Here is a 144179-nt window from a genome sequence, read left to right on the forward strand (position 1 = left end):
AGAACAATAACAATATTCTTTATCATAATATATAAGAAGAGAATTGCTAATTGATTTTTTAACTTTGTACATTTCAGTGTTACTTTGCGATTTTAGTTAAAACCTGAAGTCTTTATCTATACAAATAATAAAATTGGAGTGTATGTTTGTAATATTAAGAGTCATTTCACAAAAATCGGTAACATTTCGCGAAATTGTAACATTTTGATGTTGTTAATCTCAGTATTGGATACAATAATATAATTTCTATTTTTGAAATGTCATAGAGCAACCTTTGTTATTAGAGACCAGTGTTTTTCGCCTTTGAAAATGGTAAAAAATGAAAAAAATTGTAGTAGGATGAAACCCATTGGAAAAGGAAAAGAATACAACGAATACGAAAGGAAAAATAAATTACGGGCGATCTGAGTTCGAAAATTGGTAGGGTGTCTGTCTGTCTGTTTGTTCCGACTAATCTCTGAAACGACTAGGGCGATTTTGATGGGACTTTCACTAGTAGATAGCTGATATTATAAGGAGTAACTTAAGCTAGTTTCGTTCTAGAAATTTATTTATTTTATAATTGAGATAACATTTTAGAGAAGAAGAAGTAGCGGGCACAGCATACATAAAACTAGCTACGTCTCGCACTTTCATCCGCGAAATATCTTATCCATTGGGAATGTCATGATAAAAAGAAGCCAATGTGTTATTCTGAATCTCCAGCTATGTACCTACCAAGTTTTAATAAAGTCAGTTCAGTAGTTTTGTGTGAAAGAGTAATAATCAGCCATCCATCCTAACAAATTATGCATTCATAATATTAGTAAGATTTGGTACGTATGTGTCAACCGATCAATAAATGAGACGTGGCGTAAGTTACGATGTGATAATATTGGAATTATAATGCAGTTGATGTTACTGTAATCACATTAATGGATGCAAAATACGCCTACTTAGAAATGTATAAAAGAAAACGCTATCGACCAACAAGTTAATTATTTTTACATATAAAAAATTTAATTGAAAACCTTCGGGTCTTAACCAAATTCATATTGATGTTTTGTTGTTATGTAAAAAAATGAGCTTCCTATTCACAAATAAATTTTAACAAAAGAATGTGTTGCAGTAGTTTGTATAACGTCTGTATAACTACCAACGTTATGTCTCAATTTGTACACCTACACTGACACAATACCATCTCCTCTGCCCCTAGGTTGCCTGGAAGAGATCGCTTTTTAGCGATAAGGCCGCCCTTTGTGCCTGATGATACTCTGTTTAAGTTCATAATATGTATTATTTCTGTTTTGGTGTACAATAAAGTGTATTGTTATGTTATGTTATGTTACCAAAGAACAGTAAAATCAGAAATTCGGATCACATCACAATATTAAAAATTAAACACTTTTTAAAACGGAGCTTAAAACATTTAAAAAGAATGAAAATAAAACAGTTTATTATGTGAGACACCCAACTTATTTTTTTTATTAATCGTTATCGGTTAAAGTAATAAGCGACCGAAGAACCATTCCAAGTAAAACTTTCTCTTTTTAATTATATTTCTCTTAACCCACGCATGTTTTACACAACCAATGTAGAAATTCAGTGATTGAAATCGATTTTATCTCAATACCGTTGCAGCGACGTGTTCACTTAATTAATAATAATACTAAGAATTTGACGATTATTTTCATATAAAATTATTGCCTCGTAAATACAATGTTGATTTTCTCCAAGGCTTAACAAGTTCTGCTGTAAAATAACTAGACTTTTATAAAATACAAACACTAAATATAAGTTAAATATTTATTGCTATTTTACTGCATCGCGTGAACTTAGCAATGGCCTTGTGTCTATTGTATTTGGCAAACTTTTGCAGTCGATATGCCCATCCTTGGGTAGTAACCCTGACATTTTATTTAAAAAGCTTTTAACATTTTTTTTACATAAATTGAAATTTTAATTGTTCTTTTTTGTCACTCAAAAGAAAGAGAAGAAGAAGGGTAAAAAACGATTGAATTTTGATTGTGGAATTTTTTAGACTTTCGTTAATTTTTTTTATGGTGTATTTTGTTTTGAATTTGTAGTTACTTATTTGCATAATATTATTCGTAAAAATACTGTTTTTTAGTCATCGAATAATATAATTTTTACGTAAATGACGCATGATTTATATAATTGTCCTTGAAAATGTGGCACAAGTACAATATTCTGAACGCGTGCCAAATAGTTTTTCACGAGCAACGCAAGCGATGTTTCGAAGACGCCGAGATGACGCGGCTTCGCGGCGCCTGTGTCCTCCCATATTATACATTTCTAGACATTCGAGTAAACAATGTCACCCTTATACACACTTAGTAGTTTAATCCTTAAGATATAGACGGAATATCAAGGAAAATTTTAGAACTATAATGATTTTGTGGCTGCAAAACTTTTATTTGATGCCATACAACAGAATTGGACAATTTTTTAATTATTTCAAGTAATATTTGTGTTTGCAAGTAAACGAAAAAAAAACCGACTTTAATTATATCGACAAGTAATACAACGTAGGCAGTCGAAAAATTAGTCAAGCAAATACGCATTATATAAGATTACTCCAAAAGTTGTAATCAGATCATGATATGATAAACATCAGCTTTCGATTAACTTGAAAATCATCAAAATCGGTAACACCCAGTAAAAAGTTATACGGATTTTCGAGAGTTTCCCTCGATTTCTCTGGGATCCCATCATCAGATCCTGTTTCCTTATCATGGTGCCACACCAGAAATATTCCCTTTCCAGCAAAGAAATAATTATCAAAATCGGTTCATAAACGACGAAGTTATTCCCGAATATACATTAATATATATATATATATATATATATATATATATATATATATATATATATATATATATATATATATATATATATTTTCGGTCGAATTGAGTAACCTCTATATTATTCATGAATGTATTACATGTAGCTATTAATTTTAGTCCGTAGTTAACGTATATTTCATACCTATATTAAAATACCTTTATTTCTCTCAAGGGTCTCGAACTTCCTCTCTTATCATAGGCTTACGTCACTTTAATAAACTTTGTTCAAAATCACAAGAGTTTACAACTTGACTTTAGGATTACACGTACAAAGATGTATAAGGAAATAATACATTAGTACAGACGATACTTCTCACTAACTTGCTTTCCCAGAACTTCACCAAAAATTTTGTACTTGATATAATTACTTTCAGGTGTTGCATAATTGTAGCTTTTCCTTTGATGTCAAGTTATAATATATTTATGTGTGACTCGGAATGATTTTCTGAAATGTCTATACACCTTTCTCGTATTTGTTAGAAAGTAAGCAGAAGTCGTGGTAACTAGGACTGAGGCTAGAAATACTTACAACCAAATAAATAACAGATAGTTAAAAAATGAAGGAAGATTTTCATAATTATTTCTTTTGTACCTACCCTTATCGGTAAATGAACTGCGTTTCAATCTCACTCAACTACTCAGAAAATCCTAATAATTTGAGTCCAGTTTTAGCAATTTGTGATGAAAGCCGCCATAAAAATAGCAAAAATTGATTATTTTTTGAAAGCCCTTTGTCTTATATTTATGTATTTATGCTTTGCGCACAGTTTCTCAAAGTATGTTTAGTTGGAATGATGATTATTATTGACGTATATAATCATGTCGACGTGTTATTTATAATAAGAGAAAATTTACTTAATGTAATGGCTAAAACGGTACAAATCGATACCAAGTTAACCTACAGTCTTGTAATGAGCTCCCTTTGGAGCTCTAGGTGATTGTGATCTAAGCTGTTCTCATCGTACGTGATTCTCATTTGAAATAAGAATCTTCGAGAAGAGCTCTAAGTGCTCTATTTAGATACTATTACTGTGTTCTTGAATTTGTAGTCTTATTTTAAATAAGACAATAGGTACTCAAATAGACATAGCAAAAAATTATAGGAAAAAGGTTTTTTATTTCTTATGTCTGTAGCAAATGTATTATTTATTTTTCTGGCCTCGATAGTTAAATCAAAGTTGACATTTGAGCACGGAGGGCAAGTCATTGTTTTATAAGAATTTTACAGGCATTATAGTTGGCTATTATAAATATAAAAACTCTCGAATTTTACAAGATAAAGCACAACAATTTACGAGATAATAACGCTTTATTAAACGGCTCTTATGATAAATATCGCGCGCTTCTAAGGAAGGAAAGTACTTTAGAATAATAAGGCATAAATACATACGTTTATGATACGCACACGGTCGTCTAAGATAGGAAACTTAATACTTACCTGTGTTTTAGGTAATAGCCGGCTGATTTATAAACATACGCGTATTTCTTTTTTTTTTTTACTAAATGTATATAAGTAATGCATAAGTGTAATTGCATATGTTTGATAATGTTTCTTACATTTAAATATTAGATATCATATTTACAATAGGGACGGGAATCGCAAGTCATAATAGGTTAAGGAGGTGAGGAGCAGGAGCTTTGCAAACTTCGTCAAGGGGGTAGTCAATAATAATAAATAATACTCATGAAGTATAATTATAAAGCTATAAAATTCTAAAACTAAGGTTTTATGTAAATTTACGAACGATTTCTTATTCAATAGCAAAGCAATATATAAAGGAAATTTATTTGCGGTAAATTGCAAAATATGTTCTGAGTAGAAAGCGATTGTTTGCGCGGATATTTTCTTGAAAAAAAAAAACGAATAAGTGGTGAAATAAATGTTTCACCATTCCTCTGTTAAAACCTAAGCTTTCAGTTGCTTTTCTATATTATTGCGTTTTTATTTTATTTATTACGTAGGTAAGTATTTTTTTTTAAATATATAGACTAGCGCTTGACTGCGATCTCACCTGAAGGCAAGTGAAGATGCAGCCTAAGGTGGTGCGCGCTTGCCTAGAAGATGCTTATTCACTCTTGATTTAAAGATACCTAGGAGTATTATATTTACTTAGTTGTTTTGGTTTTATTTATACAGATCCTTGGAATCATCAGGATGAAAGTTTTTATTTGTGGTTTCAGCCTATGTTGTCAACCCGTTGGTAAATATAGGCTACCCTAGTTCTCACCAAGTTTCCTGGTTGTCCCCAATCCTAATCCAGCCTCTACGAGTGTCCTTAGAGTATGGTCGATCCAGTGGGATGGAGGCCAACCCACATTACGTTTGCCGAGAAGCGGTCTCCACTCCAGAACACGCTCCAGCGGCCATCGGACAGTTATTTATAATTATTAGCGTTGATATTTCTTCTGAAAAATATTGAAAAAGACTAGATTTTGAAGGTTTCTCTTAAGTATACTAAAAATATTTTTTCATTTTGTTCAAATAATATTTGAAGAAATCCTATAAAACCCTATTCTTTAAAAATTATTAACGGTTTTTCATTAATAAAGGGTAAAAGTCTTTCTATTTGGTTGTTGGTTAAAAGAATACTTATCTACTCGACGCCACTCGAACAAATAACAACAATCCAAAACAAAAAGGTATTCTATTTTGTGAAAGAAACTCTCATAAATAAACGATATTGCAGAGCAAACAAACGAACAAAACTTTGTACCCTTTGACCCTCAATTATAGTTCTTGTCCAAAACATTTATTATTAAAAATTAACGCTATAAAAATCCTAAGAATACTGTGAGTTTTATTTTGTGCCGTTCAAGTTTACAGAAAATTTATTACATAACATAAACAATTATATAAATTACATAATATAAATATTTATATATATTACATAGCATAAATAATTATATGAGTATAAACAAAAAAAAAGAAATACATAAGACCAAGATATAAGAATATATATATTACACTCATTTTATAGCAATTTAGAATCTGCAGAATCTACATTCCGAATCGGTGGTAGCTTTACTTTTGCAAAAATAATAATCACTTTAAAGTTTTAATTTGTAAAATGACGATTCGAAAGTGCTCATGATGCCTATTTGAATAAAGTTGTTTTTGATTTGATAGGACCAGGAAAAACTGACTCATGACAATGATTCCATCAATTTTCAGATATGTTCGGTAACAGAGACGTTAGATGAACATTAATATTGTATAGCTCGCTTTAGACAGTATTGGTATAACATTAATTATTATGATGAATTGTTTTACGTGACGTCACAAGTCAATATTCTGACGCTTTGGAAGAAGACTTGGGGCCCAAATCTGAAGATAATTATAGAACCTACTTTTATTGGTTCTCGTGGATTCAAATTAGAGCATACGATACATAAAACGTATTAAACTAACTTTGAATAAACTCTTTATAAATAGTTGTAGAAATCTAACGCTGGTAACCAAAATCAAAAATACAAAATTTGGTAGCTGTACCCATAACTTGATTCAGAATTTTCATCTCTTTAATCAAGTCTACAATATATAGTATCACGCTCTCTTACAAATGAAATATTTAAAGATGTTATACATGATAGATTGCGTGTTGCATGAAGGCAAAATTTACACAGACTGATAACCAACAATTAGAAAAAGAATACATTTTTTAATAGCAATTATAAATTTTGACAAAATAAAAAAAAATTGCATAAAATTTACTGATGAATAAATAATGTCTAATAATAATAAGATGACGGTAGGAACGAGGGATAATTTTCTGTTGAATTGCAATTCGGATGATATATTTCATACATATTTGCACCAGTATATAGGTATATTTACGTATGATATTTAGTATATATCGTATGATTACTGATATTATATTATTTTGTTTTTAATTTATTTTTATTCACTTCTTAACCGCTTCTACTTTTTCGTGTCCTATGGTTAAAGGTTGTCTACAAGAAATTGCTCTTTTAGCGATAAGACCGCGTTTGTACATTTATTATTGCACAATTACTAGTTCGTTTATACTGTGGTGCGCCATAAAGATTATTAATATTATTAATAAAGATTATATAGTAAGGTAATGTTTATTAGCTGTAAATTATGTGTATTATGTCATTTTATAAAATTTAAATAATGCAAATTTTTTGCTAGTAATGTTCTATAATAAACCCGAATAGACATGTCAGGAAACGACATAAAAAATAATGTTAAGAAATAGTTAGGGAGTCTAAAATTCAATATGTTTTTTTATTAGGTCATTTATTTACTTAGTTCAAATAAATATAGAGAACTACTACTATATATTAACTTTATTTAGAATAGTTACGTTGATTTCTCATTACTTTTTTAGTTCACTCTTAATGTAATAAATTATTAAGTCATCACCATCATTTTAGCCACTGCTGGACATAGGCCTCCACGATTTCGCGCCAAAAATGGGGTGAACTCGTGTGTTTTGCCCATTGTCACCACGCCGGGCAGGCGGGTTGGTAACCGCAGGGCTGGCTTTGTCGCACCGAAGACGCTGCTGCCCGTCCTCGGCCTGTGTATTTCAAAGCCAGCGGTTGGATGGTTATCCCGCTATCGGTCGGCTTTATAAGTTTCAAGGTGGTAGTGGAACTGTTAGTGATACTGTAGGGATATTCCCTTAGTCGCCTCTTACGAAACCCACGGGAAGAGAAGGGGTGGTAGTATTCTTTAATGCCGTAGCCACACAGCATATAACTACTTCACAAAAATAAATCACCGTTAAAGATGGATAATAAATAAACTAAGGAAACCCTCAGCTACACGAAACTCTTTTGCGGGGATACAGTTATACACAATACAATACACATACTTTAACTGAAAATGAAAATGTTTCTAAGGTTTCTTTCACATCACTACGTTCTCTACATCTAGACATTATTACCTTAAAAGGTTATATTAAAAATTAACTCGATATATGATACATTTTAAGACTTATTTTATTTATTTACTTATTCATTCATTTAGAATAACTTACAAAATATACTTTAATACAGACACTTACATTCATGTTTTACATTATGATCTGAGTGTTTTTTTACTTACAAGTTGCTACGGCTTGTTTTATTAAAACATTTTAGTGTCGGTCAGAAAAAATAATGTCATCAGCTACATTAAATGATACATAAATAAAACTTTTACTCGTTAATTATTTTGTATTAGCTTAATCAGTACAATAATTAAATCTAAAGAAAGTACAATAATACCTCTATATTGACTATTTACAGTAATTACTTTCTTTTTTCGATTGACCTTCGGCATGGGCCTTCTTTAAACTAAATAGAAAATGTATAAAAACTAATGATATCTAAATTATTTAAATTCAAGTTATTTTATATTGCTCAAAGAAGAGTTTAAATTATCTAGAAGTTCTGTAGCCTGTGCTAGATTAAAAATGATGTGTTACGTGTTACTCTACAGGTTTCGATTTTAAGCAGCTGTATATAATTAGATAACACTATTCAAGAGATTAGCTGTAATGGCAGATACATCCAATATTCACGAAACTATAGGGTTGTACCAGTAAGTAATATACATTGTAAAAGTGTTTATTTTGTTGTAAATAAAAAGCAAAAAAGAAGAGTTTTATTTTTTAAATCTTCCAACATAATTAACTTCTGGACAGTGGAAATTCAAAAAAAAAAAACTACTATGGCTAGGAAATATTTCTGTTTATATGGATATTAGATCTTGTTTATAGGTAAGAATAATCTATCAAGTTTATGTAAATTAAATTTATTTTTCAAAAAAAAATTTCGTAACTTACTAGCTGACCACACAAACGTTGTTTTGCCATATATGACTGTTATAAACCCCTTTAGTCCTCCCCCCTTTTAATTTAGGGGTAGATATGAAAAATAGATTTTGGCCGATTCTCAGACCTACCCGATATGCACAAAATTTCATAAAAATCGGTCCAGTCGTTTCGGAGGGGTATGGTAACTAGCATTATGACACGAGAATTTTATATATAAGACTACCTGAACCTGCAAACGTTGTTTTGCCATATATATTATTAGCCCCCTTAATCCCCTCCCCTTATAACTTCGCAAAATTTCATAAAAATCGGTCCAGTGGTTTCGGAGGAGTATGGTAACTAACATTGTGACACGAGAATTTTATATAAAAGATATGCGAGAAACCACAAAAAAGATATCCAATTGATTGAACATATACGAGTAATAACTTTCAGTACAATGCAAATTATTTGTTATCAATTTGTATCGCAGTTTAAAGCTATTTATACTATTTCCTTTTCAAGTAAAGCCAAAACGTTTCGATAATCGCATTTTATTTTTTGTATTTTCTAATTTACAAGTTCCATATACGAATTCCTCAATAAGATAATATATAAAAAAATGTTAGAGAGATTGATTGATATAATTATAGAACTCTAGTGAAAACCCTTGCTCAGCGAGCAGATTAATGCAATGAGACACGAGCATTTGAGCATTAACGTTATGGGATTCCACCTCGATTGTAATACCTCTAATTTGTTATTCCGACGAGCTTCATTGTAAGATCTTCTTTTTATTATCTTTTAAGCATTATTTTACGGAACATTTTCTATGGCGATGTCAAATCCTCTTTGTTGTTAATCTAGATGTATTGTATATAGCGTGAAACAGAGGTCTTTAGATTTATTTTAATCTTTTTAACCGACTTTCAAAAAATGAGGAGGTTCTCAATTCGACTATATTTTTTTTAATGTATGTTACTTTAGAACTTTTGACTGGGTCGAGCGATTTCGACAAATTTTCTTTTAATCGAAAGGTGGTATGTGTCATTTGGTCCCATTTAAATTTATTTGAGATTTAACAACTACTTTTCGAGTTATATCTAATAATGCGTTTTTACTTGACACTTTTTTCGTCGACCTACGTTGTATTATACCGCATAACTTTCTACTGGATGTACCGATTTTGATAATTTTTAATTTAATCGAAAGCTGGTGTTTATTATGTGGTCACATATACATTTTATCGAGATCTGATAACTACTTTTTGGGTAATCTTTGATAACGCGTAGTTACTTGACTATTTATTCGTCCATCTACGTTGTATTAGTTGTCGATGTAACTGAAGTCATTTTTTTTTTTCGTTTGCGAGCAAACACAATTATTATTTTAATTTTGTCCTTTATTAGGTCATTTTAGTAAGCTAAAGTGTCTTTAGTAGCTCACTTTTGTCGTCCGAAAAACCGATTCGTTTGTAAAAAAGAAGAAAAACTAGGAAAACAGTCAAGATGCTTTCACGTGAAAAAAAAATTATTTTACGTGAAAACATATATATATATATATATATATATATATATATATATATATATATAAAAACAACACATAACTACGCGTACAAGATGCGTAAATATGATAGACATACGTCATGGTGATCATAAAGTTTAATGTTTGCTAGCAATAATAAAAATATGTAAATTTCAGGGATTGTAACCAATTTTGGACAACTTACTCAAAGAAGAATTATCTAATATTATAATCAATTCATACTAAAGTAATATTTATTTTCCGTTTTATTCGTAATATCTTTTTTTTTAAATATTGTTTTTGAATGTTTCTTGTATATCTTGATAGGACTAGTTCACAAATTTCTTTTTCTCTTGATAAACTGAGATTTCCGTATTTACTAACACAAACGCAGCGCGTTTCAGAGTCGAATTATAAAATGTTTTTCCAAAGCTTATTCTTTTACCATTTTTATTATACAAATGAAATTTCTTTTTTCTTCTTTGTTTTGATAAAACCGTATAAATAAGATGCTTCTGTGTTGATACAGTTAAATACATACGTGCATTTCATACGTCTGTATTTTAAATGGATATTTTGAATAATGTTTTCTTATCTTTTTAATGGAAATATTTTTGTTCTGAATTTATGTCCAAACATTTTATGTAAAATATATATCTCTTAAAAACAGAATGCTAATTTAACATTTTTTAAATTAATATTGTAATTAATCAAGTTTGTATAATGTGTAAATCGCAACTGCATACCGTAGAGTCATATCATAGTCGGTGGTGACAGTAAGCGTGCATATTTGCTTGCAGTAAGCTTGCACGTTTTGGAAGAAATTGGCAGCAATACACGAGTGGCGAATTAGGAATATTTTTTATACGTTTAACATATACGTACGGTCATCATGCTGTTCCAAAGTTAGGCAACTCAATGCCTGTGTTTTAGGTAACAACCAGTTGATATAGGTATTTTTTATGTAGTAAACACACAGTATAATACTTAGGGTTCAATTGAGCCCACAATTCAGCAGAAAGCAGTGCCATTACAAACTGTACCAAAGCTAGTCAAACTAAGCGAATATAATAACAATTATAATGTGAAATTCTCTATAATAGCTGAAAGCCGAATTTGGGAGAACCAGCTTTAAATCATTCATATTACGTTACAATTTTTTGTTAAATAAGAAAAAGCTACGAATGCAATTAATACGTAAAGCGAAAACTTTGTACCCTCTTTTTTTGGTAAAATGTGCGGACGGAGGAGCATGAAACTTCGCACATTTATAGTTTATATACAGAAGGATGCAACTTTTTTATTATGCATAAAATACATTAAATTAATAAAAAAATACACAAATTACATTTACAAAATACATGAATTACACACACTACCATGTATTTGACATACTCACACGAATATAAAATAATCTTTTCTTTATTGTTATCAAGTCTGTGATCAAATTGAGAATAGATTATAGAATAATATTGTTTGTCTTTACTGAATTGTTTTATTTAAATTTCGTATAATTTGTTTGAAAAAATTGGTAAATTACAGTGGAGCCTTGGCGAATAATGTGATTGTAGAAGTATAGTCTTTGACAACAGAAACTTAATTATGTTCAAACTTATAATATAAATTAATTATGGTCGAATTTCGACTACTGGGCGACCACTATACCCCATACAACTGTTTATTTTCTTTTTGACAGCTCACGCCTATAAAATACAGTTTTTTTTTTCGGAATAATATGCTATAGAATTTCACAGTAATGTCATACTTTATTGACGGGTAGTGATTAGTAGTGAAGTGTCTTGTGCATAACAAACAACCACAGACTATCAAACAGTTCTTGAAATACAATAAATCGAGCATATCATAAAAAAAATTTACGTCATGTAGTTATTGCTTCTATAAATTTAATGAAAATAGGAAATAAAAATAGTATCTATGGCTCCAAGATTGATTATTTGTGAGGAATTAAGTCGAACTATTTGAATTTAATTTCAAACTAAAAGTAAAGAACAATAGCTCTGTTCATTCATTTATTTATTTTTTGACGGCTGCCTTAAAATGTAACTATGCACGCGTTAGTGAAATTAAACTTTAATATGTGTGGTTAATAAAGTCTAAATCTAGTTTATATCAAGAGTTATGAGCGAATATATTTGGAAAATCACATACCTACCTGCTTATTTATTTATGAACCTAGGAACGTAATTGGCTATACAAATGAAACATAAAATAATTAAATGAACTAACAAAACAACTAATAATCGAATAAATAATTAATATTTTTAAAATAAAAATAGTTCATTAAATTGATTGAAATTTCTTCTTAAATTAAATCGATTAATTATTATTTCAAATCAAATTGGTAACGTGTGAGGGAGTTGCTAATATCAAATTTTCTTGAACAGTCAAAAAGAAAATAAACGGATGGACGGAGTATAGTAAAATAAATATACCGTAGCAATAGTTTTATTTTGCTGTCGTTATTAAGTGTCACTCATATGATAGTATTATGTTTAGAGAGCATCCTTTTATTGTTACTCGGTGTTGTATGTAAAGTGTTACACGTTTGTTTGTGTTAATTTACTGTATTTTATTGATCGTAATGAATAGTTCTTTAAACCAATCAATGGCCCACAAATATTCATGATAAATAAGAAATGAGATTATAGATAGGTATTTATATCACTCGAAAAAATAACTAGATAATTTTTGACGATTGGCGTAGTGGTCACAGTACTGGCTGTTGCGCTTGCGGTTGCGGGTTCGATCCCCGGACATGACAAACGTTTGTATTGGCCATATTAATGTTTGTCGTAGTCTGGACGTGTGTTTTCGTGTATTGTGTGTTTCCGGACCCCCGACACAGAAGAAAATTTCCACTTGGGGCCGAATGTGAAGAGTTTATTTATTTTTTTCACTCTATAACTTCAAATTTACTAAAATATTTTATACCGAACCCTATAGTTGTTAATGTCACTAACAAAATTCGGGTTTATAAAGGTTAAATGATAGCGGTGGGTTCTTCCAGTCGTAGTAGGACCTACGCGTTGCTATGGTTACCTGACGCCGCAGTATATTCTGCCCGCCCTCCGCAGTAAGCTCCCGCATTTCGAGTAGTACGGACTTATTTTACTATGATATTCGAAAATACTCGATGTTCTTATCAATTTATTAATTAAATATAATTGATAAAATAATAACTTTAACTTTAAAACGATTTCAATTCTTTAATTTAATTTTAAGTTTAATATTAAGGATATTAAAAGTTATAATGTCTCAAACGGGACGCGTAAATTTAAACGGGCGACTTTGGATGCAGTTGTTGTGTTATTCTGTGGTCTACGGTGTGCTGTGCTAGTGAGCCATGAGGCCTATCTCCGTACAATTAGTGTGTGAGTTTTCACAGCCATGACGTCACAGGAGCGTAGCAACATTTTCTCCGATGACGATGAGGACCTGGTAAGATTCCGCGCTATGATTATATAAGCAGGTGTACCAAGTTTTGGGCCCGGTCCAAGAGCCCGATGTTACATAAACTACATCTGCAGTACTCGGTGGAGTTAATATTTCAATACTTTAAGCTGATGTTGCAATTTTAGATTTGCAATTGTAATTTATATTTATGAGGCAAATTAGGGTTGCTTTTTGTTTGCAAATTTTTAAAGTTTTTAAAACATTTAAAAAATGCCTGTCGTAAAGTATCTTAAGGAAGGATTTTTAAATAATAAAAAATAAATCAATCCTTTATATATTATTAATTGTAAACTATGTATTTCTTTAACATTGCTTTTTTATATACATACATGCATTGATCTAAAAAGATCAGTTCCCGCGTAATTTTTTAAAATATATTAATTTATACAAATTTGTAAATCTAAGCTGGTATCAAACTTCCAACCAATATAAAATCCTGTCCTGTAGCTGTTCGTCGTAACTGAGTAAATCAATAGGACACTTACACCAGAATAAATAATTACGCTTAAAGAATAAAGTGTAATACATATTATATTATACTAGCAGTGCCCGCGACTTCAACCGCGTGAAATTTAACAAAAAAGTTATGGTTCAGTTCGCAGAGTTATAAAATAAATAAATTTCTAAAATAAAAGTAGCCTAAGTTACTCCTTACTATATCAGCTTTATGCCATTGAAAGTCCCGTCAAAATCGGTCCAGCCGTTTCAGAGATTAGCCGGAACAAACAGACAGACAGACAATTTTTTTTTAAATATTCTATTTTGGTATATGTATCGTGTATACATCCATATGCATTTAGTAAAAAGCGGTTATTTTAATATTACAAACAGACACTCATTACAATTTTATTTATTTGTATAGACGCTAAATACTCTCCGATGCCAAAAGTACGTTTCTACGAGTTTCTTCTAAGTATTTTATTTTATAAATTGTATCAACGCGATATTACATTCTGCAATTCGTGTATAAACCTCTTTGTTATAACATATTATTACAACACCTAATTTCGTAATGCACAAAAATAGGTGAAATATGAGACGAAATATTCATATGTCGTTCGATTTTACAAAAAAAGGAACGATGCTTTATGTTTGGTGTGGTGTCTGTAGCTTTAAATACGGTACCTACGATGGTCGCACGGGAATTATTTCTTATTCAAGTCATCTGACTATTTACATAACTATTGATTGAGTATTAATGTTAGAATTTGTATTCATTGAAATATTGTAACGTTTAAGTCATCGATAAAAGTGTTTTAATGTTAAAGTTATTGTTTTATATCCAAAATAGTTTTAATATGAAATGAATTATCACGACGTACAGCACGAACATGATTATATTGAAGATAGTGACGTCATATTGTTGAACAAGCCTACTCTAAAGAACCTTCTTCGTTATAATTATATAATTAAGTAAAAATATTTTTAGATCAAATTATTACAAAAATATTTTTATAAGGCATAATCTGTAAGTTAGTACACACTTATCTTTCGTTGTGTACCTGCAGTCAATTTTACACGAGTATAATTAATAAAAAAAAAGGTTAAAAAGTCTTACCAAATGTTATAGATAGCAACCCCGTATTCTATAAATTGTATATCATTGGTCGTCTGTTTCCGATAAGGGAGATTAGTTCAGGAAAATATATTTCCCAATAAAATCCACCTTCAATAAGGGTAAGGTAAAAAAACAGAACTGAATTTTCGAAGTTTTTGAAAGAAAAGAGAAGTCATAACCTTTTTTATAAGACAGAATTTTTGAAATATTAAATGAAAAGAACACTTATCCAAGACATCACATACAAAATGCAAAGTTGAAGTTTTGAAATTTGTTTTGATAAAAATATATATGAATGTAATGTGACAATACTTCCAGCAAACATAAAACCTAGTTTACGAAACGCTTTTCAACACAGTAGTTAAGGATGCTATAGATATATTATAAAAGAAAGATATAAAAATTTTATGATCCTCCTTAAGCCACATAAAACAGAACTTAAGGAAAATAACACTGGACAAAAATCCTTCAGGAATCGTGTAAAAATAAAAATAATATTTAAGCCCTTTGTGCTCCCTTACGCACACGTAGATACGTCATAATAAAATTTAGATCTAAGCGCGTACGTAATAAAGATTATAATCTCTAAAGCGTATTTTTTCGCGATCGTGGTACCCACGCTGTCGGTTCCAGCCCCTGCAATATTAACGCGTTAACTAAGGTATGGGTGCGGGAGTCAAGTGATGAAGTTTGTGATACTTGCGTAGTCTATATGAATACACGGGGATCCTAAAACTTTTTTATAGCGAAGTTAAATATGCCAGATACGGGCGTAGTTTTCGTAACAGCTAATATGTTCTGAATATTTCATATTTGTTTCCGAAATTTACCACGTATTTGGAGGGTTTTATTACGCATATAAAAATCTTTTTAATATCATCGCAAGTATGAGTAACTTTGTTAACGTGATGGGATTGTTTTAGAACTTTTTAGTATATTTATAGCTATTTGAAAAATATATCCTAAGCGTAGACCACAATTTTATATGTCTTACAGTAAAATATAGCTTTAAAATCAAAGAAGCTTGCACCTAATAAACTTTATAATTTTACACTTATTAATTGTACATTATTTTAAAGGCATGAAATTTTATTCTACTGTCGTGTAGATAAGGGGGGCAATTTATTCTGACTACCTCGTAACTTAAATACTGTCACATAAATTGAAGTAATCGTCACGTTTTCGTTTCGAAGCGTCACGCATTCTGTAGAATATGTGACGAACAATCTAATATGGCTGACGATAAAAGTAACTCTTAATTTTATTACTTAATTTTCTAGTACAAGGTATGTGTACGCATGTACCTGTTTAATTTGGCTTGGTTGGTAGGTTCTACAGCTTGAAAATATCGAAATTCCAACTTTGCTTGTAATGTTAAATATTAACGGAATTATGGAAAATCAAAACATTATTTTGTATATTCTTATATGTTATACATTTCATGTTACGTTCATATAAACTAACTGTAGGCTAATTTTCCTAATCTGTGGCAAAAAATACTTGAAAAACGAACATTGTATTATATCATAGTTAGTCAGTCAGTTCAGCCTATTGCAGTCCACTACTGGACATAGGCCTCCCCAAGTTCGCCCCAGACATCCCGGTTTTCCGCAATCCTCATCCAGCCTACACCGGCAATCTTACGTAGATCGTCGGTCCAACGGGCCGGAGGACGTCCGACACTGCGTTTTCCAAGACGCGGTCTCCACTCCAGGACCCTATATAGGATATTATAGTCGTTACGAAAAATTCAGACGACAAACACACGAGTATTATTGTACAAATATGAGTTGAATTGCATTTTATAATGTCATTAGTTTGCAAACTTTGTATCCTAAAGTATCTTTATTAGTTTTGAACAGTAATGCAGTTCTTTTTGTTTCAAATTGTTATTAATATACACAGTTTTCAAAAAGGAGTTTTCAACCGTTTTCTAAAGTAGCACCTTAATAGCTGGCAAAACTGTGTACTTGTTAATAAATAGCCTACCTAGAAGACACACTCACGAATTACTTTCTCTGACTTTTTAAAAAAGAGTATATAACTTACCCACGTACTCATGGCCCGATTTTTATCACGCGTTTCTATATGTCTTCACAATGTCTTTGTTATTGTTCCCGTTTTCTGCGAATCCCATAACGTATCGAATAAGCCGTACGACATTAACTACGTGTCCTACGAAGCCCAGACATGACGTAATCCACACATGGGTTTTTGTTGAATAATATACATATATATGCGTTATTTATTTATTGAAAAAACGAAAAAAAAGGTCAAAAAGTTGAAAGATTTGTTTTTAATAGGAAAATTTGTCGTTTATTGTGTAGTGATTGAACCACTAGACATTTTAGTATACATAGTAATATATTTTTTTCCGTTTTGGATAAATATTAAAGAAAACCCTTCGAAAAGGAAAAAAAGATATAACATAAAATTGATAAAGGTTTTCTTACAATAGATCGCTTTGTGTCTTATACGTAACTTTTTCCTTCAAAATATGATTTTCGAGCAACACAGAATATAATATGGTTAAGACAGGTGACATGGGTAATGTTGTATGTATGTGTTAGTATGTTTAAAAAAATAAACTTAAACATATTGCTATTATGTAAACCGCTACGATATATAAGTTTAATATTTAAAATTAATTTATTACGTTTCAGCCTGTAAAATACACCCACTACTGGGCATAGGCCTCTTTTTCCATATAGGAGAAGGATCTATTATGAGTAACGATCGCTATCAGTTGTACATGATAACAACCGGGACCGGCGGCTTTACGTGCTCTCCGAGGAATTGTGGGGAGACCCACAAGGACTGCACAAACTCCCAGACCATGGCAAACAGCTGTATGGCCAATACAAATGTTTTCCATGTGCGGGGTACAATCCACGGCTGTAACCGTTGCGCCAACGCGGCGTCGGCGTATTTTGAGCACTAGAAATATAAACAACACACTGATATTTGAATACTTATTACTGTTTGTTTTTAAATTACATTTATTATCACTTTAGCATAGGTAATTAATATCCTGGTGTTTAGTAGATTGTATTTAGTATGTAATATATTTGATGATCCAAATTTCTTCCTTGACGATAATGTTTCAACCGTTTACAATTTATTTGTGAAATTAATTAAATCGTCCTCTTTGGAAATTGTAAGCCTTTGCAGTCGAAACTGTCAATCGATTATAAGTTTGAAGCTTTATCTCGGTAATACCGCACAGACGAAGGAAATATCTAATCTCCATTTTATACAGATACTTTTATAATGTTCATTATGTAATATACCAGTACTTATACAGCCTCTCTATATTGTTCTTCCTAAAGTTGCTGTCGTATGAATTTTTACAATTAATTTGTATTCAATGATTTGCAACCCTTTTTATTCAAGTAATTAGTTACAAAAATCCCTTAAACATGACTATCTATTTTGTACGTAATAAAAACTGTACTTATAAATTGAATGCCAAATTTAATTGTGGTTACACATTCGACCAAAAATGATAATCATTAAATAATTAACTAATGGAAAATCGACATTTCGTTTTATATCTAATATATAAAATTCTCGTGTCGCGGTGTTTGTAGTTAAACTCCTCTGAAACGGCTTGACCGATTCTCATGAAATTTTGTGTGCATATCGGGTAGGTCTGAGAATCGAACAATATCTATTTTTCATACCCCTAATTTATAAGGGGGGGGGGGAGGGTTAAGAGGGTTAATAAAATATTATGGAATTTTGTGTGCATTTTGGGTAGGTCTGAGAATCAGCCAACATCTATTTTTCATTCCCCTAAGTTGTAAGGGGCGGGGGACTGAGAAGTTTAATAAAATATATGACAAAACAACGTTTGCGGGGTCAGCTAATATTTCATATAAATCAAACTGAAGTTTAATCTCGAATCGAATATCGTAATGTTGTTGTCGTCCGACAGTGAGAAAAATAAATAAACATAAATTTATTTAATTCGCTTCAGCCTGGGGTATCCCACTGCTGGGCATAGGCATCGTTCTCCATGTAGGAGAAGGATCAGAGCTTAATCCACCGCGCTGCTCTAATGCGAGTTGTCGGATATATTCCCTGCTATGAGTAATGATCACTATCAGTTGTGTATGATAACAACGAGAAGCGATGGCTTAACGTGCTTTCCGAGGCACGGTGGGGAGACCCACAAGGACTGAAACAACCAGACCGGAAATAAATATTTGTATAAACACAAATATCCACTCCAAATGGGAATCGTCCGACAGTGAGAAAAATAAATAAACATAAATTTATTAAATTCGCTTCAGCCTGGGATATCCCACTGCTGGGCATAGGAATCGTTCTCCATGTAGGAGAAAGATCAGAGCTTAATCCACCACGCTGCTCTAATGCGAGTTGTCGGATATGTTCCCTGCTATGAGTAATGATCACTATCAGTTGTGTATGATAACAACGAGAAGCGATGGCTTAACGTGCTTTCCGAGGCACGGTGGGGAGACCCACAAGGACTGAAACAACCAGACCGGAAATAAATATTTGTATAAACACAAATATCCACTCCAAATGTGAATCGTCCGACAGTGAGAAAAATAAATAAACATAAATTTATTAAATTCGCTTCAGCCTGGGATATCCCACTGCTGGGCATAGGCATCGTTCTCCATGTAGGAGAAAGATCAGAGCTTAATCCACCACGCTGCTCTAATGCGAGTTGTCGGATATGTTCCCTGCTATGAGTAATGATCACTATCAGTTGTGTATGATAATAACCAGAACCGATGGCTTAACGTGCTCTCCGAGGCACGGTGGGGAGACCCACAAGGACTGAAACAACCAGACCGGAAATAAATATTTGTATAAACACAAATATCCACTCCAAATGGGAATCGCACCCACGACAAAAAGCTATTATATACATATTTATGTAACATATATACAGAAATTTTAGGGTTTATTACAACCGAACTAAAGTGACTAGTACTAAATGCGTTTTACAACATTTATGACATTACTAAAATATCAAAAATATTGAAGTATTACATACCTATACCTAATAAAATGGTAGGAAAGTCAAAATTGTACATTGAATATTTTTTTTAAATAATACTTGGGGTGTGATTTACAATCGATAGCAAAGCCAAAAATATAGTTTTTAGAATATAGTTGTTTTTCTGTTTGTCTGCATGTATGTCCGGGATAAATTCAAAAAGTACCGCATGGATTTACTTCAAATTTGGCACGAATATTATTAAGAAATCGGGTCAATATATAAGCTACATATTATCACGCTATCACCTACGGGGAACGAGCAGTGAACCCTTATTTCTTCAACGCATTCTGTAACAACGTGTAATCTAGCGACGCATATTTGAAGGTTCTTGTTATTATGTTATAATAACCATGCTATAAGCTAGCTTCACACTATAAATAAAGACATTCTGTAGTATATCATCATCATATATCAGCATTGCACCCATGCGAAGCCGGGACGGGTCGCTTGTTAACAAATAATTGAAACAATTTATAAAATAGACAATTTAAGAGAACAATTTCGCAAGAATAAACAAAATATTTTTAGAGTTTTCTGTATGGGAATATGATTAATTTGGCGATGTCGGAAATAAGCGAGACAAGCGTTTTCCGATAGACGAGTTGGAACAATAGTTCGGTTCACACATTCACGCACACATGCACATTCGTTGAACATGAAAGTTTAAAGTGCTGAAACAAGAGCAACGTCGCTTTTATATGGATGGATATTCGATGTTTATTTTTACGTAATGTAGACGCGCGTGACATAACATATGTGATATTTTACCGTTTTTTATTTTTAATCTATACAAATAAATAAAATTGGAGTGTCTGTTTGTAATATTAAAATAACCGCTTTTTACTAAATTCATATGGATGTCTACACGATACATATTACATATACTTAAATAACATTTGTTACAATTTTTGTCTGTCTGTCTGTCTGTTTGTTCCGGCTAATTTCTGAAACGGCTGAATCGATTTTGACGGGATTTCTACTGGCAGATAGCTGATGTAAAAAGGAGTAACTTAGGCTACTTTTATTTTAGAAATTTATTTATTTTGTAACTCTACGAACCGAACAATATTTTTTTTTAATTCCACGCGGACAAAGTCGCGGGCACAGCTAGTATCACAATAAAATATTTCATATATTCTCGATATGTGTACGGTTCCGCGAAATTTGTAATTTAATAAGTTTGATTTATTACCAAAGAGGTACATATACTATGCTTGAGAGCATGGTCGTAATTAAATATTTCCAAATGTTTTTTTTTGTTTTATATGATTCATAGATTATTTACAACTGAACAATATTTTTTTTTGTTAAATTCCATGCGGACGAAGTCGCGGGCACAGCTAGTATGTCAATATAATTTAACTAAACAAAATAAAATTAAAATATATATTGTAGGTTAAATAGTTTAATCTAAACACAAAAATTACTTTCTAAGAAGAAAAAAATTCCTAAGGAAAAGTCTATTTTACACGTTATCAAAGCTGACATTTTTATTACCGTTATGTACAAATGGATTTTACTTTTGTTTATTTCCCTGCCTATCAAGTACTTAAATGATTAAGTTGAAAAGTCTAAGTCTGTCATGACGCGAAAAAATGTTTGTTTCCTTTTATTTTCACAATGAAAATGGTTCCATATTTTTATTTAAATAGCTCGAAATTCCTCATTGTGTTCTTTAATTTGTGATAGCATGTGTTTCTTGTTCTATGTAATCATACAATAAAGCTGATAGGATGAGCGCGCGTCGCTCAGATAATCGTAGCATAACCGTTACACACATGTATCAAAGCATCCTCAGCAAAATCATTATTTACAAGTTCATGAACATATAAGCGTCAAGATTAGTTGGTCGGTCTATATAGTCTAAGATTCGAACTAGACGTATCTTCATCCATATGCTTAATGGATGAAAATTAAAAAAAAAAAATATTTTCTTTAGTATGGATAAGTGAAAAGGCGAAAAAGTTTTTTTTTTTATTTATTTAAATAAAAAAAGGATGAAAATAAAAAAAATATTTTCTTTAGTATGGTAAGAGAAATCGCGAGAAAGTTGGCTGGAAAAATCCTAGCCGCGCTGTATTACATTCAGCCCTCGCCATTCAAACCAGACTTGTAGCCGGCAGCCCGATGTCATCGTATTCGCAATAAAACAGCGTTCATTTTGATATAAGGTTTATTCATTGAACATATAACTACTGGCTTTGAAATACACAGGCCGAAGACGGGCAGCAGCGTCTTCGGTGCGACAAAGCCAGTACTGCGGTCACCAACCCGCCTGCCCAGCGTGGTGACTATGGGCAAAACACATGAGTTCACGTTATTTTTGGCGTAAACTTGTGGAGGCCTATGTCCAGCAGTGGACTGTATCGGCTGTAATGATGAATATAACTAGGACAATATGTATATTAATATATACTTGTTTACACCTGATATCCGGTAGTTATGCCAGGAAAAGGACAACCCAACCTTTGAATTTTCTACGGGATTCACGCTGTAGGTAGGTATTAAATTTCGATGGCTCCTAAGTATACTGAGTCAACTCTACTTTTAATAACTTTATTTTTTTGTTACATAGGTAGATAGGAAATGAAGTAAATGTTATTAATATCTTAAAAAATTAAATTATCAAAAGTTGTTAGTTGACTCAGTATACTTAGGAGCCATCGATTTATTCTTTAAGCTCGTAGGTAGGTGCGTAGGTAATAAAATTTCAGTGTTGAATTAAACACAGAATTTTTCAGGTAAACCTCTCGCGATTATTTTTGTAATATACTGAAATAAATATAAAATAATTTTCATCCGAATGGGTCAAATTCTTGTTTCTGAGCTGCACGTGTATTAAACACTTTATCTCCATTATACGCTTCAAATTGGCTAGGGACTGCAGTAGTTCTAGCAAACAGTACTATATCACCAATGTAGCTCGTTTAACTTGGCTCTAAGAATAGTTCCCGTTTTGTGGACTACTTCACTTAGTTTACGGAGTTTAGCGGTTTATTGGCTCATAAAAACTTATTTCGTTTGGAAAGTTCGCATAGGATTAGCGTAGTTACGGAAATTATTATCGATTCAGTTTGTTTTGTTTGTTTCTTATTATATATATTTCTCTTACCATTAAACCAGGACAACCGTTCTGGTGCAGTGTTGCGAGTTTAAGAGCCTATTTCAACATAGTCGCCGCTTAGGTTTTTGCTTAAGGAAATATTTGTATTTTTTACAAACATTTCTTTCTAGTCTGGGTGTTTGTCCGTTCCCCTTTTTTTTTATGTCACTAGGTCGGCAAACAAGCGTACGGCTCACCTGATGGTAAGCGATTACCGTAGCTTATAGGCGCCTGCAACAACAGAAGCATCGCAAGCGCGTTACCGACCCAATCCCCAATCCCCCCCCCGAGCTCTGGTCACCTTACTCACCAACAGGAACACAATACTGCTTGAAAACAGTATTATTTTGCTGTGATCTTCTGTAAGGTCGAGGTACTACCCCAGTCGGGCTGCTCCATATTTTGAGCAGGAAATTCCTGCTGTGCCCTACCTCAGTTTTTTAGAGTTTGTAGAGCACGTAAAGCTGTCTATCCACTAACATGACTTTTAAAAAGATGCTTTATAGAGCATGTAACTTCTGGATGGTGTAAGTATAAAATAAGCAATAGAATAGTTTCAGTAAGTCGATTAGGTATAATCGATTATAAAAAATTAGTGGTAGTTTAGAATATACAATATTTAGTTTTTAAATTTTCTAAAGATAAAATTGAACTTCACCTTTGACGTAGACGGGGTGTGTAAAATATGACCCTCCCCGACCTGAGGAAATACCTCGACCTTGCAAAAGATCACAGCTAAATAATACTGCTTTGAAGCAGTATTACTACGCCCTTAGTTCCTTTGATAAGTAAGGAGACCAGAGCTTGGGGAGGGTCGGAAACGATGTGGTACTTTTGGAGTGGTGGGTTAACTGTACGCTTGTTCGCCGACATTGTTATATAAAAACACTATATTTTATTTACGACTACATTCATGTACATATAATAGGTTGTGGGAAGGGATCACTATTTAATAACATGACCGCTCGTTGCACGCTTTGTAATTACCGAGTGCAATAAAGCTATTTATTATCGTTACTACTATATATTATAAAGTTAACGTGATGAGCGTGTAAGTATTAAAAATGTATGTTAAATATTAATAATATTAATATTTAAAAAAATATAGACAACATAGATTTTAATAATAGATCAATGCAGTATTGACATTGCAATTATCTAATCAACTAATTGCAATAATCCTACTGGGATTCATAAGCAAATGATACAATTTAAGTATACAATCACTATAGACTATATATAACTAAACTACCAACAATATCTCTATCCTTAATTTTTTTTCATTAACTGTTTTTTTTTAACTTTTATAAACTTTTCGAATGTCGACGGGATTAATGTGTTTCGAAAAAAAAAATCTAGTTGGTCTTCTATTGGACTTTAATGGACAGGACACTTCAAATAACTCATAGGTATAACAATTTTGTAATAAAGTAGTGTATTGGTAGTAAGTGGAATTAAAGTACAAAATTGTTAAAATACTGCATTTAAAATTTGTATTTTAAGCAAAGTATTTTTTTTTTTGTGATACAAATGTGTAAAAGTGTTTGTGCGTGCTTATTTGAACTCTCTCCTACTTGAATTTACTAACTTCAGAATCTTCTCAAAGTCAATGACATTTATTTTTACTGCAACGAACTTTTTCACTTCGTAGTTCTTTCTGTTAAACAGTTCTTGAAAAAAAAAAACATCAAGGAATGAATACCTTCTGTTACAAGCGGATCTTTATATAAGTTAAGTCAAATCAGTTATATCAGTTTTTACGAAAATCAATATCTAATACTAATTTGTTTTCTAAAGTTCTTATCCAAGTGCTAAAATGCATAGAACGAAAGGAAACGTATTTTTTTTTAAATTTTCGATTGCAAAATTACTATTTGACGCTAAATTCAATCAAAATCGTTTCGGAAACTATATAAAAATATTAAAAAAAAACCTTACTGCATATTAACATCTGTACACGGAGTTTAGTGATATAATTTGTTACAGAAGTGTTCTACACTTGAGCAACTTAGATATAAGCTCATGTACGGAAGCTGCTGAGCTAAATACACTGTGTAATGTTGCAATTTAATAATAATTCTTCTTCTGTACGATACGAGCATGAGCATAAAGATAATAATACCTTTCTAAGAGTTGTTTGTTTTACTTTGTTAGAGGAAAACCGCGCGTATGTATTATAAGCCGCGCCGCTTGGGTGGGCAAAGTTTCCCTGCCTCACCCTCGAAGAATTAATTTATATTAGTGTAAAACTGACGTTCGCTATTTTGCTGACGATACAACAATGGTATCTATTTCCAGTAAATATACGGTAAGTTTTTATTTGAAAAGTTAAAAAAAAAAAACATTTTGCACATAATCCTTCTTTGTTATTTATTTTTTATCGTTTATATAGTTATTAGAAGAAGAAGAAGAAGAAGAAATATACTTTATTGTGCATATTACAAGCTAACATAAGATACATCTGTAAAAATAAAACTTGCAAAACAATATTATGCACAAAGGCGGTCTTATCGCTAGGTAAGCGATTACTAAAATGTTGACATATTTTCATAGCTGAAACTACTTATATAAATATAAAATCAATGAATTCAGCTACAAAGTACTACGTTATTTCATCAGTGAAACTATGTGCTAATTTTTTATCTTTAGGTGCTGTCTGACAATTGCTAGATTAAAAAAAAAAAACAAAAAAAAATGAGCTCAAGCTAAAATACGTAATAAAATGTAGTTCGCTGAGACTGTAATACGGTTAGCAGTTTCCTCTTCTTTTTATTATATGAATTGCGTTTGACATCCTTTAAAAGCCGTCACGCCTATTGACATTTTGTAAGATTTACGTTTGAACTTTGTATTAGGAAGTGTCCTCGAAAAATTACAAAAGTGCTATTTATTAAAATAACTGAATAGCCGATGATCTTTTCGTAAATTAAAAATTGTACTTATTTCTTATTTTATTCGTATATTTACGTTGAACTTTTTGATTATTGAACCTTTATCAAAACTCGGGACATAATGTTACACTTGTTGTCTTCTTCGTTTTTTTTTTTTTTAAATTACATACACATTTTCACCAATAAAATACTTACAGTATGAGATTTAGACGTCGTAAATGTTATAATAGTTCTGAAGTAAAATATCACCTAATTTCCTTGTAAGAATCTTAATGATTTAGTCAACTATACCTACTATAGCCATTTTATTCCGATTTTCCTTCTTTTATAAAAGAACGGCTTAAATTCTTTAGTGATTCTCACAACTATTGTCTTCGTTCCGATGGTCTTCCACGAATTTAGCTTGATGTTACTAGTAATGCAAGTTGAAACATAAAATACGTTGTAAATAAATTACTTAATTAAGTAAAGAAATATTTGGTAGCAAAAACATTCAAATCTGTAACAGTTAGGTAGAAGAAAGCGAAAATAATTAACCTTCTAAATCGTAGTTACTAAGTATTTAGGCAAAAATGTCTTCACAATTTTTTATTTGAAAAAAAATTCGTATAGGGGGTTAATAAACGTTTTGCTTACAAACGAAAAAAAAATCTTTTCAATAACATCGAGTAAATACGCGTTATCAAAGACTAATCATAAAATAGTCATCCTATCTCAATACAATTTAAATTACATACTTCATAAGCGTTAGCTTTCGACTAAAACAAGAATTATCAAAATCGGTACACCTAGTAAAAAGTTATGAGGTAACGTAGGTCGATGAGAATATAGTCAAGTAATACGCATTATTAATGTACGAAAAGTTCTTGTCGAATCTCAATCAAATATAAATGAGACCATACAATATATACTTACCTTTCGATTAAAAAATATCGAAATAGATCCACCCTATAGTTAAGAAGTAACTTACATAAAAAAATAAAGTCGAATCGAGAACCTCCTCCTTTTTTTTAAGTTAGTTAAAAATAGTTTAGTAAAGAAGTCCCGACGCTAATTACTCAAATCGTTATTTTTTGCACTTTTAAGGTTTAGTACTTTAACTTTGGTATTGGTATTAGAATTTTGAAACTACGCAACGGATTTTGATGCAGTTTTCGTTAATAAATAAAGTGATTCCAGAGGAAGGTTTATATACATAAAATAAAAATAAAAAATAAAAATAAAAAAGCCTTTTATTTCTTGCGAATTTTAGACGCAAATACAATACATTTAAACATATATATATATATATATATATACTAGCTGTGCCCGCGGCTTCGCCCGCGTTGAAATTAGTGTATCACAAAGTTTTCCCGGCAAACTTCCAGTGAAACTCTCATCAAAATCGGCTTAGCCGTTCCATAAACCTTCCTCTTGCCAATGGTGGAGCCCTTTCTCGAATGGTGAAACCGCGTGAAAATCCGTTAGTAGATTTTGAGCGAATCGATCACATACACTTTTGGGGACTTTGTTTTATAATACACTAACTGTTACCCGCGACTACGTCCGCGTGGTTATGAAGATATGCATTACTATTAAAATGTTTAACGCAAATTATTTTTTTATTTCAGTCACTTATCGAAACGCTTATCAAACTGAGTAACTTTTTAAAAGGCACAATTTAGTATAATTTAATAGTTATTTTTATAAAACCTCTATACACCACATTTTTAGTTTTATTTTCAGGCTGTTTAAGTTTCATACAAACTATCAACCCCAATTAAACCTCCTTAGCGGTGGAATATCGTAAAATCCGTTCTTAGCGGACGTCTGCTGACTATACCTCCCTGCCAAATTTTATCTTTGTCCAACCTGGATGGATAGACCATCCAGCGGTTTTTCAGTTCTCGTGATGAGTGAGTTAGTGACCTTTCTCTTTTATATATATATATAGATTACGATGCATTTTTTGGACACCTCCTCACCATCTATAGAGCATATATTGTACATTTCAAGTCTCTTACTTCAAAAACATAAGACTTTCATACAAACTTTCGACCCCCGTTTTTTGGATCGATCCCCCCTTAGGGGTCGATTTTCGTAAAATTAATTCGTAGCTGTTTACACTCTATAAGAAACCTACCTGCCAAATTTCAAGTTTGTAGGTGTTATAGTTCCCGAGATTTCGTGATGAGTGAGTTAATCTACCATCCCCCGTTTTAACCCCAAAAGGGAGTTACTTTCTAAAGATACATTATTTGGTCACCTTTTTACCATCTATAGAGCATAAATTTTAAATTTCAAGTATCTTACTTCAAAAACATAGGACTTTCATACAAACTTCCAACCCCCGTTTTACCCCTTTAGGGGTCGAGTTTCGTAAAATTAGTTCTTAAAAGATGTCTACACTCTATAAGGAAATTATCTATCAAATTTCAAGTTTGTAGCTGTTATAGTTCCGGAGATTTCGTGATGAGCGAGTCAATCTATCATCCCCCGTTTTAACCCCATAAGGGAGTTGATTTCTAAAGATACATTATTTAGACTCTTTCTCATCATCTATAGAGCACACGTTTTAAATTTCAAGTCTCTTACTTCAAAAACATGGGACTTTCATACAAACTTCCAACCCCCGTTTTATCCCCTTAGGGATCGAATTTCATAAAATCCGTTCTTAGCGGATGTCTACGACCTATAATGAGCCTATTTGCCAAATTTCAAGTTTTTAGGTGTCATAGTTTCGGAGGTTTCGCGATAAGTGAGTCAACCTACTATCCCCCGTTTTAGCCCCAAAAAGGAGTTGATTTCTAAAGATACATTATTTGGACACCTTTTCATCATCTATAGAGCTTACATTTTAAATTTCAAGTCTCTTACTGCAAAAACATAGGACTTTCATACAAACTTCCAACCCCCGTTTTACCCCCTTAGGGGTCGAGTTTTGTAAAACCCGTTCTTAACGAATGTCTACGCCTTCTAAGGAGCCTATCTGCCAAATTTCAAGTTTGTAGGTGTTATAGTTTCGGAGATTTCGTGATGAGTGAGTAAACCTACCATCCCCCGTTTTAACCCCAAAAGCGAGTTGATTTCTAAAGATTCATTATTTGGACACCTTCTCATCATCTATAAGGTATACATTTTAAATTTCAAGTCTCTTACTTCAAAAACATGGGACTTTCACACAAACTTCCAACCCCCGTTTTACCCCCTTAAGGGTCGAATTTCATAAAATTCGTTCTTAGCGGATGTCTACGCTCTATAAGGAGCCTTTCTGCCGAATTTCAAGTTTGTAGGTGTTATAGTTTCGGAAATTTCGTGACCAGTGAGCCAACCTACTATCCCCCGTTTTAACCCCGAAAACGGGTTGATTTCTAAAGATACATTATTTGGACACCTTTTCACCATCTATAGAACTTACATTTGAAATTTCAAGTCTCTTACTTCAAAAAACATAGGACTTTCACACAAACTTCCAACCCCCGTTTTACCCCCTTAGGGGTCGTTTCTCTTAAAATCCGTTCTTAGCGGATGTCTACGTCTTATAAGGAGCCTACCTGCCAAATTTCAAGTTTTTAAGTGTTATAGTTTCGGAGATTTCGTGATCAGTGAGTCAACCTACCATCCCCGTTTTAACCCCAAAAAGGGGTGTATTTCTAAAGATACATTATTTGGACGCCTTCTCATCATCTATAGAGCATACATTTTAAATTTCAAGTCTTTTACTTCTAAAACATAGGACTTTCATACAAACTTCCAACCCCCCGTTTTACCCCCTTAGGGGTCGAGTTTCGTAAAATCCGTTCTTAGCGGATGTCTACGCCCTATAAGGAGCCTTTCTGCCAAATTTCAAGTTTGTAGGTGTTATAGTTTCGGAGATTTCGTGATCAGTGAGTCAACGTACCATCCTCCGTTTCAACCCCAAAAAGGGGTTGATTTCTAAAGATACATTATTTGGACACTTTTTTACCATCTATAGAGCATACATTTTAAATTTCAGGTCTCTTACTTCAAAAACATAGGACTTTCATACAAACTTCCAACCCCTATTCCACCCCCTTAGGGGTCGAGTTTCGTAAAATCCGTTCTTAGCGGATGTTTACGTCCTATAAGGAGCCTACCTGCCAAATTTCAAGTTTGTAGGTGTTATAGTTTCGGAGATTTCGTGATCAGTGAGTCAACGTACCATCCCCCGTTTCAACCCCAAAAAGGGGTTGATTTCTAAAGATACATTATTTGGACACTTTTTTACCATCTATAGAGCATACATTTTAAATATCAGGTCTCTTACTTCAAAAACATAGGACTTTCATACAAACTTCCAACCCCCATTTCACCCTCTTAGGGGTCGAGTTTCGTAAAATCCGTTCTTAGCGGATGTTTACGTCCTATAAGGAGCCTACCTGCCAAATTTCAAGTTTGTAGGTGTTATAGTTTCGGAGATTTCGTGATCAGTGAGTCAACGTACCATCCCCCGTTTCAACCCCAAAAAGGGGTTGATTTCTAAAGATACATTATTTGGACACTTTTTTACCATCTATAGAGCATACATTTTAAATATCAGGTCTCTTACTTCAAAAACATAGGACTTTCATACAAACTTCCAACCCCCATTTCACCCCCTTAGGGGTCGAGTTTCGTAAAATCCGTTCTTAGCGGATGTTTACGTCCTATAAGGAGCCTACCTGCCAAATTTCAAGTTTGTAGGTGTTATAGTTTCGGAGATTTCGTGATGAGTGAGTGACCTTTCGCTTTTATATATATTATTATAGATTATAGATATATATTTTTTTTTTGATTTCACAAAGCCTAGAAACCTTTATTTTTCTTTTATTTTTTTTATGCAAGTAAAAATAAGAATTATAACACAATATTAATTGAAATTAAATCAAACAGTAATATACCCAAGTACAAATATCAAATAAAAAAATAATTAAATCTAATTAAATCAAGTGAAATTATTCAATTAAATATAATATATATATATAATAAATGCATAATACAGTAAAGGTACACTGATAGTTTTAGAGGTTTCTAATGTGATGATGTAAAAAACACATTTGTCTAACGCTTACATTGCAAATATTTATTTTATATTTTATATTTAGTATCAGCATTGCACCCGTTCAAAGCTGGAACGGGTCGCTAGTTGAAAATAAAATATGACCATACGAATAAAGATAATAATAAAAATACGTATACAAGTATTTGTATTATTATCTTTTTCGAACTTTGATTCTTTCAAAGATTACCTTAAACAAGTTAAGATTAAAATTAAGACGTAAATTTCGCTTCAAAAATACTTCTCATCTCAGAATCTTCAAAAATATCAAGAAGAATATCAATCTATTATGTCTTGCCTTCAACGAAGCTTCTAAATGTTTATGAGAATAACGCCAACGCGGCAAAAACCCTTGCAATTGTTTCATTAACAGAGCTATAGCGGTAAAACCTACTTGAGCTCCTTATTTATAGAAGGCCTGTCCAAAACCATTTTCTACTTTTCGCGTGGATATTCTCAGGTACTAAAAGAAAGAAAAACTCGGTAACATTTTTTTCCTCTAACATACCTATTCTATCTTATCTTATATACTACAGTCGCTTACACGGCATACGAGCGTATGTCGTATCGTTTTTTTTCATTAATATATCGATTTTCTTAAATATTCTCTTATAAAAATGAATTAATTGTTCTGATGATAATAACGAATACGATAGAAAAATTATCAAATTCGGAGTAAGACCAGAGAATGTTGCGAACTATTAAACGCATTATAATACATTACATAACATAAATTTTCTGTATACTTTCCATTTTTTGCGCAATTTTCTTAAATTTTTATTCCATAAGAACCTTCTACTAAATTTTTCTAATAAATCATTAAAACAACTTTATAAAAAAAATCTGGTGGAATTGTTCCAGTTGTTGTCGAGTTTAGCGCCTAGGAACACAGTTAGTGATTCTTTTTTTATTTATATGCATAAATTTTTATCAATGGTACACCTTCATTCCACTTTATTTTCTTCTTTCGTTCTTTGCTCAAATCTATCTGGAAGAGATCGCTCTTTACTGAGAAGCCTTTTGTACATTTTTTTAACCTAATTCGAAAAAGAAGAACCCTCTCAATTCGACTATATTTTTTAAAAGTGCGTTACTTCAATTTTATAATTTTGATTTTCGAACATTTACCAAAAAATATTTAACATCAAGATTCATTCATCAAATTATATTGACATTAAAGAAATTTAATCGAGAAAAAGTTTCTGTTTAATCTGACTCGTAACAGACGCTAAGAGACTAACATAAATAGAAAAGTTTGTTGCAGCAACTAATTTTGTAAATTTAACTAACTTTAGTCGCAAAAGTTACGGCAACTAAAAAATAGTCTTAGATTAAGCTTAGCTAGCTTAGGTTTCTAGCTTAGGTTAACAATATAAAAAAAATAGTTATAGGTTTGAATACTAAAGTGTTTCTAAAACCTTGGTATGGGTCAAATTTTATGAATATATTTAAACCAGTTATATTTTTATTGACTAAATTCTTTGAATTTATCGAGAAATTCTGTATATATGTTTGGCTTGTATGACATACACAGGTTACAAGGCCCGCTCGTCCGCTACAGCCTGTAATATCCCACGGCTGGTTAATCCACCAAGCTGCTTCAATGCGGGTTGGTGGATAATACAAAAGTGGATAAGTAAAATCAGTATAATTCTAATATGGCGGACGCTCAAACAGCTGAATATTTAATTTTTAAGCAATCCTATAAGAGACATATCTTCTGAAATGATAAACACACAAATATGACACAAAAAATCTTGGAGGTGATTTTTTTTTTCCTTAAAAAACTAATAAGTTTTATTTTTAATTTACCGAATGGGCATAAATGATCGTCTTAAATTTCGAGAACAGGGATCTCATATGTTTACAACTTTACAGTACCTACAGTACGTCCGTATAAAAATTATAACTTTTGCGCATTATTATTATATTCTATATAATATGATTAATACATTGAGTATACATTTTTTAAATATATTTTCAACAGTTTTCATCATATTAATATGAAAGATCTTAAAAAATTATGATGAATGACATATGTAAATGATGGTTTAGAACTGTAATTATATGTTTTACGTTTAAAAACCAAGTAACATAGAAGAAAGTTACTGTAGCTTCGTTTCATACAACAACAGTTCACCTTATATCCGTTCATTAGGAAGCTATTTATTTGTAACCATGACCCGAATAGTTGCGGTCGATTTTGTTTGTGAGGTATATAATAGTTAATACGAAGGATAACTATAACGAATATTTTTTTTTAAATCAATTTAGTACTAATTTTGTATTATCTATTTGTTCATAATTTCTTATTAAATATTATAAACTTAGTCTAGTGGATACTGGTATAAGTCAGATAATTATCTTAAACTATCAGCACCTGGTGAAACTGGTCCTTAGAATTGTTTATTAGTCTAAAGTATCGAAAGGATACTTTCGATAATTTAGATAGTTTCGGGATAGTTAAGGGGTTTTCAAAACAATGTTGAGTTTTAAATTTGGTTTTGATATTAAAAAAAATCTTCGTTTTTGTTTGTTTGTGATAAAATCTTTAAGAATCGTTTTCGACCGCTGACATAGTTTACAGTTGTTAAATCTTAAGAGAAAGATACATAAAGTACTAATCGAAAAACATTAAAAAGTTGTTAATAAAGATCATATCTGTTAAGAATGACTTTCGGAACTCTTATACATTTTCTGTTTGAGAACTGGTTCACGTGCAATGTAATAGGCAAGTTAAGTTATCCTTAAAGATTAAGCAGGAGTCTCGGAAATTTGTAGGTTATTATTATGAGTGACCTCTTTGCTACATATGTCAAATCGGCATCTCAGTTGAAGGCTTTCGTAAAAAAATAAAAAAGATAGCTATGATTAATGAAATAATATCAATATTCATTTATTTTATTTTAAATAGAGAGGTTTTTATCGTTATGAAGAATGATTTTTGCGAAATAGAACAAAAATGATTAGAACGCAAAGTAAACAAAATTTTTGTAATTATAATGTCTACTCGTCTAGCTTACATTGATTTTTTTATTTCAACGAACAAATTGTACAGGGTTTATATATGTGTTTTTTAATTATGCTATTTGCCTTTAAATCAGTCAAAATTAGTAAAATGTAGTATTAACTATTTTTTAATATCATTAATTCTATTGCTGTGAAAATACAGCCCGTATGATAGTAATAATTTCAACATGCAAAAATATTTTCTAATTAGCTACGGGTTTTCCAGAAATAAATAATAACCAGTAATTATTTAATTTAGTTAGTGCTATATTAGGGATAACTGCTTCATAATTTTGACAGTTAAAATACAGATTTTAGTCGGCTTTCCCTATAATCATTAAAAGTCTTAAAATTTAGATCTCAGGCTCGAGACAAAATACAATCGAAGTCTTGGGAAGTCTTAGAATTTAAATGACATAACTGTAATATTACTTTTAAAAAGTTTTTGTTTTAAAATCTTATTAGTATTAGAAATGAGTAGTTACTTACTTACTCTTTAAACCGTTACGAATCTGGGTCGATATTGTAAAATAATTTCTTATCATAACATCATATATTTTCAAACCATGTAACTTTATGCTTCATATGAAACTACTATGTACTTGTTAAAGTCTCAACTTTTTAAGCAAACTTGTGCAACACCATCTTTTTTTTCTTTTTTCGTGTTAAAATGTAACGCCCTCAAAGGTTTATTGTGGGGCATAAAGTTTTGATAACGACAGATTTTTAACTCGATTAATAACAGAAAAAGTTAAAGATGAATTGTAAATAACTACCGTTAACGCCTTTATGTGTTATGAGGATATAAATATACTAAGGACGAATATTGAAAATAAAAATAGACATTAAATTTAAAAAAAAGTAATAATAAAGACGTTCATTCACCAAGCACAAAAAAAAAGATTTCTTAAAGTCTGATTTAAGAAGAGTTGTTAGAAAAAAATGCTGGTGAAAAGTTCGTAGACTCAGCTTATAGCTGCTTTCCAGTCCGCACCTTTACAAATGCTGCCAGCACAGGACGTTAGATTTACATCTAAAAACTAAATATAGTAATACAAATAGACAAATTACATTATTATAATTTAAAATTACAAATAGCTGTGAAAACCCACAACTGTAGGCGTATGCGTAACTTTCATTAACCATTTATAAAAACTTAGTCATTAATTTACAATAGTGAAATACATTACTAATTTACATACGAAAATAGAACGGTTACAATGCTCGCCTGCGGTGGACAACTAATTAAAGTTCGCTCCTCGGGTTACTTGGCTTCGGATTTTGGCTTGGCTTTAATTCGATATGCTGATAACATATACAAGCTGAGAGAGTTATTTAATTACTTGACGACTATTTCAGGTAATTCCTTTGATCTGTGACTTTATGTATCTTAAGTTCTGTGAACATTGTCAGTTGTTTTAATGTAAGGAATACTTGTAATATTGTTAAGAAGCTTTTATATTAGGAAATAAGCAATGAGACGACGCTCTTAAGTTATTTATCAACGATCGAAGTTCTAAAAGTTTGTTTTTACTTCGAAGTACGTATATTAAATGACAAATATTTAACTTAAAAACACGTTATTATTTAAAGAAAAAGACATATTAAGACGTATATTACGAACCTGCAAGAAGTTTTTATATATACGAGTTATACCTATAATATCTGAATAATATGCTGCATGCTTGAAATTTAAGGTTTTAAAAACTGTGGTTTAATATTGTGATGTGACTGTGATGCTGAATAATTATTATTTTTATTATAACGGTAGAAATAATTTAATAACTCCGGGGTATTGCGACCAAGATGCTCTTATATAATTAAAGCGCGCTCGAGTGACAGCGCTGGCAATGAGAACTTTAACCCCAGTACAGTTCTAATCTCAAATATGAACTACAATGAAGATTCTTAATTATAGTTACGTCTTAGTTAACATTTATAATTTATGTTATAAGTTTTGCTAATTTTAAATCATTGAAGTAAAACTTCATTACGCAAACTTGGCTTGGGGAGTAAGCTAGTGAATGCATGACGAGAGCATTACGAAGTGTGATTAGGCGCGGCGAACGGAGTAAGAGAGAGAGGTGCGAGCACACATTTTCTTTCTCTCTTTCCCAGACAGCCAGTTACGTTTCTTATATCTAACACACAGTGCAGGCCTGCTGTGCAGGACTATTGCTAAAGAAGTTTTATTTCGGTCGTGTGGTCTAAGGCACACTCGTTTTTTTTTTTTTGTTTTTTTATGGCTTGTGAATTTTATGTAGAAAAAGACCTCAGGCCTGTAAAAATGACAAATAGCAACAAAAAAGATTACAGTAGGTAGTTACAAATCAACAAATATACATAATTTTAACAATAGTTACAAAGCTGTAACACGCGTAGGTTAAAAAAGTGAATTTTTAAATGGTGGATTAGTTTCATAAAAGGAACGTTTTCGACTGTTTTTTTTTTTATCTGTATAAAATTGTTTCGATTTATTTAACAATTTTAATAATTATTATTTCTTAGGGTCTATCACTTACATGAAAATTAAAACGAGAGAAATAAATACATATACCTACTGTCGTTAAGCGAATCTTTTGGATTAAAATGGTCTATATAATATTCAGTTTTAACTGAGTTAGCACAGCAATAAATTTTCTGTTCAAAATATAGAACAGCCCGACTGGTGGAGTACCTCGACCTTACAGAAGATCACAGGTAAATAATATTCCAGCAGTCTTATGTTCCTGTTGGTGAGTAAGGTGGTCAGAGCTCTTGGGGGTAAGGGTTCGGCAACGCGCTTCGATGCTTCTGGTGTTGCAGACGTTTATAAGCTACGGTAATCGCTTACTATCAGGTCAGTCGTACGCTTGTTTGCCGACCTATTTATATAACAAAAAAAAAAATTGAAAAATAAAAGCTGCTAGTTGTAGGTATAACATCTTAATACATTTTACTAGATGACTAAGATGGTGTGCCCACAGGGATAGGGCAAGTGTTAATAAATCACAAGTCCGATCGGTTCACCACTTAAAGGTTATGTTACTTTTGTTCGTACTTTGTTAGCGACTCCGAAAAAAAGGATGAGGTTCTCCATTCGATTGTATTTTTTTGTGTGGTACCTTTTTACTGAGTATACCGATGTGACGATTCTTTTTTATATGCAAGTTAAGCTTGTCGCGTGGCTTCATTTAAAATTGAGTAAAACCGGACCAGTAGTTTTCTAGTCATACATAAATATAATTATTTTATATTTAAATAGTAAAATTATACATATTAAAAGCACATATTACATACTTTTAGCTAATTCAAAGCAAAAAGAGATATAAATAATACGTTATCAAAGTGTTTTATTAATCATTTTATCAATTGAATTGATTTAAAAAGCACTTTGTACAAAAAAAATATAATCAATAAAAGTAAAAGATAAACGAAGCGAATAAATCAAACTGCTTCATTAAATATTTACAATTCAATAAATGTTAGTTTTGTCAATAAAGTAAACTGTTTCAAATGTAATTAGATTATTTGTTTAATGTTATCCCCGACATAGTTTACGTAAATAAATCAATACTGTTAATGTTTAATATTTGACAGTGATGTGTAATGGAACTTTATCACGATTTTTTTTATTTGATAATAAATTTTGCTTGAGTTTGTATTTTAGTGAACTTTCCTCACAGCGCTATTCTCGTACAGTTTTATTATGTCAGTCTGGTTGATATTAATGAACACAGCGTGCTCTTCATAGTGCAAAGTATCATTTCACTCAATAAATAGTCCATCAATTTTTTTTCTTTCTTTTGAAATCTGCTCAGTAGCAGAACATTAGCGCTTTAATATTTAATTCGTTAGCCTTATTATATTAATTTCTAATTCGTCCATTGATATTTATTACAGTTTTACGACCAAATTAAAATTCGAATTTTAACAATTTAGTATTTTAACAAGTTTGTATCTTTGCAAATAACTTTGATATACATACTATATAACATACTAGCTGACTCGGCAAACGTTGTTTTGCCGCTAAACGCTATTTAAAAATAGGAGTTGGTGGTAGAAGAGTGAAAATTTAGGGTTGTATGTAGTTTTCAACGCCAAATCATAATAAAATAAAAAATAAATAATTTATCTAAAAATTAAAAATAAAATAGGGGTGGACTACCCTTAACATTTAGGGGAATGAAAAATAGATGTTGTTTGATTCTCAGACCTACCCAATATGCACGCAAAATTTAATGAGAATGGGTCAAGCCGTTTCGGAGGAGTTTAACTACAAACACCGCAACACGAGAATTTTATATATTAGATTTGATAGATTGACATATTTTTTTAGCTTTTATATTAAAAGCGTCATTTTATTTTGTGCTGTATAAAAGTCTGTCGTCTTCGTCTCTGCGGTAGATGACACTTGGTGTATCTAAAAATGTATTCACGTTTCATTTGTTCTCATCGGCTTTACAATTTTTTTTATCACGTTCGAAGAACAAAAAGTTTTGATTAATTAACTATTTTGGAAAAAAACCTAAAATATGAAATGGATTATTAAGGTCCCATTAGTTCATTAGTTCTAGTCGTTCAATCGGAATCCTAATTCAGTCGGAACCCAACTAGGATTAAAATAAATCCAAAATACCGATTAAATTAAAATAAATCAGCAACTAGTTAAACATGTTGCATACGTGTTCGATTTTTTGACGTGTTTTCTAAATAAAACTCCGACTCCGAATCATTTTATGGAGTTTCATATTCGATTGAAACTTACTCTAGAAAATATACGAAAATTTATTTCTGCGTAATTTATATACAAGATGGTAAGCATAAAGATGCTTCAAACCAAAACAACTTACAAAAGTTCAGCACTTCACAAGTAAAAACCATTTCATGGAAAGATTTCGTTGAATATTTTAAAAAAATATATAAAAGGAGGAAAAATATGAGTAATATTCAAACGAAATATCGTATATATGTAATAATATAAATAAATTTCTTGTTTTAGAGAAACGCAAAGATAGTCTTTATTTTGGGATTTCTACTAAAAGGAACAGAAAAAGTATAATTATTATTATAAAACAACATTTTCCGCATTTATTACAAATAAAAAAAAAAATAGAAAAAATTGATAAATTATGTTAAGATTTGACTTCGCTGTCAAGACAGCAGCAGATGGAAAATCAAATATCTTATGCATTACTTCAATCACCTGATGGTAAAAATATGGCTAAATTAAAGTATATTTTATTATGAATTAACGCTTAGTATATTCACATTCTGTTAATTATTATAGTCATACTATTATACACTTATGTTAAAGGTTTTATTCCTAAATCTGTGGTTGGTGGCTAGAAGATGTTGTATGAACAAAATGTAAACTATTGTTATGTAGTATTTAAGTACCTATAACATCAACGTCTTGATACATACATAGCCTACAGAAAAGCTTATCTCGAGCAAAAGAATAATATTTTTTTTAATGTTAGTGGTAACCGTAGCCTATGGACAACTGTAACCATCCGACCAACTTCCCAAGACTTCTGGCCACTTTACTCGCCACGGAAACAAAATAACACGTGTTCTTCTGTAAGGTTGTACTTTCCCAGTGAGGATCCTCCATTTTGAACAAAATATTTTCTTCTGCCTTATCTCAATCCATTTATTATTATAACCTCATGAAAACGAGATATCATACAATTTTACGGATCCGAAGGAAAAGTCATTTAAAAATAAGTGCCGCCAACTGACTAGGGGCGAATTGAAGAAAATCGATACTTTGTGCTTTTATAAGGACGGAATTCTGAGTTATCTTAATTAACTTCAAGCTAATTCTATTCCAGTAATTATCCAGCTTTCGAGTTTAATATTAACTAGAAATAAATGTAAATAAAATTATAAAAAGCGAAATATGTATCAAAGTATAATAATCAGATGAAGCAGGATAATAAAAGCAAATGAACTGAATTATAAATGAAAGTAAAATGTAAATATTTCTTAATTATAAGACATTATTTATTCTTCTAATATTTTAATTTTTATCATATGGTTATTAATTATTATATTATATTTACGACGCGCTATTATCCAAATTAAAATAAAATAAAATAGAATCTAAGTTAATCCTGGACTGTCGCTTACCAGTCCGTATCTCTGGAACTATAATAATATTTTTATGTACTCTACTAACTGCAATATAGCATTACGTGTTTAAAAATAAACAAGAAAAAATACAAATGTACAAGAGAGCCTTTATAAAAGAAACGAATTTCGATTAAAAATATATTTTGTTAAAAGTCTTTGGTTGTGACAATTATTTGACGAATACCTTCGACACTAGCAAAGACATATTTGTCCCTCAAATTTTTTTTAAATATAAAAAAATCTATGATAATAGTTATGTGACTGTACATAGTAGAGAGGTATGTATTTATCTTTGTATAAGCAAAGATAATAGTTACGCAACATACAAGTTAACAACATTTACGCTCGCATAGCCATCGAACTTACTTGACTTTCAATCACCTAATATAGTCGAAGAAATATTCTCAGTAGGAAAATAACATATCAACTCGCACTCGGCAAGTAGCTTCATCCACAACTCCACTGTATATATTTAGTCACATTAAACAAAATAACTTAAAATCGTTTCCAATAACTTACATTCATACATATATATATAATAATGGTCAGTTGCGTGACTAAACTATAAATAGAGATATTCGTTTTGTTGATATATCGCTGCAGAATGGTGTTGGATTTAGACAAATATTTTATGACCGTGAACTATGGCTTTTACAAACATGTTTTCCTACGTAGATCTAATCTATATTTTGCCACAGAAAAACATTCGTTTTACCCACCCTATTCAAATTAAACTGGTCCCCAGATAGTAATCTACTATTGTTGCGACAGCTTTGTTATCAACGTGTACATAAATATACAAATATAAAACAGGGACTAATTAAACATACCCAACTAATCATTCATTGTGAATATACATTAACATATATGAAATATATTTTATATCCGCCAACCCGCAGTAGAAAAGCGTGGTGGATAAAGCTCCAAACTTCTACATGGGGAAAAGGCCTATGCCCAGCGCTGGGATGTTACAGATAACATAACAAACATACAAAATGCTTTAACGAGTTCTTTGTGCGAGTTGCAGACATTAAAAAGTCTCAAAAGCAAAGTTTAAGCTTGAAACAAAGTTTTCTTTACAGTGTCTGCAATTGTATTCTTTGACTTTTGACACTTTATAGAGTTACGCTTATTTGGATTTTGTCGTAAATTTGACCTAAATATTATTAATAACAAAATACTGACACAGGCTCAGTATGGCGATTGCCAAGGTCTTTACTTTATTTGACAAGTACTTACTAGTTCAAAGACCTAGTACTAGTGATGACGATGTCTTATATTTAGCAAAACAACTGCGAAATGTCTCAGCCTGGACCTCGTCGGGTAAACATATATAATTATTATGTATATATCCATCTCAGATTCATACTGAAAACATAGTAAGTAGGTACCTACTTAGGATCTGATTGTATCGATAGCTTATAGAAATTTAAAATGCTGAGTTTGTGAAATATTTCTTTTTCCATACAAATCATCTTATTTTTGACGGAGAAATTTCTTATTCGAAACATTTGTTACTCGACATTTTAGCGTAGCGTTCGTTGCAGAAGCAGTAAATCATAAAAAGTATTTAAATATGAAAACGTACGTGAAGTTACTATAATGAGGTCTGTGTGTTTCATTGCCCAATTAGTTATTAAAGTATTCTTCCTGCTTCAGCCTGTAATATCCTACTACTGGGAATAGGCCTCTTTCCCCATGTAGGAGAAGGATCAGAGCTTAATCTACCACGCTGCTCCAATGCGGGTTGGCGGATATATTCCCTACTATGAGTAACGATCGCTATCAGGTGTACATGATAACAACCGGGACTGACGGCTTAACGTGCTCTCCGAGGCACGGTGGGGAGATCCACAAGGACTGCACAAACACCCAGACCACGGCAAATACCTGTATGACCAATACAAATGTTTGTCATTTGCGGATATCGAACCCGCAACCGCCAGCGCAACAGGTAAAATCCATGGCTGTGACCGTTGCACCAACGTGGCGTCATTAAAGTATTCATTGATTGTAAATAATATTTATTTTACAATAATTTTAACGTATTTTTTATTCAAAATATGAATCCAAATAATGAAACAAATAAAGGAAATTTGAAAGTTAACGACAAATGAAGTGGATAAATCAAATAAATTCATTAAATATTTACAATTCAATGAATGTTACTTTTGTCAACAACGTAAATTATTTAATTTGATTGTATGTTTAAAGTTATTTTCGTCTGTATCTAATAAAGTTTTAATAATGTTGATGTTTGACTTTTGCTAACATGTCATACAGCGGTATTTTATCAACGCGATCGTAATTGTCTTTTTATGTTATGTTTGTATGTAACAGTAATTGATTATTACTTGAGATTGAGTATGGTAACCAGTTTTTAAATATCAATGTTTTAAAACAAATATTAAGAGTTTAAATTGAACAAGATGTCACTGAAAGCCCGTTAATTTCATATAATTATACTTACACATCTACATATATATATATATATATATATATATATATATATATATATATAGAGTCGGTTGTACAAATGTATGTAATCCGCCATTACGTTGCGCCATTTTGGAGTAAGTACAATAGTGATTATTTATAAATCCATTTACATCAGAACTAAATTTATTCCAAATATCAGCACAATCAGACAATGAAAAGTAGGTTAAATTTAACCTGCAAGATTTCACCCAAAAAACTTTATAAACTTAAATAAAAACTTGTAAAAACGAATAATAAGAAAGTAATTAATGAAAAAAGAGAAAAAAAAATTGTAACCTTACATAGGTTACAATTTTTTTAATGTTCCACAAGTATTTTTTGCAATTTACAAATAATAATTAGTATTAAATTTCTGAATATTTCTGAATATTAGAAAGTTATATTGGAATCTAAATTACAATGTTAAATTAACATGGGTTATTAACGTTCACACAAAAGTGACTTTTATTCGTATAATAAGAATCAATCAGCCCTATTGTTGATGGCACTTGATACATCTAGAAATTTATTAAAGCCGACGTTTCATTTGTTATTCGGCTAAAAATTTCGCTTCGCTACAAGTGTTAATTTTCATTATAATAATTGATAATAAAAAAATTATAATAATATAAAAATTATACTCCACAACTGTTACGGTTGTAGAATTTCATTCTAATATTATAATTAGTATAAACATCAATTTTATTTTATTTTTTCTATTTGTTCCTTACGAAAATATTGTTATTAACTTCCATTTTTTTTCATTAAAAAAGTTACAATAATCAATATTAATCCAGTGTTTACGGTTGCCACTGGGATCGACGATGTTGTGCTCTTCAAGGTACGGCGGGGAGACCTATGACAGGAAACACATAGTCCAGAAACAAATACAATTACAACAAACAAAAACAAATACAATTTACAAATACCGATTCCAAGTGAGAATCGAAACCGTTACAGATGGTACTTATTGAAACAACAACAGAACAGTGGGTGATATACAACAATATTTTATAATTATAGTCACTACACAAAGCAGGGAAAAGAAAATAAGCTACAATAACCCGAAGTGGTATCTTGTTTCCGAATTACGTCATCCCATTAGGAGAGCATAGAGGAAAATAGAAGCTCTTCGCTTTTATAAAGACCAATTTTGGAATCCTGAGTTATCTTAAATAACTTTGAGATAATTGAATCAGAAATTACATTAATAAAATAAATGTTTCGAAAGCTTCCCTGACGAAATTGTGTGAAAATTACTGGAACTAAATTGTTTAGGAAATTAATTTAGTAAATTTCTACAATATATTTATTTATCAAAAATTTGTATTCATCACGTTAATACAAAATTAACTTACAGCATTGTGATAGCACCAATTCAATAAAAAATGTTGTAACATAGTAAGTACAATAAGACAAGATAAGTCACTGGCAAGACTAATCATCACAACTGTATCTTAAATAAGGATAAAAGGATTTACTAGATGTGCTGGATACAAATTTTTACAAAAAAGTACAGTATGTAGTAGTACGTTACACTACCGCATGTGGTCATCATTCCACTCGGCATTTTCAACAAGCATTTTTTTCTTTGTTAAGACTAACGATTGAGCAATTACTCTTTCATAAACCAATTCACATACGAACAATGCTTCTTCAGCAATTTATTACAGATATAAATAATTAACATTTATCAAGAGCACAAGTATAATGGTTTGTATTAAAAAAATAAATAATAAATTAAAGAATTAAGAAATAAATTAAGAAATTACTGAATCATCTTTACCTTTATTTTTAACCGACTTCAAAAAAAGGAGGAGGTTACTCAATTCGACCGTATATATATATTTTTTTTTTATGTATGTTCGGAGATAACTTCCTGATTAGTTCGGAGATCCTTCACTGTTTTGGCGTGAATGTGCTAAATAGCTATCAGCCCCAATTACTTTTATATTTAATAAATCTCTAAAAGAAGGCGTATTTCCCAGTGTTTGGAAAAAAGCACATATAGTTCCTATTCACAAAAAAGGCTCTAAGGTAGAAATCAAGAATTACAGAGGTATATCTATACTAAATACAATAGGTAAAATATTCGAGAAATGTGTATATGATGCTATATATCCCGTCATCGTTAAAAGCATACCTAATAACCAACATGGATTTCTCAAAAGACGTTCGACGATCACCAATCTTACATGTTTTTTGGAATTTGTACTATCTAATATGGAGAAGGGCGGTCAAGTGGATGTTATCTACACCGATTTTGAGAAGGCTTCCGACCGTGTGGATCACGAGATACTTCTATACAAACTACAGAGGTTGGGAATACATGGGGATTTGCTAAGGTGGATAAAATCCTATCTTACTAATCGTTCACAGGCAGTCGTAGTAGGTGGTTTCAAATCTAACTTCACTAAAATACCTACAGGTGTCCCTCAGGGATCGCACTTGGGACCTCTATTGTATAACTCCTACCTATTTGACATATCGACCTGCTTAAAGCATTCCAAAAATCTGATGTATGCCGATGATAAAAAAGTATACATAAAAATAAAAAGCCTGAAAGATTGCTATCGTTTGCAATCGGATTTGAATTCACTTTATGCGTACTACGCACATAATAAGATAAATGTCAACATTGAAAAATGCCAGTGCATGACGTTCACGCGTAAATTGAATCCTATAAATTTCTTCTATCATTTTGATGGTAAAATAATTGATCGTACTAACCACATAAGGGACCTTGGTGTGTATTTTGATAGTAAAATGACATACTCGCTTCACAACTCAATAATCACGCAAAAAGCTTTAAAAAATCTAGGATTCGTTCTGCGCGCATGTAGGCCTTTTGATGAAATGAATGCGATTATAACTGTTTATATCTCGTATGTACGAAGTGTTCTCGAGTATGCGTGTCCTATCCACATCCCCACAATATAAAATTTATATTGATCGTCTTGAAAGGATCCAAAAAAAATTTATCAAACACATTCTGTACCGAAGTCGACAACCGTCCCTATCTTATTCTGAGAATTGTCACCTAAATAATCTTCTAACACTGGAGGAACGTCGCAAAATGCTTAGTCTTTCTTTATTGTATGACATTGTCCACGGCCGCGTGGATTGTCCCGAGCTTGTAGGAGCAATATCATATTGTGCACCCAAGCGTCGTACCCGACATACACCACTCCTATATGTGACCAAATGTAGTACCAATTACTCAGCCAATTCTGTTCTGTCTAGACTGCCACGTCTGTTTAATGAGATGTGTATGAATATGGATATTTTCGTAAAGTCGAAATCTCAATTAAAAAAAAGTTTAATAAAAAAAATTAAAGAGTAAATTAGGAATCTCATATGCAATCATTATAAACGTAATAAATGTAATAGCTACATTCAAGTTATAAGTCTGCATGTAGATGTTGTTGTGTTTGTTATATACTACAAAGTTTTGTTATCTATACAGATGAATGGAATTGCAATGTCTTTTGTTAAGTATATATAAAAATTATGTTACATTGGCTATTTGTATACGTTTGGACTCACTGTACTTATTCTACGTCTTGTTGTTAGTCTTTGATGCTTAGTGTGATGGGTCATGTATCTTTTATGTTACTATCATTTACGTGGCTATCCTATTAACTTAATTTTGTTTTATTTTTTAAGTCGTTTTAATATCGGCTCTTAATACTGCCCTTTTGTAACAGTACTAAGATGTATAGATAGGAAAACCTATTACTGGCCTTATTATTGTTAGTATTGTGTTAAATGTCATATATATACGAATTGTAACGCTGTTGGTTTTCGAATAAATAAATAAATAAATAAATAAATAAACTTCTTCGTTTATGAACCGATTTGGATAATTCTTTTTTTGTTGGAAAGGAGATATTCATAGTTTGGTACCATGATAAGGAAACCAGGATTTGATGATGGGATCCCAGAGAAATCGAGGGAAACTTTCAAAAATCGTAAGGGTGACTAGTAAATTTAATCATGTTTTCATTAAGTACTATAAAACACTACTATTTAATAAAGGTCTGGAGTCGATCTGATGATGGAGAAGAAAGATAGTCGAGGGAACTCTTCAACAATTTATAGCAATTACCTGCTTTTTGAACTTAATTCGTTTTTATTGATGAGAACTTTGCACGTGTATGAGTTATAAGTGCCATTACAGTCTGATGATGGAGACAAAAGTTAGTCGAGGGAACTCTTTAACGATTTATAGCAATTACCTGCTGTTTGAACTTAATTCGTTTCTATTGATGAGAACTTTGCATATATATGAGTTATAAGTGCCATTTCAGTCTGATGATGGAGACGAAAGATAGTCGAGGGTACTCTTCAACGACTTATAGCAATTACCTGCTGTTTGAACTTAATTCGTTTCTATTGATGAGAACTTTGCATCTATATGAGTTACAAGTGCCATTATAGTCTGATGATGGAGACGAAAGATAGTCGAGGGTACTCTTCAACGACCTATAGCAATTACCTGTTGTTTGAACTTAATTCGTTTCTATTGTTGAGAACTTTGCACCTATATGAGTTACAAGTGCCATTAAAGTCTGATGATGGAGACGAAAGATAGTCGAGGGAACTTTTCAACAACTTATAGCAATTACCTGCTGTTTGAACTTAATTCGTTTCTATTGATGAGAACTTTGCACCTATATGAGTTACAAGTGCCATTAAAGTCTGATGATGAAGACGAAAGATAGTCGAGAGAATTCTTTAACGATTTATAGCAATTACCTGCTGTTTGAACTTAATTCGTTTCTATTGATGAGAACTTTGCATATATATGAGTTATAAGTGCCATTTCAGTCTGATGATGGAGACGAAAGATAGTCGAGGGTACTCTTCAACGACTTATAGCAATTACCTGCTGCGTGATCATCTGTGTCGCAGGACCAGGTTTGATGATGGAGCCCATAAACACTCGAGGGAATTTCTCAACAATTTACAGCAGTTACCTTTTGCTGTTTGACGACATCTTTGATATAATGGTGCATGTGCCGTGTCGGCGGCGTCTAAACACCGACGATCGCGGGTTCTATTCCCGCTCGGAGTGGATATTTATGTTTACACAAATATTTATTTTCGGTCTAGTTGTTAATCCTTGTGGTTCTCCCAACCTAGCCTCGGAGAACACGCTAGGCTGTCAGTCCCGGTTGTTATTACGTACACCTGATAGCAAACTTTACTCATAGTCATCATTGTGTAGATTTATTATTTATTATTTATTTATTTATAGTATGTCGACGCGTTAGCGCAGCGGTCACAGCACCGGCTGTTGCGCTGGCGTTAGTGGATTCAATCCCCGCGCACGACAGACATATGTATTGGCCATATAGATGTTTGTCATGATCTGAGTGTTTGTGCTTGTGTATTGTGTATGTTTCCGAACCCCCGACATAAGAGAAAAAGCATCCTTGTTAAGTCTACCCATCACTAAAAATTGTAAAATAAAATAATTTTTAACAAAAAAAAAACCGACTTCAAAAAGGAAACTAAAAAGTGAAAAATAAATTTACTTAATACAAAGTAATTCGTATTTTGATTTAGTTAATCAGAAATGATTAAATAAATATTTTATAATTTTGAAGTTGGTGCCAAGTAAATACTACAACAACCTGGCTACAATAACAAATACAAACAACACACACACACAACAAACAAGTACAAAAAATATTATTAGATATGTTAAAACAATAACAGAATAATAACAGTATTCAACCTAATAGTCAATGAAACAAATTATGAAAGAAAACTGAATACAACTTACGAGTAGATACTAGAGTAGTTATTGTTTTACTTGGCACCGACTTCAAAATTATAAAATATTTATTTAATCATTTAATCACTGATTAACTAAATCAAAATACGAATTACTTTGTACTAAGTAAATTTATTTTTCACTTTTTAGTTTCCTTTTTGAAGTCGGTTTTTTTTTTGTTAAAAATTATTTTATTAAAACTTATATATGTCACTGCATTTTTTAAAGCAGTGTGGTTCGATTGTCATTATAAATAAACCCTCAAAATTTTCCAACCTAAAATCTGTTGCAGGTTACTGTTGGAAATTTATCTTTTGTTCCAATGCACGAAAATGGTAACAAAGGAGAATTTAAATTGGGCCATCACGAATTTCGGTTAACTAGAATCGCTAAGCACTTTTTAGGAAAACTGAAATAGTACTTGGCTTTTCAACAGACACTAATTGAGGTTTGCGATATTAATATGTAATGTAAGCTAACTCCTGATTACATTTAATTTTTAATTGAACTTACAATTATCTATAATATTTAATCGTATATTCAAATTTTCGAACTAAAGGTTCATAAATCTTTTTTATGAATTTTCTCTTTTAGAGAGAAACATTGCATACTAAGCGGGTCCTAAACGAGTCCTCCCGACGAGTTGGTCTCGGTATTAACTTAGACAAAACGAAATTAATGTTTTACAACCAAGTCATACCAAGACCGGTATCGGTAGATGGTATTCTTCTCGAAGTTGTTCAGGGTTATGTATACCTTGGCCATACCATCCAACTAGGCCGCAACGACTTCGAGAAAGAGGCCGATAGGAGGATTCTGTTGGGCTGGGCGGCATTTGGCAGGTTTCGTCGAGTCTTCCCTTCGAAGATTCCGCAATGCTTGAAGACAAAATTCTTTGAGTAATGTGTCATCTGCGCTTGTGTAAAAATACGGAGCCAAGACGTGGACACTGACGAAGGGACTGGTCCACAAGTTTAAAGTCACTCAATGTGCAATGGAACTTCTTGCTATGCTTGGGGTTTCTCTCAAAGATAGAATTAGAAATAAGACTATCCGCGAGAGAACGAAAGTAACCGACATAGCCCACAGAATTAGTAAGTTGGAGTGGCAGTGGGTCACCTGTGTTGTAGGAATCGATGGCCGTTGGAACAGACGTGTCCCGGAGTGGAGATCGCATCTTGGCAAATGCAATGTGGGACGCCCTCGGGCCCGCTGGACCGACGATCTTCGTAAGATTGCCGGTGTAGGCTGAAAGAGAAACATTTAACCAATGTTTTTACTACTTTGATATTAAAATAACCTTCAAGTTTATGTACATTTGAATACTGTCTTTGTTGTTTGACAATTTATCGGTATTATTCTTGGTTTTATAAGCGAAATATAAAGCTTCTGTGACGTAAGGTAAACCACAAATTGCGGTCCCAATTCCCAACCTCACGTTCAATTTAATACAAAAATAACTTTTCACGTGAACATTTGCAATTCAAACACTTTCGGTGTATCTTTCCTGTGACAAACGAAGTAAAATTGACACGATTACATAACATTTACCATCAAAGTGTATTTGGTTCCCTTGTCTAAACAGGTAACGGTTTATACAAATATCACCTTTATTTGATATGATAATAATATATCAAATGGAATATTAGATTATTGGTATTATATTAATTGTATTGTCAGCTGTCAAATCGATATGACGTGTTAACGTGTGCTAATTTAAATTGCGATATAGAATTATAAAAAAAATGTCGAATAGCTGCCAAGCTTGTGGCGTTCAAGTTACTGATGGGCTTCTTATGAGGTGTACCAAAAAACTTTGTGGGAAAGTGTACGATTTAAAGTGCTTAGGAATATCGCAAGGAGAGTTCATTTCTTTCTCTGAAAAATACACCCAAAAGTGGGTATGTCCAGAGTGCATTTGTTCGAAACCTAAGCCCGCTACACGCTTTGATCCTGATACACTGATAGGACTGCCGAATTTAGAAGTTTTAAATCAGAAGTGTTTATGAGATTGGACGCGCTGGCAAAGACCATCAAACATCTTCAAGAAATATGTTTTTTAACTAAATCGTAATTAGAAAAACTTGGCATAAATATGAGGGTATTTCAAGATAAATTTATCAGAAAAAATTTGTTGCTTAATAATACTCAAATACTTGATAATCGTACTGACAGCGAATCGGAACATGTAAATACGGGTAATCATAAAAATCTTTCAACCAATTTTGCCGAAGCGAATTGTACAAAAAGCGTTAACTCGAATAAACAAAATATGACTACCCGCGTTACCAAAATGTGTGAGGCCACGAAAACAGTGGAAGCAAATGTGGCAGTCACCGACTTAAAATCTATCACCCAACCTCAACAGGCAGTCTCGAGCTTAGAGCTTATTAATAATGATAATAATAATAATAAAAACGAGGAGGAAAAAAAATAAAGACATTAAGTGGACTACGATCCGCAAGAAAACGAAAAGTTCTATAACTAAAAATGTTAAGAAAGGAAAAAATACAGAACTAGTAGAAATAAAAGGGATAGAAAAAAAGAGGCACCTTCACGTTTGGAGATTAACCACAGATACTACAATCGAAAAATTAACATCCCATATAAAAATAATCTGTGGATCAGAAGTTAATTTTAAAATTGAAAAAATTAAACACAAGACAGAGGGAGACTATGCGTCGTTTATTATAACGGTATCGGAATCCATTTATGAAAAGCTGTGTCAATCAGATGTGTGGCCAATAAACACGGAATTTAGCGAATGGATTTGGTTTCGGAAATCAAGTAACGGAACAGAATAATTGTGTTTAACGAAAACGTTAAACGAAAAAAAAACCGACTTCAATTACATCGACGAGTAATACAACGTAGATCGACGAAAAAATAGTCAAGTAACTCCGCGTTATCAAAGATTACTCAAAAAGTAGTTATCAGATCTCGATAAAATTTATATGTGACCACATGATAAACACCAGCTTTCGATTAAATTAAAAATTATCAAAATCGGTATACCCAGTAAAAAGTTGTTGCGGATTTTCGAAAGTTTCCCTCGATTTCTCTAGGATCCCATCATCAGATCCTGGTTTCCCTATCATGGTACCAAACTAGGGATATCCCCTTTCTAACAAAAAAAGAATTATCAAAATCGGTATACCCAGTAAAAAGTTATTGCGGATTTTCAAGAATTTCCATCAATTTCTCTGGGATCCCATCATCAGATCCTGGTTTCCTTGTCATGGTACTAAACTTGGGATATTTCCTTTCCAACAAAAAAATAATTATCAAAATCGGTACATCCAGTAGAAAGTTATTTGATAATACAACGTAGGTCGACGAAAAAAGCGTCAAGTAAAAACGCATTATTAGATATAGCTCGAAAAGTAGTTGTTAGATCTCAAATAAATTTAAATGGGACCAATTGGCACACACCACCTTTCGATTAAAAGAAAATTTGTCGAAATCGCTCCACCCAGTAATACAGTACATACATACAGTCGAATTGAGAACCTCCTTCTTTTTTGGAAGTCGGTTAAAAATAGTGAAACCTTTATCGAAATTTATTACCAGAATGCGAGGGGTCTTCGTACAAAGCTAAATAATTTTTGTAATAATATTGAGTCTTTAAATGCCGATTTAATTGCTATTTCGGAAACAGGATGTAATGATTCAATAATGGACGCTGAAATAGTGCCGCCTGGCTATTAGATACTTAGATGTGATCGAGCAGACGGGCGTAAGCTTGGCGGCGCGTTTCTTGTGGCTGCACACGGGTTACAGATGCGACGGGTGACGACACCGAGTGACGTCAACATAGATACCTGTTCATTTGAAATGTTTGTGCGACTGTGTAACGTAAGGATAGATGTTTGTTTTTGTGTTGCGTCGTTTACTTACCACCAAAAAATAGTGATGATGACTATATGATATTCTTTAGCATAGTAGAAAAATTATGTGTCAAATATAAACAAATTGTTTTGTTAAGTGATTTCAATTTAATTTCTTGCACAGTTAATGTAAACAATTATTTCGAATATTTTATGTCTTTTTGCGAATTCACTCAAATGAATAAGGTACCAAATTGCAATCAAAGACAATTAGACTTAGTGTTGTGTTCATCGGGGCTATGTGAAGGTTTACGGGTAAGTGAAGCTGACAGCGCTCTAGTGCCTGTAGATTTGTATCATCCGCCACTCGCGGTGAACTTGAAGCTCAGCGTACGCAAAACGCCATGGGTGCCTGGGCCTGCTACATACTGTCGCGAGGTAAGCAGTAGCCAAATCGAATCACAATGGAATTTTAGTAAAACAGATTTTAATTTATTTTATTCCTCTTTGGCTTCCGCCGACTATGGTCCAATCTACGAAAAGAGTAAGCCGAAGGAAGCTTTGGAGTGTTTTTATAAAATACGTCTTAAATTACTTCATCTAAGGTTTATCTATCCTAAATGGTATACATTCGATTTAATTAGGGATATACAATTATATTGTGCTGTGTGGCTACGGGTGCTGTGTGGCTACGGCACTAAAGAATTTAGCCACCCCCTCTCTTCCCGTGGGTGTCGTAAGAGGCGACTAAGGGATAACAAGGTTCCACAACCACCTTGGAGCTTAAGAAGCCGACCGATGGCGGGATAACCATCCAACTGCTGGCTTTGAAATACACAGGCTGAAGACAGGCAGCAGCGTCTTCGGTGCGACAAAGCCAGTACTGCGGTCACCAACCCGCCTGCCCAGCGTGGTGACTATATGCAAAACACATGAGTTCGCGTTATTTTTGGCGTAAACTTGTGGAGGCCTATGTCCAGCAGTGGACTGTATAGGCTGTAATGATGTAATGATGATACAATTAAAAGCTAAACTACATAAGAAATACAAAATCACGAAATCCCGAGATGACTACGAAGCGTTTTCTTTATGTAGATCGCGAATTAAAAAAGATATTCATAGCGATTTTCTTAACTATCAGAATCGATTACAAAACGATATGGTAAGGGATCCTAAGTCTTTTTAGGATTATATTAAAAAGAAAAAGGGTACTACGATATCCAAAAAAATTTTGAAAGATGGAGTAACCCTTTAAAATTCAGAGAGTACGATAGAATTTGCTAAATATTTCTATTCGGTGTACAATAGTAAGGCTGCACGACTGGACGTCGATGAGGCGCAGGCTGGGGATGATGCGAGCGGCGTGCGCGTGCACATCGCTCCTCTGCGCCTCGGTGACGTGAGCGCAGCTCTCGAACGACTTAAATCTAAGCGATCAGCAGGCCCTGATGGTATTCCGGCATTCGTGATGAAAGATTGTCGCCCAGTGCTCGCGGAACCACTGTTATAAGTTTTTAATTTGTGTCTGGAACATTCATATTTCCCAGAACGTTGGAAGGCTACACGTGTCGATCCAATAACTAAAAAAGATGAAAGAACGACTATTGAGTCCTTTAGACCTGTGGCAATACTGTCTACATCGGCGAAGGTGTTCGAAACAGTCATTCAGCAAAGTATAAAGGAACAAGTAGCTTCGTATCTGTGCGATGCTCAGCATGGCTTCACTGAGGTAGGGCACAGCAGGAATTTCCTGCTCAAAATATGGAGCAGCCCGACTGGGGTAGTACCTCGACCTTACAGAAGATCACAGCAAAATAATACTGTTTTCAAGCAGTATTGTGTTCCTGTTGGTGTGAGTAAGGTGACCAGAGCTCCTGGGGGGATTGGGGATTGGCTCCTGGGGGGATTGGGGATTGGGTCGGCAACGCGCTTGCGATACTTCTGGTGTTGCAGGTGTCTATAAGCTACGGTAATCGCTTACCATCAAGTGAGCCGTACGCTTGTTTGCCGACCTAGTGACATAAAAAAAATGGCTTTCGACCTGCACGAAACACAACCAGTAACCTTTTAAATGTCCTGACGTACTTGGTTCCTCACGTTGATGCAGGGTTACAGGTAGATGCGGCCTACTTTGAGTTTCGTAAAGCTTTTGACCTAGTTGATAACGACATTTTGCTATTAAAGATGGCTAAAATTGGCTGTAAACCTAAGCTGCTTCAATTGTTCGCAAGTTACATGAAAGACAGAAAACAATATGTTGAGTACATGGGTTACCGTTCTGAGCCTTATTTCGTTAGGTCGGGAGTGAGCCAAGGCAGTAATTTAGGGCCGTTAAAATTTATAATAATGATTGAACGATCTACCCGAAATCGTAAGCGAAGCCAAATGTTTACTTTTCGCAGACGACCTAATGCTGCTTCTAGCAATTAAGGGGAAAGATGACTGCCAGCACCTTCAGCTGGATATCAATCGCAACCTGGAGTGGAGTATAAGAAACAAGTTACAATTTAATGTCGATAAATGTTCCATAGTAACATTTAGCAGAGCGCAGAAACCACTCAATTTCGACTACGAGGTGGATAGCACTTTATTAAAAAGAGAGAAATCGGTCCACGATCTTGGTGTTCAGTTTGATGCCAAAATAATATTCCGCGAGCATATCGTAAATATATGCAAAAGAGCGTTCAAACGATTAGGGTTTGTTATTCGCACAGTTAAGGGATTCACTAACATCAAAGCAATCTCTTTACTGTATGATGCCCTAATAAGAAGTCAGCTTGAGTATAATGCGGTAGTATGGTCTCCACATGAAGTCAAACACAGTCTCATGCTGGAACGTATTCAAAATAAATTCACCAGGTTTCTTTACCATTTATGGCTTTATGGCGTGTATCCCTTGTATCCCTTGATGTATCCAACATTGTTTGTATTGGGCATGGTTGGATACAACAAGTTGGAGACTAGGTGAGAGCTGGCTCTGGCAACTTATATTTTAAAATTATTCCGCGGTGTTGTCAATAATCCAGGGATACTGCAGTGGATAGGTTTGAGCGTACCCGATAGGTATCTACAACGAAGGCAGCGACCGAGCTTATTTGCAGTACCCCACGGCAGAACCGAGTTAGTGCGCAACGCCCCTCTTGCTCGTTCAGTCAGAATGCTGAATTTGGTGGCTGACACACTCTTGACTTAATATGTTGTGTACGAAAAAATCATTACTACGTAAAATTTTCTAAATTGCAAGAATTTTATAAAAAAAAAGGTACACAACGGTACGGTGTACATATTGTTAAAATTTTTGTATTTATTAAAACTAGCGATCGCCCAGTGGTCGAAATTCGACCGTAATTATTTTAAATGATAAGTTTGAAAATTATTAAGGTTCTGTTCTCAAAGACTATACTTCTATAATTAAAAACAAAATAGTATATATGCGTGTGTGTGTCAAGTACATGGTAGTGTATGTAATGTTTTTTTTTATCGATTTAAAGTATTTTTTATGCATAATTAAAAAAAAAAATTATAAGCATTCTGTACTCCTGTATGCGTAATTTTCGTAAAAAGAGGTACAAAGTTTTTGCTTTACATATTGATATATAGAAGATTAAAATAATATTTCATCTCAAAGTTAGCTAATATGACTTTTAAAAACGCAAGAAAATCATATTGTTTTATAAATATTTAGTGTTATAGTAACAAAAATTCGTAAAACTTCTTAGTCTTCAGAAAAGCAACAAAACTCTTTTCGAAATAAGATATTAAATAGAGATGTGAAGATCGTAAAAATTTTCGCCGTTAAAAATATATATTTTCTGATGGGTACGGATATGGATATACGGTATGGCTCATTAAAATTATAATCTGCGTATACCGACCTGGATACTGAGACCGCGACTCTTTGACTAACAACGAGTACAATTTCCGTAAAATTTTTAATGAATAATATCACATTAAAAAGTTTTTGAATGTTTTATTATTCTATAAAGTATTATTTTGCTTAACTATTTTTATGAAAATGTTTTGGAAATATCATTAATAGGAAGGTAATACAATTACATCATAATTTTACAATTCCATGATTTATAATTCTATCTGCTGAGTATAAAAAATAAATATACCTTTACCTTTTTATTAGTTCACACTAAGGAACAAGATATACGTACTTATATGTATGTGTAATTTATACAACCTTATAAAATTTTCAATAATTAACACTAAAATTAAAATACATTTTCACGACATGTGTCGTTAATTATTTTTCTTGTCGACCTAAATAGGAATCGACTGTAATTTTTTATATTTACTTACATATAGATTTAAGTATCTGGCACAACACTAACATTAAATCGATAAATCTCATATGAATCACCAATTACAAAGTCCTTTGAACTTCGATGCGAACAGGTCAACGCTTGTACGAGACATTTTATTAAAACTCTTTTCTGTCATACAATATTTCAATATCGTGAATATTAAATTTTTCTCATGCTTTTTTACGTACAAAGTTTTATTTGAGAAGTATGTAGGTAATAAATTTATTAATACGAATCTCATAAAATTATGAAGTAAAATATATATGGGGCTATAAATAATTTGCTGTTCCTCATTTTTAATTATATAATGTCTTGTATATAAAATTCTCGTGTCAGAATAGTTACCATACTCCGCCGAAACGGCTGGACCATTTTAATGAAGTTTTGTGTGCATAACGGGCAGATCTGAGAATCGGCCAATTTCTATTTTTTATACCCCAAATGATAAGGATAACTCACCCCTAAATATTTTTTAATTATTTTGTCAAAATTTTATACTTTATCAATTTAGGTTTAATTGTGTACAATATTATTATAATTTAAGACATATTGATAAGATTTTCTCACCATATAAAAATACACTAAATTTTCCAGTAATTATTTTTATAGGTATAAAACTAGCTGTACCCTGCGCGCGTTGCTACGCTTTTTTTCTATTTTTTTTTTATGTTTTTTTTTTGTCGTGCCAACTCAGAAACCTTTATGGGCTCATGCACGACACTTTTCAGAAGATCATAGCATGATCAAATGCATAGTTTACGATACTTTAAATGACACACAGACAAACATTCATTCATATATATATATATATATATATATATATATATATATATATATATATATACTAGTATATATTGATTAAAATAACACTAAATACACACATTTAATGCGCAAATAATTAAAAATGTTTCTTTATTTTCGCTTCCAATTTTGGAATAACAATGTAACCGGAAAATTCTTTTAGTTTTCTGTTTTTATGCAAGCATTATTTTTATCTGGCTTCAAGAAAGGAGCAAGATAACCTTTAAAATTTTGTTCTAAATAAATACTTAAATTTACATCGATAAGTAATACGACGTGGGTAGTCGACAAAATAGTCATTAAATACGTATTAATAAGAATAACTCAAAAAATACTTCATTTTCTCGTATCCAATACAAAATAGTTCTTCTAATTTGTGCATTAAAGTGCGATCAGTATCTAATATTTATTATATGAAATTAAAATTAAAAGAGACGTGATGATTTGTTACACTATACAAATTTATCTGTAGCAGTATCTACCTTAAACTATTTGATGTCATGTGTGACCGTGCCACCTTATGCAAAATATTTATAAGAAGTAGCTAAGAAAAAAAAATCTTTAAGCTTTGTTTGTACTGTATTTGTGGTATAAGATAATTGATAAAAAAACTAAATAAGGAGGACATAATAAGCATCGCTGTCATTTGAGCGTAGCGTCAAAATATTCTAGTGATTAAGTCAGCGTTGATCACAAATTAAGTGACCCGCTTTTTAGTAGCCCTACTAGTTATTTCTATAAAAATTGAGTAGAGCTCGTTATACCTACTCACTAACTCTTTTTGAATTTGCCGTAGCCGGATAAAAAAAAGTTTGGAGTAGACTAATTCGTTTTGTTTTGTTTCAGTCATCAACAGGCACGTATTTTGCTCCCAGATGTAGTACCCAATGAAAATGTTCCCATTATATTTTCCCCGCTTAATTATGGACAATGCAAACGACAGCTGAACCTACAAAATTTTGTCATTTATATTCAAGAGGGAATAAGCTTTATATGAGTAATAACAAAAGGAACCTCTTTGTTTTATATTCTTAATAACTTTTTTATGCGCTCACATTTAAACTGTCATCTAATTGTTGTCTGTAAATAGTTTTTGTAAAACTAATGAGTCTTTTAAAAAAAAAATTGAAGCTTGTTTTTGGAAAGGAGATGCGATAAAATAATATCTATTAAAAAAAAAACAAATACAATTTTATTAAAAAATATGTACATAATATTACAATAATATATAAACAATATTAAACAACTAGATGTACTTAGTACTTGCGCACATGTTTGCTAGAAGAAATTCCTTTCATTATGTCCTATCAGATGAAATATGCAGACAAGCTTGATATGAGCTGTCCGTACACAGGTTTCTGTAAATTCTAATCCCAATAACTGGAAGTTATTAGGTTATTTGAGAGCTATAATGTCTGTAATTTCTGAACTAGCAAGTCTAAGAATTTGGTATATTTATTGGACAATCTTAAAATACGAGTAGTGTACCACACATTAATGATTTACAATCAAGTACACATTTTGATTAATATGCAATCTCTTAAGAGAACCGTGTCGAATTTCGAGCAAGAAAGGACCTAGTGAATTGGCTCGTATATGAATTAAAATCATGCCCAGATTATTTCATATTTATTCATTCGGCTGTGGATTCCCGCCTGAGTCTAATCTATTATACATATATTTATTTATATCTGTATTATTTTTATTCAGATTTTCCGAGAAAAAAAATTTGCGGTTGTTATATAATACAAGTATTAAGTTGCGTATTGTACGAACTGTCTGTCTATCGTCTGACAGACGTGTGTGTATTATAATATTAAAGGTTAAATTTTTAGAACGATTAGATACAAAAACAAATAATGTATTCCAAGGCGGCCTGTGTGTAAATCAATAGTGTGTGCAATCAACAATTGTAGTCTTCGTAAAGAGACAATTTTTATTTAAATTTTAATTAAACAGTAAGACCTCAATTGGGAACGGTACTTTAAAGAATAGAACATTAGTATATTCTTTAAAGTATAAAATAATATATTTTAGTTTAAGATACGAAATAAACTATATCTTCCTCCATCTGCTTAATGGATAAAAATTAAATGATTATCTTCCTTAGTATGTTCATGATAAATCGTGAAAGAGTTGACTGCAAAATTCCTGGCCAGGCTATATTTTATATTCGACTACCGCCAATAAAACCAGACTTTTAGCAGGCAACCCTATGTATAATGGTATTTGCAATGAAACAGTGCTCATAATGATGTAAAATTTATTTATTTAACACGTAGGTAAAAGTAATTAAAATAATATATATTAATATACTTACAATTATTTACTCATTCTCTTATTCACTTATTTCATTATTTTTTGTAAAAAATGTATTTTACCTCACTAGCCTCGTTCATAAGTGTGTATTCCTGGAGGTCTCCAGGTCACATTATTAAGATTGTGTAAACAGGACCACGCCTATAAAATTCGTTTTTCGCGACTCACGTCAACATATACAACGGAGAGTACAAACATACCTTACTAGACCCGGGTAAAGTTGTTTAGGCCTCTATTGGTTGATAAAATATTTATTGAAACCCTTAATAAAAATACATTCTATTTCGTGTTTTCCATTTAACTCACATGGGATTTTGCGATCGTATTTTGGTTTAGGGTCTGAAATGGAATGTAAGACCCTTCATAACTTTGCTATAATATTATTACGTTATTCTATCCTTGAAACGAAGGAGTACAAAACTTTAAGACATATAACTGATACAATAACATAAAAATATATTTATTATATAGTTAGATATTAATTACATTTGAATTTCATAAACGAAAAGCTAAATCGTACTTGAAGTAAAAAAATCAAAAAAATAGATACATAAGAAAGTATGAAATCAAATCAAATCATCAATCAGAGAAACAAGAACATAAGATCATATATCCACACACACATACACACGCACATACACACACATGCATACACACACACACACACACATATACACGCACGCAGACATACGACACGTTAACGCACTGACTCATTTGCACGTGTTCAGTTACCACATTTTTCCCGCGACATAATATATACTTATGTAAAAATAATTCAATAAAAATATTTTTTCTTTTTAAAATGGATGTGTTAATTTTCTAATTTCTTATTCAGCATCCTCGGCAGCAAAGCATTGGTGGTGTGCTGAGGCGAGAAGGTAACTGGAAGTGCTTCCTCCTCACGCTGATGATCGTCGGTTGCTTGGCGTCTGTAACCTGGTGTAGTACGGCCGAAATTGACAGGGAACTCATTGATCTCAACACGTAAGTTAACAAGAATTGTTCCTTTCCAACAATTGTACCTTTGTTCGTAATATAATTAAGTGTATGATTCATTTAAGTCAAGAACTTCGATAAGGCTGCATTATACCACCATCTTGGTTGTTAAAAATTCAACGTTATTGTTCAATTGTATCACGAACTTTGTATAATTTAATGCTAATTCTAACTTAGCTCTAAACGTGCACTATGCTGCTATAACAATATCATAACAGCACTGAGTGTATATGTTCGTACGGAGTTATCGTCAACGAGTTTATAGGTTAATAGCTGTAGGATATAAGTTTCAGTATACTTTTGTAGTTTAGTGCAGTTGCTGGTTTTAGTATAGACAGTCAGTTCAGTATAAGACATACGCTTACGTTTCATCCTCATCATTCCTGTAATATCCCTTTGCTGGGCATAGGTCTTTTTCCCCATGTAGGGAAAAGAGCTTAATCCACCATACTGCTTCAATACGGGTTGGCGGATATGTTCTCTAATATGAGTAACTATCACTATCAGGTGTACATGATAACAACCGGGACCGACGGCTTAACGTGCTCTCCGAGGCACGGTGGGTAGACCCACAAGGACTGCACAAACACCCAGACCATGGCAAACATCTGTATGGCCGATACAAATGTTTGTCATTTGCAGGTATCGGACCCGAAACCGCCAGCGCAACAGCCACAAACCAGTGCTGTGACCGTTGCACCAACGCGTCGTCTATATAAGACATAATATTTCTCAATGAGCAGATAATTAAGAATAATAAAAAGGATTTTTTTGTGCAGCTTTAACGACCTCAGTTTATCTAAAAATAAAATTTTATTATTTTTTCTTATACTTTTTCATTTTGATTTATTTTATATTTTTGGAAAATATGCTTAGATTATAAACAGGCATAAACTTAATATACCTACTTACATTTTTTAAGAATCTACCGTATATAACTTAGATGATTAAATAAAGATACGGAAAACATTTATATTATTTCATAAGATATTGTAATACTTTACAACTTTATTCTATCTATAATGATAAATTGTAGAGTTGAAAAACCATTTTCAATCTTTAATTGTTTAATACAAAAGTGATACTTCAAATGTAATGTAAAACGAACATAATTTTTTAACATAATTTAATTTTATAATTACTTGAATTACACGCAGTTTCTACCTAATAACATAGGCTTTCGACTTGACACAATTAATTTAAAAATATGCTAATCACGTTTCGAGGCTTAAGTATTTTACTTCCGTGTAATTTATCTAATTTTAAATGTGCCGAAACATTTTATAGTCTTTTGTATTGCGAATGATGATATTATTTTTTATGACCGTTATTTTCTACATTAGTCGGTGTTATTGCTTAATAATTGGGGAATAACATCTAAATTACTTTTTTAAAATTGAACCATTTTATAATAATAATAATAATAAAGCAATGAAATAAGGTACGTAGTAATAATACTTACGTAATAAAATTAAGTATAAAGTTTTAGTAATAGAATTAATTCTAAGGGAAATTTAAACATGAAATGTAATCAAGCCATTCAAAGTAATCGACGATAACATGTCGAGTTAGAAAACTAGACTCGCTTAAGTGCGTCATTAAACTGCACTAAGCTAGCGCTACATGCAACGAGTTGTAGGAACAACCCGGTAGTAAGCTAAAGTACTACTTTAGAATACTTTGAAATTGCTCTTTCATTTTATTGAACCCCAAAAGCAAGTGCTGTTTTATCTTTGATAAAATAATCTTTACACATATGCTTTGCTATTTTGTTTTTGTACTATACTACTGTTTAATATTTCTGCATTTGCATACTTGCAGTGTCGGAAATTGATAATGGAAAAAATGAGATATTAACTTCCATACAAGTATCATAGTGACTAAGTAGGTATTGTCCATTATAACAAAAAAAAAAACTCGAAATACTTACTCTTGGCCTAAGTACTTTTTATGCAACTATTAGCAGTTATTTGGTCACACATTTCATCTAACTTTTAACCTATCAACAGTGTTTTGTCCATCAGGTACCCGATAAAGAGGATAGTCCGGGAGTCACCCTGTGATGTTGGCTATGCATATATTCCAATCGCCTTTGTTTTGCTGCTGTACTTGGTATACCTGGTCGAATGCTATCACAGCACGGCTAGGATTCAGCTAGCGAGAAGAGTGGACGTGGCAGCAGTAAGCGCGAGGGTACATGCTATGAGGAACGCTAACCCAAGAGTCTGGTGAGAACGAGAACTTTCTTTTTAAATAGTCAAAACTATATTGCCTTTCAGTGTCTCCCTGCCTGGTAAAGGTATCTTTTATTTAGTAGAAATAAGGAAAGAAAATATACTCGGAAGAAACAAGCTTATTATTAAAGCTAAATGTTGCTTACAGCATGATTTTTAAAGACTTGAATAAAGCCTGCAAATTATTTTCGTCACTAATAATCATGAGAGGAATTGTTGAAATTAAATACTTGCAAATAATTCTGTGTAAAACCAAAATTAAACTCGCCAACTTTTAGATGATAACTTTAAATGAAATAAAATGTAACAAAAAAAATATCCATAATAAAAATCGTGGAAAGTAATGATAATATCTACTGTTTTATAGAAATAAAATAATAAATTAGCCTAGGTGGTCTCTCGTGCCTGTAATTACAGAATCCCACAGCAATAGGCACAATGACTCATAGCATTGTAGGTTTTATGTGAGATATGTCTTGATAGATTAGTTTTTGCTGCCTTTTTTATAATCCTGAAACAAATGAGAATATGTATCCCTGTAGAAATATTTAAAAACAATTAGATAATATTAAAAATTCTATTGAATATTATCACCAAAAATCGTCTTATTTTTCAGTATGTTTAAAAACAAAAATATAAAACTACACCAATTAAAATATATAATTATTGTTATTTATGGTCGCTTTTAGTGTTATTAGCAGCTTTATTTAATTTGTTCTTAGTTAATAAACGGCTATTAATATTTTATTGAAATAATTTACAAAATATGAAATGTTGGAATGAATATGTTGGAAGTGACGTGCCTGACATGACTTTAAAAGGGTCATATGGTTACAAGGCTTTTTGTGTCATATTATAGACTGATTGTAATCTAACATACTGATGACTAGACTCCATCTGCTGTTATAGGCCACTTTCATCGTATAGGAAAACGGTCGAAGTTCAATCTACCACGCTGCGCCTCTGCGGGTCACACTTAGCCCTTGTAATGTCGTCCAAAACACCAATGAGCATAATTTAGCGTTTAAAACAATTTTATTCGATTAGACATCATTTGACGTATTTAACTTTGGCATGGATATTGTAAAAGGAAACTTCTACGTACGTAGTGCTCTATATAGCTACGGTGAGGTTCTGACGTTCTGTTTAAAATTCATTATTCCGAACCATAGCCTCCATAATTTACTCCTATTTTCCCTAAAGCTATAAATGAAACGTTTAATTTTGTGATTACAGTTAAAATTGTTGTTTCAAACTTATTTTACTTCAACAGAGGCTTATATTTTTTATGTGTTTGGTGTCATATTGTTTATTTATAAGATTACCTTAATTTACTTTAATATAAAAAAATAAATAAACAATATTATTCTTGTGACTAAAATCTAAATATGTTTAACGAGCTATTTATATTTTCATTTGGTTTTTTCGTATCAAATCCTTCCATTATGTGTATTGCCAAACATGTACATACATGTTTTATTTTTTAATTTTACATATTATGGGAGATATTCTTATAATTTATGAATAGTACAGAATCTAGCAAAGACTTCACTAAGTACAAGTAAATAAGCCTTTTGTTACTCATACGCGCATGTTCTCCTTATTAAAGTTTACAACAGATGAAAGGTTTCAAATGATTATATGTTACGTTGTATGCGACTCACGTTTTGGTAGTTTAAAACAGATCAATAATGTTAACTCGTGGTCAACATTATTACACGTCGGAGTTATTCGAATTAGGTTTTTTTCTTTTTAATTGAATAGTGTAAACTTTGAAATTAATATTAGAAAAAAAGTAGAACTTCTTAGAGTACCTACACAAATAAAGAATGATCAATTTGTTGGTACAAGCCTATATTTTTATATTTCAATAAGTTCAATAACACATGCCATTACGCTAAGTAATAAAATATATTGAGATACACCTTTTTAATAATAATAAATACATTAATAATGTAAAACGACACTTCACCATACAAAAATAGATATAAAAATATCTATACATATAATAAAATTATAGGACAGTCAAAACTGTACATTGAATATTTTTTTTAAAAGAATACTTGTTCTGCAATCGATATCGATGCCAAAAATATAGTTTTTAGAATTTTTGTCTGTTTGTCTGTTTGTCTGTTTGTCGTTTTTCTGTTTGTCTGTATGTATGTCCGGGATAAAATCAAAAAGTACTGCATGGATTTACTTCAAATTTGGCACGATTATCATTAAAAATTGGGTCAACATATAGGCTACATATTATCACGCTATCACCTACAGGGAACAAGCAGTGAACCTTTATTTTTTTAACGCATTCTGTAACAACGTGTAATGTAACGACGCATATTTGAATGTTGTTGTTTTTATGTTAATAACCATACTATAAGCTAGCTTCACACTATAAATAAAGACATTCTGTAGTATATTTAGTATCAGCATTGCACCCGAATAAAACAATGTGTATCAACTCTTGTTTTATCCTAAATCATCAAACAATTCAAGCCAAAACGCTGATATATGTTCTTTATAAAGAGGACGATCACTTTTTACGGCGTATTTTATTTTCCAACAACAACAATTTGTAATAACACCACAAATACTGAAATAATACTTCAAGTAATAAAGCCTTTTGTTTCTGATTCAAACATATTGGACATACATATATATCATTGAAATGTTCCGTCGTAGCAAAGGAAAATAAGGCCAAATACGTAAACAAAGGTGTCGTCCAGCTCGCCTGCCATTGAAGTCCATGTTTGTGAGTTTTGGCGAGGTTTTACAAATGAATATAATTTTATTTTATTAGATTTACAATTTAGAATAATAAATTAAGTTATTTTGTGTTATGTTTTTTTTTATAATTCTGTATGTAAATTTAAATATATATAGCGAGGAACGAGTCGGCAAGACCGTCAGTCCGCAAGACCCGCCCCCGGTGATCCGAGTCCGAGACCCGTCCCGTCCCGGGCCGAAAGACGAGTCGCAGACCCCCATAAGTCCGCAAACTCGCCCCCGGTGATCCGGGACCGAGACCCAACCCCGGCCCCGGAGTTATCCGGGATCGAGACCCGCCCCTGGAGCGGAAGACAACGCTTCCGGTGATCCAGGGCCAGCCCAGAGGCCCTTCCCTTCCTTAGGAACGTGCCCAACGGCCTTGACACCCCTATGCGCTTTCGCACCGGAGCGTGACCCAAAGGCCCCGGCACTCAAATGCGCTTTCGCACCCTACCCCCTGATTTTGGTCCGCGGGGGTCCGAGGACCCCTACCGCGGCTCGGTAACGCAGGCGGCATTCCTCTATCCGCCAAACGGGGGACGCGCCCAGGTAGTCCAGGAACTCCTCCTCTTGGAGCCTAGATCCCAGAGCTAAGTCTGAGGCTTAGGCTCCAAAGGCCTGGGTAGACATGTGTTCCTTAGGTAACATTGTGTAACGCTTATGACTTTTAATATTATAATATACCTAGGTATACTTAGCTTATTTATATTTGCATTTTTTTTTCTTATTCGTTAATTGTAAAATTAAATTGATAAAATCATTTTATTATTCAACTCATCGATTTGTAAATTAATGTTTTTAAAATATATTCAATTACATATCCATTTCCACAGTAAAGTTCTTAAGAAACTAATGTCAATAATGAATACAACTACATTAAAAATGGTGTAATTAGGTACGCGTTCTAATTAACAATTTTTTTAACAAACTTTAACTTTAAAAACTTATGATTCTCTTTTATTAAAAGCAATTTTAAAAGGTCAATGTTTCACCGAGCTCGTGTTGGTAACACGCATATTCTATTAACATAATAGCATCCTATTTTAGAGAAACGTAATGTATAATTTTTGTACCAGGTGGAAAGCCATTTGCTACCACTACGTGCGTCGGAAGCGGCAAGTCACGCGATACCGTAACGGCGACGCCTACACCACAACACAGGTAACAGATAGAGCTCGGGAAGGCCAGACTTTCGTCATTTCATAAAAGCTGATTTTTTTTTGCGCATGCTCCCTGGTAAAAGTAACAGTAAAAAATGAAGCTTAACTCATAGTAGCTTTGGCAGACACCAGGTATCAAAGCGCAACAAAATTGATCGTTATTAAAGATTTCTCAATAAGTCGTAATCAGAACTAAATTACTTTAAATGAAATTACAAGACAAGCATCAGTTTTCGATTAAAACAAGAATCTTCAAAATTGGTACCTACAGTAAAAAGTTATGAAGTATTATACAACGTAGATCAAAAGAAAAAAAATAGTCACGTATATGTGCATTATTAGATATAACTCGAAAAGTACTTTAAAATCACGAATGAGTGAATGAAACCACATGACACGCAGCAACTTTTGATTGAAAAAATAATCATTGAAATCGGTCCACACAGTAAAAAGTTATTAAGTATCATAAGTACATCAAAAAATCAATTATAGTCGATTTGAGTGCCTCTTCCTTTTTTGAAGTCGGTTAAAATGACGAAAGTCTAGTCCTCGCGGGCTCTTGGGCTATAAGGTAAAATTGAAACACTGAACTAAACACGTGAGTGAAATTGACATTAAAATTCTCTCTTTAGTATTTAGTTAGTTTTATTCCTTTCATATAACAGATTACATGTTCAAAAATAAAGCAATTGTAGTAACATAAGCAAATACGCAAACATTTCTTTGAAACAAATATTATTTTCTTACAAAGTGTATCGATTATTATAATCAAGCATTTCTGTATTTCATTTATTTCTACAGTGACCGACAGCTTAAAGCCTCAACAGATTGTGCAGGATACTTTCAATATAATCTTTGATAGAACAAACCTCAGATTCACAAATATAGTCATGATATTTGTACAAATCTGTATAAAAATATTCTTTCATACGATAATAAAACTCAACTTATACATAAAAAATATATTTAATGTGGTCAGGTCAATGTATCTTCCATTATACCAATGTAATATTCATAAACAATACATTTTAAATTTAAGTAAAATATAAAATGGGTCACAAACGTGACTTCGTTACGCTTCGTCGTTTAATCGAATACTACGGCTGATTTATGATCAGATGTTAAGAATGGTAATGTAAACTTGAGCAAGCGTCAAAGGTAAAGAAAATTATCGCAGAAACTCAAATCTTACAAGCGATATATGAAGTAAATACAATTTAATTCAAAATATATAATTTAACACAATTATAACATTAATAAGATACATGAATACCACAGATTTAGCATAAAATATTTCATATCCGATTCATTTCCCTATCTGAAGAACACGTGTTTCGTTTAAAAAAAAAAGAACGTAAATGTTATGTTGAATATATTGTATATCGATTCAATACCTTAACATTGTCTCTAATGTTAATATCACAGCTCAGCGTCCTTCCCCTCAGGAACTCGTTAACTTTCGGATCGATACACTTTACATACATTGAAACAAACGGAAAGGAGAAAGCCATTTGTCATTGCTATCGTAAAGTGAAATACAGAAATGCAGACACATTTTTCACAGTACATTGCATATTCTTACATTCGAATACTAAATACCATAGATTTTACAAATGTTTCAGTAACAAAAGATTGGTAATTGTTATTTATATTTTAACTCCTATCATTCGTTTTCCAGTTTTATCGTACAATCAATTATTGCATAGTTACTGATTTTGTAGGGTCTATGTTTTATTAATAACTTAATTGATCGTGCTGTTTAAAATCACTAATCTATTCTTAATAAGATATTGTAGAAATGAGTATAAGGTTTTATTTATTTTTCTTGCCAGGTATACTATGAGAGAGTGAACACGCACAGCGCGAGTACCTCATTTGCACATGCCTGCTGTGGTCAGAGAGATGCATCGAGAAATCTTGTTTTAGATTCTAAAACTCCCATCACAAAAGTTCGATTCAGCAAGGGTTTCGCTTTCGCAAACATCGAGGCTGCCAGCGGTAAATAGAAATAAAAAAGCTTTAAAAATAATTTAATGCATAGTTTAAAGGTGATAAGGATATCCAATATCGATTCGACTAAACTGCAAACAAATGGTGGTCATTAATAAAATCCTACAATGGCTTAGGCCATTGTTGAAAACAAAAGAATTTTATAATATGACGACAGTTATGACAGAGACGATAACAAAGGAGTTTTTTGGAACGAAAACAATTATCAGACAGTATATTTTTTAACATTTAAATTAAGTTTTAATGCATTTATTCTCATAAAATGAGAATAAAATTAAGCTTATAAAATATATAAGGACCAAATCAATATAATTTGATCATAGCTGATTTCACATTTTAAAATTTAACTGACCTTATACTCTTATAAACACTTTATGAGTGCGATGTTGTCGATCGAACTCATTTGCGAGTTCAAATATTTAGCAGCTTGAGACATAACACTTTGGAGGGTTAAAAGTCTAAGGGAGAATTCCAATCAGTATTTTATAATTATGTAAATGTCTTATTTGTTATAGAATTCGAAGATCAAAGGTCAAGATTTTTTGCAGAACATGAACGATTTGATGACTTTATGGAAATGCGCGAAGGACTAGATTTAATAGGTGTTAGTTCTTTTAGGGAATATATGGTGGCATACAGGTAAATTTTGAACAGATTTTAATGTCTATTCCTTTTATTACTTTTGATTTGGTTTTAATCACAGTATCGTTTTAAGGGATGCAGATCGTTGTCCTTGGTATTCTTCTCAGCTACTATTTTGGACACTTTCCTGTCTTCTATTATCATGGCCACTTAGAATTATCATAGAATGTAATACCGCATATGTACATTATACGGTAAGAATACACATTTTCAAATGTTATACAATCTGTATTATCTTATATATAAGACAAGAAAAAATAACATTATGTGTTTTTACAGATAACAAAAATATTCGGTACAAACTACGAATTAGACCCAAGCCGACAATTAGATTTAGATACGCATTTATCGGATACTTTACCGCCTGTTCCTGCTACAAATTATTCCTGGGCACTAGCAGATGAACAAAGTGCTATTCTTTGTTCAGCTTCCAGACCTCCTCGTACGCTTCCACTTTCTCATGCGTCCACAGTTGATAGTCTTGAATTATTCGCAGCTATAAGGGGTAATTGTGCGATTGTACCTTCATACTCAGAAGCAATGCGGATTGATGATGCTCTCAGAGAAGATCCCGCTGAAAATACGTCAAATGCAGGTGTTCTTATTGACATCGAAACAGAGCAGAGAGCTGCTATACCTGCTATAAAAGCGGCTTCATTTGATGAACCTACTACTAGAAGACCTAGAGTTACCATTGCTGGAACTTATTCAAGTCATAACATTGCTGGAAGTTCTAGATCTCATGAGGCTAAATTACAAAATAGACGGTCCTGGGCAGGGGTTTTAACATCTGCTCGAAGTGCAAGACAAATTCTGGATGATTTAACAAATAGCACTGTTACCTATCAACCTATACCAGAATCTCAAGCAAGAAGAAATGGAGAAAATACGTTATACTTTTCAAGAGAATTGTCACCGACGTGTTCAAGAGATCCATTTGGAGGTCGAGCTCAAACAACACCAACTGATGAGCCGCCGTCGTATGAAGAAGCTTTAAAATTACCCGCGTTAAAGAAATTGACTAGGTCTATAACTGGTACAGACTTAGCGGGACCCAGAAGAGCATTTTTGAAGGATGTATTGTCAAATAGAAGATCATGTTTAGAAGGAGTGGGCGTATTAGCCGGCGCTAAAGTAGTTAGATTACCATATAGTGAGTCTGGCGAAGAAACGCCTCTATAGCGCTATTACGTGTCTAATTTTAGTGACTCTTTATGGTGTGATAAAATGTTAATATAGAAACTCGTATAAGAATATTATAGGTGCAATCCAATCCATGAAATAACTTTAATAGATAACTATAATGCTATGAATAAGTTACTTATATGCTTCGGAATTGTAATGCGCTTTAAGCTTGCCCAATTATATATTATTGTGATTATTATTAGCTTCGAAATGAAACGCAAATGTAAATCAGTTGTTTCAATCAACATCAAATTTATATACCTTTTCAATTTAGGAAGCTGGAATATGCTGTAAAATATATATGTGGAATATGTGTAATTTACGAAACCTTGGCTTTATGCTGATTTTTAAACATTCGCTTTTTTCTTTTTCTTACGTTATTATTTTTATATGTATTGAATACATAAACAGGTTGTGAAATAAAGGTAAATGTTTAAGCCTACTACACTACCACCTAGTTATTGTCCTTTTAAATATTAAATTATACAATTTACGTGTTTAAAACTGTAACTACTTTTATTACCCGTAAAATAATATTTATTAATCCGGCTTTTTTAAAGTTTAGAATTAATTATTTGTTTAGTATAATACTGAAACAAATAATTAATGTCCCGTGTAAGAAAGATCATAAATATGCTTATAAAATTGTATAATATAAATGTAATTTTAAGGCAGTGCCTTGTATTACTGTTAAATTAATAAGCTGTTTTGTTAGTATTAAGAAAGTAATTGGAATCGTAGAACTTATTAAGAGGTTCAAGTAAACGTTCGTTTTCATAATTTATTTACCAAAAAAATCTTATATTCAGAGTAAAAGTTCCAGAAGCATATTCAAAAAATAATTCACGATCTTTAATTTTTAAAATAAAACGGCTCGACCTTATTTTTTTGCCTTTGAAACAATAACAAATGTAAACAATTTCATATTTCATAAACTTCACAAAAAGGCCAGTAATTTGTTACTTTGAGTAAAAGCTTTTAAAATTCACGAACGTACAGTTAGAGACGAAAATATACGCACAACATTCTTAAAATATGTATAGTAACATACCGTATTCTTCGTACTCTAGACACACCTTCATGCTTACGTGCGAAAATAGACTCAAATTATCGACGACGAGTCTAATGGTCTAAGCTCGTCTTTTTTAATTTCGATAAATTGTCTCTAATTTTGAGGTAAGTCACGATATTCGTTTTGCAAAGATAAAGATAAACTGAATATTACTTGTTCGAAGTATGTTAACACTAATTTATACATAGAAATAAATAAAATTGGAGTGTCTGTTTGTAATATTAAAATAACCGCTTTTAACTAAATTCATATGTATGTATACACGGTACATATACTAAAATAACATTTTTTTATTGAATTTTTATCTGTCTGTCTGTCAGTTTGTTCCGGCTAATCTCTGAAACGGCAGGACCGATTTTCACGGGACTTTCACTGGCAGATAGCTGATGTAATAAGGAGTAATTTAGGCTACTTTTATTTTAGATTTTTTTTTTATAACTCTGCGAACTGAACAATGATTATTTTGTTCAATTCCACGCGGACGAAGTCGCGCGCACAGCTAGTAATAAATAAAAATAATTATTAGAAAGTAAAGTAAAAGTTTATCTTACCAAAAATCATCATCATAATTATATGTATATAGTCCGAAAAATACGGTATTCGCCACATTTAGTTACACCTTATAAAACATGTAAGAGTCAAAATAAGAACTTGATTCTTTTGCTTAAGGATTAAAAACTACAAATTAGAATAAAATCCAAAGTCTTAATAGTTTAATCATCTGCTTTAAACGAATATTGATCATTTTGCCAATATATTTTTGAATTCTGTGGTATGCGTTATGTTAGTAGCTAAAATAATGTACCACGCACATAAGACCTTATTAATTTTTGTGATAAATGTTGAAATAATATTCGAAAACTGAAAGCTGCCAAAAGTAATATTAATAATGTAAAATCGAATGTTTTGAAAATCATGAAATTCGTGAAGTAAAAAAATTGCTTAATTTTGGTAAAATAAAATTCGAAATAGTAATGTATTTATAATAGAATAATGTATTAATTACTGCTTGTAAATAAGAAAGTGATTGATTTAAGAATGTTTTTAAGTGCCAAGAAAAAACCTATATTGTAGGAAAATATAAAATAAATAAAAGAAGGAAAAAATTCATGTCAATTAAAAAAAACTGATTCGTATTCAATCAGACTTATAAATTACCAAAATATATAGAAAAAAAAACTTCAACTTTATTCCACTGAACTCACTCTAAAAATATATTTGGTGCGAAAATAAAATTTACATTGATTTTTGGAAATGAGACAGTAGAATAAGCCTAAAAATGACTAGCTCGAATTAAAATGTGCTGATAAACTGTAGTATTAGTAGTAAGCGAAATGATAAATTTAAGAATCTAATCAAACTGACAAAAAGCATTTATGGAAGCATCATAATAGTTAAAGATTTCAAGATGGTTATGATTAGTTGATGACAACAGAATTCACATAAGAACATCATCATAATTTCAGAATAACATAATTTTGGATATCGAAATATCTTTTTTTAATCTATCAATCGACTATCATTTTTGATAGTCGTCAAGAGCATATTACAGGATTGTGACAAATCAAAATCATCTCTTATCAAAACTATAGTTAGGCTTATGAACATAAAAAGGACGTAAAGGTACCGTTGCAAAAAAACTATAAAGCTTTCTGTTTGGTCTGCGTTATTTTTTATTCTTAGTATATTCAAGGACTGTGTTTTTTTCCAGTATTATTCAGATATTTGAAACTCCGAAAATATTCTTGCTTTTTCACTCTTTCTATAGTAATATTTAAAACTTTACAAGATTTAATATAGACTGGTTCGCTAGCCACAGATCATCTTTCGCTACCTGTGCGAAGATGATTCGGAAAGAGACCAATTATGAGACATAGAGAAGTTTTATTTTTGTAATTATTTTTATGAAATGTAATATAAGACGTATTCATGAGTTATCGTATAAACTTTAAAAGTAATACCTGATATTATGCTTAGAAATATTTTTTTTTCCACAAGACGCTATCCGTATAGTCAGCACAACGTTTAGCTAGTATTTTAGAGTTGTGCATTTTACAAATGTCTGTAGAATGTATATTTTTTAGTAAAATGCTTTTATGTATTGTATCCGAGCATAAATAAAGTAAAGCTCAATGTAAGATAGTTACGCTATAAATAAAATATTTTTGATTGTAAAGTCCGGACGTACAAAAAGATCTTTATTATTTTCAATAAACGTTACAAGTATTGTGTTGTTTTTTTTTTCCTTTCAAATATTTGTACAGAATGGTAAGATGACAAAGGAAAACATTAGGCACTAAACAACTTATTAAAATAAGGCACTTTAGTACTTACCCTTTTTATCTTGGTTTTTAAAAAAAATGTTGAAGGGACTTTGTTTAGAATAACTTTTTTTTTTCCTATAATGATATTGTTTTTTTGGTACATCGGAATAATAACTGCCGGTGACACGAATAATCAATGTGCTAAAAAACGTACAAAGACAAAAACGTGGAACTAAAATTTACGGGCTTCTTCATATTTAATGACAATGGTAGACGTGAATTTATGCGAATGATAAATAAACATGACATTCAATATTTATATGTCGTGACATTTTAATTATTTTTTTTCTTCTTATAAAAATGTATCACAAATGAAAACCTTTCTTGTCTCTATTTTCTTGTTAATGTAGAACGGATAAATGTTTTTATGGGTTTTTGTAAACGATAGGTACTCGCTGTCATAAACTAACATCACGGTAAAGATGGTCATTAAGACAATATTCAAAAAATATCACATCAACCACGCTACTTTAGATAACAAAATAAAATAATAAATATATTCATTGACAATACAGATATAGACGGGTAGTTGGGTACGACAAAAAGTTATTGATTACACCTATTTTATTACTAAACTCATTACTAAAATTATTCATAAACGGGATATTTACCTTACTATATATTATTATACATATTTACCTAACGAGTCTCGTGAACAAGACATTCGTAGATAATGTTAAAGTAGATGATATAGTATTGTATCATCGTAAACAAAATGCGCACTTACTGTGTAATTTAGTCGAAAACAATAGAGGATTTACTTGGTAATCTACTATGTACGTGTACTCCCATAAATTTTGTATTTAGTGGTTATATAAATGTGGCATAGTAGTAAAATAATAGACTAAATGGTATATTATGACGTATTAAAATCATTTTCAGTCATACAAGAATGACGATATAATGCAGACGATGAAAAAATTAGTATAAAAAGGTTGTTTGGGTGTCTCAAAGAAAACCTTATGATAATACGTTTTAGCATATAAAATTACATACTAGTGGTAGCTTAAGATGACATACTAAGTAAACTTTTGTATATTGTCTATTAAATTAAAGAAATAGCAGCAAAATTCTTTCGTCCAACAAAAATAAAAAGTTATTTGTTATCATTATAGACAACAAAGAAAACGTAGAAAAAGATGTGATTATTGATATTGTGACTTATATGAAAAAATTCTGTACCTAATACCTCCTGCACCTTTAAATTATTATTTCATATCCTTTTCTCAAAAGACGGTTGGTCAAATTCATTTGAAATGCAATTCAAATAATTCGAAAGTTTTATGATTGCATATTTTAATTAGAATAGTGTGTTTGTAATAAACAGTTTGCGTTAATATAACTATTATTAACAAAAATATTAAAAATTACCTTATTAATATATATTATGAATGCAATGTTTTAATTAAAAATTCTCCTCAACAACATCAACGAGAATCACACACTGATAAACGAATTTTTAAAAGAGTTCTTATTGTTTTATTTTGTTAATATCTACATAGCATTTATATTATATTGCTGGAGCAAGTGTATCGTATATAAGTATGAAGTATTCATAGATACCATATACGAATACCTATATCTATCAAAGACAACCCCATGTACAGGAACCATCACATCACAGAAGGGTTTAAAGGGTTTAGTTTGCTTATTGAATCGTGGGTTTTATTAGCTCTATTACTAGCGGACAAAATAGTCTTAGTCAACTTTTCTAATAAACGGAAGTCCGGAAAATAGCCTTAAAAATAATACAAGAAACCTTAAACCTTACCAGTAGAAAAAATATTTGTTATGTATTCGAGGAAAATTTTGTCGTATTTTCCTTGTCCCTTACTGATGTAAGGAATTGATAAGGAATATTCTTGTTGCTCGTCTGGTATAATTTAACTGTCTGAAATTATCCGACAGTAATTTAATGGAACGTGAAAAAAAAATTAAAAGGATTTATTTTTAGTAGTAAAAAGTGTATATTAGTCAATATTTTATAACGACTTTCGAATCTGTAAAAATTATAATATAAATATAACTATATATTATTTTTATTTGAATAATAGAAACATGCTAACACGACAAGGCTTCAGTTAACTTGTGCCTGTTTAAAATATAAAATAATAGATATAACAACAATTAACAGTAAATACATATTTGATTCGGCAAAATATATTGTAATCTCAAATGTATGAATTGATGAGGTAGTAATTTAGTATTGTACCGTTAAGGATATAAATAGCTACAGTTCCGTTATGTACTATATACGAGTAGTATTCGTAAAGTATGACGTATATGTGATATTAGCCAAAATCATGCATAAGAGTATCTATGAATCATGAGCCATCACTATCTTCTCACGCCATGATGGTACTATGTGGAAACTATCCATGTAATTATTATTAATCGCTAGACGTCTAGACTAGACAACTAAAGCTTGATAAATAACTCGCCCTGAATAGAATGTGGTCGGTATGTGTTATTAATTTTCAGCTATAAAATATGCAAACAAGAACCCTTGCACGGCGTTTCATATAAACAGAAAAACGAATGAGCTTTAGATCACACGACTGAAGTAAAACTTGTTTAGCAACAGGCCTGCATAACAGACCAGCACTGTGTCTTAGACATACGAAACGTAACTGGCTATGAGAGCAATAGAGAGAGAGAAAATGTGCGCTCGCACTTCTCTCTCTTGCTCCGTTCGTCTCGCCTGATCACACTTTTCGAAACGCTCTCGTCACGCATTCACCAGTTTACTCCCCAAGTCAAGAAGTTTTACTTCAAAAACAATACTAATATAATTGTAATTTAATTATTTTGTGATAATTTGGGAAGGTAAATTGATTTTCATTTTAATTAACTTTAAGAAGAAAAGCATAATTGAATCCAATCTGATCTCTAATCATTTATTTGCTGGAGTTAATTAATGAAATTTCTTCTTATATATCGCAATTTTCTTGACTCGCATTACTGCTAAATACAGCCTTCCCTATTGTTTTCCTCAATACTCTAAGTTAAAAAATAGGTTGATAAGCAATTTATTTCTTGTCAACAAATCTAAGTATTTGCAAATGTTACGTATTCAATAAATAAGTCACGTGATATTTTTTTGACACTTTCGTACATTTTGTATTGACTGTTGTAGAATTTGTAAAAGCATTTGTTGTATATCTTAAACAATTTTTCTTTTTATTGGAATAGAATGGTGTGGCTCGTTTCCATTGCATTCATTATAAGCGCAATAATATTGCATTTATAACCGGCTGTATGAAATAATTATATAGAGATTTAGCAAAAAAAATGCCACAAATAACTTATTTCTCAAACCTCAATTTTCACTACACTTCGAGCGCTCCTAATTTGGCTACTCTATTCGCTATTAGCCGTAGGGATAGTACATATTAATATAGAGAAATAGCTTAGCTTTTAGTGTAATTTGCTAACAGTGATTGAATAATTTAAATGGATTGGGTATCTGCCTTCATCTATCTTGTTAAATTTAGTTCCTTTACAACATTACAAAGTTAATCCTTAGTGTTTATGACATCGTGTTTTATGTATAATAAGTGTAAAGTAATATTCAGTTAGAATATACCTACTCATAGATTTTCATGTATAGATTTTCCACTATCGAAAATGAAAGCTCGTGCTATTGACAGCTTCACTTCACAGAACACAAAGCAAAGCTTTGTTATGTGCACGTGTTTATGTTTTCAATAAATGATGTAAAAGTGTACGGCAACAATTACGTACGGTTTACGTTAAATTTTATGCCTACCTACCTACACCTACAATTACCTAAATTTCTCTACCTAAATTTCTCTCCAAATAAAAAAATCTTATTTTTCGATTTTTTAATATTATTATTACATTTACAGTAAATTTCTGAATTAAATGAGTTCAATGCATAAGCATTTTGTAAAGCATAATCATTATGTTTAGTACGAATCCAAAAAAATAATTTACATCAAAAATTTCTTACTACATGTCGGAGGTTTAGTAGGAAATGTGTTAAATATAGGAATAAAATAACAGTAAAGGTAACTGAAAATTGTTAAGCAATCGATATCAACTTTATTTTTATTTTTATTTTATTTAATGGTTTACCAACAGATATACATCATTTATAGTATTAAGAGTACAGTATATAAAAATCGTCATGTTAGGATGTAGATCCAATTACAGGCAAACACAGCTTCCTCATTTAGTCATTAAGTCAAAATAATGAAAGCGAGAGAATAATAATTATAGGATAAGTTTAGAGAATAATTTTTAGGTTAAGTTACGAGCTTTAAAATGTTTGACTAATTTTCTATATGCGCCAAAACTACTGTGAAATATGTCTATCTTTGTTTTTTGATAAAAAACGTTATGATCCCGACAGATTCTCGGCAACAAGCTATTGAAGCCCAAGTTGGTTCTATATCCTTTGACATACAATGGCTTAAAGTTAACAATCCTAGAGTTACGCCTAGGAACAACAAAACCAATCCGAGACAACAGTCGTGGACAGTCCAATAGGCCTCTAGAAATCTTGTACAACAAGATTTGGTCAGCTATCCAACGGCGATCGACCAATGTGGTGATGTTAAAGTGTTTTAACCGATCCTCATAGGAATGCAGTTCTCTTATTTTTCCTTGGTGAACCGCAAGGTAGAAAAGAAATCTCTTCTGTATACGCTCTATTCGACCAATATGACAATGGTAGTGCGGGTTCCAAACACTAGAAAAATATTCTAAGATGGAACGAACTAGGGCATTATAGGTGCATTTTAGAGCAGATATACTTTTAAAGTTCTTACAGTTTCTCCATATAAACCCTAGCATCTTAAAGGACCTGGAGACTATAGAATCAATGTGAGCAGTGAAGGATAACTTTTTATCTAGTATTACTCCTAAATCCCGAATTTGATCGACTACGTCTAAATAATCATTTTGGACATGGTATTTTGTTAAAATAGGTTTGCGTTGTTTAGTGAATGTAATATGCTTGCACTTTTGAATATTAAGGGGTAATTTATTATTTAATGTCCAGTCAGAAATACGACTCAAATCCTCTTGAAGCAAATCAGCGTCAGATGCACATTTAATCGTTTTAAAAATTTTAAGATCATCCGCGAATAAAGAGAAATTTGAGTGGCGAATTTCATTTGCCAAATCGTTTATAAATAACAAGAAAAGAATAGGACCTAAATGTGAGCCCTGTGGAACACCAGATGTTATTTCAAATTCCTTAGATTCATAGCCACAAACCACAACTTTTTGGAACCTAGGTGACAGATATGATGAAAACCATTTTAGTAAATTTCCATGGATGCCCCCATGGCTTAATTTGTTCAGAAGTAAAGAATGGTCTACCCTATCAAAAGCCTTACTAATATCAGCGTAAATGGCATCAATTTGTTCACCTCTGTCGATGGCTTCTGTTACTTCAGTCACGTATGTGGCGAGATTAGTCATCGTGGACATTTTATCACGAAACCCATGTTGTTCCGATACTAATATAGGTTTAAGATGATTGGTTAAAATTGGACACACAACTGACTCTAACAACTTACCGAAAATGGGTAAAAGTGAAATAGGCCTGTAGTTTTGAATATTATTGGCATCCCCACCTTTCGGGATTGGAGAGACATTAGCTTTCTTCCATGTTAAAGGAAAAATTCCACTGTAGAGGGATTTGTTAAAAATAATGCTTAGGGGCCGGGAAAGACTTGACGCACAGTTTACAACAAAAATAGCCGGAATATGATCCGGGCCAGAACTTTTATTTTTATTTATTTTTTTTATTAATTTTTCGATTGCATCTTGTTTGATGGTAACATCGCAAATGCAACGACAAGGGGCGTTATGCGGATTATTTATATCTGTGTGTAAATTTGCAGTACTTAAGGTAGACGGCACTCTTGTGATTCTGTAAACCTGTGAGAATTGATCAGCGAAAGCGTCACAAATAGAAACGGGAGATGAATATGTGGTTCCATTTAAATGCATTTCGGATGGTATTCGGCCCCTTGATTTACGTTTAGATGTTATAAAGGACCAAAATGCCTTAATGTTATTATTATTAATAGAATTTTCAATATTTTCCAAATATATGGAATACGATATTTTAATCTGACTATGACATCTGGACCTGGCCAATGAAAATTCGTATCCGTCAATAGGGTTCTTATACTTTTTGTACCTTTTGCGAAGTTTTTCCTTTTCTTTCAACAAATTTATTAAGTTTTTATTGTACCAAATTGGATACTGTCCACGTCTGCTGGCTCGTACCTTTGGAACATGTTTGCTAATAATATCATTCAGTATAGAGTAAAACATCACAACCATTTCGTCGACAGTGTCAGCGTTCTCCAATGTATCCTCCCAATGTATGTCGCCTATCTCTTTATTTATGGATATATAGTTAGCCTTATAAAAATTATACTTAGTTACGTATTTTTTCTCTAAATAATGTGAAATCGGAAAGTCAATACTAATATTTAAAGGGGGATGAAATTTATCCACGTTAGACAAAGGTACAGGAGAGAGTTCTGTTTTCACGCATGAGATATTACTTAGTATTAGGTCTAAAATTTTACTATCATCATTCAAAATAGCATTAAACTGCTGTAGGTTATGTAAGGCCAAAAAGTCGAGAAAACACTGAGTAAGACTTGTAGACACACAATTGGGTATAGTACAGGTATAGTCAAATTGATCAGGAATTAAGTTCCAAGAAATTTGACCAATATTAAAATCACCAACCACCAATATATCAGAGTTGTTAATTTGAGAAATAGCATTACTGATACAATCCAATTGATTTTCCAGACGAACTAGAGACAAAGGTGGAGGCAAATATACAGCGCAAACAAATAAGCTCTTCGATATTCGATCGTCAGCGGAACGAGATGTTATTTTTATCCATAAGTCCTCGTTGTTACTTTCATAACATAAAAGTCTAGAACATTTGAGTCCTTTTCTTACAGCTATCAGTACTCCTCCACCATCAGATTTAGCACTATTAGTATTACATCGATCTCTTCGGTATATTACATAATTGGGGTTTAAAATCTCGGCATCAAAAATATTATCATTCAGCCATGTTTCACTGAGAATAATTAAATCATAACTACAATTAAGGCTAGCTATATATAATTGCTCCAACTTACCACGTATACTCCTCGAGTTCTGGTAATAAATATTAAATTTATACATTTTTACTTATAAAAAGCTAAATACTATTGAAATAGTTACGGTGAAAAGAGAAGAATTTAAAACTACTTATTAATTAAGTTTTTCAGAGTTTCGGTATTTTTTACCCACACCGCTGCAGACGAATCGTCTTTCCTTAACATTACTCGTCCATTACGAACCCAAACGTATTTGTACTGGTTGTCCTTTTTAAATATGCGAGCTTGGGCGTGCAGTGCACGGTTGTTCGGTGACAGGTGCTCCATAAGATAAATTGGTTGTTTGTCACCCCTAATACCCAGATCAGAACTACTTAACTTATTAGATGGGTTAAGTTTGTTGTACTTGTAATAAGCAGCAAGCACACTATCTCGAGCCCTTGGTGAGGCTAGTTTCACAATAGTTGATCTAGGTCTAGTAGACTTTGTGTTGATTCTTGATACCCTTGAACAGGCTAATATCTCTCTCTCTTCAATAGGACACCCGACCACTTTAGTGAGCTGTAGTATTGAATTAACCAAGTTCTCATTCGAATTTTCAGGGATACAATGTACTTCAATATTGCTTTCTCGTGCACGTTGTTCCATTAGAGACATTTTAGTGTTAAGCTCGATGACATTTTCACGAAGATGTGCATTTTCAGCTCGCAGTCCAATTGTTTCAGACCGGAGTTCTGAAAGTTCTTTGTTAATCTCATCAAACTTGGAAGACATAAATTCTACTGATTTAGTCAGCTCAGAAATTAATTTCATATCTTTACGTAAGCTTTCAAAATCCTCCTTAAAACGTTTACCGATTGAATCAGCTATTAGTTTGTCTATTTTTGCAAACATAGAAACTTCAAACTGAGCCAAACGTTCATCAAAAATGTGAAATGATGATGAGGCACTTGGAACGTGGTCTATTTCCGAAACATTTTCAAGAACTTCCTTTACTGGCGTTTCACTGTTATCCCCTTTTCTGCGCGGTTGCTTGCATTCAGGACACTTCCAGGAAGATTTCGCCCTCGTTGTTATTTTAGAGAAGTTTTCTTTATTATAATTCACGCATGTATAGTGATAGTTGCGCGAGCAATGAGAACATGTCAACCTTTCAGTGACGCTAATTAATTGGCTACACGCACTACAAGAACTCATGGCTAAACTTTTTGCTTTCCCTATGTTAAATTAAATAAACCAACTTTTCACAGCGACAAAGGCTCACAGTTGTTTTACTACACTAATAAATGCTCACAGTTGTTTTACTACACTAATAAATGCTCAATACACTGTCATTTGTCTTTGAGGGTAGGTTCTAAAAATATTATAATTTGTTGTAAACACAATAAGTTTTATGTTATTTTTCACCTTAATAACGTCATTAATAAGTAGCACTGGCACTAGTTTTCAATTTCTTAAGTGCTTATTAAAGAGTTATAAATAAACACAAACACTTTAATAACTTTAAACTCGTAAAATAGATTTAAATATACGGAGGAAAACATAGATCTGAATTTGACACTGATGACACACATTATCTTTTGACACACATTATTTTATGATTATTCTGTAGGGTGTATGGGAAGTTAATTTTATTACCAGTTACGCCACACAGGCGCCAGTCATCAAGCTCGACTTCAGACTTTTGACGCTGTAGTCATTTTACTAACGAGTGTTATTTACAAATTCATTCCTTTAGTGCCGGTATTTTATTTATTTTCTTTTACGTAAATTAAAATTGTTATATTGATTTCGTACTAACTTCATAGAAGTAACTAAGTACTGCTTAAATTATTTCATTAAATGAAAAAATAACATTCTTATTTATGTTGTATTTTTATGTTATTTCTAATATTGGCATGTAGTTTATTTTTATTTTTTATTCGATAACTAAATTGATCGAAGTGCTTCTTAGCAATATTTCTTTAAAATATTCTGATATTCGTAGACCAATAATAAGTGCTCTAATAAGAAAAGTACACTTATGTTCGCCACGTCGCATTTACGCGTCCGCTTATTTTGAAATTTGTAAGCCTGTTGTGTTTATAGAAAATAAAGTTATGATATAACAAAGTAACAGTCACCATGCGACAGTGGATATATTAATTATCAGCTACGTACGTTAAAGCAAAAAAGTACTTTTTCGAAAACACTACGTACATTTACCGTCAAAGCTGCTAGAAGGTTTAATTAAATGTTTTTATAAATAAAAGGTTTACCGATATTGCTCAATTGCAAATGGAAGACTTGTGTATAGTATATAAAATATTTTTGGGCAAAAATTAAAAATATTCAAAAACTTTTTGTACTTTGTAGTTCAAAACCTACTCAAGTTAATAAAAATAAATTAATTTTTAGTTCAATATTTTGTAGCTATAACTTTAAATTACAAATAATGAAATAAATAATATATTTTTGAGAGATGTCAGAAGAAGTGCATTGAAGCTTGCTAATTTTAAAAGTTCAAGATTTCGATGGCTCGTAAAGCTCTATTTATAAAATTACCCTAGACCTTCAATAAATATAGTTTTATACTCGTACAAAAACTATATTAATGCAGTCGAATGATATTGGTAGATGATACATTGCTATAACGATTTATATAAAAAAAATATTCCACTGATCCACATTTATACTCTATATGTAAAATGATATTAGTATGAAAAACATTTCAAGTATAAAAAAAATGTGTTTATGGCATATTTATTTCCTGTGAGCTTTTCTCCTTCGGGAACAGAGAATGGATTTTGAGCCAGAAAGTGTTTATTTTGTTTTTGTTTTTGTTTTTTTCTTCAAAATAAAGTATAATACAAAGCCGTAAAAGTACCTACTGATGATCGGGTGAAAAACTAAAATGAACAAGTTAAAAAAGGCAATACCATTTTTAAGGGAAAGAGCAATGAATAATGCTTATCTATTACAAAAAAAAAAAAAAAATTATTACTGCTTGTATCAATTTTTATTCTTACTCAGTAAATATTGTAGATCTGATGTGTGGTTACGGTAGTAAAGAATATAGCCACCCCCTCTCTTTCCGTGGGTGTCGTAAGAGGTGACTGGGGGATGCACAGTTCCACTACCGCCTTGGAACTTGAAGAGCCCACCGATGGCGGGATAACCACCCAACTGCTGGCTTTTAAATACAAAACAAAGCCAGCTCTGCGGTCACCAACCCACCTGCCCAGCGTGGTAACTTGGCAAAATACATGAGTTCACGCCATTTTTGGCGCGAACTTGTGGAAGTCTATGTCAAACAGTGGACTGCGATAGACTGAAATGATGAAATATTATCGTGATTTTTTACAACTCATGGATTTGTGATTAAAAACTAACTCACATAGGTACAGTATTACGCAACTAAATTTATATACAGTAACTGTTAAGAAACGTAAATGTTAATACAATAAGTAGGTACATATATAATATTAAGTTGAAAATTGAATACAATTTAACAAGCTAAGTTAAAACTATTGAGAGTTGAAACGCCGCGCCGGCGTCGGCTTGTAGAGACTAATCGTGACTTTGATATACCTACTATTCAACAGACTTCGAACTGTCAAGTTCAGTTAATTCAATTTTAATTAAATAATATAATAATCATATCTACGTTTCTGTAATAGGGAATAGTGTTTCTAAATGTAGATGGCTTTTTCAATTGTAGACGCATGATTAAATATTATTCTATATACCTACATCAATTTTAAAAAAAATAATAGTTTAGTTAGACAAAACTAAAATAAGTTACTATTTTTAACTGACTTCAAAAATGAGGAGGTTCTCAATTCAATTGTGTTTTTTGTGTGTGTTACGTCATAACTTTTTACTGGGTGGACCGATTCTTATGATTCTTTATTATTTATAGAAAGTTCGTCAGACTTATTATATGGTCCCATTTAAATTTGATCGATATCTGACGAGTAGCTATCTCTAATAATGCGCATTTACTTGATTATTTTTTCGTCTACCTACGTTGTATTTCTAGTCTTTGTGATTGGAATTTTTTTTTCGTTTGCAAGCAAACACAATTATCTAAAAATCATGTTCACAAGAAGTGGAAGCAGGAATGTTGGCAGCAAATCTCCGTTGAATCATAATTGCCTTGACGAAAAATGAATCATCCCTCTTATCAGAGGAAGTTATGAGTAATTAAGTTTAATCTTTTTGATAAGCTTTTGCTCTAAATGCAAGGTTCAGTAGTGTTGTCTTCAAACGATTCAAATATGTAATTTTGGATGACTAATATTTCTATAATTTAGCCATTTGTTGTTTTTTTAAATGTAACTATATCGGCAAACAAGCGTACGGCTTACCGTAGCTTATAGACGTCTGCAACACCAGAAGCATCGCAAGGGCGTTGCCGACCCTATCCCCAATCCCCCACAGGAGCTCTGGTCACCTTACTCACGAACAGGACCAAAACACTGCTTGAAATCAGTGTTATTTAGCTGTGATCTTCTGTAAGGTCGAGGTGCTACCCCAATCAGTGATGCTAGGAAATCAATCTCTATCTATGAGGTATCTGACTATCATCACTTCAGTTTATCGCAGTCCACTGCTGGACATAGGCCTTCACAAGTTCGCGCCAAAAATGGCGTGAGCTCATGTATTTTGCCCATACTTACCACGCTGGGCAGGTGGGTTGGTAACCGCAGGGCTTTGTCGCACCGAAGACGCTGCTGCCCAACTTCGACCTGTGCATTTCAAAGCCAGCAGTTGGATGGTTATCCCGCCATCAGTCGGCTCTTCAAGTTCCAAGGTGGTAGTGGAACTGTGCCATCCCTTAGTCGCCTCTTACGACACCAACGGGAAGAGAGGGGGTGGCTATATTCTTACTGCCGTAATCACACAGCATCTGACTATGGTCACGGATTCCACCAAATTCAGTAAGAGTAAGAATGTTAATGATTTTTTAAAAAACAAGTGACGTAAATTATTTTATATTTGATAAGGATAGAAGTAAATCATGTTCTTTGTTGCTTGATAAATGACTGATAACCAAGTTTTTATTTACTCCTTAAAGATTTATAGCATCTCAATTTGGTAATATTTTGATTTTATGGTTAGAATACTAGAAATTTTTCTCGCGTCCCCTCGCGTTACTATCCCTAATTGATATTAAGATAATTTTAGTGTCCAAGAGATTATCTATACTAATATTATAAAGAGGTAAAATTTCTATCTTTGTTTGTTTGAAGGTGGTGGTAATCTTTGCAAGTACTGAACTGATCACGAAATTTTTTTCACTAGCAGAAAGCTACACTATTCAGGAGTGACATAGGCTATATTTTATTAGGATTGAACATAAAATTCAGTGGAAAATCTTATATATAAAGTTCTCGTGTCACAATGCTAGTTACAATACTCCTCCGAAACGGCTGATTTTTATGATTTTTTTTTGTGCATGTCGGGTAGGTCTGAGAATCGACTAACATCTATTTTTCATACAGCTAAGTTATAAGGGACGGGGGGAGAATTAAGGAGGTTAGTAATATATATAGAAAAACAACGTTTGCGGGTTCAGCGAGTTGTTTATATATGTAATACAGCTGAAACAGTCAATAACATTGTGGGAAGTTCGCTTTTTGATACTCACTTGTTACAGTTCACTGTGCAATATTAACACAAAAGATAAAACAATAATCAGCAGGTTCGGAATTTGTTCGGGGTCGGCCGGAGCTCGGTGAGGCGTAGTGAGATGAAAGCGCTTTGATGCTCAGCGGCCTAACGCCACTCACTCTACTTAGTTATATTAAATGTATTTTAGTTCAGAATATTTATTCTATCGTTTTATTTTTAACTAGCTGTGCCCGCAACTTCATTCGCGTGAAATTTACCAAAAAAGCTATTGTTCAGTATATATATATATATATATATATATATATTTCGCTTATATATATATATATATATATATAAGCGAAAGGTCACTCACTCATCACGAAATTTTGCGATATTCCACCACTAAGGGGGTTTAATAGTTTTTTTGGGGGGTTGATAGTTTGTATGAAACATATACAACAGCTATAAGTTCGCCTGATAGGTTATTTATACTGCAGCCTAAAAATAAAACTAAAAATGTGCTGTGTAGAGAGGTTTTATTAAAATAACTATTAAATTATACTAATTTGTGCCTTTTAAAAAGTTACTCAGTGTTATAAGCATTTCAAGTGACTGAAATAAAAAAAATAATTTTCGTTAAACATCTTGATAGTAATGCATATCTTCATAATCACGCGGACTTAGTCGTAGGCTACAGTTAGTGTATATTATAATACAAAGTCTCCAAAAGTGTATTTGATCGATCCACTCAAAATCTACTGAACGGATTTTTATGCGGTTTCACCAATGGAGAGAGGGCTTCAAAGGGAAGGTTTACGGAACGGCTAAGCCGATTTTGATGAGAGTTTCACTGGCACTTTGCCGGGAAAACTTTGTGACACACTGATTTCAACGCGGGCGAAGCCGCGGGAACAGCTAGTAGATACATAATTTTGTTATATCTATTTGTAAAATAAATTTGTAATCTTATCTGGATATTTGTGTTGTTTGAAATCGAGCTAGTGATCAATCTAGCAATACTCCCGTTATGTAATGTTGAAGTTAAAACAGTAAAATCGTGTCAAACAAACTAGATCAAGTTTACTTCGACTGGAATCTTGTTTTGATATTAATCTCGACATTATGGGGTTGAATTTCTAGTACACAGCCTTGATTCCATTTTCTGTGTCTAGGATAACTAGTTTTAAAAGACCTCTCGTAATAAGTATCGTCGATTATAGATAGGTCAAGTTAAGCGGTCAACGAAAGTGTGACTTGGCAATTTCAAACGAAACATGACGCAAAGCTGCGGAATCCGCTGTCTATGTATATTTATGACAGATGCAGAGGAATATACTTCCTTGCGGTTGACGATAGTGACCAAAATTGCTTGTCTGTATCTGAAAGTTACACACTGTTTGTAGACTTTAAGGCGTCGTAGTCTTTAAGGTGGCGTCTGTTCGGCGTTAGAAGGGATGAAGTCATTTCTCGCCATTATTCATATTATAATGGAATCACTGGCGCTTAAAAGTTGTAATTTGTTTGTGGTTTACTTTTAATGTCAAATAAAATATCTCTAGATAATATATAACGTATAATAAAAAGTACCTGGGTGATCGAGCTCAGCTCGGTATTTTTAGTAAATCGTGAAGGATTAGTAATAGAAGAGAGAGTTAAAATGATTCGCTGCCAGTTTAGATGAAGTCTTTTTTAACCAACTTATAAAAGAGAGGAGGTTACTCAATTCGGCCAGAGGAAACTCAATATATATACATATATTTTTAAAATGTATGTTCGGTTGTTAAATAAATATAACTTCGTCGTTTATGAAAAGATTTTGATAATTCTTTTTTTGTTGGAAAGAAGATATCCCTGGTGTGGTACTATGATAAGGAAACCAGGCTTTGATGATGGGATCTTAAAGAAATCGAGAGAAACTCTCGAAAATCTGCATAACTTTTTACTGGGTGTACCGATTTTGATGATTTTTAACTTCATCGAAAGCCGATGTTTTATTATGTGGTCATTTTTCATCGAGATCTGATTACAACTTTTGGAGTAATCTTTCATAATGCGTATTTCTTGATTATTTTTTCGTGTACCTACATTGTATTACTTGTCAATGTAATTGAAGTCGATTTTTTTCCCGTTTGCCTGCAAACACAATTATTAATAATGAATTAACGCAAAATAGAAATAAAAAATAACGATAAATTAAAAATTGATACAAAATACACAATTACAAGATTAAGAGTAATTGCTTCTCAAAAACTGATAGGCGCTCCAACAAATCGTGTTTTTTTTTAAATTATATTTAAATACGAATTACATATTTATAAAATATGAATAATATTTTTCGATTTTATCGACATAATAATAAAAAATAAGAACTGCCTATTTAAATAAAAAATAACGAGTCTAATTAGAAAAAAAAGAAAAAATAATTGATCAGGGACATTTGAACCATGATGATGATCTTCTCGGTTGATCCCGACCGGCCGATTTCCCACCGAGCTATTGCAACTAAATTGACAGATGCAAATTTACCTTCATATTCTAACGATATTTTTTCACTCCATAAAAACAGGGAAAAAACGACATTTTCTAAAAATGAATCCTAGCTAGATGGATTTATCTCCCCCAATACCTCCTATATACTAAATTTTATGAAAATCATTGGAGCCGTTTCCGAGATTCAGATTCTATAGGATTATTGTGAACTTAATATAGGTATTTTGTTCATACCTACGTAGGTATACAAGTTCTAATTGAAATAAAACGCTCAGTAAGATATTTAATTATATCTAAGAATCTCTTTAAAACTGTATTTTTATAATATTAAATAAATAGGTAACGTACATGACGTTAAGCGTCCATTATAGTTTGTAGCGCTATTTGATAACTTGGCGGTTACAGTGTGTGCGTAAGCATCTCTCTTATAATATTATACGAGGGAATAAAACTTATCGATCTAATTCTTCTGTCATCAAGGCTAAAGGATTACTAGTTCGCGGCAAGAAGGAAGAACACTCTGATGTAATATTCATGGAACGGTTTGAGCTCTTCGCGCGTGATCTCGCGTAACAAGATGAATTAAACATATACGTCAACGTGCCTTGAGACAACTTTTAGTATAGATAATGTGGATATTGGACAAACACTCGTTTATTATTTCGATAATAGCATGATATCTATTTTATATTTAACTTACTCAGAAATAACTTTGAAATGAAGTGAAAATATTTGTTTCGCTATAAGTTAAGATTACCACGCATAAGCATGTAATATCCATAGGCATATGCCTCTTTCACTATGTAGGAGAAGGATCAGAGCTTAATCCACCACGCTGCTCCAATGCGGGTTGGTTAAGATTATATACACTTAACTAACATAAAAAATATACATTAAGAAATAATTGTGTTTCCTCGCAAACGAAAAAAAAAACGACTTCAATTACATAGCCAAGTAATACAACGTAATTTGACGAAAAAAAAAACTACAGCACTAGTCGTCACTACGATTATCGAGGGTTTCTCTCGATTTCTCTGGGATTCCATCATCAGATCCTGGTTTCCTTATCATGGTACCACCCCCTGCGATATCTCCCTTTGAACAAAAAAAAGGATTATCAAAATCGGCTCATAAACGACGAAGTTATCCCCGAACGTACATAAAAAAATAATATATATATATATATATATATATATATATATATATATATATATATATATATATATATATATATATATATATATATATATATATATATATATATATATATATATACGGTCGAATTGAGTAACATCCTCCTCGTTTAAAAAGAAGAGTAGCTAACAATTTCAAAAATACTACAATATTAATATTAAATACATTACGAACTTAGGTAATGTACCCAGTGTTATGCAATAACTAACAATATTTTTTATTTTGATCTAATCTCTAGTGTCTCAGCAGATATTGTTTTTTTACCAACTTCAATTGCATCGACAAGTAATACAACGTAAGTAGCCGAAAAATCGTCAAGTAAATGCGCGTTATCAAAAATTACTCAAAAAGTAGACCTCAATCAAATTTAAATGGGGACCACAAGAGGGACCTCTCACTTATTTCTTTTTAATGACAAGCAGTTTCCGTATTCATCGAAATAATGATTTGAACAGAATACATTTTTAAGATAAGCCCGGAATTATCGCTAATTATACTTTAGAAGATAGCCGACCCGGCGTAAACTTTATTTTAATTCCCTTTCAGGCTTGAGATGAAATGACCTTTGGATCTAGTTAAAAGTTTTTGAACCCAAAGCCCGTTTTTATTACGACAGATTGACGGAAATTATTATTAGGCAATAAAAAAAAAAAACACATTTAGCTTAAAGTAATGAATAAGAAATAAAATGTATTACTTTGTTAACGTTACGTGCTTTAGTTTATACGTTTTAGAATATTTAATCACTCTTATATTCTAATTAAAATATCGATAAAAACATGATAAAATACTTTTTTTTAATTGAACTCTATTTTTCTGTGAAAATATTACAAATTTTATTTTAAAGAAAGTCACACTCATTTTCATCAAGATAGTTATTAGTACTATAGCGTTGCATTTTTTACAAAAGTTTTTGATGATTAATATATGTAGTACGAGCGTTACAAGCTTAAAAACTATTTTTAATACAAAATAATAAAGAAAAGGTCTTTTAACATATTTGTAAACGGATTGTGATCCATCAGCTTAACACTGGCGTAGCCTGTTGTTGTGGACAATACATTTCTTGTATTTATTCAGGATCCCATCCAAAAGGAAGGTCTACAAATCAAAAAGTTTGCAACAGACTCGGTTTTGTATTTTTCGTTTTATTACCACGAAGAAACGAAGCAAAGTCAACTTGACTTTTTGAATATGAAATTACTAAAATTACTGAAATTACTAAAAGAAATTATAAAAAATGTGAAATTAAAAAAAGTAATTTAATATTTTTTTGTTTTGTTCAGTCTTAAACTAAAATGTAATCAAAATAAGTAAAACTTTTCGTGATTATATATAAGCACTCTCGCCGATGTTTATCCTCTTACTTAGTCCCTCTTGTCGACAATTTGTTCCTTGGTATAAGCTCGACGGCTCAGCTGTTAGCATTTAATTAAACTTGTCGACTTACTCTATTTTACTGCACAATGATTATATTCTGATGTGCCTGAGGATTTCTGAATAGACCATTAATTAAAAAAGAACACTCTATTTCAAATTCTTTGGAATCGTATTTAATTACAATTCAAATTATTATTAATAAAAAAGTTTTGACGTAAGACTTGTTATTAAGAATAAACGTTTATTACACATTAATAGAATATTTATGAGCGTTTTATTCTAAGCACGTACAAATAATAACGTTATTGGGAATATAATAAACATTTTATCATTGTATATAAAATATAGATAGGCAAATTGATGAAATGATGATGATGATGGAAGCTATTGCATTAAAGTGGCTTGTAATTAAAATGAAACCTGCATTAATTAAATAGAAAGTTTGTTAGACATCAAATTGACAAGGTTCATTGCGGTCTATTCATTATTTCTAGTGCGTTCATACAATGTGTACCGAACTCGTATCATTTAATGGACGAAGTCATTAGGGGCTGCGAATACGACCAAATTATATATACACGAGGGATATAAAATACCTAATTAAACGAGTTCTCGTTTCATTTATGACTTTATTCATTAGTTATAAGGTTATGACCCAACAAAAATTAATGGATTTAGCCAGCTTAAACAAAATTTTGTGATTGTTAAGGTGACCTCAATATTTAAACATTTCTGTTCATTAAAATTTACTTTCAATAAAATCCATTATTCCGTTACGTTTGTATTACTCGTCACACCAGGGTGTCGAAATTTTTCCAAAGACCGTTGGGAGAGAATAGGGATTCCGATCTATAAGAGTTGTGATTGCTCTCATATTAAGAGCAACGGAGGTATTTGCGTACAAGTTTCCGTATCCTCTTGGAAAAGAGCTTTCTGTTCCAGTGTAGCTGTTATCTTGTTACACCTTAATAGCTTCTTACGACACTTATGAAAAGAGGGGGGGTGGCCAAATTCTAGTCTGCCGTAGCCATACAGCAAGAAGAAATGCGCATTAAAAATAAAGTCATTTTTTTATGTCATTAGGTCGGCAAATAAGCGTACGGCTCACCTGATGGTAAGCGATTACCGTAGCTTATAGACGCCTGCAACACCAGAAGCATCGCAAGCGCGTTGCCGACCCAATCCCCAATCCCCCCAGGAGCTCTGGTCACCTTACTCACCAACAGGAACACAATACTGCTTGAAAACAGTATTATTTTGCTGTGATCTTCTGTAAGGTACTACCCCAGTCGGGCTGCTCCATATTTTGAGCAGGAAATTCCTGCTGTGCCCTACCTCAGTTAAATTAAGAATCTTCCTCCTTTTCTTGAAGTCGGTTAAAAATATGAAATAGGCTAATATTTTTGATGAAATAAACGTCCAATAAAATTATCACACAGTCTCTATTATTTTTTTACAATTAAACAACAATTAGTTACACAATATTCAAAGATTTCTCGATACCAATTTGTCTCTAAAAAACTATTATCCCGTTTGTCACCTGTTTATTTTAGGCTATTAACAAAAAACTGAAGTAACGACGTTATTTTTATAATAAATGTTCTGTGGAAAATTTAAATAAACCTCCCAAGTCTCTGAATCTTAAGGAATATTTAGTCGATGCTACAAAGATCCGAACCTGCTAAATATTCATAGGTTCGGTTCGTTTTAGGAAAGTTTACAAGTATTGATTAGAACGAAAAATTTGCTTCAACAACTTTGAAATTACTATTTACAATTTTCAAATAATTTATTAGATACTAATCTTTTTTATATATGTTCCAATAAAATATTAAATTAATTTTTAAAACGCAAAACTTTTTATCGCCAGAAGATATAAAGTTCCATAACATAAAATATTCAAAAAAAAAACATGACTGATAAAGAAATGTAAATGTAGAAAATGCACAAAGTTTTAGAAGGTAGTTAATTTCACCTTTTTCAAAAACTTATTTCTCTTTGAATACATACCTTCTTTTATTTACCTTTTGCCTTCTTTCTTTTATAATTATCTTCGCCTTGAGAGCGGGTAAGATCTTCTAAAGGTAATCTTCATGGACAAACTGTTTTATTAACCCTTAACCACTGACGTACGTCTGAGAGACGTGAGTGCGCAATTAAAGCGGTCATATCTTTTTACACCAAACGCGCACGGACTTGTCATTTCCTGTACCTTCCTAAGACCCAGTGACGCGCGCGCAGGGGGTGTGAGCAGTCGTGCGGTGCGCCTTGATTAAGTAAGTATAGCCGTCCTAACGTCTGTGGGACGTAGCGTCAGAGTAAATGTAAGTTTATTCTTTTTTTATTATTTTTGTTTTAGTGAAAATGGCTTCAAATAAACGTCATTTGGATACTCAACGCCCGACTTCGAGTAAACAGCCTCGAATCAACGTGACTGATCAACAGTTTGAGAGTTTGGTCATGGAAACCCTTGCCTTTTCGGAGTCTGATGATTCTTCAGCTGATGAGGATGACATCCTGCCACAGGAGGCTGAAGTAGACTCCTCATCGGATAGCGATGACAATATCCCCTTAGCAGAACTACAGAGTGAAACGGGTATAGAAGAAGCCGTTCCTTACTCAGACTCTGATGAACCTACGACATCACAGGAATCCACAAGAAAATATTATTACGGAAAACGAAGATGTATGAAGTGGGCAAAAGACCCTCCGTCTAGAAATCGGCGTACTCCCGCTCATAACATCGTAATACCAATGGCTAGTGTGAACGTCCTGGCAGAAAGTGAACCAGTAAGTTTATTCAATTTGTTTCTTAGTCCAAATATAAAGAACAAAATTATACTCCACACAAACGAAAGACTCGAGATATTGAGGCAGAAATACAAAAGGACAAACAAACCTGAATTGAGAGATATAGATGAGATTGAATTTGATGCTTTTTTAGGTATGTTGTTGTTCAGTGCAGCTTTCAAATCAAATGATGAAGATGTGAATGCCATATTTGCAACTGATGGTACAGGAAGAGACATTTTTAGAGCAGTAATGTCTAAGGATAGATTTCAAATGATTTTGATCGCTCTTCGGTTCGATGACTTTTCAACTAGAGATGAAAGAAAATTGGCTAACGTAGCTGCTGCTGTATCCGAAATATTTGAAATATTCGTTTCCAACTGTCAAAAATATTATAGGTTGGGTGATAATACAACAATTGACGAAATGCTTGTATCATTTAGAGGACGTTGTCGTTGGAAGAAATATATGCCAAACAAACCATGCAAGTACGGGTTAGAGATAAAATGTTTGACTGACGGAAGAACAGGATATTTGTATAATGCTTACTTATATACTGGAATGAACAGTGATGGCTTGGGTCTCTCTGAAACGGAAAAGAAATTGCTTTTACCGAGTCAATGTGTTGTGCGTTTGTCGAAACCGATCCAGAATACCAATCGTAACATTACTGCAGATAACTATTTCTCATCTATTGAGATTTGTTGTGAACTGAAAAAAGTCGGGCTTACTTACGTGGGTACTGTAAAAAAAAACAAACGAGAAATCCCGTTAGAGTTTCTCCAAAAGAATCGCACTGTCAAGTCAACTATGTACGGCTTTACTAAGGACATAACTTTACTGTCGTATGTACCTAAAAGAAATAAAACAGTAATCATGGTGTCTACTATGCATCATGATCAGGCCATGGATGTTCAAAAATAAATTCCGGAGATCATTTCATTTTACAACACTTCAAAAGGCGGCGTAGATTCGTTGGATGAAAAATGCGCTAAATATTCTTGCTCCAGGCGCACCAGACGTTGGCCAATGGTTATTTTCTACAGAATAGTAGACATTGCTGCAGTAAATGCCTTCATTCTGTCAAACTACAAAGCAGAAGACCGACTAATTTTCATGAAAAATGCTGCAAAAAGTTTAGTTCGTGGGCAACTAGAAAGGCGCATAATAATTCCACAACTTTCCTTGGAACTCAAAGGGTTACTCACACGCATTTTGGGTACAGCTGCGATACCTCGAACAGAGGAAGAATCTGAAAATTGTCGGCTGAACGTTCGTAAGAACTGTCATTTATGTTATAAACAAAAACATAGAAAAACCTCGGTCGTATGTCATGTTTGTAAGAAACCCGTATGTTTGCAGTGCTCAAAACCGGCTTGTAACACATGTCGTTAAAAAGTGTTAAGTTCCTAATAATATGCCATTTATTTGTTTTCTAATTATTAAATACTATCTAGATGATAAGATACTATCAGCTCTGTGATCATTTTAGACTGATAAGTTAAGTTTTTATGCCGTTAAGAAAGAAGGCGTTTTTTGTTTCCGTTGATTTTTCAAAGTTTTGTATTTTGAGTTAAAGTAAATATTTTTATATAAATAATGTGTTTTTTTTTAATTAATTTGGTACCCTTTAAGCTAAAGTAACGATAAATAGAAAAACAAATTAATAAATATTAATATATTAATAATAAAGGCTATTTCAAAAAACCATACGTCAGAGTGACGTACGTCAGTGTTAATGAAAGTAAATAATGGTCAGTGGTTAAGGGTTAAGGCTGTAACTTCAAATGAGCCGATTCTAATGAAAATGATGCTACAAACTCGGTTTAATATGTTCTCTGAGTCAATATCATCTTGCTATAGACTCCTGTTTCGATCAATATTTGATTACAAATATAGTATTGAATATCTTTCATAATAATTATGCCAGGGTCTAGTTTTTAACAATATTTGATACTATAATATTTGTTAATATGTTAGCTAAAATAAATAACTGCATTCAGCCTGTAAACAGCCTGGGCATAGGCCTCTTTCTCCATGTAGGAGAAGGATTAGAGCTTAATCCACTACGCTGCTCCACTACTCTGAGTAACGATCACTATCAGGTATTTATGATAACAACCGTGACCGTCGGCTTAACGTGTTCTCCGAGGCACGGTGGGGAGACTCACAAGGATAGATACCCAAATCGGAAAGACATATTTGTACAAATTCAAATATCCATCCCGAGCGGGAATCGAACCCGCAAGCCGTCGTTTTAGGCGACTACTCGCACCACTACATCAGAGCGGTTGTGTTACTAAGAATGAATAACTAAAATATTTAATTATTTTTCAAAACGAAAACTTTTTTAATTAATCTTATTTCTAAAAATCACCGTTATGCAGCAAAACAAATGTTTCAAATCGTACCTATTAAAAAAAAACAACTAACCGTAAAAAAAAATCTTAAAAAAAAGGCTTTGCAACGCTTAATTGTAAATTTCTCTGGGTTCCCTTACTGACGAGCATGACTTGATAAGTATAAACTGCTTTAATCGAAGTTTTTAGTTATCTGTTTATTATTGCACGCTTCGAGGAGGCTGTGCTTTACTGTCACTAAATGAAAGATACGGGAAGCGCTTACTCTCAATATTTTTTTTTTACTTTTTACCATAATAAAATATTGTATTAGAGTCATATGTAATTATCTGCAAAAACCAAATCAACTAATCGAACTTTTATTTGTTGTACGGTTTATCATTAGTTCCAAAACGGGCTCGAAGAGACCGTGGAGGCGTGTACTTTTGGATTTTCTAAATATATTTCTGTGCCTCCATTGACAAGTCATACAAGTCGAAAATTGTCATTTTACAGGAGAGCGAGATTTCAAAAATTTCCTTTTTGTGAACTAAGTGTGCTAGGTTCAATTGGAGTACCTTCTTTTGTAGAATAAAACTCTCTTTCAATATACATTTAAATTTGGTTTTGGTAAACATTTAATTTTTACAGTAATTTACAAAAAAAAAACTCGTGTATGATGTGTCACCTGTTCCGAACATAGAAATATTGAAAACTCCCATTATTAATGCTGCTGAACAAATCAGGCAAACTTTACGAACAAGTGTCGTAAAAAGCACTTTAAGGAAAAGAATGCGCCTATGTATTCGTATTGAAGGGTCCCACATTGAAAATGAATTGAAATAACATCATGTAAGTCTTCTTCTTCGTCGTTTCACTGCTGAGGATCGTGACCACATATTTATGATCTTCCACTGAACACGGTCATGTAAATAAAGATAGTTAATAAAATTATTATAACATTGATTTTTTATTTATTCTTCTTTGCTTGCAATTTATTTGATTTTGAGACTAGTTTTGAGTTTGATTATGGTTATTGTAGCTCGTTGGATAGCTTCAAAAGTGTAGATATTTTTAAAATAATACGCAGATACACACACGTTCATAGATTTTTTTTCAGTACGTCATAAGTTTGTAAAACAAAGACATTAATTATTTTCTTCTTTTTAACTTTGATGTGTCAAGGGTTGAAAATTTAATAAATTATCGTTATGTTTGTTGTTATTTATTATTATTTAGAATACTGTTTATCACTCTATGAAGATTTTACGAATATTCGTCTATTAATTTCTTTTTAATGCCCTTTAAAGTGATAGATTCGGGGGTTTTTCATCATGATGATCATGATGTAAATGGATTTTTTTTAATATTTTTCTGTGATTGCCCATACGTCTCCTGACTACCCCTTAAAGGGATCGTGACATATTACAAGTAACCCTGTATATACTAAGTGCGCTTAAAAACATCGATAGCGCGATTCAGGCTCAGTTTGCGTAATTTCTTTCAGGCTATCCTGATCTGGACCAGACGTGGTCCTGATGCAGTTATGTCTTACCATACTTAATTATATTTTACATCGGGCTATTCTTATCTGGACCGGACCGGATCCTGACCCAGTATGCCTTACCATACTTAATTATATTTTACATCAGGCTATCCTTATCTTGACCGGACCAGGTCCTGATCCAGTATGCCTTACCATACTTGATTATATTTTACATCAGGCCATCTTTGACTGGAACAGACCTGGTCCTGATAGAGCTTGCCGGATCTGGCATGCCTCGTTCTATCCTGATCCGGTCCAGATACATGATCTGGTTGAGCCTGACTTTTTTTCTAGTCGGAACGATGCTCGCTATATTCAGTCAGCTCGTGATGACCACTATGTAAAATTAATTTATTGACCTGTCAGATTTTAAAAAGAAGAATCATTTGTTAGAAAGTGATACTATTATCCTGATTAGAAATATAAAGCACAAATATGAAATTACTCTGTTCTATAGGATTTCAATATGAACCGTTATTGAGGAAGCGCTCGATCCATCTCCTAGGATTAATCACTTTAGCTAAACTTGCAAAGCCATTTCGCTGGCGACTGGAGAATTCAATTGCATATCGATTTTCAATTTTCTATTCACTTATAACCTACCTGTTTGAGCATAATAACTTTATTGGTTCAAAGAATGACTTCTAATCAGTAACAGTCTTAAAAAATATTAAATTGTATTCTTTATTTTTTTGAAAACCGATTTTTTTTCTATTTTCTCTTCTTGTGTTGTTTTTGGCATTTTAATACATAATAATTTAAAATTTAAAAATTTAAGTTAAGTTATGAATTAATTGTAGATTATTTTAAACAATACAACTTTATCGTCAAAACTACATAAAGTGCATACTTTACGTTTCTTTGAAACGAAAGGGAAAATTACATTTTTTTCGTAAATTTAGTAATATTATCTAATAACTAGCTGACCCCGCAAACGTTGTTTCGCCATATATGTTATAAGCCACCTTAATCCCCCCCCCCCTTATAACTTAGAGGTATAAAAAATAGATGTTGTTCGATTCTCAGACCTACCGGATATGCATACAAAATTTCATGAGAATCGGTCAAGCCGTTTCGGAGGAGTTTAACTACAAACACCGCGACACGAGAATTTTATATATAAGATATTAATAGTGATATAAGGACATTTGTATCGAAGACTGTTATGAATAAGGTGAAGAAAATTTACACTTTTTTCCCATTAATTAAGAAAAAAAATACATAAATACACATATTATTCAAAATTTTCATGTTCACTTTGTAATAAAAAGGGTTAAATGGAAGATAAAAGTTTTTATAAAAACTTTTTTACAAAAACTTTTATCTCCCACGGTTCGGTTCATTTGAAAGCTAAAAGCTTATAATTTCTTTATTTGGGACTTTTATAAGAAATAAGTGAATACACATTTCAGCACTAATTAAAATTTTAAGAGGAAAAAATAAGAGATTAAAAGAGTTGATAAAAGATAGAGTTGTTGTTAATTATTAATACGTGTACGATTAAAAGTTATTGTTTTCATTTAAGATTGTTGTCAATTTTTTTTTTTTTTTTTACCAAAAGTATTATGTTATTATTTTCATAACAGCATGCGGTCATTAAATGTTATTCGAAAGTGAAATCAGGGACACGGGAAGTATCCGCTATATACGTCGAAATACAGAATGTTTTTCTTGAAAGATGAAAAAAAAATGTATATTAGGTTATAAATTAATAGAATAAATAAAATATAAATGAATAGAATAAATAAAATAGAAATAAATAGAATAAATAAAAAGAAACACTGTACGCTCAACGGGCTCCAGTAGGCTTTATTCTTATACACATACTATCAAGCACAAATGCCCAGACCACAGCAAACACCTGTACGGCTTATACAAACGTTTGCCTTAAGCGGGAATAGAACCCGCGGCCGCTAGTGCAACAGCCAGTGCTGTGAGCGCTACACCAACGCGATGTGAAGTTGTAACTTAATATCATCTGCTCCAACTTACTTAATTTTTTTTTGGTTGGCGAAGATATTTCGAAGATAACTTTTTATACCAGTTATCAACTGGACATATAGTACCGATAAATATGACTGGATTATTTGGAGCAGAAGAATGGGAACGGATATCCTGTTAGGAATAGAACGAAGTTACTAAGGAAACGGCACTTACAGCATTAGACTAGTTTTTATGAATTAATGTAGGAGTGTTAGTAAATCGATTACAACCTCAGCTTCGGCCTCGTACTCAACGAACTCGAAGCCGTGGATGTCATCGATCTATAATTAGCTCGATTGATTATATGGTAAATACACAAAAAGAAAACGAGAAAATTAGGCCAAGATAATGAAAAAACAGTCTACTGCGTGTGTAAAAAAACTACTTAATGCGAATTATAATGTCCGCGTATTTAAAATTTTCCCTCCGATTAAACAGTACTAACAACATATACAACATAAAAAAACCTATCCACGTCACGTTGAATTGCAGCTGTTTTTAGATGTGGCTTAGAAATCTATTTGGTATGGAAAGAAACACTACGGTAAGTATGTATGTATGGAAAGGTACACTACTAAACATACGGTTTACACAAAGAAACAAAATAAATCATACTTGCAGACTTCTTAATTGGTTTTACATCTTAGCTTTATATAATATATATTTCTTTATCAATATTTCTTTACATAAACAATTTCTGCTTTATTCAAAGTTTATTTAGTTCATCTATACTTATATTATAAAGGTGAAGGTTTTGTGTACTTGAACAAGCTAATCTCAGGAACTACTGGTCCGATTTGAAATTTTTTTTCAGTAGTATGTTAGTACCTTTTTTTATCAAATTAACATGGTCACCCACCGCGGGGCACATCTAGTTGTAAATAAATTACAATCCATATTTTATATTGTTCTTATACAGTTCTAAAATTCCAAGTTCGTTCAACCAACAAAAACATAGGTACGATGCAAAGGTTATTTTTTTAAATTTGTTGTATGCTTTCGTTACAATAAATAGGGGTATTCCATTTTTCAAATAATTATCGGTTTTGTATTACATTACATTTACAAACTGTTATATATGTACATTAGGACTTAATAACGAAAAATCCATATCATATTTTTTTTACAAGTGATATACATCCACGGGCTTATGAACCCATGTTCTTTTTTATTCTAAAAACATGCAATTTTTATTTTTATTTTTTTCTATTTCAAGGTAGGCGTTACTCAGCAACATCGCTGTTCAAGTTAGACTATGTTTTTAATGTCTCCAAAAGAGACGTGAGTCCACCGACCGGTTCTTAATCTAATGTATGGTACAATTTGTTTTGTTTTTTTTTATTATTATTATTATTATTTCCTTATCATACTATACTTATATCTAGCTTAGCTTATTTAGCTATATTATAATATTTATACTATGTCAGTAATTCAAAAAAAGAAACATTTGAATGTTGAGTATAAAAAACAAAGAAACTTTTTAGTGTTAAATATGTATTCTTTACTCGACGATGTTAAACATAGATCTATACATTTCTGCGTACTGGAATTACAGAACTAGAAATGCAGTCATGTAATAATCGGAAGTGGTTTGTCTAGACACAACACACTGCATCAGTGTGTAGCGTACATTGGGAACTGTCACATGTCCCCGAATTATGTTTTATGTACTCTATATTTTATTGACATTTGAATATATATTTTTTTACTAATTTACTATACTCTATCTCAATGTCAAAACTTACAACTCCAACCAAACTCATTTATTGGAGTCGTAATAAAATGAACAATTGATTAAATTCGTAAGATTTTTCTCCTATTTTCTGAAAAAATGTACAGTAAAATATTATATAAAAAAGTGTACAAAATAATAAGTGGCTAAAACATGCTTCTTTAGCTCCAGATATTTTTGTTAACGAGTATTTCAACTGTAATATCATTAAAAGCTTCCATCAGACTCTCTGTCGCCGTGTGGAAATCTGAAGGCCGAATCGTCGCCAGTATGTCTGGACCAAAATTCGTCAACATCTAAATCTATGTACCCGTAATACATTCAAAATAAAATGGATATATACAAGGTAAAAAATGCTTAGGGACAAAAACTACAAAGTGTTTTAGAATTGTATAAAAACTAGTATTTAAAGTATTTCAAAGTTAAGGTTAAGACTATTTTATATTATACCATAAGATTTTCATGACAAAATTCTTTGACTAGCCTAGATCTGGGCGGTCAATCTGGCAACCGATCGAGCAATTATTCGGGCAACTTGACAAGCTATTAGTCCGACAAGTTACAAGTTGTTGATACCCTAACAACTTACTTTGTTGTTGATACCCTACCATCTAATCGGTTAACTAATTAAGCATATTTTTGCTCAAGCATAAAAGAAAGCACCTGAACATCTAGTCCGTATATTGATCGGGCAATGAGTTTGCCATCTAGTCGGACAACTAATCTAACAGATAATCTAGCAAATAGTTAGGCGTTGCTGAATCGGTTAATCCGGGAACTAGTTGGAAAGTTGTCCAATGAAGCGAAAAGTCGATTAACAGTTGGGAATTCAATTCCCGTACGGTTATTTATATCAATAGAAATGTGTGTAGTTGTTGGTTGTTTGTACCACTTATTCTCGCCACTGGCCTTAGCTACCTTACCTTTACCTCTGGCCACAGGTTCCAAAACCGTTTATCCCTTCTGTCCTTCTTAACACGTGATGATGATTAAAATGATCTAAGGAAGAAAATTATTCGCGCACTTCGCATAAAGCGGAACAGCGAGAAATTAGGAAAGCTCCAATTCTTCTTCTGTCTGATGACGATTTCCATAAAGTGATACGTAAAAAAGTTTGTTTTTAATATTGAAGAATCCTGTACATAAATAAACAGAAATTTCTATTTCACTTTTATTTTCCTAAGCGTGTATATTGTATGAAATTTAAATTTGTCCGTATTTTTGTCTGATTTTCGATAGTACCTACTTGACCTCTCCTACTCCTGCTCTACGAAAGTAATTGGTATAAAGGTAATTATTACAAAAATATGATCGACTTAATTATTCTAACTCGAGAGATTTAAAACAAGCCGTGTGCACACAGCACTCAATAATTTTTAGATATCAATCGTTTTTGTATAGCTTAAAATCATTTGCCATATCACATAAAATATGTCTTAATGTTTGTTTTTACAAAGCTTATTTTAGGTTATCTTCACTACTAGGTTAATATTGTACCTACGCAAAGTCCTTTTTCACTTGATTTATGTTACTTACATACATAGCTACTGTAAGTTGTAATAATTGCACGATATATAAATTCAAAGCCCTACACGGATCATGTTGTTTTTGTGAAATATATATTTTTAGGAGAAACAAACTTGTTTATTTAAAATAATTGTGTTTGCTTGCAAACGAAAAAAAAACCGACTTCAATTACATCGACAAGTAATACAACGATCGACGAAAAAATAGTCAAGCAACTACGCGTTATCAAAGATTACTCAAAAAGTGGTTATCAGATCTCGATAAAATTTATATGTGACCATATGATAAACATCAGCTTTCGATTAAATTAAAAATTATCAAAATTGGTACACCCAGTAAAAAGTTATTACGGACTTTCGAGAGTTTCCCTCGATTTCTCTGGGATCCCAACATCAGATCCTGGTTTCCTTATCATGGTACCAATTTAGGAATATTTCCTTTTCAACAAAAAAAGAATTATCAAAATCGGTACATTCAGTAGAAAGTTATGCGGTATAATACAACGTAGGTCGACGAAAAAAGCGTCAAGTAAAAACGCATTATTAGATATCACATTTAAATTTCATCGAGATCTGATCACAACTTTTGGAGTAATCTTTGATAATGCGTATTTACTTGATTATTTGAAGTCGGTTTTTCTTCGTTCGCCTGCAAACACAACTATAATAATACTACTTAGGTACTAGGAATTCGAATAGTAGTTTAAAAAAATTGGATTGTCCGTTTCATTTCCGTCAATGATGTCATTAGTACCCTTCCTCTCCGTAGTGCGGAACAAATTAACTCCCTCAACTCTGGATTCGTTATAGGTTGCTATTTGTTACCGAGATTTCTTTCAGTAACAAGTCGTTAAATTTTTCAAGCCAATTTAGAAGCTTTAAAAATGAATTCGAATTTTTAAGTATTGAAAGTTCATTTATTTTTTTGTTTTAACAAAAGATATTGGAAAGAATTTAAAGTGTTTATATTTTTTCTTTTTAACTCGGTCTTGTATTTTACAGTCAGTAATATTATCTTAATTACACATTAACGTTTGCATAATAATGTGATAGCAGTAGTTACTGTATATAATATTTACAGCACAGGAAACAATTAGTTAATATCATGACAATAAATGGCTTTTCTCGTCTCCACAATTTAGGCGTATTTATGAGACAACAGAATTATCAAAACGGCTTATCGTAGTACCAACGTTATTAATAATAGGCTTAAGTTCATGAAAATGTACCTTAAAAAGTTACATACCGTTACAAATTTAATGAGTAACTAATTAGTCAAGGTTTGCAATATTCAGTCTAATTATTTTATTCTAATGGTAACTTACTATGAAAATTCAAATAAAACAAAACACGCTTAATTCGTTTAAATTTTTAATGGATTAAGCTAAAAAAATTAAAGTAATGAATTATATTCCATTTTACAATATTTCGTTCTCTCGCGGATAGTCTCATTTCTAATCCTAGCTTTGAGAGAAACCCCAAGCATAGCCCGTTCCATTGCACGTTAAGCGACTTTAAATTTGTGGATTCGAAGACTTTTGACTATATATTGATGAGATAGGATTAGAAATGAGACTATCCGCGAGAGAACGAAACTAACCGACATAGCCCACAGAATTAGCAACTTGAAGTGACAGTGGGCTGGTCATCTGTGTCGCAGGACCGATGGTCGTTGGATTAGATTCGGGTCCTGGAGTGAAGACATCGTCTTGGCAAACGCAGTGTGAGACGTCCTTCGTCGTCGTCCTCAAAGATTAGCCGGAACAAACAGACACAGACAGACAGATAAAAATTGTAAAAAAAATGTTATTTTGGTATATATACCGTGTACACATCTATATGTTTACCAGACATCCATATCTATACGTATATTGGACCGACGATCTACGTAAGATTGCCGGTGTAGGCTAGATAAGGATTGCGGAAAACCGGGATGTCTGGCGTGAACTTGGAGAGGCCTATGTCCAGCAGTGGACTGCCATAGGCTGAAGTGATGATGATGAGTGATTACAATATTAGCTTGATATTATTCTATGTACGTATTATTTTAACGAACTATACGATTAAGCCTAAACATTCCACTGTTGGGCATAGGCCTCTTTCTCCGTGTAGGAGAAGGATTGAGCTTAATCCATCTCACTGCTCCACTGTGAGTTGGCGGGTATGTTACTCATAGTAGGAATACTATGAGTAACGATCGCTATCAGGTATCTATGATAATAATTTCTAATGCGTGCTGTCACATATGTCCACACGCAGAATTTGAGATCTTTAGATCGCGATGATATGATTCAAAAGCGAATTTATAAAATGTCTGAACCTCGCATCAACACGGCGTTTGCAAAGAGATTTGCCGGATTTCTTCTACCGCACATATATAATAGATTATCGGGACTCTGTGATTTGAGGCACGGCTCTATTAAAGAAGCTAAATCTCAGGTTCATAGGCTCTTGTTATTCTGGGATTACGACAAGTCGGAAGAAATACTTCGTGTTTAGGTAATTGTAGTGGACTGTAATTTTGTTTGCCGTCCGACCCCAAGAGACTAACTATTCGTAGGGCTATTGATCCCTCTGACTCTTCTGCTCGAGCTCACTTTTCACACACACACACACACACACACACACACACACAAACACACACACAAACACACACACATACATACACACAAACACACACACAAACACAGACACATACACACACGCACACACACTAACACACGCACACACACACACACACGCGCGCGCGCGCAAACACACTCAAATACACACATACTAACGATACACGTAACGTACACACTTCAAGATATATCGTAAATACTGACTGACACCATTCTGTTTAAAGTTAGTGACAAGTTAGTAACATTGCAAATTATTTTTACTTGTAACTTTTGGGTTGAGATTTCTGTAATTTAACTGTCAATCCCATTGCTACCAATATATTTCTAGTTCTGGCTCACTATAGATACTCGTATATTTTACCAATTCACGCGCAAATTAAATATATTCTATTGTAATTCAGTTATCAATAGTTAGTTATAAATATACTTATTATCTTCTTAAGCCGCACTACGCCTGGTAATTATTTATTTGAGTTGTTGAATCCCACGACACAGGCATTGCCTAGTGTGGGATTCACTGTTCCTTTCATGTAATGTGTATCTTTACAGTTAAATAAACTATTTTTGTTTTTTTTTTGATTTTTTGATAAAAGGGGCCGATAACCGATGATCGGGACGATATTATCTGTACATGTTTAAATTATATATTTTTAAGCATGTCTATTTGTAACTTGAGAAGATCTAACACATGTATTTTAAAAATATAGATATCGACTCTTAACTTATAGGTATATTCAGTCCTATCTATATTAAAGTCGTAACAGAAATGGCTCTGGTGAAGTAGAAGAAATAAATCACTGACAGATTGTTCCTTTGATTGATGGTAGTCATTTCTTACCAACCTCTCCGGCGTCTATTCTTAAAGAATTGTATGATATATTTCCGAACAGAATTTTCAGGTGAATTTTGTAACTTATATAAAATATTGTAGTAGAGTTAAATTATAAAAGTAACAGTAATAATAATAAGACTTTCATATTACAAGAAGATTCTTATTTATACACAAGTCTTTTTTCCTCACATTAACCACGGGGCACAGCTAGTAAGCTGTGCCCCGTGGTTAATGTGAGGAAAAAAGGTACATTTAAATAATATGTAGAGTATAAGCCTTCCTCGGTAAATCGACTATCCAACACAAAAAGACTTTCCTAAAGTTTTATAATACTAGTATAGATTTAACGTTTTATGTTCCGTGTTAGAATGTATATTCTGTTGTCGTTTTATTGCTGGCCGTATAAATCTTATCCCACGAAGGAGGAGATCTATGTTTATAAGTTACCGTCGAAGATTATATTAATCGACGACAAAAGAAGAATTTCAACATGCGAAACAGATTGGACTCCGATAAATCTGCGTTATTTATTTATTTATTTATTCATTTATAAGGGATGGTACACAGCACAGAAAAAATTATAAAAGAAACAAGAATTAAATATAATCAAAAAGGCCAATTACGTCCATCCATCCGTTTAAAATTTAAATTAACAAACGTGAAAAACAAAAAAAAAAACAAACTTATTTCCATATTAAACCTTTAAGTACCCTTGGAAAGTATAAATTAAATATAATAGTGAAGATTGTGTAAATATTTATGAAACATATATATATTATATATATTTTAGTTGTTGTTTTGTTAATTGTTGTTTAGTATTTTTTTAAAGAACTGTTGTTTTATTTTATTTTGAAAAATATTTTTTGAACCTTTGAAAATAGTACGAGTATAGAATTCTGTACATTGTTTTTTGGATCACTTCGGGACATAAAATAAGGCAGTGTGTCTTGTGCGTCGTGAAGGGTTGTTTAGTATAATGCGTTCAGCAAGCTCCGGGCAGTTGATGCGGCCACGAAATATATCGTACAATAGCCCCATGTCTAATACCTCCCTGCGTTCCGTTAACGTCAGAAGGTTGTAAGATCGGCAGATTTCTACGTATTCATCACTTACATTGGTTTTTCTACACTTAAATTTAAGGTGATGAACAAATTTTTTAGACACGGAGTTATGTGACGGTAAGTATATAATATTTCGTTCAGATCGAGAATGCTTAGCAACAAACAATATAAAAATATATATTATTTTATACTATATAAAAATATATATTATTTTATATATGCATACAGTGCTAACTACATCTCTATGCTATACTTCTATAGGTACAAATACTATTAAAATAATAATAATATGTAATTATTTCCACAATATCAAATTTTCTAAAATATTATATGCTATTATATATAATATTTATATACAAATACTGTATGCTTGAGTGTGTGTACATTTATGTGTAAAATGTTAATGTGTAATGTTATAAAAAATAGATAGTTCAAGATTAATTATACACGCAATAGAAATATCACTTTTCGTTACCTACACTATTGCGTCGTTTGTGTTTTATTTATCCTTGATTTTCTGTTGCAGTTCCTCGTAAAAAAAATACACAACTGAGGTAGCAAAGAAATGTTTGTTACACTTAAAGGTAAGCGGTCACGTAGCCTATGGATTCATGCAACACCAGGATCATCACAACCTCACAAGCGCTTAATACAACGTATCCACAGAAACTTTGTCTACATTCATTTTCTCAACAACATTACACTACTACATAGCAGTACTATTTGCCTGTAACATTCATCAGATTATGTACAATACCTCAGCTAGGTAGCTAGAGTATATAGGGACAAACGATACGTAGCATAATTTACAAAATGACTAGACATTATAAGTCGCTAGGTTACGGTCGAGCGAATTTTCACAAAGTCAGAAGGCAATAGATACTAATTTACTTTTTTCTACGTTTTTACAACTTCTTTCAAAACGAATCAAAGTAATAAGTGCGTAAAAGAATTATACTTTATATTAATATATAAAAATTTTGTAATATGATATACAAACTTAAGTGCATTTACAAAGAATTGAAAAAATAAACAGTAACGTCAACGTCGAGTAGATACATGTATTATTCTTTTTTAATAAACCGTTAATGGCAATTAAAAGTTTAAAAAAAAAGACAAAATAATAATCATCACCTTAAAATTAAGTGATAGAGCTCTAAAAAAATTCATAAATTAGTTAAGGGACTCAGTTTTCTATGCTTATCAGATCAGTGAAAATAAAAAAAAAATAAAAAAAAAATTATTAGTCTATTTTAATAAAAAATTCCCTGTGCATAACCTATCACATCCTTCACAGCTCACTTTAAGGAAGAATAAACTAGATTTTCACAATGATCATCGTGTTAAAAACTCACAAAAACAAGTTTAATAAATTTAAAGCCTTTTAGCCTTTCAAAATAAAGTATATTAAGTAATTTATATTGTTTTTCTTTTACCGATAATGTTAGGATGCAAAGGCGAACATTTACGCAAGCGTTTTGTTACGAAAAGGCTAATAATCTACACGTACCGCAATCACAATCTTGAAATCTGACAACTAAGATTAAAAAAATACGCTGTATTTTATACGGGACGGACTACTACGGGCCTATTGGTCTTTAAGATTAAGTAATTTCGGATTTAATTTCGAACATAGTACTTTAGTTTTTACATTAATATAAGACTGGAATAAAATATAACTTCGTACGTCTAACCTGTAAACCTTTGTAACATAATGCCCAAAGTTACCAACGTTGAAGTATTACTGAAAAGGGATACGATTCCTGAATTATTCATGAAACTTTTATCAGCAGTTTCAAATTTATTTTGTCTTTTTCATGTATCAACTCTACCCTAACTTAATATTATTTCTGTGAAGTATTTTATAACGAAAAGAGATTAAAGGTTATTTTAAGGTTAGGTACCATAAAGGTGTGCTGTGTGGCTACGGTACTAAAGAATATAGCCACCCCCTTTCTTCCCGTGGGTGTCGTAAGAGGCGACTAAGGGATAACACAGTTCCACTACCACCTTGGAACTTAAAAAGCCGACCGATGGCGGGATAACCATCCAACTGCTGGCTTTGAAATACACAGGCCGAAGACGGGCAGCCGCGTCTTCGGTGCGACAAAGCCAGTACTGCGGTCACCAACCCGCCTGCCCAGCGTGGTGACTATGGGCAAAACACACGAGTTCACGTCATTTTTGGCGTAAACTTGTGGAGGCCTATGTCCAGCAGTGGACTGTATAGGCTGTAATGATGTACCATAAAGGTGCCAACAAAACCTATAAAACTAGACCTCTGGTGTCTGCGCGTCCGTTTGTCACCCTATACTTTTGTACGTGTTAAGAACAAATATATTACATAGACACTTGATTAAATCACTATTATTACTATGGCTGTTATATTTACATTTGAATAGAAATATAAATTATAGCTAAAAATAAGTAAAAGACGACACCTCATATATAAATATTCGTTATTTTGCCCGAGATTATCTAATCCATTATTTTATAGCTGCATAAGCATTTACTGTAAATAGCAATTATAAAAGATTATTACGACACGTTTTATACATCATGTATTATGTATTTTATAAATAAATTGTACATATGATCTAAATATATACAAGTATTTCCTGCATAAATACAGACGAATGTTTAGTATTCAATAATAATATTTTAAAAAATTTCCGATATCGCTTCAGTTTTTAGGTACGTGAAAAAGCTCACAAATTCTTCTTGTACGTAAATGACTTATTCGTGTAGACCTACTGATTTACAAGAAAAAAAATCGATTGTCTGTAAAGTTGGTTTACGGACGATTGATTAAAGTGACAACGTCGTAACAAAACATCTCCTCGGACGCATAGGCCAATCGAGAGTTCAAAGACGGGAACACTTACAGGACACTAACGGGACAACGAGCGCAACGGGACAACGAGTCATCCTTTTTCGTGCATGCAGCCGGCGTTCATTGATTTATTTGATTGATTGATTGGAATTAATTAGACTTTGTCACTTCAAAAAACATATGCTAGAGATAAACTTGCTATATAATCTTTTTTATGAATAAATTGAATATCAGATGAAATTAAACGTTCACGTAAATTATAAATAATAGTTCTAGCGGTATAGCAATAAATTTGGTACTTTTAGCAGTGAGATATAATTCAAAATATAGTAATATTATATTACACTAGGCTTAAATTCATCATTACTACGCGTTGTTAACGCGGGTACGCACCAAGACTGATCAAATTTTTTTACTAGCCAACCCAAACTAGTTTTTGAAAATCGTTTTAAAATTATGTACACTTAACATTGATTTAACGAATTTTTAGGTTCAGTTTTTCGGAAGTAACTAAAATGTAATACATCGAAAGAGTTGAAAATAAATGCAATAACGAAAATTACAGATAATATGAAATGAAATGGTACCGATATATTTTTTAAAGGTTTCTAATAAAACATTATATAAAATCTCTGCTGTGTGGCTATGGCAGTAAAAAATACAGCCACTCCCTTTCTTCTCATGGGTGTCTTAAGAGGCGATTAAGGGATAACGAAGTTCCATTACCATCTTGGAACTTAAAAAGCCGACCGATGGCGGGATAACCACCCAACTGCTGGCTTTGAAATACACAGGCCGAAGATGGGTAGTAGCGTCTTTGGTGCGACAAACCAGCTCTGCGGTCACCAACCCACCAGGCCAGCGTGGTGACTATGGGCAAAACATATGAGTTCGCGCCGTTTTTGGTGCGAACTTGTAGAGGCCTATGTCCAGCTGTGGACTGCGATAGGCTGAAGTGAAAGTGATATAAAACTTTATTAAAACATTATATAAAACCTCAATCCAAAGTACACGAGAGGCTTGGGTTTGATTTAGCAAATTGCAACAACCCCAATCAATTAGTGGCGAACAAATAACGGGAATCTAACACTTATGTAACACGTCGAGTTACTAGTACTCAAGCGTCAGACTGAAGATTGATTGTGTCAGAAAATATTTCAAGCATACGGTAGGCTTATATATATTAAACCTACACCAATGTGTATATATATATATACCTTTAACCCTACATCATCGTAATATACCTGTCTATACATACATACATTATACATATAATCGCGCATCTTTCCTCTCTCTCTTCTTCTTCTCTTCGGTTTAGGGTACTCTTGACCAGGTCTTTTTTCAAGACGTCCCTTATTTGGTTTTGAAACGTCCGCCTTTTTTTTTCTAAATCCTCTCCGGCGCGGGGCCTCGGAGGGGATTCAGATTCTTACTGAACAAAAACCGCCGCCTAGGCGCCTATGTGGCGGGGTCGCGGGGACACTGTAGCATGCTTCCGCAAACCCCGCCGGCGCCGGCGCTTGCCCTTGCGGGCCCACCGCGGTGCAAAGCACCTCGGAAGGAGCGCTCGAACACGAAGTGCGCCCTCCGCGACTTGGAACGCGGACGACGAATCCCCCGACCCATCGCCCGCTTGGCCCCCGCGGGCGGGGAGATAAGCCCCCGCCCGCCCACCGTGCCCTACGGCACCGCGCCCCAAGGACGCCACGTCCTCGCGCCGCCCCGGCGCCCCAGGCCTAGCCCGGGGCGGACAGTGCCAACCGGAGTCGACAAAGGCCAGTGTGGCTGGCCACGGCCCCCCACACACGGGCTGACCGCGGCCCCGGCGCGAGTGCGTACTTTCGCACACCTTAGGGCGGGCGAGCGAACCCACCCACCCCATCCTTCGCGTGGGGGAAGGAAGAACCGACCCCCACGTCACAGCGCCGTCTCAGCGTCACACACACCGCCGCACCTCCATGCCAACACACCTGCACTCACAGGTCCACTCTGATGACTAGAGCGGTACCCGGAGCGCATCGTCTGGTTTTGGTCCGCGGGGTCCGAAGACCTCTACCACCCGCAGTCGGTAAATCGCAGGCGGCGTTCCCCTATCCGCCACCCGGGGGACGCGCCCAGTAGAAGTCCAGCAACTCCTCCCCTTGGAGCCTAGGTCCCAGACCTCAGTCTGAGGCCTAGGCTAGTTCACCCCAGCGAGAAACGAGACGTGATGGGTGGCGAACCACTTCGCCGCCATTTTGGTTAGTTAAATTATTTTTATGCGATCCATTGCGTTCCCACGAAATGGGAACGAGGATGGGAGCGAGGGAAAGGCTTGTCCACTCAAGGAGAGCCCCGCATGCCACAGTAAGGCTGGCCTAATTCTGGGTCGCCCGGTCCCAGAGCAGTGTTGTACGCATCCGCGCGGCAGATATTGGATTGGCGTAGAGGGTTGGAATAGGAAAAGGGAAGGACAGGTGGTGTGAAAAGGAAGATTGATAAGTTAACGTGGCAAATAGGGAATGTAGGATATTACCGCCCAGGAGGGCAAGGGATAGGGCAGTAATAGCTAGGGTAGCCGGGGTCGCATACCCGTAAACAATACCACAACTACCGGACAGGTAAGTTGGGATGAGTATCCCATGATTATGTATGTGTGTGTGTGTGTGTGAAATGTTTTATCGTATGAAAAATATAATAATTGTGACTTTTAATCAAAGGCATGTTGAAAAAATCAAAACACTTAAAACTAAACAAGAATTATATATCTTCAATGAGTATTAAATATATTTAAAAAAGAAAATTTTTTTTTGATTTCCAAATACGATTCAGCCTGTACCATTTCTTCATGCAGAATAAGAATCGGAGCTTAATCCACCACGCTGTTTCACTGCGGGTTGGACTTCTATATTCCCTGCTACGAGTAACGATCGCTATCAGGTATTTATGATAACAGCCGGGACCGATAGCTTAATCTATCAACTACATCAAAGAGTTTCCAAATACAACACATATATATACATTTATTTTTTATATATCATTTTTAATCGAAGCAAAAGATGTGTGAGTTTAGATATGATACAACCAAAGCCGTAATATAGTTGAGCCCGATGATATTCGCCTCGTAAACGTCCTCAGTATCTATAAAACGGTTATTTTTATCGAAAATCTTATACCACACTTTCTGAAGGATAATATTAACTGTTATTTGAATCATGTCCTACAAAATAAAATGCCTAAAATTTGTTTGCGGTTTATTAGGAATGCGGCGAATTCTTCATTAGGCTAATTTTGTACATTCCTGTTATTTCTTTTATGAAAAAGGAAAAAAGAATACTTGTAAGTAACATTTGAAAACGTATAATCTTCAGACTCAGCAAAGCAAAAACGTAATTTATTTAATTTATTTGTACAGAGAGAACGCGAAAGAATCAGGAGATGGGAAAGTGGCAAAAGGAAAAAGACCTCGTCCTTGGTCTCTTTTTTTATTTTAAAATATACTTATCTGTAATGTAATGTAATTCGATATTCGAATAATATTAGCATCAGGTACTAAATAACAAAGGTGAATTAATAGGTGAAGTAGTCTGATTTGACGAAAAAAAATTTATCTTTGAGAAATTTAGTTCGATTCAGTTAACAATTGACTATACATCAATTTTCATTCTATCTTGTTTCGGTTCAATGACAATAATATTTCTGAAAATAATTGAATTATTTCCATTCATCTAATTCACAATTGGAAAACAAAACATTGTACACTTTTATGAAGCGGCTATATATATAAAAAAAACAAATTCAAGTCTTTCATAACTTACGTACTGCCTAGCGTACTAACTATATAATAATAACTAATTGACTTACAAGTTTTGCCTACATTAAATTGCAATTTACTTCAGTTGACATTTATAGTTATTTGTCTCCACACAACGAGTACCTACTACTTAGTTTGAATGTTTTGTAGCTTATCAACTTCCATTAACAATGAATGAACAAATTAGTCTTCAAGTTTAAATATAGGTCAAATTTATAGTAGGTATGACATCAACACATATTATAAAACAAAGTCGCTTCCCTGCTGTCTGTCCCTATGTATGCTTAGATCTTTAGAACTACGCAACGGATTCTGATGCAGTTTTTTTTTAGATTGATTCAAGAGGAAGGTTTATATGTAATACGTGCATAATATATATGGGCGCAAATCGCCGACTATCGGCAATAATTGGAAACTATTGATATTTATGTTTTAGTTTATTGTTAAAGTGAATATATTATAGGAATATCTAAAATGTATAAGATTTAAATAGTTACTTTGTAAACATAAAACCGTTACTTATTGAGATCTGATATTTAATAGACACTGTTTTGACTGTTTGAATGCTTTGAAGACGTTTAATGTTTCATTTATTGTTAAAATACTCAATTTACTGTGTAAATATTCAAATTAATATCTATTTTAATTAATATAATTATTTTGTACTGAATTTTATTATTTTATGCAATAAGTCTTTTTTTAATTTCATTTCGAATCTTGCTTGCAGCGCCATCTTTACATTGCTAATGTTTGTTCAAATTAATGTTTGTTCAGATTAAATTAAGTAACCTTTATATTATATAAATCATTTAAAATCGTTAAAACATTTATTATAAATATTAAGATGTATTTCAAGAATTATTTTACAGTATCTAATTTATTTGTTAATTTTAAAAGGAGTTGTATTTGATTGTATGATAACTATAAAAGCAGTCGATTTATGAAAAGATCAGGCTGTTCTATACGAGCAACTGTGCGTTAATAAACCGAGAAAATCTTAGTGTGTTTTTCACTTTAATGGACTCCGAACGAGGAAACTCTGGCGTATCGCCGACAGCAGCGGTGGGATCACAGCCCCAAGACTTCACAGGGCCTCCAGATGGAACAACCTTTACTATGGAACAAGTGATGGGTCTCCTAACCTCCATAACGAAAACTGCTGCGACAAGCGCTGCGAGAGCGACGTTATCTACGGAGACTGCACCCTTACGGCGGCACCATGACTTTTATCTACCGCCGTTCAACCCTGACGAAAGATCGCATGACATCAGGGACTGGTGTGCTAACGTGGACGAAACAATTACGAAATTGAATATTTCGCCCCATGAAGCTCGAATGAAGGCCATCTTGCAATTGAGAGGACGAGCAAAGACATGGGCTGACGCCTGGTCACTACATTCAACCACGTGGGAACAAGTGAAGGAAGAGCTGATTCATACGTTTGGTAATGAGTTCCGGTACGCGGACGACGTGCAGAAATGGCGGAGCTACACTTCGGATCAAGCGAGCAGCTACGCTGAATATGCTACAACGGCTTGGACGCTCTTCAGGAGGGTTCGACCAGAAGCTGCCGATGCCGAGGTAGTGGAAGCACTGATCACAGGTATTTATCCTGAGTTTATTCGTTCTGAGTTGTTGAGAAATACCCCCAATTCACTCCCCAAATTAGTATCGGTATTAAAAACATTCCGAAAACGTAAAATTGAAAATAGAGAGAGTAAATATAATGATGTTAAGAAACCACGTTTCACGGGACCTTCAAAGGATCAAGTCATATGTTTTAATTGCAATAAGCCAGGTCATTTCTCGCGAGACTGCAAAAGTACCTCTAAAACCAACTCTGTTTTACCCCAATCAAATAATAATTCTAATTACCGTGGCAGTCTTAATAACACTAAGGTTATTGAGTGTGAATACTGTCATCGTAAGGGTCACTTAGAGAAAAATTGTTACCGCCGTCAAAGTGATGAACGTAACACCTCAAATAAAACTGTTAACTATTGTTCATCTATTAAGCGTAGCACTTTTAATGTAATTATTGGTAATAAAAGTTATAACTGTCTTTTTGATACTGGAGCCGACTGTTCATTAATTCGAGAGAAAATAGCTGGCTCCGTTGCCGGAAAACGTAAGCAAGTTAATGTGAAGTTTATCGGTATTGGGGGTCAAACAGTTATTTCAAAACAAAGCATTACGACTATTGTTGAAATTGATAACGTTCGCTTAGAGCTCGAGTTTTATGTAATAGGTGATAATGAAACTCAATTTGATATTTTAATAGGTTTTAATCTTCTAAAAATACCCGGCCTTAGCGTTACCCTTACCGAGGAAAATATATCTATTAATCGCGAGTTTTTTATCAATGAATGTTTAAATTTGACACCCTCTTTTGAATTAGATACTGACATTACTGACTCAACTCAAGTTAAAGAAATCTATCGTATTATCAATAAGTTCAGGGATAGTTTCACATCTGGGAACCGCGTGTCACAGGTGACCACCGGGGAGCTAAAAATTAGATTAAAAAATCCCGATAAGATCGTGCAACGCCGACCATATCGTTTGTCCCCTATGGAACGTGAGAAAGTCCGGGATATTATTAAGGACTTAAAAGAAAATGGTATAATAAGAGATAGCTCATCCCCGTTCAGCAGCCCTATATTATTAGTTAAGAAAAAGGACGGCACGGACCGACTTTGCGTTGATTTCCGAGAGTTAAATTCAAATACTGTTAGAGATAATTATCCTTTACCCCTTATAGCAGACCAAATTGATAGATTAGGCAAAGCTCGATATTATAGTTGTTTAGACATGGCTTCCGGTTTCCACGGTATTCCTATAGCAGAAGACTCTATCGAGAAGACAGCCTTTGTGACGCCGGATGGGCAGTTTGAATATCTTCGAATGCCCTTTGGTCTATGCAATGCCCCTTCCGTATACCAACGCGCGATATATGCCGCCTTAGGTGATTATAAAGATAATATTGCTTTAGTTTATGTTGACGATATTTTGGTTGTATCTGAATCTGTACAGCAGGGTTTGATAAATTTGAATCTTGTTTTGACTAGGTTAACTCAGGCTGGGTTTTCTCTAAATATTGCCAAATGTTCTTTCCTCAAAACTAAAATTGAGTATCTTGGTAACATTATTGAAAATGGCACTGTTAGGCCAAGCCCGAAAAAAATCCAGGCTCTTACTGACTCTTCCACGCCTAAAAATGTAAAAGAAGTTAGGCAATTTAACGGCTTAGCTGGTTATTTCCGGAAATTTGTACCCAATTTCTCTAAAATCATGGCTCCTTTATACAATCTAACTAAAGCAAATGTTACCTTTAAATGGACTGAACAACATGAACTTGCTCGACGAGAAGTAATTACCATTCTCACATCTTCCCCAGTTTTAACTATATTTGATCCGAAACTGCCAACTGAGCTACATACAGATGCCAGCTCAATTGGTTATGGCGCCGTATTGATTCAGAGACAAGACGGGAATCCTTTAGTAGTAGCTTACTTTAGTATGAGAACTTCAGATACAGAGAGTAAATATCACTCGTACGAATTAGAGACTCTTGCAGTTGTGAAAGCTATAAAACATTTTCGCCACTTCCTTCATGGCCGGTCATTTAAAGTAGTCACAGACTGTAATTCCTTAAAAGCTTCAAGGCACAAACGCGACCTAACCCCCAGAGTGCATAGGTGGTGGGCTTTCTTACAAAATTTTCAATTTGAAATTGAATACCGCAAGGGCGATAAACTGGCCCATGCTGACTTCTTCAGTCGTAACCCAGTTGAAAATTCTAACGAACGTCGATTAAACCAGTGTTTAGAATTTAAAAAATCAAGACCCTTAATATGGGCCGTTAATACCTCTACTCTTGACCACAACTGGCTCCTTATAGAACAAAAACGCGATTCAACTCTGGCTAGTATTGTTGAGCAATTGAAAAGTGATTCGATTCCCAAAAATATCTCCGATACTTACGTTATACTTCAGGATAAATTACTAAGACGTAAAGTACAGATTAATAACAAGACTCATAAGTTAATTATAGTCCCACGTAATTATAGATGGAATCTTATATCTCATTATCATGATAACCTTCAACATTTTGGCTGGGAAAAGATCCTTGAAAAATTACGAGAGCAGTATTGGTTCCCTAATATGACCAGATTAGTTAGAAAATTTGTAGAAAATTGCGTCATGTGTAGAGTAAGAAAAGGAGCATCTGGTGCTAGACAGGTGACTTTACATCCCATTGACAAAATAACTGTTCCTTTCCATACCGTGCATGCAGATATAACTGGAAGAATGAACGGAAAACGCAATGAACCAGAATATGCTTTTGTGTTTATTGACGGCTTCACGAAGTATGTCCATATGATTTACACAAATGATCGTACAAGCGAAACTGCTATTAAGTGTTTTCAAAATCTAATTTCAATATTCGGCTCTCCATCACGATTAATTACCGACCAAGATAAAAGTATGACTTCTACAGAGTTTAAAAACTTTTGCGAACGATATGGCATTCAACACCACGTAGTAGCAAAGGGAGCGAGTAGGGCTAATGGTCAGGTTGAACGATTAATGAAAGTTATAAAAGATAATATGTCTGTTGTAGAACTAAGTCGGCCATGGCACACAGCTTTACAAGAATTACAATTAGCTATAAACTGTACAATATCAAAAAGTACAGGTAAAAGTCCCATGGAATTATTATTAGGAAAAAGATGTTCCCCACCTGCCATTAAAATATTACAAATTGACGATGACATACTTACAGACGACTTAGAGGAAGTTAGATTAATTGCTAAAAAACGGATGGACGAGCGGTCCCTTAGCGATAAAACTCGTTTTGATAAAGGTAAAGCCACAATCCATCCATTTAAAGTCGGTGACTTCGTCTTAATGCGACGCCATGAACGACACACTACTAAGTTAGGCTCTAAATATGAAGGTCCAATGGAAATTTTAGAAATATTACCAAATGATCGATATAAACTTAAGCATGTTAATCTTCGTGGCTGTTCAGAAAAGATTGCAAGTCACGATGCCTTACGTCCTGCTCCTATAGCTCAATCAGACCCTTTCAATGATTCTGACAACTCAGACGAATTGACCGTATGGGCAGAGAAATCAGTGGAGACCCAGGGTGCCTCCACTTCCCTTGCGGGCAATTTTGATACTGTATAATTGCATATGTGTTGATAATTTATATGATTTGTGATTCATTGTAATTATTAATGTGTGTGAAATTTATTTTTCCTATCCAGTATCCTTCCTAAAACGCTGGCTGGCCACCATGCGTATCCTTTTAAACCTGGTCTTATTGGCTAATTCCCTGGAGGGGTGATGCCTTGTGTGTTGGCTAGATCCCAGGATGGGTGATGCCTTGTGTGTCGGCTAGATCCCAGGATGGGTGATGCCTTATGTGTTAACTAGATCCTAGTATGGGCAAGGTCTCACCTGAAATTGTCATAAAAGCAGCGCAAGGGACGCGCTGGAGTCAGTATGGCCGTATGGGCGCAAATCGCCGACTATCGGCAATAATTGGAAACTATTGATATTTATGTTTTAGTTTATTGTTAAAGTGAATATATTATAGGAATATCTAAAATGTATAAGATTTAAATAGTTACTTTGTAAACATAAAACCGTTACTTATTGAGATCTGATATTTAATAGACACTGTTTTGACTGTTTGAATGCTTTGAAGACGTTTAATGTTTCATTTATTGTTAAAATACTCAATTTACTGTGTAAATATTCAAATTAATATCTATTTTAATTAATATAATTATTTTGTACTGAATTTTATTATTTTATGCAATAAGTCTTTTTTTCATTTCATTTCGAATCTTGCTTGCAGCGCCATCTTTACATTGCTAATGTTTGTTCAAATTAATGTTTGTTCAGATTAAATTAAGTAACCTTTATATTATATAAATCATTTAAAATCGTTAAAACATTTATTATAAATATTAAGATGTATTTCAAGAATTATTTTACAGTATCTAATTTATTTGTTAATTTTAAAAGGAGTTGTATTTGATTGTATGATAACTATAAAAGCAGTCGATTTATGAAAAGATCAGGCTGTTCTATACGAGCAACTGTGCGTTAATAAACCGAGAAAATCTTAGTGTGTTTTTCACTTTAATGGACTCCGAACGAGGAAACTCTGGCGTATCGCCGACATATACTAGATCGTTCAATAAGTCTCGGGACTTATTATCGGGACTAACCTGGAAATGGCGCATATATTAAAAACTCTTTTGATTTTTAAAAAGTACTGGCTATCAATACAAGAATATGTTTTTTTTTTTTTTTTTTTTTTTTTTTTTTATGTCACTAGGTCAACAAACAAGCGTACGGCTCACCTGATGGTAAGCGATTACCGTAGCTTATAGACGCCTGCAACACCAGAAGCGTCGCAAGCGCGTTGCCGACCCAATCCCCAATCCCCCCAGGAGCTCTGGTCACCTTACTCACCAACAGGAACACAATACTGCTTGAAAACAGTATTATTTTGCTGTGATCTTCTGTAAGGTCGAGGTACTACCCCAGTCGGGCTGCTCCATATTTTGAGCAGGAAATTCCTGCTGTGCCCTACCTCAGTTGTGTGTATGTGTATGTGTCAAATTTTTAAAAATGGAACAATAAAATTATTGATTTTGAAACATTTAAGTGAAGCTACGGTTGTAATTTCGATACAATGGAAAAAAACGAGTTTCGCGTGTTGATAAAACATTGTTTTTTAATGGGAAAAAATACCGTTGAAGCACAGCAATGGCTTATAAAATGTTATGCAGGATCAGCTCCCTCTAAAGCAACCATTTGTCGGTGGTATGCCGACTTCAAACGCGGTCGCATGGACACCAATGATGGGGAACGCTCAGGTCGTCCAAATGAAGCAGTGACTCAACAAAATATTACCAAGTCCTCAAAATCGTATTGGAAGATCGGAAGGTAAAAGTGCGAGAGATAGCCGAGATAGTAAAGATTTCAGCTGGTAGTGTTTTCACTATTTTACATAAAAATTTGGCCATGAAAAAGCTTTTTTCTAAGTGGGTGCCGCGTTTGCTTACAACTAATCAAAAGGAACAACGTATCAATGATTCAGAGCGATGTTTGGCGCTGATGAATCATAATAAAAAGGATTTTTTACGTCGGTATGTAACAATGGATGAAACCTGGATATACCATTTCACTCCGGAATCCAATCGGCAGGCAGCGGAGTGGAGAGCGGCTGGTGAAAGCCGCCCGAAGCGTCCAAAGACTCAAAAATCGGCCGGTTATGGCGTCTATATTTTGGGATGCGCATGGAATACTTTTCATCGACTACCTTGAAAAGGGGCAAAATATAAATAGTGACTACTACATGTGCTTATTGGAGCGATTGAAGTACGAAATTGCGGATAAACGGCCTCACGTGAACAAAAAGAAAGTGGTGTTTCACCAGGACAACGCGCCTTGTCACAAGTCCGTGAGAACGATGGCCAAAATTAACGAATTGGGCTTCGAATTGCTTCCTCATCCCCCTTATTCGCCAGACTTGGCCCCCAGCGATTACTGGCTGTTTGCAGACCTCAAAAAAATGCTTCAGGATAAGAAATTTGACTCAAATAGTGAAGCTATCGCAGCAACGGCGGCTTATTTTGAAGCCAAAGACAAATCGTTCTACACACATGGGATAGAAAAGTTAGAAAAGCGTTGGAGGGACTGTATCGCTCTTGGAGGAGACTATGTTGATGAATAAAAATTAATTTTATAAAAAAGACCTTTTTTTAGTACTTAGTCTCGGGCCTTATTGAACCACGTGTTAGTAGAGAAACACTGATAATTTTAGAGGTTTCTAATATGATGTCGTAAATAAACACATTTATATGCGCTTACATTGCAAACGCTGGCTGAACCCTACGAGGTAGATCAAAATAATGTACTTACAGTATTGTACACCTTACAAAGGTCTACAATAAAGTCCGCGACGGTATATGTCTATCTCTTAAGGATAACCCAAAAAAAAATTCCCGCACTATTATTTTATCGCAGAAATGCAACGTATGAGTTACGTTGACATTTAATAACATGAAATATTGTAGATGCGTTGTAAGTAATATACTAATTTTCAAACGTTTTCCATTTAGTTTCAAAAATATTTTAAACTAGAACCATTTAAAAGCCATGGTCACAATATGTAGTTGCTAGCTGTGCCCACGATTTCGTCCGATAAAAAATCCGATAAAATCTTAGATAAAAGTAGCCTAAGTTACTCCGTATTACATCAGCTATCTGCCAGTGAAAGTCCCGTCAAAATCGGTCCAGCTGTTTCAGAAATTAGCCAGAACAAACAGACAGACAGACAGATAAAAATTATAAAAAATGTTATTTTGGTATATGTACCGTGTACACACACATATGAATTTAATAAAAAGCGGTTATTTTAATATTACCAACAGACACTTCAATTTCATTACATCAATACAGATGATACAAAAATCGATATTTCACTTTGTAATATTTTATACCGAACCAATCTATGACAATAAACCGAATTAAGCGTAAGGCCTGGTGTGAGTACAACAAAATATTATATATAAGACTTATGAGTTATAAAGGATAAAATAAAATACATAAGAGTTTATGTATTTAAACAAAAATATGTAGGTGTGTACTGTTATAGCTTGTAGCTGGAAAAAGGGGGTCTCTGTCGAGGTGAAGATTGATTGGAAGTCTAATTATTATGAATCACTAATTTGCACGCTATGTGGCTACGGCATTAAAAAATGTAGCCACCCCCTCTCTTCCCGTGGGTGTCGTAAGAGGAGACTAAGGGATAAGACAGTTCCACTATCACCTTGGAACTTATAAAGCCGACCGATGGCGGGATAACCATCCAGCAGAGCAGCAGCGTCTTCGGGACGACAAAGCCAGCTTTGCGGTCACCAACCCGCCTGCCCAACGAATTTTTGGCGCGAACTTGTGGAGGCCTATGTCCAGCAGTGGATAGGCCGAAATGATGATGATGATGATGAATTTGCCGGGCTGCTCAAGTCTCAACTGATGGACACGAGCACGAACTTTAACTTTGGCGGTTGTTAAATGAGCTTTGAACCTCTTAGAATATGTAAAAATTTAAATTTCCCCGCTATATTTTAAATGAGAAATAAACTTAACAGTCATCGCGTCCATCGAAGCGAAAAGTTAAAATTATGATTGATATATCGCACGCAGTCAGACAAAATTGGATTTCTCATTCGCTGAGAACGAACAAATTAAATCAACCTACCTTCTATACACAGCCTTGATAAAATTTGTGTTGATTCCATAAATGAACATAAATTTATTATTATAACTCAATAAAACGCCGGTTGCTAGATCAAATAAAGAGATAGGTACTCCTGACAAATTTTGTAATTTTATTTTCTTGAGTATTATCAAAGTCAATTTTAAAGTAGCTTGACGCTTGAGTGATGTAACGGTAAAAAATTTCCTCGCTATATTTTGCTAAAATATTTTTGGAACGAAGTTCCTTACGGCAGGCTTGACATTTGGCTGGGCGACCGAACTGATAAAAATGTGATACTAAAACCTAGTTTGAATTATTATTATTATTATTTTGTTTGATTTATTTTATTTTACGGTATTTGTTATTTTCTAAAATACTAAATATCCTAAATACTTTTATGTATTTAATTAAATACCAATCAACAAAATAAAAAAAAAATCAAGAACTAGAAAATATATATAAAATTCAACATATTTTTTTTCAAATTGTGTTGCTTCTATACTATCCGAAGGAACTTCGTTCCTACCTGGTGTCCAATGACACCACATATTTTATATTTACTCAAATTTATATGTGTACTAACTATACCACCGTCTTTGCTGTCGATTGCCAATCCTTTAAACAAGCCTATAAAAAAAACCCGTGCCTTTTGTGGTAAGTTATGTAAGTCGAGGATTTTTCCCCTTTTTGATTTTTTTAACATGTTTTTGATTTTTAACATGTTGTTAGCGCATAGGTTCTTTGTTTTTTTTTAAATCTGTTATTCGAAACGCATATACTTCCCATATCCTCCTCTTCTTTCGTCTTCTCTCCTCTATCTTGTCTGAGGGAAGAAAAGGACGACGTGTAACTCTTGACTCGTGAACTGTTGTGTCTGTAGCGTATGTAGAGATAAATATGAAAAAAGATTCAGCGCGCGAATGGTATGACTCCCGTTTAGTTGTGTAATAAGCCGCTATAACAGTGAAAAATCAAGAAAAATCATTATATGTATCTAGTGTATTTTTTTTTTATATATTTGCTTTCATATTACTTCAGCCTTTCACAGTCCACTGCTGGACATAGGCCTCCTCAAGTTCGCGCCCAAAATAACGTGAACTCATGTGCGTTGCCCATATAGGAAGAAATGGGGTGGCTATATTTTTTACTGCCGTAACCACACACAGTTTTAGTACACGAAAGGAATTCAGCTTCGGTTTAACTTGTACTCAAGGAAAAGAAACTGAAAAACTAAAACAAGTTAGTGGCGCGTTCAGGGATTATACATATAATGGCATGACTGGTACATTTTCGCTATAAGCCCTGCTTTTTATCCGGGGTGTGGGTTATCAAACGACTAAGCGGGGATCGTCTGGGTATTGAAATATGTACCTACCAATATTTAAATGTATTAGTCGACTATTATCTTAGAAATGGTCAATGGAGTATTTTGAGCAAAAAAAAAAATTGGATGAAGTAGAAATATTTGTAGGTACAAATATTTATTAGTACACTTCAAAAATATTATAAAAGCTTCATACAATATAAGTTTTTGAGCTATCATAGCTACTATTAACATTTTTATTTATACCTCTGTGACTAACCTCGTTGGTCACGTTCTACCATGATCACGGTGTATCGGTTCGGAAATAAAATAAACTACGACTTTTTTAGACTCCGTCCCTGTTCGAAATTATACAAAAATTTCATATCATTTTCAGTTATAATTAATAAATCACGAACATATTATGCTACTGTAAAGATATAATTGTTGTTTTGAAATTGTCCGTATTTATGCAAAAAGGAACCATCGAGCAAAAACGAACTTCTGTGATATTAAAGGATTTGCAAAACCACGTACAGCTCTGTTAGATGAAGCAAAATTAATATATATATCATTAAAATTCATGGATAAATTACTAATTAAAGTATGTGTATACAAATTTGATCTGAATACTCTTAAACTTTCTAGATCATTAGGAAAATCTGCCAATGGTTCCTTTTAACATGTACTGGTTGATAGCTTTTCTCATATGCAAAAAAGAACCACACCCCAGGGATTTACTGATACAAATGAAACTATGTATTTATAATATCGTATTTATAGCTTTAATTACCAAAAAATAAATTAAATTATACATATAGATACGTTTATTCGACGTTATCATCAAATTAGGTTTCGAAGTCCACCGTATCTAGTCCATCTATGTCATCTTCTATAGGATTATCACTAATGAGACCATTATAAAAGCTCTTTGAATCTTGTGTAATGAGATGTAATATGGATTGAATATCCGCTAGTTTCGCTGGTGATACTGGCTTCCCTAACGGCCACGGGAGAACTAAATATTCTATCAAGATAACAGCTGGTATGCCGCAAACAGCGGTTCGGCAATAGACAGGTGATGGCGGATCCAAATTGTAAAGTTTTTTTTTTAATACTTTATTGTACACCACAAATATATTTCAAACAAAGCTTAAAGATAGTTACAAACAGTGAAGTACAATGGGCGGACTTATGGCATTTCTCCCAGACATCCCATTTATTTATTTATTTATACTTTATTTTATTAATTGTTAAGAGTTTCTATCGAGTTCTCAGCCTAGAACCTTAATTACCGGCGACCTGGGCCTTAACCTGCCACCGGAAGACTACTATTTTTATATATTTAAATATTTTTGTCTTTTTTTTTATTTGAATGATGAAATGTATAAGGATGTTGAATAAAAGTCATAATAGACAAATATATATACATATACATAATAAACTCTGATAAAAAAGAGAAAACAAAAACTCGTTCATGTCGTCTCCAGTTTAAGTTAGTGACTTTTTAGTAGTTCTTGAGCATACTCTCCGAAATATATCCTGTAAAATACCGACAGACAGGCAACCCTGAAGATTTAGAAAAGGCCTATGATAGAGTGATGAGGAATGAATTGTGGTCAGCATTGTCTGTGAATGGTGTGAGCAGTGTCCTTATACGAGCATTGCAATCTCATTATAAGGATTCTAGTGCTTGTGTGAGGATAAATGGAGCAGACACTGAATGGTTTAATATCGAAAAAGGTGTTAGACAGGCATGTGTAGTGTCACCGTGGCTGTTTAATCTATTCATGGACAATTGTTTGACATATTTAAAAGAAATTGAAAGTGAGTTGAGAATGAATGAGTTAATCGTCAAACGTCTTCTCTATGCTGATGATCAAGTATTACTTGCGTCTTCACCCGAGGAGTTGCAGGAGATGGTAACTGATATGAGTGGAGCCTTTGTAAAAAAGGGAATGAAGATGAACGTAAAGAAGACGAAAGTGATGGTGTTTGAAAGAGATGAGGCAGTGACAGACTGCAATATCGTGATTGGAGATGAACAAATTGAACAGGTGAATGAGTTTGTGTATCTGGGTTCAAAGTTTACAAGAGATGGAAAGTGTGAGAGTGATAATGAAAGAAGAGTGAATGCAGGAAACAGGGTGAATGGAGCTTTGCACTCATTTATGAGCAGTCGGAAGGTGTCTAACAAGGCTCGTTTGGCTGTGCATGAGGGGGTGTTGGTTCCGACACTCATGTATGGAAGTGAAAGTTGGGTATGGCAGAAAAAACATGAAAGCAGAATAAATGCAGTTGAGATGAGAGCGTTATGAAGTATGATAGGAGTTAAACTGAGTGACAGGATAAGAAATAGTGAGATAAGGAAACTTAATGGTCTGAAAGAAGATGTAGTGACAAAAATTGAGAAAGGTAACTCCGATGGTTTGGTCATGTCGAGAGAATGAGTGAAGAACGATTGACGAAAAAGGTGTATAAGGCAAGTGTGGATGGAAGGGTTGGAAGGGGTAGACCTAGGCGGACGTTCCGAGACCAAATAAGGGACGTCTTGAAAAGAGGCCAGGTCAAGAGTACCCTAAACCGAAGAGCATCTATGAAGGGAATAATGAAAGTGGACGAAGCGAAAGAAGTATGTAAAGATCGTAGCAAGTGGAAAAAAGTGGTCTCTGTCTACCCCTACGGGAAAGAGGCGTGATTATATGTATGTATGTATGTATGAATCTATGTATGTATGAATGTATGTATTATGTATAATGGTACCAAGTGTGAGTGGATCTGTTTTGTATAAAATGACATGATAGTAATATCGTTTCTTTGTTTGAACAAAAGTGTCCCATGGTACTGTGGTTCAGTTTTGCTTTTTATGTAATGCTCATTATTGTTGGTGGTTCCATTCTGCTTTTAGTATAGGGATAATCACGTGGTTCGCTTTTGTATAATAATTTAGACCACTTTTAAATGAGTATTCTTAAAAAAAAGCAAAATCCGAAATTTGTCGTGTCCCCAATAGGGAAAGGCAAAGATATAAATATTTTCATATTTTATACGGACAGTTAGTTTTTCATCACCAACGTCTATTCCATGGCTTACAGAACAAGGAAAAGAAACATTTCTAAATCAAAACCAACAAAAATATATTCACATCGATAAAACTGGAATATAGACAACGTCAATTTATTAAAAAATATCTGTTATGTATACACTATACTATACTGTATAGTAATTGACTTTTATTAGTATAGATTAAAATTTACATATATATTTAAAAAAAGAAAACTTTCTTTCTGAAATATTTTCCTTTTTTTTGTTTATAAGCGACCTTAAAATTATTGAATTTTAAAGTAAACGCATATAATACTTGTCAACGCCATCTAGAGGCTATTTCATAAAGCGTTATTATAATTATGTGAGTAATTTTAGATTAAGATATTATAATATATTAAAGTAAATAAATAATTACCTATGTATTTTTATTAACTATTTAAATACAAAAAAATATATATACCTAAACATTAGTCTTTGACGTCCGGCCGACATACATTTTGTTTTAAGTTATCTGTGCTAATTTGTCTTTGGTATTATCACATGACCACTTTATTTTGTCCCCGTGATCAAGTTTAGAAAATTCAAAAATAATTACGCGCAATGGCCAAAGTGGAAGTTGAAATTGACATTCACGAAAATTCACTTGATAACAGGTAAAGAATTATCAGTGTTTTTTTTGAATACTTAGCCCTCATTTGTATTACATAATTACATTAATCTAAAGCGCCAACGAAGGTCAACATTACTTTTGCAATTTGGCAAATATTTCTTCTGTCTAGGTTTTATTTATGTTAGAATAACTCAGTTTTATTTGTTTATCGTGTATAATATTTACAGTGCAGACAGTGACTTGCTAGGTATGGTCAATGAGGGATCGTTTGGTAAGAAATAAATTTTTATTACCTAGCTTATTGTTAGTTTTTTGTAGTTGTGTTGTCAAACAGAATCATTTGGATTACATTTGATTAAATTGATGGTAGTAATTTTTCTGACCTCTTTACATGTTTATTAATCGAATTAATTTTATTGTAAACATACTAAATGTAAATTTAATTATTATATTTTCAGGGAGCGCAGATTGTGAAAGATCACATTTAGTTTCACAAGCCTTTCTGGACGCTAACGAAGAGGATAATGGTCCTTCATATAATTTTAAAGATTTGTGTAAGTTTCGAATTAACTTTCAATTAATAAAACTACAGTTATCTGCACTATGTTTATAATATAATAATAATAACTTCAACTTGGGACGAGCCCATATAGTGCTCGTAACAATATTCTTAGTGTTAGTACAACAAATTTAAAATAATAACATTTTTATATTTACATTCATATCGCATGGAGCTTTATCCAATGTCTCAGCATTAGACTCTCCCTAGATCTACAAACACTTTCAGAATACTATTGTGGCTGCCGTGGAAACACACACACACATATACTCACCATTCTCCTTCCTATCTAAAGAGTGTTTCTGTTTTCTTGGTTCAGTCACTTCTAGTTGAAAGAGTCTAGAGTAGAGAAACATTTGAAAACCATATATTATGTCCAGCAATTTTTGTTTTGTGAATCATTCGTGAGTAGCGCCCGAGGCAAGATGTCCCCTTGCCCTCCCACTTGTGCACTTACCTTGCGAAAATACAAATGTTTTGTATTTTCTGTTATTTTTTATTCACTGTAATTTAGTGACTGCCATAATGTTTTTATTTATCTATTTATCAATTTTTTAGCTGGAGCAGTAACATACAAACTTGTGCAAATGACTGGTGAAGAAAATCCAAACACCATGTCTTCCCACTCACCAACACATGGTAAGATTTATATATAAAAAAAAACTAGCTGTAGCCGCGACTTTGTCTGCGTAGATTTTAATCAAAAGTTATTGTTCAGTTCGCAGTTATAAATTAAATATTTTTTTTAAATTAAAGTAGCTTAAGTTACTCCTTACTATATCAGTTATCTGCCAGTGAAAAGTCCCGTCAAAATCCGACCAGCCAAAAATGGTTAAAAATCTTATTTTGGTATATGTATCATGTATAAATCCATATGCATATAGTAAAAAGCGGTTATTTTAATATTACAAACAGACCCTCCAATTTTATTTATTTGTATAGATTAATACTATACTTAAAGAAAAATTGATGATAGTAAAAATCTAATATGCAGATAGATTTTCAGATTTTTCCTTTTCAGTACCTACTGACATTATGTGTATTTAGTATTGCTTTCTGATTGGAATAGATTATTTTAAGCCTCATTTATATATGTTTATGTCTGTAAATATAAATAATGTTTTATTTTCAATTGACAAGTTTATGTATGAAGGTTAACTAAATATAATATACATATCTATTGTCAAAGTAGATATCAACTCTAGAGACTGTTTATCGTGTTACACTATTTGAAGGCTCTCTATATAGAAAATTTTATCGACAATGATACTAACACGTTTGGGGTGCGTCAAGACCTCGAGGCGATGAGATAGTCATGAATGGGCGCTAGCTACTATTAATTAAATTCTTATTAAGTTACTGACTTGAAGGATGTTTTGTTTTGTGAGTGAAATAATTGATACATGTACTGATATATTTCCTTTTGTAAAAATGTACAAAGTACAAGAAAACTTTTAGAAACAAAAAGAAAAGGTTTCTCCCACGACCATGGTTTGCTGTAAAGTATCCAAAATGTCGGGCATGTAAAAAACCTAATAAACCGCGATAAAATCCGAAAAAGTTATTTCATTATAAGGAGTGAAATTCGCGTTTAAATTTTCGCGACTTTAATTACGACAAGTAATACAACGTAGGTAGACGAAAAAATAGTCAAGTAAATACGCATTATCAAAGATTACTCCAAAAGTTGTAATTAGATCTCGATGAAATTTAAATGTGACCACATGATAAACATCGGCTTTCGATTAAATTAAAAATCATCTAAATCGGTACACACAGTAAAAAGTTATGTGGATTTTCAAGGGTTTCTCTTTCCCTCGATTTCTCTGGGATCCCATCATCAGATCCTGGTTTTCTTATCATGGTACCACACCTGGAATATCTCCTTTCCAACAAAAATAGAATTATCAAAATCGGTTCATAAACGACGAAGTTATCCCCGAACAAACCTACATAATAAAATATATATATATACGGTTGAATTGAGTAACCTCCTCCTTTTTTGAAGTCGATTAAAAAAAGCAGAGCTAGATTTTGACCAGCCTTTTTAAGTTAAGCGCTTAGCAACAAATTTAGCAAATCATTTTTATTTATTTATATAGATGTTATTTTTTCTTTGGCAGTGATTCCAAGTGGCGAGTTTTACGTTATAGGCAACCCTGTTCAAGTTTTTGGAACGACAGCAACACAGAAGAAAGTAATAAGGAGACAACCGTTACAAAATAAGGCCATAACAGCCAAAAAGGTAATATTTAAAATTTATTTCATTAATATGCCAAGCGATCAATTAATTAATATTTTTATCTACACTAATGTTGTAACATTCTACTTATGTTTCCAATACTTGACTTATAATTACTACTGTTATAGCGCAGACAACAAAACACTCAATTTAAGCAATTTCACATGATGGTATAATATCCACATCGATATCGTAAAATCTCATTATAACATCGCGCGCATGCGCGCAGCTGCGCTCTCATTGGTTAGATTTTAATGGCGGCAAAATCACTGTGACAATCAGTGTTGCCGTTTTAGCCATTTTGTGGCTAGATCTAGCGGATTTTCAACGGTTTTAGCCAAAAAACAATCCATTTTAGCCACCAAAATAAATCTAGCTACTTCTGGCTGCTTTTTAGATTGTTACTACATACATATTTTTATTACTATAAAAAGTCTACCGACTAATACATACCACCATACGGTACCAATACTACCAAACTAAAATACATAGTTAATTTTAGGCAACACCAATAATGTCCGCATTATAGCAGGAGGATTCCCGAATGAATGTTCATCTTTAACGTAATTTAGGTTCGATCGAATGAAAATAGACCGTATTGCTATTGCTATAGTGCATAGTTTGTTTTGCATAACGTCAATACTACTTATGTCAATATGTCAAACGGAGCGCAATATTGTTAATGTTTACGCATACGCAATACGCATTTTTTTTTTAATTAAAGCGTGTGAAGCCGCGGGGCACAGCTAGTATATTATAGTTAGTAATTCAAAGTAAAGTAAAGCAAAGTCGTCGTAGTTTTTTTAGGTGTATTTCAAAACTAATTCAAGTTCCAATTAAGCACCAGCACAATTTAGCATTGTGCTCCACTGAGTCACATTATGCTCTGTAATTGGAAAACGCACACTTTAGCCACTTCTAGCGGAATTTCGAAAGTGATTTATTTACAAAACTGGCAACTTTTTTCCTTGATATAGCCACAAAATAGATTGTCCTAACGGCAACACTGGTGACAATACACGTACGCGTGAATTTAATTTAATATTTTATTTGTATTTCGCGTTTCTTATGTCAAAATAGATTAATTATAAATAGCAAGTCGTCATAGCAACCATACAAACAAATGCTTTTTTTAATTAAACTATAAAACACGGCTTTGATCACTTTTAGACTATTATTAAAAATCTAGTTTTAATGAATAAAGAAAACTTTAATATTATGTCAATTTTCTGGTCGTGTTGGGGTTTATAATTTAATTTAAAAAAAAGCGTTTATTTCTATAGTTGCGTTTCCGATTATTTGATATTGGTATTTATATTTAATATGTTTAGACAGCACAAACCCGGAATACAAATAAAATATCTTTTTTAATTAAAGTATAAACTACGGATTTAATCAATTTTAGAATATTATTAAAAATATATTTTCAATTAATAAGGGTACTTAAATATATGAATTGTCTGAACACGTCAAAGCACGTACCGGAGCACGGCTTCATAGAAAATGGGCATTGTCCTTTGAACAATTATTATAAATAAACTATTGTCAGCTTTTACTCTTGTTGTTTGATTAATTGCATTAGTGAAGATAAAGTAGTGTATGCAACTGCATATAACACGGGTATTAATACACTCGTTACTATTATGAAACTCGCTGCGCTCGTTTCATAAACTCACACTCGTGTTTTAATACCCTTCATTATATGACAGTTGCATAAACTACTATAGTATTACTAGCAAAAATTTAAGGAGTATAATAAAACCTAGTAGGTTGTTATCAAAAGTAGTCATCTCGAAATTTGGCTTTAGATAAAAATTTTAGATGATTCTGTTGATATTCTTTTACTTCTTAGGATTAAAACCAATTTAATTCCTTTCAAACCAAGTCTTATTTAATTTCTTAAAACCATTTTAATATTTTCTTCAATTATTATTGTGTGAAATTGTGACAGCAACGGCTCTGATGTAGTGGTGCGAGTAGTTGCCTAAAACAGAAGGTTTGCGGATTCGATTCCCGCTCGGGATGGATATTTGTACAAATATTTCTTTCCAGTTTGGATGTCTGTCATTGTGAGTTTCCCTGTTGTTCCTCGAAGAGGACGTTAAGCCGTCGGTCCCGGTTGTGTCATAAATGTCTGATAGCGGCCGTTACTCCTAGTGATGTGTGGGAACATATCCGCCAACATGCAGAAGAGCAACGTGGTCGATTAGGCTCCAATTCTTCTCCTACCCGGAGAAAGAGGTCTTTGCTCAGCAGTGGAAAGTTACAGGCTGAATGCATGAAATTGTGAAAAAATAGATGTGACAAATTATAAAAATCACCCGAGTTTCGCTTGTATGAAATATTAATGTATGTTTAAATTTTTAGAGAGATGACAAAAGAAGGGCAACACATAACGAGGTGGAGAGGCGCCGAAGGGACAAAATAAATAGTTGGATTACAAAATTAGCTGCCTTAGTACCTAATTCAGGTCTTCCTGATACTGCAAGTAAGGGTGGCATTCTTGCAAAGGCTTGTGATCACATCACTGAACTTACGGAGAGACAAAAGAAGTAAGTAGAATGGTTTTTTTTTTTTTAATATAAAAAGATTGCTTGTAAATTTTATTATACTGAACTGAAGTTGCTACTATTTTAGAATCTGGTTGGGGACGGGTAATAAATGATATAAAATATTAAGTACGAAATTTCTTTAGTTTTATTAAATTTTAGTAGTTATCATCTCGAAACAACTCTATATATCAAAGAAATATGACCTTTAATTGTTATATGCATAATAATACTGGCAGTGGAGGTCAAAAAGCTAAATAGGGATTTTTCGCAAGTGTCGTGGGCTGTTATTGGATAGTAAAGATTATATGCAAAAACGAAAAAAGGTATTTCAGCAGCAAAGATAGCATGTAGTCAGTCACAAAAAAATAGGTACTCGAGCGCGTCAGATATTAGTAGTATGTGCGCCCTACGGGTTTATGATAACGGAAAAATATTAATCTGCCTGTTTGTGTGGTGGGTGTGACCATACAAAGGGATAGAATTTTTTTTTAATTGTTACAATAAGGAATTTTCTCCACATCGTTGTCAGATTTTGTGGTTAGTATGACAAGAACAAGATGAAGCATCTGTATAGCATAATAATCTGGCGCGCTCGAGTTTTTGTAATAGTCGATTTTTTTTTTACTAATCTGATCGGTTGCCCTAAACGTTGGGCACTATATAAAAAGCTCAAATATGGCTGGTGTACTTCACGATTTGCAAGGCTACCCTCATTAATTATTCTGATGCCCTCAAGTCAGTCTTAAAATAACTGGTAGCGTTCCCCTGCTATAGTTACATGTGGTGCTGACAGTAACAATTGTTTGCCCTACATCAATTTGGTAGCAATTATGTCACATTATTTTATTAATATTCAATTTTTCTTTAATTACGTGTATAACGGTTTTTGTTACTATTTATTATTGTCATTCGATAACAATTACAAATTGAGGTTATTAGTTTAAGTACACATGTAGTATCTCAAACAATTGGAAAAATAAAATTTATCAAAACAGTTGCAGAACTTTAGTGAAATGTTGAAGTGATTAATAGTTATTATTGAACCTTTTACTCACTTAAAAATTTATTAAAAAAGGTCTTAAGATGTACTATGTACTTTGTTACTGCAAGAATTACAGAGGCATGTATTTAAATAAATGAATTGATAAACATATATGTGCATTGCATGCGCAATTGTTTCAATTACAACTGTATACAATCAAAGTAAAATAAAATAAACGTAGAGCCATTTTATTAAGCTATATAAGTGAATCACAGTGAGAGAGACATACCAATCCCCCTTTTAAACCGCCTTCAAAAAAGGAGGAGGTTACTCGATTCGACCATATAATTTTTTTTTTATGTATGTTCGGGGATAATTTCGTCGTTATAAACCGATTTTGATAATTCTTTTTGTTTTTGTTGGAAAGGAGATGTCCCAAGGGCGGTACCATGATAAGGAAACCAGTATTTGATGATGGATCACAGAGAAATCGAGGGGAACCGAATACGACTAGTGCGTTCGTCATTTTTTTCGTCTTCTTAAGTTGTGTTACTTATCGATGTAATCGAAGTCGGTTTTTTTTTCGTTTGTTAGCAAATACAATTATATAACTATGCAAGGGGAAACGAGATAGCCTCTAATAAACTAAGTCGACTTTTTACAACGCCAACTAAATATTCTATAGAAAGCGTCAAGTTAAGATCGACAATTATTTTTACTTGTCCTTCTTATTTTTATTTGCCTCCTAATTTACTAACTCAGCCACGAATTTTACATCTTATTACCATTTTACGTTTTACAGCTTCAACACAAGGTCCGCCAAAAGCCAAGCCAAGCCAAGCTTCCATAGACAGGATCATTTATTGTAACTTTTAGCATGTAAACACATTCATCATATTCTTTTACTTTTTATTGTACATCATATTCTTTTGTCGTGAAAATAGCCAATTAAAGATTTGGCGCGAGCGCGACAGACGATAGCGACCGGCCATTTGCACCAATCAGAGAGTGCCATTCGATTCATACCGATAACACAAAAATAAAAATCGTACATATTAAAAAAAGCATGGTGTCGTCTCCTGGCAAAGATTTTCATTGTAATATGAAACTTTGTATGGTTACGGGTTTCTGTAAAGAACTCACTATAGACGGCGCCACGGTTCGCTTAAACCGAATATAAAATCATCATACCTACGATTTTATTTTTGTGTTACCCCCACATTAGGAATTCTAAACATTTTTAAATATCATATCAAAAATTGACCGCTCCAGCGGGGTTTCGAACCCGCGTCTCCGACTGACCTTGTCGGCGCTCTAGCCAATTAAGCTATGGAACGATGTACCCGCTAGATCGAAATTTTTTTGATATGATGATTTTTATTGGTGTCGTCTCCTGTCAAAGATTTTCATTGTAATATGAAACTTTGAATAGTTACGGGTCTCTGTAAAGAACTCACTATAGACGGCGCCACGGTTCGCTTAAACCGAAAATAAAAATCATCATATCGAAAATTTCGCTATAGCGGGTACATCGTTCCATAGCTTAATTGGCTAGAGCGCCGACACGGTCAGTCGGAGACGCGGGTTCGAAACCCCGCTGGAGCGGTCAATTTTTGATATGATATTTAAAAATGTTTAAAATCATCATATCAAAAAAATTTCGATCTAGCGGGTACATCGTTCCATAGCTTAATTGGCTAGAGCGCCGACACGGTCAGTCGGAGACGCGGGTTCGATCCCGTTGGAGCGGTCAATTTTTTATATAATATTCAAAAATGTTTTCAATTACATCGATAAGTATACAACGTAGGTAGACGAAAAATAGTCAAGTAAATACGCGTTATCAAAGATTACTCAAAAACTTGTAATCAGATCTCGATAAAATTTAAATGTAACCACATGATAAACATCAGCTTTCGATTAAATTATAAATCATCAAAATCGGTACATCCAGTAAAAAGTTATGCGGTATAATACAACGTAGGTCGACGAAAAATAGTCAAGTAAGAACGAATTATTAGATATTACTCGAAAAGTAGTTATTAGATCTCCAATAAATTTTAATGGGACCAAATGACACGTACCACCTTGCGATTAATTTTTTTTTTTACGAAATCGGTCCACCCAGTCAAAAGTTCTGAAGTAACGATACAGTCGAATTGAGAAACTCCTCCTTTTTGGAAGTCGATTAAAAATGAGAAGTTAGATCACGTGGACAGTAAAGAAATCCGTGGCTAGACTTGTTATTTCTCATACAGTAGTGTACAAATATTAATATATATTTATATTTTTACTTTAAACAGATTGGAAAAACTTGAAGTCGATAATGACAAACTTGTATTAGAAGTGTTAAGGCTCAACCAAGAATTAGCAGAATTAAGGAAAGAAAATTCATCAATGCGTTTGCAGTTAGCAGATAACTGCATTATTACGAGTACACCGAACCACCGACCGAAGGGACAGAAGTCTTAGCTTGAAGTATTTAAATATATATAGTGTGTAACTGGACTCAATGTTCATTGATGGAAATTTAAGGTGCTGAGTTAAGCTAAGAGTGCGACAAGATATTATGGAAACAGAAATAATTTATAAATTGCTATAACTGTTATTGTGTAATTGTTAAATCTTATTCCATGTCATTTAATTCTTCACTTTTATGGTGGAGTGTTTGATGAATTTATGCAATGTAACATTCGTACTTGTAATCTACTTTTATTTGTGAACATACTATTCCCTTTAAAAACAAATCAAGTTAATAAATCGCTAACAAATATTTTAGTTTGTTTGTGACTAATTTTGGCATATACCTACTTTTTTTTCGTATACTCATATTTCATGTGTATTATTGATGTTATGAGAAGAAAAGTTTATTAAATTACGATATTAGTGGAATATCAGTAATGGTACAATAAATTTTATAGAATGAAATATGTTATATTTATGTAAAGATGTTAAATGTTGACATGTTGCATCACATTTTCCTGGTCATAATACCTTATGAATTGTTTCATAAAATTACTTTTACATACTATTGTAATGGTTATTTGGACTAAAATTATTTTAAAAAATCAAATAAATGTTTTGTTGTGAATGTTATATTTTAGTTCGTTAAAGCCAAATTTAATTTGTAAGAATTAGTTACTTTTTTTGTATTATATTGAAATACAACATTTTAAGCAAGTATGTGTAATTCTTTAATATATAAATTCATCTAATTTAATAATATTCTATAGATAAAAAATAATCATTGGGAATAAAATCGTGTGAAATGACTCACTCTGAGGCTTAGTGAGTGAATTGTATTAGTAATACAATCATTTCATCACTCATCACTTCAGCCTATCGCAGTCCACTGCTGGACATAGGACTCCACAAGCTGCGCCAAAACTGGCGTAAACTCATGTGTTTTGCCCATAGTCACCACGCTGGGCAGGTGTGTTGGTGACCGCAGGCCTGGCTTTGACCCACCGAAGACGCTGCTGCCCGTTTTCGGCCTGTGTACTTCAAAGCCAGCAGTTGGTTGGTTATCCCGCCATCGGTCGGCTTTTTAAATCCCAAGGTGGTAGTGGAAGTGTGTTATCCCTTAGTCGCTTCTTACGACACCCACGTGAAGAGAGGGGCAGGCTATATTCTTTACTGCTGTAACCACACAGCGTCATTTATTATAACCATATATATAGCAAGCGGCAATTTATGTTTTGATTGTAGTGTTTTATTATTTTAATTAATAGTAGTTTGATTAATTTAATTGAACATTTTAATTTTTAAGCACGACCGTGAAATCATTCTGAAGGAGTTAACTCCAGTCGCGTGTCGCAGTTGACACGCAAACTTATCACAATGTTGCTTACAAATCAGATACACATTACATTAAGATAATAAAAAACATAAGCGAAATGTTACGTGCGTCCGTTAGTAACTTACAAATTATGTAAAATAAAATCAAAGTCAAAAATGACCTAATTCAAATAGGATTCAAAGAACATTTGAATCGTCATTTTACAAATTAATAATTATATTATTGTTTTTATTTATTGTATTTGCCTTAACGTATCAATTACGGTTGAAAGTGAAGCTACCACTGATTCAGAATGTAGATCAGAGAAGAATCTGCAAGAAACTTGCAGACGTGTTATAGATGACGTTCCACTTGAAAAAAAATTTCTATCCGTTTTTTAAATTTTACTTTTTTAATGAAACAACTTTTTTCGGATTTTATCGCGGTTTATTGTTAACTTTTGATTCCCGACGTTTCGGATACTTTACAGCAACCATGGTCACGGGAGGACTTGGTTGCTGTAAAGTATCCGAAACGTCGGGAATCAAAAGTTAACAATAAACAGCGATAAAATCCGAAAAAAGTTGTTTCATTAAATGAGTAAAATTCGCGTAAACATTAGAAAACAAAATTTTACTTTGTCTTAATACGAGTTACTCTGTCTGTGTATTTAATATAGATCAATATGGCCCTTTACAGCATGTAATTTAAATGAATATTTTCGAAGATATTACAGATTTAAAATGCAGGGACATAGCGGTTGAGCTGGTACCGGGCGGGCGCACAGTGCTGTGAGTCTAGGACAAAAAAGAAAAAAACAAATTTCGGTTTCCTACAAATCGGTATTGCCGTTTTAAAAATAATGAGTTCCTACACAACGAGCACCAATTTTTATTAGCTGTATAGTTTTTATTCGCTTATAATGACACTTTGAATGTCTCACTTTGAATGAATACCACTAACTACCTTATCAGTCGTAAATCGTCTGTTGTGCAAAGTGCATTGTGAAAAGAAAGTGTAACGTTTTTATAAACTAACAGCTATGGAGATTAAAGGCCAAGATATGTACTTTAAATTATTATAGTCTTTGAGTCTTTACGTTGTCTTTAACTATGTATGAATCTATCCAAAGTTGCTATTGAAAATAAGTATAACTCGGTGCATTTTAAAACTTTGAAGGAAGTTTAAAAAAAAACATTGCATAACATTGCATACTTGTAACATTTTATTATTACTACATTGGTATACTTTAATTTTCAGTACAGTTTAAGTGCTTCCGTTTGCGACTTTTTTTTATAATATCTTTTTCAGCGAGAAGGAAATCTATCAAAAACTCCGGGTAATCTGGTAGAAGTACGGTTTGAAACGGAAAAAAGTGGTCGAGAATCAGCTGTATTTGAGAGAATTTGTTCTCTTTTCGTCGGTTATTTTGTTTAAATATGAGCAATAAGTGGAAAGAAGTTAGTCGTAGCCGCCAAAGACTTTATCAACGCCACGGAGGTTGGCTACAACGGGAGATTCGCCTGCCAGAAAGTTTTAATTAATTTAAAATAATTTAATTTAAATTATTTTAAATAATTATTTAATTTAAAATAATTTAGTTTGGCTATTTTGGTAGATGAATTAAGTTAGAATGAATATTGTGTTTTTTTTTACCTTAATTAAGATAAATATAATTTTATATTTAATATTGTTATTAGATTAAAGAAGCTAAAAATTATTATACTAGACAACATTAACAAAATTATGTACGAAATATAGTTTATTACAGCATTAAAACTGTGTTATGATTTTTGTCCATCGCGCCATACATTTCACTGCACTGTGGGGCGGCGCGTGCCTAGATAAATAATAATAAAAATAATAGCGCGTTGAAAGCCGCGTTCCGCCCACCACGCCAACTTTGTCCTAACCCGAGGTGCGATCTCGCTAGGACATAGACTTAGGACGAAGGGACATCCCGAGACTTCTTAAAGGGCTCCACTTTTTCCTAAAGACATTCTGTAGTATATTTAGTATCAACATTGCACCCGTGTGAAGCCGGGGCGGGGAGCTATTTTTGTTGTAAATAATTATGAATAGTTATTCATTATTATATCTCTGCAGAATCTACATTATGAATCGGTGGTAGCTTCTCTTTAACTATTGTTAATAAATTATTTGTTTTGTTAATATATAATTTTAATCAATCAAATGACTATCAAATGTGCTTTTGAATCCTACTTAAAAAAAGTAATTTTTGATTTTGATATAGTTCATAGCTTTCCTCGGTAAATGGAGTATCCAGCACAAAAATCTTTTTTAATTCGAACGAGTAGTTCTATAGATAAAAGCATTCTAACAAACAAACAGATTCTTTCGCTTTTTATATTATTGTAAATTTTAGTAGTATTTTTTTTATATTAGAATGTAGACATTTGTATGCAAGTTAATTATATAACTAAACGACCTCTGGCATGTCTATAAGAAATGGCTAAATAGCCATTAGTCCACCCATTGTTCTACGTCTACACAGTAAACTATTTTTGTATGTTTAAGGTTAAACTGCTAAACAAAAAAACATTAATCTATATTTGAATGTTTTTAATAAAAGCCTTTAAAGTTATCACAACAAAACCAAATTAAGGCCAAACAAAGAAAAAGTGATATAAAACAACAAATGAACCGTAACAGATTTAAAAATGGGACTATTAAGTTTAAGTAAGAGTTTGTAACTCGTATTAGTAAATAGACTCCGGTGTGCGGCTTTGAACCGTGTTTTCAATCCATTCGCGGTAGCTGCTGATACGTACGAACATGTCGGGAACGTTTTGCGCACACACTATACCCCAGGACATGACACCGACTTGCTCATGGGTGTCTCTCAGCACCAGCGGGTTGCCGGGATCTCCCTGTAGGGATATATGTAATGATATAATAGTTTTTCTACCTGAGAAAATAAAGAAATCAAATAAAGAAAAGAAAAAAAAAATAATTAAAAATAATTAGCATTAGTACACAGCGCATTACTCAAACCGCTCTGGTTTGTAATATTATTAAATCCAATTTTAATCGATTCAAGTTTTCTTCAAATTGGAGAGTATCATCTATACCGTCTAACTTCGATTTAGAAAATTATTTAATTTGTAACTAAAATGGCATCTAGTAACGATGTTATGAAGAACCATAAGCAGGGAGAATCCTCTCCAATATCTTCTTAGAGCGTAAGCAACTGTTACCTATTTAATTGCAATCATCGTAACCACATAGGTTTGTCCATTGTTGACTAGCGTCTAGGAGATAAGACAGAGCAAGGAATCGTCGATTAGGACGATTTCGACGATTTTAGTATGTAGGAAAACCTTCTCATTGACAATTTAATATTAGAACAGACTTAAAAAAAATTAATTGCGCCTCAGAACAGACCAAATTTCAGGTTCAGGAGATGAATTCTACTATGGAAATTAACTATAGTCATTCTAATGAACCTATTTAGCCACCGCAGCAGGTGTATAAGACCACGAATTTTCGGTGTCAAAGCATACATGGATCCTACTGACTGCGCTATGTGCTAATGCCGGTTATTTCGATTATATTTACAATGCCTTAACTACGAAGCCGGGAAAGAAAGAGGGCGCCGTATCGCGCTCGTCTATACTCGTAAAACTAAATAAAAGATGGCATTAGAGATCGGATACTACCTATAGATTAAGAAAATATAAATCCAAATGTATGTAGTAATTGACGATAGATATATAGACAGATAAACAGACAGGGTAAATGAAGAATGGGACTGTAGGCAAGAAATTCGGACCCGGATTGAAATTGCCCGAGCAAGCCTTAAAAGAATGGAGAAGGTTTTGTGCAGCCGCAAACTATCCAAAAAGCTCAGACTAAGAAAACTCCACTGCTATGTCTGGCCAGTAGTGTTATATGGTAGCGACGCATGGACCTTGCAAGCTGACACCCAAAAGCGTCTAGAAGCTTTTGAGATGTGGTGTTACCGCAGAATGCTCCGTATTGGCTGGACACAGAAAGTTTCGAACGTGAGAGTACTCCAGCGCGTCGCCAGTAGCCGGAAGTCACTGCAAACCGTCAAGAAGAGAAAAGCCGAGTCCGAGATTTTTGCCACGTCTTGAGACACGAGCGATACCAGCTGCTCCAAATTATAATGATGGGCAAAGTAGAGGGCAAGCGACGCGTTGGAAGAAGAAAAAAGTCCTGGTTGCGCAACATCCTCGAATGGATTAAGATCGCCAGCGTGGAAGAGCTATTTCTCTTGGCGCGAGATCGCGAAAAATTCGCTGAGCTGACGGCCAACCTCCAGTAGTGGAGAAGCACAAGAAGAAGAAGAAGACTATAGACAGTTTATGATATGACATGGACGGGGCAAGTTAGTTTAACAAAATGTTGTTTCATAGAAATTGCACAATTTACCTAATATTTTACAAATAAATAGCTAATCCTCCTACTAGGGTGAAAACGGTTAGACGGTATGAAAATTAATTAGTGTAAGATTTAAAATACCACATTATAAAAATATAATGATATTATGTACCTATCCTCTCTTCCATTGCAGTAATTAGTACAGAAACATAAAAAGTTGTGGTACGACTCACTATACAACTTCCAGCTCTTTCGTCCTTGTGAGAGTATGCACATATTTCTATTCGAGGGTCAACATATGTCTCGACTGTCGTTTCCGTGGACCGTTCGGCGACAAGAATCACACACT

The 144179-nt window shown here is 33.0% G+C and overlaps 3 protein-coding genes across 3 annotated transcripts; all 3 read left to right on the forward strand.

Annotated features, from left to right (window-relative positions):
* The first annotated feature begins 13543 nt into the window (after positions 1 to 13543).
* On the forward strand, positions 13544 to 70963 carry LOC123661096 (transmembrane protein 151B-like). The gene is made up of 8 exons (XM_045596098.1): positions 13544 to 13594; positions 60719 to 60867; positions 62904 to 63107; positions 66959 to 67043; positions 68875 to 69040; positions 69568 to 69691; positions 69768 to 69888; positions 69974 to 70963. The coding sequence occupies exons 1-8, from the start codon at positions 13544 to 13546 to the stop codon at positions 70874 to 70876; spliced, it is 1803 nt and encodes a 600-aa protein (XP_045452054.1). The 3' UTR covers positions 70877 to 70963.
* A 23444-nt stretch (positions 70964 to 94407) lies between these two features.
* LOC123660930 (piggyBac transposable element-derived protein 4-like) lies at positions 94408 to 95757 on the forward strand. The gene has a single exon (XM_045595950.1). It carries the CDS (start codon positions 94408 to 94410, stop codon positions 95755 to 95757), a length of 1350 nt encoding a protein of 449 aa, XP_045451906.1.
* Positions 95758 to 129261: 33504 nt separating this feature from the next.
* On the forward strand, positions 129262 to 138778 carry LOC123661285 (upstream stimulatory factor 2). The gene is made up of 7 exons (XM_045596272.1): positions 129262 to 129395; positions 129580 to 129623; positions 129811 to 129906; positions 130470 to 130550; positions 132035 to 132156; positions 134521 to 134705; positions 137991 to 138778. The coding sequence occupies exons 1-7, from the start codon at positions 129343 to 129345 to the stop codon at positions 138157 to 138159; spliced, it is 750 nt and encodes a 249-aa protein (XP_045452228.1). The 5' UTR covers positions 129262 to 129342; the 3' UTR covers positions 138160 to 138778.
* The last annotated feature ends 5401 nt before the right edge of the window (positions 138779 to 144179 follow it).

The sequence above is a fragment of the Melitaea cinxia genome, chromosome 16, assembly GCF_905220565.1.
Source record: "Melitaea cinxia chromosome 16, ilMelCinx1.1, whole genome shotgun sequence".
NCBI classification, from domain to species: Eukaryota; Metazoa; Arthropoda; class Insecta; order Lepidoptera; family Nymphalidae; genus Melitaea; species Melitaea cinxia.

Bases quoted from the DNA above. Each gene is read 5' to 3' on its own strand.
- LOC123661096 (XM_045596098.1), top strand. From the start codon at position 13,544: ATGACGTCACAGGAGCGTAGCAACATTTTCTCCGATGACGATGAGGAC. The intron at 13,595-60,718 runs GTAAGATTCCGC...TTTCTTATTCAG, and splicing joins CCGATGACGATGAGGACCTG to CATCCTCGGCAGCAAAGCAT. The intron at 69,041-69,567 runs GTAAATAGAAAT...TATTTGTTATAG, and splicing joins AAACATCGAGGCTGCCAGCG to AATTCGAAGATCAAAGGTCA.
- LOC123660930 (XM_045595950.1), top strand. From the start codon at position 94,408: ATGGCTTCAAATAAACGTCATTTGGATACTCAACGCCCGACTTCGAGT.
- LOC123661285 (XM_045596272.1), top strand. From the start codon at position 129,343: ATGGCCAAAGTGGAAGTTGAAATTGACATTCACGAAAATTCACTTGAT. The intron at 129,396-129,579 runs GTAAAGAATTAT...TAATATTTACAG, and splicing joins GAAAATTCACTTGATAACAG to TGCAGACAGTGACTTGCTAG. The intron at 129,624-129,810 runs GTAAGAAATAAA...TTATATTTTCAG, and splicing joins GGTCAATGAGGGATCGTTTG to GGAGCGCAGATTGTGAAAGA.